General features: G+C 45.5%; 1 protein-coding gene and 1 pseudogene across 2 annotated transcripts; one reads left to right on the top strand and one right to left on the bottom strand.

Annotated features, from left to right (window-relative positions):
* Positions 1-6,331: 6,331 nt before the first annotated feature.
* On the bottom strand, positions 6,332-10,412 carry LOC308577964 (uncharacterized protein). The gene is made up of 2 exons (XM_081178295.1): positions 8,750-10,412; positions 6,332-8,705 (listed from the first exon to the last, which is right to left on the bottom strand). Exon 2 carries the CDS (start codon positions 8,361-8,363, stop codon positions 7,449-7,451), a length of 915 nt encoding a protein of 304 aa, XP_081034421.1. The 5' UTR covers positions 8,364-8,705; positions 8,750-10,412; the 3' UTR covers positions 6,332-7,448.
* On the top strand, positions 10,276-61,429 carry LOC308578230 (protein CIMAP1C-like; annotated as a pseudogene). Its single transcript has 5 exons — positions 10,276-10,314; positions 35,674-35,734; positions 42,784-42,894; positions 43,515-43,628; positions 60,945-61,429. The product of its transcript is annotated as a protein CIMAP1C-like (transcript).
* The last annotated feature ends 61,397 nt before the right edge of the window (positions 61,430-122,826 follow it).

Raw genomic sequence — 122,826 nt, 5'->3', positions numbered from 1 at the left:
TGTATCAGTCTGAGCATCCGTTTCTTTGGCCTTGACTGTCATTGTCAGCTGAAACCACAGTAACAGGCTTTCCTGGGCTGTGTCCTCATGCTACACCCCAACCCCCAATGGTCTGCTGAGTCTATCTTGAGCCATCATGAAATCAGGCTCTGGTCACTTGATCAGATTATCAGGACACAAACATGGAAAATTCTCTCTTCAAATGACTAATCTCTTCACCACATATTTATGTATTTGAGGGGGAAACATTGTAGCTCGGTGGCATGCAGAAGGTCCCAGGTCCCTTCCCTGGCATCTCTGATTAAATAAGAACTAGGGAAGAATTGTCACTCCCTGAGACCCCATCAGGGCTATGCGGACAGATATTCTGTTGTTGTTGTTTTTTAAATCATGGTTTTTATTGAGTTTTCCATATTTCATTTCATTTTATAATACATATCCCAAGCTTATATTACTGCTCCAAGCGAGCATCGACTTCCTTCCATCATTCTTTCTGACTTTCCTATTAGTTTAACATATTTGTCACATTTCTATAATCACTTCTTTACCATATATAATCATTTAACAATCACCCTTTCATTTGTAAATTAGCTCCTTCTTTCCACATTACAAAACATTTCACATTAATGTTACAAACGTTTTTAGGTGTTTACAACTTTCTTTCAAATAATTTATAAATTTGCTCCAGTCCCTTTGAAATCTTTCAGCGGGTCGGTTCCTAATTTTCTCCGTCAACTTTGCCAGTTCCACGTACTCTACCATCTTTATCTGCCAGTCGTCTAGAGTGGGGAGCTCTTGCTGTTTCCATTTTTGGGCCAGAAGGATTCTTGCCGCCGTTGTGGAGTACATGAATAGGTTAACATCTTTTTGGTGGATTTCCTCGTCAATTAATCCTAATACAAATACTTCTGGCTTTTTACTATTTATAATGAATTTTAAAAGGTATTGACCTTTTTAAATTCATTATAAATAGTATCCCAGAAGATTTTAACTTTGATACAAGTCCACCACATATGTAGGAAATTCCCTTCTTCTTCCCTACATTTCCAACATAATTTATCTTGGCTTCTATACATTTTGGCTAATTTACTTGGTGTGATGTACCAACGGTACATCATTTTCATTCAGTTTTCTTTAAGTGCCACACATGCCGTAAATTTGATTGTTTTATTCCACATTACCTGCCACCTCTCAAAATCAATATTATGCCCCAGATCCTGTGCCCATCTTATCATCACACTCTTTACCTCCTCATCCTTTGTTTTGCACTCTAGTAGTACCTTATACATTTTTGATATCATTTTCTTATTACTACCCAGCAGTTCTGTCTTAATCTCTGATTGGATGTTACTAAAACCATTGCTTTTATTGTCTTTCTTAAAGATATCTTGTAATTGGTGGTATTGTAACCAATCGGTTAATTATCCTCTCAATTCTTTGAATGATTTTAACTTTACTTTACCATCCCCCTCCAGTAACATGTCATAGACCAAATGGAGCAAACAGCACGCAGACCTAGTGGTGGGAGGAAAAAATCCTTAAATAAGAGACACGGGGGAATGATTAATGGACTTCAATGTCTGTACACTAATGCGCAAAGCATGGGAAATAAACAAGATGAGCTTGAGCTCTTGGTACAGCAAACTAAATATGACATAATAGGCATCACTGAAACCTGGTGGGATAAGTCCCACAATTGGAATGTAATAATGGGGGGATACAATCTATTTCAGAGAAACAGACCAGACAAGAAAGGAGGAGGAGTGGCGTTATATGTCAGGGATGTGTATACCTGTGAAGAGATCCAAGATTTAGAACCTCAAAGCCAAAGTGAGAGCATTTGGGTCAAAATTAAGGGAGAGAAGAATAACAGAGACCTCATTAAGATTAAAAAAGGATGTGTACAAAAAATGGAAAAGGGGGGAAACCACCAAAGAGGAATTCAAGCAAATAGCCAGCACGTGTAGACACAAAGTCAGAAAAGCTAAAGCACAGAATGAACTCAGGCTTGCTAGAGAGGTTAAAAGCAACAAAAAAGGCTTTTATGGGTATGTTTGTAGCAAAAGGAAGAACAAAGAAACAGTGGGGTCACTCAGAGGAGAAGATGGTGAAATGCAAACAGGGGACACAGAAAGGGCTGAACTCCTCAATGCCTTCTTTGCCTCAGTCTTCTCCAATAAAGAAAACAATGCCCGACCTGAAGAATTTGGAGCAAATGATTCAGCAAAGGAAACACAGCCCAGAATAACTAAGGAGATAGTACAAGAATACTTGGCTAGTTTAGATGTATTCAAGTCTCCAGGGCCAGATGAACTGCATCCAAGAGTATTAAAAGAACTGGCAGATGTGATCTCAGAACCACTGGCAGTCATCTTTGAGAATTCCTGGAGAACAGGCGAAGTCCCGGCAGACTGGAGGAGGGAAAATGTTGTCCCTATTTTCAAAAAGGGGAAAAGAGAGGACCCAAATAATTACCGCCCAGTCAGTCTGACATCAATACCAGGGAAGATTCTGGAGCAGATCATTAAGCAAACAGTCTATGAGCACCTAGAAAGGAATGCTGTGATCACCAATAGTCAGCATGGATTTCTCAAAAATAAGTCATGTCAGACTAACCTGATCTCGTTTTTTGACAGAATTACAAGCCTGGTAGATGAAGGGAACGCAGTGGATGTAGCCTACCTTGATTTCAGCAAGGCATTTGACAAGGTGCCCCATGATATTCTTGTAAAGAAGCTGGTAAAATGCGGTCTTGACTATGCTACCACTCAGTGGATTTGTAACTGGCTGACTGACCGAACCCAAAGGGTGCTCATCAATGGTTCCTCTTCATCCTGGAGAAGAGTGACTAGTGGGGTGCCACAGGGTTCTGTCTTGGGCCCGGTCTTATTCAACATCTTTATCAACGACTTGGATGATGGACTCAAGGGCATCCTGATCAAATTTGCAGATGACACCAAACTGGGAGGGGTGGCTAACACCCCAGAGGACAGGATCACACTTCAAAACGACCTTGACAGATTAGAGAACTGGGCAAAAACAAACAAGATGAATTTTAACAGGGAGAAATGTAAAGTATTGTACTTGGGCAAAAAAAATGAGAGGCACAAATACAAGATGGGGGACACCTGGCTTGAGAGCAGTACATGTGAAAAGGATCTAGGAGTCTTGGTTGACCACAAACTTGACATGAGCCAACAGTGTGACGCGGCAGCTAAAAAAGCCAATGCAATTCTGGGCTGCATCAATAGGAGTATAGCATCTAGATCAAGGGAAGTAATAGTGCTACTGTATTCTGCTCTGGTCAGACCTCACGGAGTTTTACGTTCTAAGAGATTTTTATGTCTAGTCCATACCTCATACAAGGATTTTCTAATGATGTGGTGCAGAAACCCTCTGTGAACTTTTGTCTTTCCATACCACAGGTAGGCGTGCCACCCGTATCTATTATCGAATCCCTCTAAATCTAGTACCTCCTCATTGTCTCATGCTATCCAATCACGCAACCAACAAAAACAAGATGCTTCATAATAAATTTTTAGATCTGGCTGGGAGAATCCACCTCTTTCTTTTGCATCAGTCAGGATTTTATATTTGATCCTAGGTTTCTTTCCCAGCCAGATATATTTAGAAATAAGTTTTCGTCAGATGTCAAATTGTTTCGTTCCACATATAATAGGAATGGTCTGGAATAAGATTAACAGTTTCGGAAGCATGTTCATTTTAATATCAGCAATTCTGTCCATCAACGATAATTTCATTCTGGTCCAAATTTCCAGGTCTTGTTTAATCTCTGTCCACACCTTTTCGTAATTATCTTTATATAAGTTGATGTTTTTTGTCATTAGCCATACCCCCAAGTATTTTACTTTTTTTTGCAATTGTTAGTCCTGTTTTCATTTGTAACTCTTCTATTTCTTTACTATCCATGTTTTCTGTTAGTAGTTTTGTTTTGCTCTTATTAAATTTAAATCCAGCAAGATGACAATATTCTTCTATTTTTTCCATTGCCTCAATTGAACTATTTATTAGTTGTTCCAACGTCAACACTACATCATCTGCAAAAGCTTTATATTTGTATTCTTTTAAACCAATTTCTATACCTTTTACTCTTTTTGTTTCAGTTTTTTTTTCAGCAGAACATCTAGTGTTGTTATGAATAATAATGGCAATAGCAGGCAGCCCTGCCTTGTCCCCTTCGTTATCTCAATTCTTTCCGTTAAAGTATTGTTAATTGCGTGGACAGGCGGAGTCCCCAGATCCTGCACGGCCCCCCCGTCATGTGAATAACGACTCAAGACAACGTGCTATGGGATTAAATTGGCCACAACTTTATTAAATTTCAAATGTGGGTAGACCTTGGCTCAGGCATTGGGCGTTCTCCCTCCCCGGTCCCCAGCCGGGGACCTAGGGAGCATCAGGGTTATCCAGTGTGTGTGGGGGGGATGGGCCGGCTCTGGAGAACATATGTTCAAGCAGAGATGGCCGCCCCCATAACGCCGCTGCCGCAGGAGGGAGCAATGACGACCTTTCGGTGTACGGCCAAAGCCTCCCTCCAGAAAACCCCTTTAACGGGGAACCCTGGTATCGCCGCCGCAAGAGGAAGATGGACAAAAGGATTCCGCCCAAGGCCTGATACCGCCAAAGTTGTGACGTTTTGCTACGGGAAAGGCGAAACCTGCCAATGCAGGGAAATTCCTTTCCGGCCCTTTAACAGCGACCTTAACGTAGCAGCGCCCGCATACCTGTGAAGAAAAGTTAACCTGCAAAACCTGTGAAGAAAAGTTAACCTGCAAAATAAGACCTTAACTGAGGGTGGGTAGGGTGGGAGAAGCTCTGGAGCCAAGTGTGGATTCCTAGGTAAGATCCTCCCTCTATTGTGTGGGCAGGTAATCCCTCCCCTACCTGGCCTGGTCTCCTTGGCAACGCTTCCCCCAGGTGGGATTGGACAACTGACTGAGGTAGGTGGAGACCTCCAGGTATCCCACCTGAGGGAAGGCAAAGCCAAGCCTATGCTGTTGGAGCCGCTCCAGATCTAGGGGCTGCACGCGTCCACGCAAAGGGCGCCCCCCATTTTAAGCGGGGAGCGGTCATTGCGTGGACAGGCGGAGTCCCCAGATCCTGCACGGTCCCCCCGTCATGTGAATAACGACTCAAGACAACGTGCTATGGGATTAAATTGGCCACAACTTTATTAAATTTCAAATGTGGGTTGACCTTGGCTCAGGCATTGGGCGTTCTCCCTCCCCGGTCCCCAGCCGGGGACCTAGGGAGCATCAGGGTTATCCAGTGTGTGGGGGGGGGATGGGCCGGCTCTGGAGAACATATGTTCAAGCAGAGATGGCCGCCCCCGTAACGCCGCCGCAGGAGGGAGCAATGACGACCTTTCGGTGTACGGCCAAAGCCTCCCTCCAGAAAACCCCTTTAACGGGGAACCCTGGTATCGCCGCCGCAAGAGGAAGATGGACAAAAGGATTCCGCCCAAGGCCTGATACCGCCACCCGAGACCGCAATTGCGGTCTCGCCGCCAAGACTACCAACATCTGAAAGACGCCTTTGCCATCCTCCACCAATCAATCAGGCCATGCCTGATGTCGCTCAGCCAACGCTCGTTACCCAGGTCCGATAGGTGCACGCCATCGGGCTGAAATAGCTCCTGCATGTAAACTTTAATGTTGGGGTGTTTCATGACCTGACCTCCCATGCGAGTGGTTGCAGAGCGCACTGCCCTATTGATTTTTTCCACAGTGTAATTAAGTCTAGTGGGTTTGATGTTGCCACGCCAATGCAAGCGTGGTAGAGGTTCGTACCAGAAAATCGTGATATTGGGGTGAGTGGCGTGCACGCTTTCCAGGTCTGCGATCGCTGTTTTGATCAAAATTATGCTTTTGCGCACGACCAAGTCATTTTCGCAGAGGTGGAGCACAACCGCGCTTGCCGGGTGGCGGAACGCAAGTTCGTGACGAAACCGAGGGAGCAGGGCATCCCACCGTGGAACGCAAGTTCGTGACGCAACCGAGGGAGCAGGGCATCCCACCGTGGAACGCAAGTTCGTGACGCAACCGAGGGAGCAGGGCATCCCACCGTGGAACGCAAGTTCGTGACGCAACCGAGGGAGCTGGGCATCCCACCGTGGAACGCAAGTTCGTGACGCAACTGAGGGAGCAGGGGATCCCAACGCCTTCCCCGTTGTCCGAACCAGGCAATGGAGATCTTTGGCTGCAGACCCAGATGTTCTCCGCCTGGACCAGTGGTGGCATGGATGGCCGCCCAATGCACTATGCTGTGGCCGAAGTTTGGGGGTTGAGCCTGAAAGAAAGGATCTGTCAGTGTCTGCTGGTTGTATCTAATGTAGCCTTTGAAGGCAGCTGAACGCCACCGCCCCATTGCTTTTATGTGTTCTGCCGGGAGGCCGCTTGCAGCTGCCGTGGTTGCTGCACCGATACAAAAGGAATGCCCAGAAAATTGTGCCGGGTCACCTACACAAGCATGGATGGCCTTACGCAATATTGAAACAAATTGGCAACGGGTCATGGGGCGGCCTGATGCATGAATGGGAGGGCCTGGTCCTGGAGGACGTACCTTCAAGAATTTGCGTGTGTCCGCGACCAGGCATGGTCCAGTGTGTGGGGAGGGGGCTAGACTTAGCGTGGTACCCCTACCTAGTTGATCGGTTTTGGAGGCTCGGATTTTGACTTGTAGCATGCGCCTGTCAGGGTTGATATCAGCCACAGACAAGCCCCTGCGATGAGATGACAATGTGCCCCCAACGCACTCTCCGATACGGAGCGCACCAAGGAAGGCCAGGGAGAAGGCCGCCCTGAATAGCCTAATCTCATAGCTGGACCAGCAGATACTGGGGAGCACATCCAATATCAGCCGGAGGATCTCAATGATTACTGTCCTCCTCTTATCTGGAATGGGCGGGTGGGAGTGACGCCACCCTGCAAAGCTTCCTTACGTGGAAATTGTTACAGGGGTCTGGGAGCCAAAAACAGTTGCTGAAGTATGAGAAAGCAGCCTTGTGCAGGCTGATTGTCTTAAGGGGCCATGCCTCTACGCTTTAGGTGAACTATTAGAACATCATACTCCTTAGCTGCACGTCTGCGTCGTAAACCAAACTTATCTCTGAACCCCTCGAATTGGGACCATGCTCCGGTGTAGGATTGCAATGTTGATGGTGCAAGGGGGCTCAGTACCCCTGCTGTCACTTCTCTCGACCGAGTTCCCAAGGTCCTCCGGAAAGGCTTCTGGGAGTTGATCGGCCTCGGGTGCTAGGTCACCAAAACGCTCCATCTGAAAGCGAGACAGGGCATCTGCAATGTCGTTATTGAGGCCCGGGATGAACCGCGCGGAAAAGGTGATGTTACCTTTCAGACATTCCAGCACGAAGAGACGGAGCACGCGAATTACCCTGTTGGATTTTGCAGATTGCTTCGCCATGATTCTTACCACCGCCTGGTTGTCTGACCAGAAGCACACCTTGGTGTCCTTGAGAAGGTCCCCCAAACCCGGAGAGCTACTAGGATTGGAAAGAACTCAAGAAAAGTTAAATCGCGTGTAATGCCCTCCGCGTGCCAAGATGTCGGCCAAGGCTGCGCACGCCAGTGACCCCTGAGGTAGACACCGAAGCCAGAGCGACCAGAGGCGTCAGAGTGCACCTGTAGCTGCTCCTTAAGCAGCAGCCAATCTCGCCAAAAGGATACCCCATTGTAACTTTTCAGGAAGGTCAGCCACATTTTGAGGTCCTCCCTTATGGTATGAGTGACCCTGATGTGGTGGTGGGGGGCAACACCGCCAACCATGAGACGGGCTAGGCGTGCGCAAAAGGCGCGACTGGGCGAGATAACCCTGCCTTCAAAATAGAGGTGTCCTAAGAGTGTCTGGACCTGATGCAACGTAGTCGTTTTCTGGGCCATCGTGGTGGTAACCAATTCCCTCAACGTGGCGAGTTCGGCCAGGGGCAGGCAAGAGGTTTGGCTGACAGAATCCAGTTCAATACCCAGATATGATTTGAAACCTAGCAACCAGAAGTCCCTGGGGTGGACTGGTAACAAACGGAAGGCCGATTCGATGTCACATTTTGCCATGAGCGCGCCCGAGCCGCACTCCCTAACCAGCCTGATTGCCTGATCAAGAGATGCATATTTGACTGAGCATTGTTCTTGAGGATTGGCATCATTTACTGACCCACCCTTTGGGTAAGAAAGGTTGTGTATTAATCGAAACTCGCCTGTGGCCTTCTTAGGCACGATACCTGGTGGAGACACTATGAGGGTGGGAAATGGAGGTTCTGAGAAGGGACCTGCCACTCGCCCCAGCAAACGTTCTTTGGTGATCTTCTTCTCAGCAATGTGTGGCATATCTCAGACAGACTTTTGGTTGGGGGGATTGGTGCATGAAGGGGTGACTACCACTGGGATGTGGAAACCTTCCCTAGAGCCCTCCTAAATGTATTTTGCTGCCTCTTTATTGGGGTACTGGAGTAAAAAGGCAGCATTGCTGATATAGATACGGGTGAGGGGGCTAGGGAAAGGAGAACACTATTTGCGGGCATTGTTTTTGCTTTGCAGTGTGCCAGAGGAGCCTGTAGAGGCTCCGGCCTCTCTTTTGTCTTGAGATGTGCCTGCGCCTGATCCGCGGGAGCCTTGAAAAAACTTCTACCCCCAAAAACATTTTGTGGTGGGGTGAGATCCACTACAGCGCTCGCATTTATGAGCAAATCGGCATTTTTCTCTGAAGCAGGAACCGTTGTTATACTCCCAGCAAGATCTCTTGGGGGCCTTGGATTGGTATTTGGACTGTTTCACATTGTCAGACCCTTTCTTGAAGAATGGGGCAACCAACTCAGACCACACGTCATCATCTTCGATATCCCATCTAGCTGTGTCGTCCCCTGCCGCCCGCTCCCTGAATGCCTGGTCATAGGCAAGTGCCGCCTCCCCCCCCATACATGGCTTCAGCCTTTAGGATGATAAGTAGGTAGTTGGTCAGGTGCCAACCCCTGTCAGGGTAACTAGCGACTATAATACCCATGTAAGTGGTGTATGCAGTGAGCCAATTACGAAAGGTACGCTCAACACTCACTTTTTTATCTTTTTTCCTCTGCTTGGCGGATTTAGATTTTAGGCATGTCGAAGAGGCAGGGGATAGCAGATCAAACAAATCCACAAACTCCCCATTAAGGATGCGTTCCCGCAACTTCTCGCGCAGGCGAAGGCCTGGGGGCTGGTCAGTTCTTTTGAAGTTGGATTTCCTAATGCTACCTCTGGAGTCAATGCCCTCCTCACCACACAGCGCAATAGCACCATGTTCACGCCTGTGCCTCCGGTTGCGGCACCGCCAGACCCAGTGCGGCAGCCCTGGGGCGTGGGGGCCTGTAACCCAATAGCCTTTGATGCTCCCCCCCGTGTACTATCAGTGGAGCTGGACCTACCTGAGGAACTAGATGATCCAGAAGAGTCCCTCTTGGACTTGTGGCTCTCCTCCTGGATTTGCGGTGTTTCCTCCCACGATGACGCGATCTGTGCGACTTAGGGATGATGAGCGTGATGCGCCTTCCTGGACACGGCGGTCAGCGGAGCTGCTACTGCGCCCTTGCCTGCGGCTGTGAGGTGACCCAGAGCGCCCTGTGCGCGAATCCCGCTGCTCCAGGCGGCGCCTCAGCCGGGCAATGGTCCTATCCTTACTGTCTCCACGCACCGGGTGCGAGGGACTGCTACTAAGGCAGGAGCGGGTAGAGGAGGAGCTCTCTGTACATCTCGGCTTGGCAGCCGAGCCCTTGCCGGCGCGACTCGCCATGGCTAGTGGGCTTATGGACCCAAAAGACCCTCTAGGTGCTGCTGCCCTCTTGGGCGCGGTCTTCTTGGGCTGCTCCTCCCTGGTCGCACGCGCCTTACGCTGTTCAGTGGCCTGTATCTGGGCAGGCTTGGTGGACGCGCCCCTTACAGTGCCCCTTCTAATGCGGGGCGGAGAAGCAGCCTGACGCTTTGGTGGCATGGTGTGGGGCTAATAGAGTAGGGTATGCTAGGGAATCCGTAGAACAAGGGGGGGGGCAATGATTGGTAGAAAATGCCCGCTATCAATTTGCAAACACACACTAGTGATAAAGGTAAGGGTTCAAATAATGGGAGGGGAGGAGATAAGGCAAGGACTGAGTCGCAGCAGGGATCGCTACTAAAGGCTGCAAAATAAAACAAGCAATAGTTTAGAAAATCACTGCACAGATTTCAGTTGAGGTCCATGGGCAGTCTCCCCTCGTCGATAATGAGCGCGATGCCTGCTGTCCACTGCACCTGCTGGCAAGCTATGATAGTGAGATGCAAAACCAATACTTACCTGATGAGGCCATAGGTGCGCCTAAGGACCACCGAAGCATGACCGCCCCTGCAGCCAGATCCAGGATGGCCGCCGCCATGTAGTCACCGGCGCAATGGCTGCTGCCATGCGATCGCCATTGAAATGGCTGCAGACTTGGGGCCACCACTAAGCAGGCCCCACCACGGTTTATGGGGGGGTGGGGCAAGCAGAGGCACACACTGTCCCCCGGGGCCATCTGGGGGGGGAGGCGGGTATGCCCACCAGCTGCAGAGGTCCCCCCCGCCGCCGCCCAGGGGAGGTTCCAGGGTCGCCAGAGGCCTGGTGTAGGCCATATGAGGCGGCAGGGCCTCCCTGCAGCCTTAAAGGCTGACCAAAGGTGGGGGAAGGCCATGCGGTGTGGCCCGCGGCCCCCCCACGGAATGGGGGGGTGGCAGGAAGGCCCCCGCCGCCCAGGGGAGGCTCCAAAGCCGCTGTAGGCCCAGCTAGGCCGCACTATTCAGCAGAGCCTTTCCGAGGCCCGGTTACGCCTCCCGGAGCCGGGGAGGGCACGGGCCGCAGCCCGCGCCCCCACCCCCACCCCAGCGATTGTGCGTGTGGCGGGAAGGCCCCCGCCGCCCAGGAGAAGCTCCAGGGCCACCGGAGGCCCGGCTAGGCCGCAAAATGCGGCAAGGCCTCGCCGAGGCCCAGCCAGGCCTCCCTGCGGCCCAGGCAGCCCTCCGGAGCCGGGGGAGGCCGCGTGGCAGGGCCCGGGGCCCCCCCGGCGGTCGCGGGGGTGGCGGGAAGGCCCCCGCCGCCCAGGAAAGGCCCCAGGGCCGCCAGAGGCCCGGCTAGGCCGCAAAATGCGGCAAGGCCTCGCCGAGGCCCAGCCAGGCCTCCCTGCGGCCCAGGCAGCCCTCCGGAGCCGGGGGAGGCCGTGTGGCGGGGCCCGCGGGCCCCCCCGGCGATCGCGGGGGCGGCGGGAAGGCCCCCGCCGCCCAGGAAAGGCCCCAGGGCCGCCAGAGGCCCGGCTAGGCTGCAAAATGCGGCAAGGCCTCGCCGAGGCCCAGCCAGGCCTCCCTGCGGCCCAGGCAGCCCTCCGGAGCCGGGGGAGGCCGCGTGGCGGATGTTGGTTTCTGCTTTGCTTCACTGTGCAGCGAAAGGGCTTGTCACGAGACAGGTGTTTACATTCCACAGTCTGTACTGTTGGAGTTTCTCACGGGAAAGGGAAGCTGGATGTGACGTACACTGGTTTCCTGTTTTTCACTGTGTGATTCTCTCCGAGCTGTCGAGAGGATGCTTTTCTGCTCCGGCAGAGGCAAGATGTCTTTCTGTAATATACCAGCTTTGAACTGTAAATAAAGCAATATAGAGTATGCAGCACGTACTCCTCATCCTTCCGCTGGGCACGAGACTCTGCTTTAAATGAACACGTGGTTATGGGCTCCAGAAGTCGAATCGGAGTGCCGGCAAAGGATCGGAATGCAGAGGGACAGATCGGAACGGTATCTGCTCTGCGCGTAAAAGTGATTGATGAGGTATGTGCTACTGCTCCGGGCAGCCTGCCAGCTTCTAGTTAATTGCTTTATGGCTGGACTTTGAACATTTAAAGCCGTTTTGCCGGGAACAGGCAAAAGGCTCCCAGGCACAAGTCACTATGCTGGGGAAATCGAAAGTAACTTTTAAGTGCGCTTTTGGAATGAAGCAGCTGCAGCAGTGACGCAGCAAGATTTAAAGCAGCATATATGACGCTGAAGGCTAATGCCAGAGTCATGATGGCCCTTCAGGATGCTTGTGGGATTCCTACGCTCAACAAGAAAAACCATGCCGACTGGGTTCTGTATGCAGAGGCAATTCTGCGGAAAGAGGGTTTGTTTGAGGTGATTACAGACCCCCCCCCCCAGTTCCAGTTACAGATGCATGGGAAGCTAAGGATTCCAAAGCACGGGGAACGCTTACATTGATAGTATCCCCAGAAGAGCTCTGTCTATTGCGTGATAAGACCTCAGCCAGAGAAATTTGGGACGCTTTGAGAGAGGCTCACTTAAGGACAGAAGCTGGATCTACTATGTTTTACTTTAACAAGCTGCATAATATGGCTCTTGCTGAAGGTGGAGATGTGCGTTTACATCTGATGGAGATGCAAAATCTGAGACATGAGCTGCAACAGAGAGGACTGAACTTTCCAGAGGCTGTGTATTCTTTCATGATACTACAATCTTTGGGTTCAGGTTGGGAGTCTGTTGCAACCCAGATTGCTGTGCAGCCAACCGCTCAGCTGACAGTGGACTATGTAACTGCCGTGATATTGAATGAAGCGGATCGCCGGGGTGCTAGCTGCATGGGCAAGGGGGAGTCTTCACAGACGTCGTCCCTTAGTGCAGTGGAACCACCAGATGGCGCCAAAGCTTTGAAGGCAGTGAAATGCTACTCGTGTGGACGTCTAGGCCATATGAAGAGGGAATGCAGATATCCCAGGGCCAAGACAGAGCAGCGCAGCGAAAGCTCATCGCGTGGAAAAGGCCGAGGCAAAGGCAAAGGTCCGGTGTCTAGGACAACGCAGCACAAGGCTATGGTTTCACGCTTCACTCCAAAGGCTGCAGAGGTCCAGAAGACGTCTAGATCTTTCTTCGTTGTTGATTCAGCGGCAACCCACCACATGTGCAACGATAAGAGACTGTTTGTGTCTTTTACACCGCAGGAAGGTGCGATTCACCAGGCGGATGACCACACTATTCCAAGTAAAGGCTACGGAACTGTTGTTCTTCACAGTTTGGACTTATCGATACAGAATGTACTTTATGTGCCAGACGCCAATCATAATCTGCTCAGCGTTGGACAGCTGAATGAACGGAACATTGACGTGTCCTTCAAGAACAAGAAGTGCATCATCACAAAGAAAAATGATTATGTATTGCATGCTGAATATGTTGATCGTTTGTTTGTTTTGTATTATGATGATGTTGAAAAGGATGACACTTGTTGCATTGCAGGTTCTAACAAAAGTTTGCATGCAGAATGTATTCATGATTTTCATAGAAAATTTGGTCATTTGCATTTTGAGGCAGTATCTAAAATGCCTACCTTGGTTGAAGATATGACTATTAAACCCTGCAGGTACCACATGAAGTGCAAAGCATGCGCAGCAAACAAGGTGAAAATGGCTGCGAAAGGTAAGGTGTCTAGTAGGCAAGCTACAGAACCATACCAGATTGTTCATGCTGATTTGGTTGGACCACTAGCGCCCTCTTTGGGTGGAAATAGGTACTTCATGGTTCTCATTGATGCATTTTCTAGATATATTTTTGTGTACAATCTCAAACAGAAATCAGAGGCTTTTCCTAGGTTCAAGGAATTCTGTGCTTGGTTGGAAAATGTGCATGGTAAGAAGATAAAGACTCTTTTCAGTGATCGCGGGGGAGAATTCACTTCTCAGCAGTTTGAAGCTTTTCTGACTGAGAAAGGAATTCAACACGATTTGTCTAGTCCTCGCTCGCCATGGCAGAATGGACTTGCGGAACGGGCAAATCAGACATTGCTTCAAGGGTTAAAAACCTTGCTGCATGATGCCAATCTTCCAGAGAATTATTGGGCCGAAGCTCTCTCGTGTTTTGTTTACAGTTACAATCGCAGGTTATCTTCAGCGATTGGTTGTACCCCCTATGAGAAGATGTTTGGCAAGAAGCCATACATCAAACACATGAAGATTTTTGGTTCGGACATGTGGGTTCGCTCACCACAAAACTCCAAGTTAGACAAGCGTGGATTGCATGGTATCTTTCTAGGTTATCAGAAAGGGTCTTACAGAATAATGATGACTGACTCTAAGACAATAAAGCTCACGAGAAGTGTTGAGTACAATGCAAAGTGGGGGGAGAATGTGGGAATTTTCCAATGTTATCCTGATGACGGTGATAAGACTGAGGATAGTCAAAAGCAACCACAACAACCCACTGATGAAGATTCTGAGTCTGAATCTGAAACTGAATCGGGTGATTCAGAGGATTTCAAGAGTGCGAAAGCCTCTATGCGACCCTCTGAAAGCTCTGATCAAGAATTGGAGGAACCATTGTTCACAATAGGTCGTTTTTCTCCTAAGAAGGAAGAGGAGAATGTTGAAGACTTAAGGCTAATTCATAGGTCACAGAGAGCCACAAAAGGCAAACCTCCAAAGAGATTTGCTGATGAGTTTGCTACAATAGCAGTAACAGCTGTTAAAAGCTCCAAGAAGGTATTTGAACCTTCAAGTTTCCAAGAAATCCAGGGTTTGGATTCAAAGGAAGCTGAGCCATGGTTAAATGCCATGAAGGCTGAGCTTGATTCCTTAGAAAGGAACAAAACATGGGAACTAGTTCCAGTAGTTCCAGGAATGAAACTGCTTGGAAGCAAATGGGTCTTCAAAGCGAAGACAGATCAAAATGGCAAGATAGTCAGACACAAAGCCAGATTGGTAGCCAGAGGTTTTGCACAGGTACCAGGTGAGGACTATCACGAGACCTACTCACCCACAGTGAGATATGAAAGCATTAGGCTTATGCTCAAGCTAGCTGCAGAGGAAAATTTACACATTAGTCACCATGATATTAATACAGCTTTTCTGTACGGATCTCTGAATGAATCACTTTATATGCTTCCACCTGATGGCGTACAGGTAAAACAGGGATTTGTTTGTGCTCTGAAGAAATCCCTTTATGGTCTCAAACAAAGTGCACGGTGTTGGCACACAAAACTCACTGAAGTATTGTTTTCTCTAGGTTTTCAGCAAGGGAAAGCTGATCCATGTGTATTTGTCAAAGAGGAGGGGCAAAAGAAACTGTACTGTTTGTTTTATGTTGATGATTTATTATTCTTTTGGAAAGATGTCGCAATGTACAATAACGCCCTAGCTCAACTAAAAGAGCACTTTGACATGAAAGATCTTGGTGACGTAAACAACTACCTATCTCTGGAAATAGAGAGAGATCAAGATGGTAACATTCTAGTACACCAGTCACGAAAAATTGCTGATGTGTTAAGCAAACTAAACCTGATGGATGCTAACCCTGTAGACACACCGATGACAACAGGTTATCAGGTAGATGACACTGAAGAAGCGTTTTCTGACACTACACTGTACAGAAGTGTTCTAGGCAAGCTAAACTTCATTGCCAGATGTTCAAGACCTGACATTGCTGTTAGCTGTAATTTGCTAAGCAGACAAGTCAACAATCCTAGTGTCAAGGATTGGAAAGCTCTGAAACGCATAGCGCGGTATTTGAAAGGCACTATGCATTACAGACTGAGACTTAACAATCAGAAGTCTGGTGGTCTTGAGATATTTGCAGATGCAAGTTTTGGAAGTGACACTGCAGACAGGAAAAGTACGTCTGGAGTTTGCTACATGTACAATCAGGGTCTGTTTGATTGGTCTTGCAAGAAGCAAACAACAGTTAGCTTAAGTACTTGTGAAGCTGAACTGAATGCACTGTCTTATTCACTTAAGGATTGTGAATGGTTGTTACAATTGTGCAAAGACATGAAAATTCCTGTCAAATGTCCAATCCAGGTTTACCAGGACAACAAAGCATGTTTGGCTTTGCTGAATTCGGAAGGTTGTAAGCAAAGCACGAAGCACTTGCAATTGAAGGTGCAACATGCTAGGGAATGTATTCAGAAGGGACTCGTAACGGTGTCCTATATGCCAGGTAATGAAATTCCTGCTGATGTATTGTCCAAGATTATATCAAAGGATCAACACTGTACCTATGTACAGAAGTTGGGTTTGTACTGATATTGTACGAACACGCTGCCCAGTGATGTTCACAGAAAGGGGGAGGATGTTGGTTTCTGCTTTGCTTCACTGTGCAGCGAAAGGGCTTGTCACGAGACAGGTGTTTACATTCCACAGTCTGTACTGTTGGAGTTTCTCACGGGAAAGGGAAGCTGGATGTGACGTACACTGGTTTCCTGTTTTTCACTGTGTGATTCTCTCCGAGCTGTCGAGAGGATGCTTTTCTGCTCCGGCAGAGGCAAGATGTCTTTCTGTAATATACCAGCTTTGAACTGTAAATAAAGCAATATAGAGTATGCAGCACGTACTTCTCATCCTTCCGCTGGGCACGAGACTCTGCTTAAAATCAACAGCGGGGCCCGCGGCCCCCCCCGGCGATCACGGGGGCGGCGGGAAGGCCCCCGCCGCCCGGGGGAGGCTCCAGGGCTGGGGGACACGGAGGAGCCCCCCCGAGGCCTAGTAAGGCCTCACGAAACGCCGCGGGCCTCCCTGCGGCCTAGAAAAGGCCATCTGGGGGCCACCAAGGCCCTGGGAGGTGACCGGGGACCCCCCTCCACCACCCGCCGCACCCCAGGGCCGCCAGGCCTGGCGGGGGAAGGGAAGGGGCTGCGCGTGGCGTTGCCTCCCCCCCCCCGCGGCCCACACGCCCCCGCAGGCATGGGGGGGCAGCTAGTGGGGCCCCCGTGCCACCACCCAACACCCCAGGGCATCAGGGCCCACCTAAGGAAAAGGATCCCCTTTTGAAGGGGTATCCTGAAGTCCATTACCCCCGTTATCCCTTGGGATCCCTCCTTTTGGAGCGAGGAAGTCCAGCGACGTCCTTCCTGGAGAAGCTCTGGAGCCAAGTGTGGATTCCTAGGTAAGATCCTCCCTCTATTGTGTGGGCAGGTAATCCCTCCCCTACCTGGCCTGGTCTCCTTGGCAACGCTTCCCCCAGGTGGGATTGGACAACTGACTGAGGTAGGTGGAGACCTCCAGGTATCCCACCTGAGGGAAGGCAAAGCCAAGCCTATGCTGTTGGAGCCGCTCCAGATCTAGGGGCTGCACGCGTCCACGCAAAGGGCGCCCCCCATTTTAAGCGGGGAGCGGTCATTATTAATCTAGCGAATTGTTCGGAATAGATAGATTTAATTCCATTCAGATATTCTGAGCGAGTATCGAGGCAGCTTCTTATGTATTTTGTAACTTGATGCAAGAACCTTCCCTCTCAGTCTCAGTCACCTCACTGCTATGTTAGGAAAGTGATACTGGCCTACCTTGGAAGACTGTTGTAAGAAAAAAGTAGGTTTTTTAATTGTACCCATGGTTTTTCAGAACCTATGGCTTGTCTAACTGATGCACTTACCTGAACTCACCTTTTACATGCCTTCTGAGGACATCAATTTTTCTTTTTCTTCCATGCTGCCCCCAGCAAAGGAAATTTTTGTGTTTCATTTGTGTTCCTTTGCATACTTCTGTATCTGTATTTTATTTTGTTGTACTTAGCTTTGGGGAAAAACCCTTAATAGACAAATATACAATGTTTAAATTGTTATATTGAACCAAAAACAGAGGTGCCACACTACTGGCAATTGCAAGTTTGAGAACACTGCTGGAAATTAGCATGTTGAATCCTAAGATCATCTGTCCAGTGGTTGTTGCTTCTGCTCGGATGAATTGGATAAAATGATTCTAGGGTAATTAAATGTTGACCTACATATCCATTTTTCATTTTCATATACAGTGGTACCTCGGGTTAAGAACTTAATTCATTCCGGAGGTCCATTCTTAACCGGAAACTGTTCTTAACCTGAGGCACCACTTTAGCTAAAGGGGCCTCCCACTGCCGCCGTGCAATTTCTGTTCTCATCCTGAAGCAAAGTTCTTAACCCGAGGTACTACTTCCGGGTTAACAGAGTCTGTAACCTGAAGCGTATGTAACCCGAGGTACCACTGTATAGTTATTGTGTTCTATATAATTTTAAGTATAATTCCCCATACAAGTGAATAGTAAAAGAACTCATACAAGTAATGCTGACACAACCCCTCACACACACTACCATATTTTTTGCTCTATAAGACGCACCAGACCATAAAACGCACCTAGTTTTTGGAGGAGGAAACAAGAAAAAAAATATTCTGAATCCCAGAAGCCAGGACAGCAAGCGAGATCGCAGTGATCCCGCTTGCTGTCCTGGCTTCTGGGATAGCCACACGCAGCCCCCGGCAGCAGGATGAAGGCTTCTGTTGCCCGGGAGAACTTGCGCATGGCTAAGGCTCCCCCAAGACCTGTGCTCCCTTTAAAGAGCCTGTGAAGCGCTCTTTCTCTGGGGAAAAGCCAAGAGCCGCACACAAGCTCCACACGGCTAATAAAAGGGAGCACTGAGCAGAGCCTCCCGCCTGCATTCGCTCCATAAGACGCACACACATTTCCCCTTACTTTTTAGGAAGGGAAAAGTGTGTCTTATAGAGCGAAAAATGTGGTAAGTAGAATAAGAGAAGCATAACCACCCGACCCCACCCCTCTCCCTCTTTTGTCTTTTTCTTCTTCTTCTTCTTCCTAATTGTTTAAACCAGTTCATAAACCAAGAACTTATACACTGATCACTAATAATGAAACATATGTTGCAGATATTTTTCCACAATTATTATGCTATTTTTGTGACATACTAATGACATGAGAAAACTTGTATAATGTTATTCTTGTTTATATAAGCCAATAAACACACACACACACACACACACACAATTTTAGTTCTCATTTCCCCTAATTTCTTTCCAAGCAATTTTCCCCAAAATAACACATTTCTGCTTGTTATTGCCACAAATATATGTATTTTTGATGCACACTTTTCCCTAACGTATGTGTCACGGGAAATGGGGTTGCTTGTGTGTAAATCTCCAGCCGTTCCAAACTGCTTAGGTGTGGTTGTGTCTTTTTCTGACTGAGCAGCCCTTTGCGCTGCTGCTCAGTCGCTAGCAGAATCCATGAGTGAGTGTCTCCTAAATTTCCTCCAGCATAAGAATTCCTTAACGGACAACCTTCGCCTCGCCTCTCTGCGCGGAAGCCTTCTGCGCAGAGTGGGCGTGCCGAGTGGTGGTCCTCCACCCTCCTCACTGACTTCACTGGAAGAGTCTCGGAGCCTCGCCTCCGAGCTGCTCTCTGCCTCTCCCTTCTTCCTGGTGTCACCTGAACTTCCTTCCCCAGATGACGTTCTCTCTCTTCCCTTACTCTTCCCCTCTCCTGCAGAGTCCGGGAGCCTCGCCTCTCCCCTCTGCTCCGATGTCAGTTCCCTGACATCCACCTCCCTCCCAGGGCCCTCCAACCCCCCCGTCCTTTCCTCGGACGGTGATGCAGGAAACCCCCGGAAGGAACTCTCCCCTCCATCTGATGATTCAAACACCCCTCTCCATTTGCTGCTGTCTCTTCTCTCTCCCCTATCTCCCCAGTCGGATTCTTCTTCGGACAATTCCCCTTCCTCCTCTTCGGAGGCGGGAAAACCCTCAAACTCTTCCTCTTCATCGGTGGTGCCAAATTGCTCCCCCCAGAACCTCTCTGGTGGTTTGGGCTTTCCCGGATACCTGCTATGAAACTCCTCCTGCAGATACTCATCCCTAATCTCTTCTGCTGGGACCCATGCATTTTCCGCTTCTGGCTCCCCCTCCCACGCCACCAAATATTCCACTCGTCCCCCTCTCCACCTGGAATCAAGAATTTCAGCTGCATGGCCACTGAATTCCCTTTCCTCCATCTGTGGATGCAAGGGTGTTTCACTTTGCTGACCCAGAAATTCCCTCCCCTCCCTGAACGGTGAGAGTAAGGACCTGTGGAACATGGGGTGCAGTTTCATGTGAGATGGCAATTTGAGCCTAAAGGCCACTGGATTAACTTGCTGGGCTACTTCGAACGGTCCCAGTTTCTTTGGCCTTAGCTTCTTGCACCCTCCTTTGAACGGCAACCCTTTGGTAGACAACCACACCTGGTCCCCCACTCTTATGGTTTCTCCCTCTCTGCGGTGCTTGTCTGCCTGCCTCTTGTACTCTTCCTTGGCCCTTTCCAGGTTTAACTTAAGCTGTTGGTGTAAAGCCTCCATTTCTTCCAAAATTTTTCAGCTGCGGGAACACTCCAACTTCCCTCCCCTTCCCCGGGGAAAGCCCTGGGGTGACACCCGTAATTCGCCATAAACGGACTCATCCCTGTGGACACATGTTCTGCATTATTGTATGCAAACTCAGCCAGCGCTAATTTGTCCACCCAATCCTTCTCCCTCTCGCAGACGTAGCAGCGTAGATATTGTTGAAGTATGCTGTTAGCTCTCTCTGCTTGTCCATTGGTTTCTGGATGTCTGGCCGTTGAGAACCCAACCTCGACGTCCAGCAGACTCATGAGCTTCCTCCAGAATCTGGACGTGAATTGCCGGCCTCTGTCGGATAAAATCCTCAAGGGGGCGCCATGCAACCTGAAAACATGCTCTACAAACAGCTTTGCTGTTTCTTCTGCAGTCACCGCATGCGAGCACGCAATAAAATGGCACATTTTGGTCATCAAGTCAACTACCACCATTACTGCCGTTTTCCCCCTGGCTTTGGGTAAGTCCGTCATAAAGTCAATTGATACCACCTCCCATGGCCTCTCTGGTGTGGGTAAGGGCTCCAGTAACCCTGCAGGTGCTGTCCTCTCCCCCTTCGCTCTCTGGCAGCACTGGCACCCACGTACATACTCCTTCACATCTTCCCTCACCCGTGGCCACCAAAACTGCCTGGTGACCAGTAGCATTGTCTTATGTTGTCCAAAATGTCCTGCCGTGGGGTTGTCATGCAGTTGTTTGAGTATTCTGCTCCTCAAATCCCCCTCAGGTATGTACAATGCACCCTTATAGTACAGTGCCCCGTCCTTTACTTCGAACCCCCCCCCCTGAGTTTCCCCAGTGATACCAATTTCTCGGATTTTGGTTTGTGCATATTGATCATCCCTCGTCAACCCGGCCAGCTCTTGCCTCCCGACGAACACTCCCCCACACACCCATCTGCCCTCGGGAATGACATGACGTGCTTCTGGCCCTCCCTCCCCTTCTGCGTATTCGGGCTTGCGGGAGAGGGCGTCTGCTCTGACATTTTCCTTCCCAGGCACGTACCTAATCTCAAAATCAAACTTGGAAAACTCCTGTGCCCACCGCACCTGTCGTTGGTTCAGCACTCTCGCCGTTCTCCAATATTCCACGTTCTTGTGGTCAGTACACACCTGGACTTTGTGCTGTGCGCCTATGAGAAAATGTCTCCATCGTCGAAAGGCCTCGTGAATTGCCAGCAGTTCCCGATCGTACACTGTATAGTTTTGCTCTGACTTGTTCAGCTTCCTGGAAAAGAAGGCACACGGCTTCCACTGTTCCCCATTTTCCTGCTGGAGCAATATGCCCCCCACAGCTCTGTCTGGCGCGTCCGTCTCTAGCCTCATCGGCTTCCGCAGATCCACATGTAGGAGCTGCTCTTCCGACGCGAAAGCCCTCTTAAGCTTTTCAAAGGAACGCTGGGCCTCTTCTGTCCATTCGAACTTCTTCTTACTGCTGAGACAATCCGTTATGGGTGCCGTTAGATGGGCGAAGTTCTTGATGAACTTCCTGTAGAAATTTGCAAACCCCAAGAACCTCTGCACGTCCTTCCTGTTCTTGGGAGGCTTCCATTCTAGCACAGCCTGCACCTTCCCCGGGTCCATGGCCAAGCCCTTGTCTGACAACCGATAGCCAAGGAACTCCACCTCTCGAGCATGGAATTGGCACTTCTCCAATTTGACCCACAGCTGGTGCTCCTGCAGTCTCTTCAGCACTTCCCTGACGTCTTTTACATGCTGCTCCTCGTTCTCTGAGTAGATTAGGACGTCGTCCAGGAAGGCTACACAATTCTTGTACAGCAGGGACCCCAGCACGTGGTGCATGAAAGCTTGAAAGGTGCTCGATCCCGATTGTAATCCGAAGGGCATAACTAAGTACTCAAAGGCTCCCAGAGGGGTGAACATGGTGGTTTTCCATTCATCCCCCTCCCTCATCCTTATCAAGTTGTACGCCCCCCGAAGGTCCAGCTTGGTAAAAATCTTCCCCTTCCTTACCCTGGCCAAAATGTCATCAATTCTGGGCATTGGGAAGGTCACTGGTTCCGACACCCTGTTCAATCCACGGTAGTCCACTACGAGCCTGGGCTCATGGGAGTCTCGCTTGTCCACAAAGAACACTGGACTACCCCCCACCGCCCTCGATTCCCTTATGAACCCTCGCTTCAGGTTCTTGTCAATAAACTTCCGCAATTCCTGCATCTCCCTATCTGACATGGCGTACAGCTTGCCCACTGGCAGCTGAGCGTCTGGGAGCAAGTTGATCTGGCAGTCAAAGGGCCTGTGGGGGGGTAGCCGATCCGCCTCCTTCTCGCTGAAGACTTCTTCCAAGTCCGCATACTGAGGTGGTATCTTCCCTTTTTCCCCTACTGCCATCCCTGCCACCCTGGCTACTGCCATCCTCAGGCCTTCCCCTCCGTGGCAATGCTCTACGCAGTGAGCTGACCCAAAGGTGACTGTCCGCTGGTGCCACCCTACTACTGGGTCGTGCAGTGCCAGCCAACTCATTCCCAGTATGATAGGTGGTCCTGCTAAGGTGGCTACGTGAAAGACAATTGTCTCAGTGTGTCTGGAAACTGTCATTTTCATGGGCGGGGTCTGGTGGGTCACTTCCCCTCCCAAAAGTTCTCTCCCATCTATCGTGGTTACTTGCAGGGGATGTTCTAGAGGCACCACCTGTAGCTGGTGTTCTAGCGCAAAATCCTTGCTAAAGAAGTTGCAAGAGCTGCCTGAATACAGCAGCACCTTCACTTTGATGGGGTGTCCGTTTGGGAGTTCTAGCACCACCTCTATTGCGATGGCTGCTCGGGGGGGGGGTCTGGTTTGGGCACTACTACTGGTTGCTCGCCTGGCTGCTGTGCCCTCCTTCCTGCAGCCAAGCACGGCCGTTTCCCGGAGCCTCTTTCTTTTCCTCCTCACTCCCCACTGCCCCCACCATTCCTTGCCACGCCTTCTTCTGAGGGCATACTCTGGCAAAATGTCCCGGCTGCTGGCATAGGAAACACCTCTTACTGGTTTTCCCCTCCTTCTTACGCACCTCGCTGGAGTTTGAAAACCCGCACGCGCGCGCTCCTCCAATCTCCATTGGCTCCTCGGGTGGCACAGTAGACACTGGCACGTCTGGAGTGCGGTTGTCATGCCAACGCTCTGCTCTCCCTTCCCGCCTTTCCAGCGCGCGCGTCTCTTGCCTGACTCCTACAGCGAGCGCCAACTTGGTCAGCTGGTCCATCGATTCCGGGCGGGGTGAGCGGGAAAGTTCGTCTCTCACCCAAGGGGATAAGCCCTCCTCAAATAACATTTGTACTGGTTGAGAACTCAGATCCCACCCAAGTTTATGGATCAGCATAGCAAATCTCGACCAGTACTCTCTCACTGACTGGTTTCCTTGTTTGCACTCCATCAGTTCTTTACGAGTCACACTCTCTTCAACATCGCTCGCGAACATGTGATCCATCGCGCTAAAAAACTTTCTCAGGTCCTTCAAAGCCGCGTTCTCCGCCGCCATTAAGGGTCGGACCCAATCTCTGGCCCTCCCCTGCAGGTGCCCCACCACGAAAGCGACTCTTCCCCCATCGTCGGCAAAGTCATCGTGCTGCAGATCCAGCGCATACTGCACTTCAGTCTTAAAAGCGTTATAATCTCTGGGGTTGCCCCCAAAAGTCCGCACAAGTCCCCGTACCTTTCTTGCGATGGGGGTAATCTTCCCCTGGGCGTCATGTGTCCTCCTTTCATCCAGCCGCGCCGCTAGTAGAGCCAGTTGCTGCTCCAAGTCTTGGTTTCTCTCCTCCAGACTCTGTCCGCCTTTGGCCCCCTCTCCTGCGCCGGCTCCTCCGGTTTGACTCATGACTGTACCCCGGTCCTCTTGCACACAAGCAACGTAAAGGACTCACGGATTGCTGTCACGGGAAATGGGGTTGCTTGTGTGTAAATCTCCAGCCGTTCCAAACCGCTTAGGTGTGGTTGTGTCTTTCCCTGACTGAGCAGCCCTTTGCGCTGCTGCTTAGTCGCTAGCAGAATCCGTGAGTGGGTGTCTCCTAAATTTCCTCCAGCATAAGAATTACTTTGATCTGAAGCCTTTGAAGAGGAATTTAAAAGTTTCAATTTCGTGCATGACCTGAACTGTCGCTATAGGTACTAAGGGATTTAAACTTTTTTTTTCTGCTTTGCTTTGAACTTAGTTTTTCCTCTCCCTGTGGATTTACAAAATTATTTAAAGAAACCCAGGTACTTGACTGCCAAACTATTAGAGCTGTCAGTTTGCGGACTTGATTTTTGCTACTCTGAACTGTTACTTTTGAGTGTTACTGGACTAGCTACTTTGAAACACTATTATCTGGCACTTTTCCTGAAACTTTGTTTAAATAAGGACTCACTCTGCTGGCTATAAAGAAGAGCGGAAGGTCTTTCTTGAAATTTATGAGTGGTTGGATACTGTTGGATTTTGGCAAAACTTTTTTAAGCTTTTACGCTTTGGAACAACTATTGGAAAAAATTCCTTTGTTCTCCTCAAGATTTGTTTGAACTCCCCCTGGTGGATTTTGGATTTACAACTGGTTGGGACTTGTTTTTTCTCTTTTTTCTTCCTTTAACTTGTTGTTTACTCTCTGAGCTTGTGGATTCCCATGGGAGCATACTAAATTTGACCTTGGCACGTAGACAGGAGTGGAATGAGTGGCACTGGGAAAACAAGATCGGCCAAAGCTAAAGCTAAACAATTAACTCAATCAACATTAACTTCCCAGTTGCGCAGATCATCTGTTCCTACTGTTTTGGGAACACAAGAATTAGAAACTGAGCTGACTTTATCAGAAGGCATGGCAGCTGGAGGAAACGAATCAGTACTAGACAAAATCTTGGAGAAGTTGGAAACATTGGACAAAAAAGTGGATGTACAATCGGCAAAGATTGACCAAAATACTGCCAGCCTAAATAAATTAACTGAACAAGTGACCTTACATGCACAATCAATTGGGAAGCTTTTTGAAGCTACTACAGAGAATCGTAAAGCTACCACAGAGAATCGTAAATTGGCTGAGGAAGTTAACCAGAAAGTGGAAGCAGTGAAGGAGGAGGTTAAACCACTGACTAAACAGATTGGTGAACATCAGGCCTACCTGTCTATGATTGAATTACGCAGTCGGGAAAATAATCTGAGGCTGAGATCAATTTTAGAACTGGAACAAGGGAATTTAACGGAATATTTGACAAAAGAACTTTCCAAGTTTTGGAACTTGGAGGAAGACAAGGACTTTAAAATCGTTAGTGCCTTCAGACTTGGAAGAGTAGCAAGGAAGGACAGACCCAGAGACTGTTTGATTACTTTGAGATCTAAGGAAGAGAAGGATAAAATACTAAGCTTACATTATGAAAAATCACTTGTAATCCAGGGAAGGAGAGCGGAAATTTACAAAGATATCCCTAAACAACTTTTGGATCTAAGAACCACCTATACAGAACTAACCAAACTGTTGAGAAGTAACTCAATCCTTTTCAGGTGGGAATTTCCTCAAGGATTATCTTTCACATTCAGAGGGAAGAAGGTGAAAATTAAAACACCCGAGGATAAAGATAAGTTCCTGCATGATTACGGAGAAGACCTTCAGAAAGTGATTACAGGGCCTGAGGCTTGGTCACCGCCACCGCCTGCACCTACACCTTTGGGATCTGAGGAACAGAAGAAAGAAACACCACCCTCTACAGAATAACAGACTCGCCCAGGATGTCTCTGCAACTTCTTAGCTGGAACATTAATGGTGGAAATTCCCCGGAAAAAAGGAGAAGGATATTCCATATATTAAAGAAAGAACAATTGGACATTATTTGCCTACAGGAAACACATGTGACTAGGCTCCACAGAAAAGTGTTAATTAACAAAAGATTAGGCCAAGAATTTATTTCATCAGACCGAGTCAAAAAGAGAGGAGTGGTGATTTATGCAAAGGAGAGCCTATCACCAAAATTCCTTTTTAAAGATGAACAAGGAAGAATTTTGGCAATCGAAATTCAAACCCAGGGTGAAAAGTTCTTGATACTGGGAATCTATGCACCGAACGAAGGGAAATCAGAATTTTATAAGAAGCTGCATGAGACAATGCTGGACTATCTGGACTATAATAACATCATTATGATGGGAGATATGAATGGGGTGGTGTCTACAAATATGGATAAGTCACATGGCCAAAGCGTGACAAAAGATGGCAGACTACCTAAAACTTTTTTTGAACTGACTGACAATATGGACTTGATTGATATCTGGAGGACAAAAAAACCCCTAGGAAGAGAGGGAACATTCTTTTCTGAAGCCCAACTGACATGGACAAGAATCGACCAAATCTGGATAACTAGAGGTCTGGCACCCAAGATCAGAAAAGTGGAAATCTGCCCAAAGACTTGCTCCGACCATAACGCAGTAAAGATGGATATGAGACTAACTACAACCGGCTCCTTTAGATGGAAGATGAATGACACCCTGCTCAGAGACCAGGAGATTATCAAAAAGGCCCAAAAAGCTTTGAAGGACTATTTTGAAATAAATTTGAACACCATGGTGGAAAAAAGAGTAATCTGGGACCCAAGTAAAGCTGTAATGAGGGGGTTTCTGATACAACAGAACACCATAAAGAAAAGAGCACAGAACGAGAAAAAGGAAAAGATTTTGGAGAAAATTAGGGAATGCGAGAAAAAGTTAAGATCGAAACCGAAGTCAAAGGAGATTCTGAGAGAAACTAAACTCTACCAAGTACAATACTCTAAATTGATAAATCAGGAAGTGGAGTGGAAAATCAAGTTAATGAAACAAAGATCATTTGAATCGGCAAATAAATGTGGAAAGCTGTTAGCATGGCAGCTGAAAAAGAGACAAAAACTAAATACGGTTACCAACTTAGAGATTGAAGGGAAAAACATTCAGAATCCTGTGGAGATTAGAAAGTGCTTCCAGAGATACTTTAAGCAACTTTACACTCAAGCTTTTTGTTCAGAATATATCGCACCCATACCATTCTCAAATCCTTGGCCTACCCCCATCCCATGAAGATTCTTTTTCATAAAACTCCAAGAGATATTGTCAAAGGCTTTCTCCGCGTCCACAAAAATCAGAACTGCTTTAGTGTTTATATTCACCTCTAGTAGTTCCAAAATGTCTATTATGTTCCTCACATTGTCTGATAAATGCCTTTTAGGGAGAAAGCCTGCTTGGTCCTTATGAATCTTCTCCATCAACACTCTTTTCAATCTTTTTGCCAAAATGTCTGCAAAAATTTTGTAATCCACATTAAGTAATGATATTGGGCGGTAGTTCTTAAGTTGAGTCTTTTCAGTCTCTGTCTTTGGTATGAGTGTAATATACGCTTCTTTCCACGATTCTGGCGCCCTTTTCCCCTCTAAAATCTCATTACAGACTTCCTTTAGCGGTTGCACCAACCACTCCTTCAAAGCTTTGTAGTATCTGGAAGTCAGTCCATCTGGTCCTGGAGATTTGCCCAATTGCATGTTCTGAATGGCACCCTCTATCTCTTGTTCTGTTATTCTCTGATTTAGATCCACCTTACTTTGATGAGAGATTTTTTGTAATCCATATTTTTTAAGGAATTCATCTATGTCCTCTTCATTCTGTGATCCTTGTGAATATAACTTTTTAAAATAACTCAGGAAACAATTTCTAATCTCGTTGGGTTTGGATATATTCTTTCCATCCACTTCTAGATTTGTAACTGTATTTAGTTTCTGTCTTTTCTTCAATTGCCAGGCGAGAAGTTTACCACATTTATCTGCCGATTCAAATGTCTTTTGTCTCATTTGCTTTATCTTCCACTCAATCTCTTGATTCATCAATTCCATATATTGTGTTTGATATAGCTTGATCTCTCTCAAAATCTCCTGGGACTTTGGTTTTGATCTTAATCTTTTCTCTCCTTCTTTTATCTTTTCCAAAATCTTTTCCTTCTTCTCATTTTGCTTTCTCTTTTTTATTGAATTTTGTTGAATCAAAAATCCTCGCATCACAGCTTTGCTTGCGTCCCAGATCACTCTTTTTTCTACATCGGCCTTTAAATTTATTTCAAAATAGTCCTTTAAGGTTTTTTGGGCCTTTCTGTGGATCTCCTCGTCTCGAAACAGGGTGTCATTCATCCTCCATCTGAATTGACCAGTTGTTGTAAGTTTCATCTCCATCTTCACGGCGTTATGGTCGGAGCAAGTCTTTGGGCAGATTTCTATTTTTTTAATCTTTGGAGCCATCCCACTAGTAATCCAAATTTGGTCGATTCTGGTCCAGGTCATCATTGCTTGAGAGAAAAAAGTTCCCTCTCTCTCGAGAGGGTTCCTTGTTCTCCAAATATCTATTAAGTCCATATTTTCAGTCATTTCAAAGAAGGTCTTCGGAAGTCTCCCTTCCTTGGAGATTGTCAGTCTTTGTGCCTTGTCCATATTTGTAGAAACCACACCATTCATATCTCCCATAATTACTACGTTATAGTCCAAATAATCCATCAGAGTTTCATGCAACTTCTTGAAGAATTCCGCCTTCCCTTCATTTGGTGCATAGATTCCAACTATTAACAATTTTTCTCCTTGTACTTGTATTTCCACTGCCAGGTATCTTCCTTGTTCATCTTTAAACATCATTTTTGGGGCCAATTTCTCTTTTGCATAAATCACTACTCCTCTTTTCTTAACTTTGTCCGATGAGATGAATTCTTGTCCTAATCTTTTATTTATAAGTAGTTTTCTGTGTACCCTGGTCACATGGGTTTCTTGTAAACAGATCAAATCCAATTGTTCTCTTTTCAAAATATGAAAAACTTGGCGTCTTTTCGTGGGCATGTTCAGCCCATTACAATTCCAACTAAGGAATTGCAGGGCCATCTTGTTATTTGTCACTTACTCCTCCTACCGCTCCAAGTTGTTGCTCTTCCTCTGATGGTGGTGGTTTAAGCCCAAATGATAGATTCAGAATGTCCACTACTCTTTTTTGCTCTGAGATTGGGTCTACCGTTCCCTTCTGCAGATCCTCGTGGTTTCTCTCCAAGAATTTCTCTTTGTCTTGAATTGTTTTTATTTTCACCTTCTTTCCCTTGTAGTTAAAGGGCAGTCCTTGTGGAAACTCCCACCTGAAGAGTATGTTGTTCTTTTTCAGCAGGTAGACCAGATCTTTATAGAAGGTTCTCACCTCCAAAATATATTCAGGGATGTCCTTAAAAATCTGTATATGAGAATTTCCAATTTCCAAGGCCTTTTGGTAATTTAGTTTCAGTATTTTGTCTCTTTCTTCCTTGGATCTGAAAGTAATCAGGCAATCCCTCGGAGTCTTTCTGTTTTGTCTCCTGCCCAGTCTAAATGCTGTTATTATCTTAAATTCTTCTTCCTCCAATTCTTCCTGCCAAAAGTCAGAAAACTCTTGTGTAAGGAACTCCACAAGGCTGTCTCCTTCACTTTCAGGAATTAGTCTTAATTTCAAATTTCTCTCCTTTCTCTGTAATTCCATCAAAGACAAGGCCGCATCATGTTCATACACTTTTTTAGAAAACGGTTCTAATTTTTCCTGTGTCTCCTCAGCAATCTTTCTGGCATCCTCTGCGATTTTACGTGTTGCCGAGTTTTCTTCAATCAGTTTATTTATAGATTCTGTGTTGGATATCACACTTTTCGTATTCAAATCCAGCCTTGCTGTTAATTCTGTTAGTTTTTGTGAATTTTCTGTACTCTGCTGTGTCAAAGCTTCCAGGGATTGATTTATCTTGAGTAACGCCTGTGTCATTGACTCCATGGAGACAGCCGTCACTTTTTCCTGCCCAGCTGCACCTGTCGGTGTTAAACTTGATATTGAGCCTCTTTTCTTCTGTTGCTGTTGCTGCTGTTTTGCTTTAGCTCTCGTAGTTATCTCCTCTGCTGGGCCACTCATGTCCCAAGGACGTTCTCACAGGAACAATTTCCAAATGGAAAATCCCACTGTCTTAATCTGTTATTCTGCAACTGTTACTTCTCAGCCCTCTAGAGGGGGCAAAACATAATGTCCAAGTGAAGGAAACAAAGAATATAGAACAAAGAAACCAGGAAACTTCAATATAAATGCTGCAACACTTTTTCTATGTAGTTTCTCTGTCAACACAGTCCAGTCTGGTATATTGTAGCAGCAAAACCCCAAAACTTTGTATCAGTTAAGTCCTCAACTATGTAGCCTTGTAACAAGTTTCTAAAATCTTTTCACTGTCCTGGTATCTTATTTTGACAGTCCGTCTCAGGGGATTGAGGCAGCGGAAAGTTTTTCTCTTTCAAAAATCATGCAGGTTAATGAGGTTACTTTCCCTCCCCTCTGCCCCTGCCTGCTAGAGAGGAGATTTATATCCAAATGCCAGGCTTAAATAGTCCTATTGTTATTTCCCTTCAGATGCAGCTCTTTGTTTTTCGTTGCTTCATCTGTCATGCAGTCGGGGGAAGGCAGACTTCCTTGATTTTAACCTCCCCCGTTTCCGGCCAAATTTCCAATTTAAATTTAAAAGTTCCCGATAGTCATTCAATCCTACTCACGGGGTTTTCAATCCGAATTCAATTTGCAGGAAGGAATCGGCGCTCTCCGTCAATGGCGACGCGGCTTCACTCTGCGGGCTGGGTAGCGACTCTCAGCACCGCGCTCTCCCGATGCCGTTCCGGAGCCTTTAAAAAGGCAGTAAAGGGGGGCGCTTCTGGTGCCCACCGAGTCTCCTTGTTCACAGGCATCCGCGCCTGTGATTTTAGGGGTCCCCCACTTGCCGTAGCGGGTCAGACCCGAACTCGTGGAGCAGTCCTCCTCCGGAGCTCGGAAAGAGGACCGCCATAAACGCTGGCGCCGACCGGAAGTAAAGGCTTTCTGGGAAATGATCTATAATGAGTTAAAAAGGTATTTAAGTATACCTTCCTTAAGAAACCAGAGGCCTTCCTTTTGGGCATTGTCGGCCAAGGGGTGTTAAAGAAAGATAGAACCTTTTTTCTGTATGCAACAACAGCAGCAAGAATACTCATTGCAGAGCACTGGAAGACCCAAGATTTACCCACACTGGAAGAATGGCAGACGCAACTGATAGACTACATGGAACTGGCTGAAATGACTGGCAGAATCCGGGACCTGGGAGAAGAGACGGTGGAAGAGGATTGGAAAAAATTTAAAGACTATTTACAAAAACACTACAAACTGTATGAATGTTAGGAGAATGCACAATTGAAAGTAACACGGCAGCAGAAACTTTGTTGTAAAATATATGAGAATAAGTGAGGTTTAAGGAAATGATGAAATTTGAAGCAATATTATGTTTAAATCAAGCAGTTTAATTTACGATAAAGTTATTTAAAAGTTGGGACATAATATCCGAGATTTACAAAATAAGAATTGAAATAAGGTAATAAATTGCTGTCTATAACTATGTGACTGAGAACGCAGGGAAGGGAGATGCGGGGAAGTCCAAAGATTATGAAAATATGACTTATGAACAACTGTGTTTTATATGTATTCTTCTTTTATTCTTTGTTTATTTCTTAACTTTGCTTTGACTTTTTCTGTCTGTATGGTGATGGTATTTTATATGTTTGGTGGTTTGTTCGTTGTTTAAAAAATTGCAATAAATATTTTATTTTTTTTTAAAAAAGAATTCCTTAACAGACAACCTTCGCCTCGCCTCTCTGCGCGGAAGCCTTCTGCGCAGAGTGGGCGTGCCGAGTGGTGGTCCTCCACCCTCCTCACTGACTTCACTGGAAGAGTCTCGGAGCCTCACGTCCGAGCTGCTCTCTGCCTCTCCCTTCTTCCTGGTGTCACCTGGACTTCCTTCCCCAGATGACGTTCTCTCTCTTCCCTTACTTGTCCCCTCTCCTGCAGAGTCCGGGAGCCTCGCCTCTCCCCTCTGCTCCGATGTCAGTTCCCTGACAGTATGTCCACATTGTTTTTTGTTGGAGAACCATGTGGCAAAATTCCAAGAAGTGCAAATTTCAAAAGAAAGCTGCGTTTCAGTGTGCCTCTTGTTTAAGGAAGGGTGAATTGGGTCAGTTTCATGTTAAGGGAACTGAATTTCCTCTCCATCCCTCTGTTCATATTGAGAAACATTCTCTTTTGCTTTGAGGTTCATTTTTTTATGCTTTCTGGACTTTTTGTTTCATTTTAACTGGGATGTGGTCATTGTTGCCCAGGCAGCCTGTGCAAACACCCCTCTCTGAGCTCCTGGGAATGGGGGAAGGTTAGAATACAAATGCTGCAAATAAAACGAAAAAATGGAACAAAAAAAATCAATGAATACTATATCATATGAAGGCAAAGGAATGGGGAACATGGTCTTAGCATGGGCATAGCGAGGACTTTTGTTAGCGGGGCAGAAATGACATGATTGGTCAGTTAAGTATTTCTATTGTTTTATTTGATAGGGAGCAGCTGCCCTCTGTCCCCCCCCCCTTAGCTATGCCCATGGGTCTTATGAAACAAAATGTGGTATTTTGGGCTTGTGGCTCTCCCCCCCCCCCCGGCTGGTAACTTGCAAGGAAGGAGGACTTGTATTAGCAGCACACAAAGAGGGAGAGAGAGAGAGAGAGAGAGAGGGGGGGGGAGAGAGGGAGGGAGGGAGGGAGGGAGGGAGGGAGGGAGGGGGAGGGAGAGTATTCTGCCAGAACCATGGTAATATGGAAATAAACAAGTCTGGTTCCACACTTGCATCAGCATCGCCTGGGCAACCTGGGAGCGAATTGCGACATGAGGCATTGTTTATGTTCCAAAAAGGAGGGGGTAGAGGAGGAATTGGAAAGCTGAGTAACATCCCCACTCCTTATTGAAATCTACATCCAGATTTCCATTCCATCCAGAGAAGCAGCATCAGCGGTATGGGTGACTGACACAACCAATTGCTACTTTGATTGGTAACTGAAATCCTAAGACCTTTGTTTGCTGTGTATTAGCATGATTAGGGTTAGGGAGCATAGCAATGCAAAGGCCAGTTGCCACCTCTCTTAGAAACTCCAGAGAATTAGAAAGACACAGAAGAAATTGTTTGTATTCTCCAAATGCTGCCCCACAGACCATGCCACTACAAGGAGATGACAAAAGGCATTGTTTTTGTGCCCTGTATTTAAGTTTTATTCCCCACCCCCTCCAAAGTGCTCAGGGTGAGGGATCAGGCCTGGTCTCATGCTCTGGAGGTGGTGCTCCCTTCATTCTGCTCCTCTGTCCTGAAGGGCTCTGGGATTAGGGTGGACACAGTTGTGGTTCTCCGGGGGGAAGGGTCAGACTTATGCTTGGAATGTCTGGAATCAGTATTTTGGTACCTGGAAAAGGGCAGGCGACAGCTTACTCATGCCAAAAATAAGCAGGATATAAATGTAAGAAAACAACTAGCTAAATAAATACTCCCCCTTCAATGCCATCTAGGTCTTCAGCTGGTGGGTCAGGACTTCCACCAATACTTCCACCATGCAAATATATGGTCAATGATGAAGAAATGGGTCCCCAAATGCATGTTACTGAAAAGGATGGAGATCCCTATCTAGCCTTTCGTCCATCATTGAATCACAGAACTGTAGAGTTGGGAAGGCCCATGAGTGTCATCTAGTCCAACCCCCTGCCATGCAAGAATCTTTTACCCAACATGGTGCTCGAACCCATGACCCTGAGATTAAGAGTCCCATGCTGCACCAACTGAGTTATCCTAGGTTCAACAAGTCTTGTGGCAGCAAATTCCACACATCAATGGTGAGTGTGCTTTGCTGCGAACAAATAAGAACGTAAGAACATAAGAATCTGTTGGATCTGGCCAAAGGGCATCTAGTTCAGCATTCTGTTCTCACAGTGACCAACCAGATGCCTGTGGGAAACCTGCAAGCAGGATCCAAGCACTCTCCTCCCATGTTTCCAGCAGCTGGTATTCAGAAGCAGGACATAGTCATAGAATCATAGAATCATAGAATCATAGAGTTGGAAGAGACCACAAGGGCCATCGAGTCCAACCCCCTGCCAAGCAGGAAACACCATCAGAGCACTCCTGACATATGGTTGTCAAGCCTCTGCTTAAAGACCTCCAAAGAAGGAGACTCCACCACACTCCTTGGCAGCAAATTCCACTGTTGTCCTGACTAGTTGTCATTGATAGCTTTATCCTCCTCTGTGAATTTATCCAGTCCTCTTTAAAAGCCATCCATGTTGGTGGTCAGCACTGCCTCCTGTGGGAGGGAGTTCCATAGTTAAACTAAGCGCTGTTTATTGGGGCTTTGCTTAATGCTATCAACACACATGAAACTATTTCCCCAACTCCTGCCTGCTGGTTCCCCTTGCATGTTTCTTTTGGTGTGTTTTCTACATGGCTATTTTGCTATTAATCATTTCTATTGTTTTCCTTCTGCTGTTTGGGATCGTGGTACTGTTGCTTGAGCTGCTTGCAATTATATTTTATGGTTGCAATTTCATTCCATGTTGTTCATTTTAAATTGTTCTGAGCTGCCTTGGGGACCTTGTTGTTGAAAGGCAGGCTGGGGGGGGGCAGTAAAATCAGGGGTCGATAAGCTTTTTTTTTTAGTGCAAGGGCCATATTTGATAACCATCTGAGGGCCATGTACCAGTGTTGAATGGGGTTAGATACAAAAACTGGGTGGAGCAACAGGAGGGACTCTTTGTGCATTAGGCTATAATCCAGCTCCACATACCCTCCAAGTTTCTATACCTACCCCTGCCCCCATCTTCATTCAGGAAAGCAAGAGGCTTTGCTCTCACATTCCAGCCAGGCAAAAGCACTTGAAGAGGGCACAAAGCAGGGGCAGGGAGGCTTGTGACCTGGAGAGAGTGCTAATGGTCAGAGAGAGAGAGGTCTGGTTGGTGGCATGTGGCTCCTGGGCTGAGCCTCCCATTCCTGGTTTAAATAAACAAAGGCACACAGACCTCTAGATTCACCCTCATTCCCTTAGCCCTTACAGTGCAGGGGCTGCAAAGGGGCTCTTCTCTGTCTGTTGTTGGACTAAAACTCCCATCATCCCATGGTGACTGGGGCTGATGGGAGTTGGAGTCCAACAAGCTCTTGGGATGTTGGCTACCCTGGCCTAGGTACATGCCGTTAAATCACATAAACAAGCAGCAATCTCCATTCTTTTAGCACTTATGGTCCTTATGTGGCCAAAACAGCACCATCTGTGCAAGACGGAGGGCTCAGCAAGCCTGGAGAAAACGGCAAGGTTTGAAGATAGGATAGGATAGGATAGGATAGGATAGGATAGGATAGGATAGGATAGGATCCCTCAGAGGAGAACACTCCCCCCTCCCCAAATAGCCCAATGTGAACTTAGCATACTTAGTGGAAATTGAATACTGTTTGGGGTGGGGTAGAACGGAGTAGCTGGAACCCTGAGCTGCAACACTCCATGGTGCAACATTTTATTGCAGGTTGGACTTGCATTCATTCATTTACTTTCATTCCCCAGAGCACTGGTGACACATACGACTCCCCACTGCAGTGGGCACACTCCAATGCCGACTTCCAGAGCCAAAGGTGCAGCTCAGCCTGTTAGTTGTCTTTCTGGTATCTCTAAGCATCCAGCCAGAGTGCCGGCCATCAAGAAGCAGTATGCGTCCATCAGTGCCAAGTATAAAGGTGAGCTGTGGGAATAGATGGGGCAAGAGAGAGAAGGAGATCAGGAATACAGAGGTACCTATATCTTTGCCAGTCTGGATGTGTTCAACAGCATTGTTGAAAGACCCTCTGGCATCTGGTTAGCCCCTGTGAGAACAGGATGCTGGACTCGGTGGCTGGCTGGCTTGATCCATCAGGGTTCAAAGAAATTTCAAAGAAATTTTATTGCGGCCGTAGGCCCATACAGATAAAAACAAGACATAAATAACAGTTTTTGCACGTGGGAAAAAACAGCCGCTAAAACACCACTATAACAATAAAATACTGTAGTATGGAATGGAAGGAAGGAATGACATGCTGCACCTTAATTAACTTGTAGTGCTCCTTGGCAGCGCTTTTGGGTAAGGACAGCGACCAGGAACCTAGCCACTTTCAGTGTCGTATGGATGTCCTTATCCTGCAAGATTTGGGCAAGGTGGAATTTTGGTGGGGTACCCTCTAGCTTCTGTATGATTAATCCCAACAAATTTGCCCGTGGCACATTGAACAAGGGGCAAGTGAACATAATGTGCTGAAGCGACTCCGGCGTCTCCTTATCACATTCGCACATGGCGGAGGCTTGGCCCTTTGAGAATCTATGTCTCAGGACATTAGAGGGAAAAACGTTAAACCTCGCCTTGGTGAAGGCCAGCCTATGGGCAACAGACGAAAGGGAGGAGAGGTATGATGGAACGCAGTAAGTTAAAGTGATACCAATGTTCTGGGGCGAACAAACACCTCCCCCCAGCGTATAATTTCGCTGTAAATCGATGTCGTCCAGTCTTTGGCGGATCAGTCTTTGAGCAGTGATTTGATCTAGTTTTAGGGAATCTAGGGGAGAGATTCCATAACTCAGGAGTTTGGCATGAATTCTACTAGTCCAAAGGCTGGAGAATTCATCTCGCCATAGGCATTGGACAAGGTAATGGTCTGGTAATCTGTGCCACAATGATAACCAATAATTGAAGACTTGCTTCCACAGGCAAGTTTCTAAGGATGCGATCTTCAATTCTAATCGGATGGCTGCGTTGCTTACGCACAGGGGGAGCATTAGGAGCCGACGTAGGAATTGGTTTTGCAAAGTCTCAAGAGGAGCAAGATCTGTCATCACGGCCCAGAGCGGGGCAGCATAAGCAAGCACGGGAACCACTTTTGCCTTGAACACCTTTAGGGCCGAGGGAACATGCAAAGCTCCATCCGAAAAGAAAAATCGGAGGAGCGCATATGACAGAGTTTTGGCCTTGTTGAGTAGGTGTTGAATTTGTGCTTTCCACCCCAAATTGTGTTGAAAAATAACTCCTAGGTATTGAAATTTTAGGACTTGCTCTATTTTTGCTCCACCAAGCTTCCATTTGTATAATCTCCGACTTCTGGCGAAAATCAGAATCTTAGATTTAGCATGGTTGATGGTTAATTGGTTGAGTTGACAGTACGTGGCAAAGATCTTCAGAGCTCTGGTTAGTCCAACACGTGTATAAGATAGAATTACCGCGTCGTCCGCGTATAAAAGGAGTGGACAGTGGTAATCCGCTAGTCTAGGCGCGTGTGTACTTGGAGATGAGTTGACTAGGGGTGCTCGCATGTCGCTGATGAATAGGTTGAATAGGCAGGGAGCTAATATACATCCTTGGCGCACTCCCTTGTTTATTGGAATCGAATTTGTGAGGTCGCCCGCAGGAGTAAGTCTCACTCTGGCAAGGGTACCTTCGTGGAGCTGGCTTATAAGCCATAAGAGTCTTCTATCGATGCCCTGTTTTGCAAGTTTCTCCCAAAGAATATTTCTAGGAACGCTGTCAAAGGCTGCCTTTAGATCTAAGAAGGCAGCACAAAGGTAGCCCCGGGGGGGGGGGGGACGAGTACTTCCGTGCCAGATGGTAAAGAACTATCGCATGATCAGTTGTTGAACGTTTAATTCTGAACCCTGCTTGTTCGTGACCAATCTGATTAGTCTCGTCTGCCCATCGCAATAGTTTAGTCAGCAAAAAGCTGGCATAAATTTTCCCTATGATCGAAAGGAGGCTGATGTTACGGTAGTTTTCCGGCTCCATTGGAGAACCTTTTTTATGAATTGGTACTATAATGGCCTCCTTCCATATTTTGGGGATGAGACCAGAAGCGTTGATTGCGTCGAAGGTTTTGGCCAAGATGTCAGCCCACCATTTTGGGTGTAGTTTGATGGCTTCAGCAGGGATCAGGTCGGGCCCTGGGGCTTTGCCCGGTTTCAGCTGGGCTATTAGCTTGGCTATTTCGTCCGGATCGGTGGGAGGCCAAATAGGTAGGTGGGAAAACAGATGCATCAGATGGTCGGAGGGAGCATCTGCCTGTGAGAAACATTTCTTCAGGAACAATTCCCATGTCGGTGCTGGGATGACTGCCCTTGGGAATTTCCTCGCCCTTCTGTTAATCAAAGACCAGAATTCCCTGGATCTATGTGGTTTTGAAGCAGTAATCAAGGCCTGCCAGCGATTCTGTTGCCACTCGCGTTTGGCAGTTTTCTGCGTGCGTTTGTAAACTTGCTTGGCTTGTGCATAACTAGCTGGCAGAGTAGATGCATCGGAGGTCTTGTACACATTATATATAGCACGGAGGCGCTGTCTTGCTTGTTTACACTAAGAATTATACCAGGGGGCACCGTAAGTATACTCGTTTCGATTTAATATTTTGGGTGGTAGCCTGAAGAAGGACGTAAGATCAGTCGTATGGTGGTGGAAGCGTTTCAACACTATGCTATACTCGTCTGAGGCAGAGTCTATGTTGGAATGGGGCCCGAGGATTTCTTTTTGAAAGAATTCCTGATACCTTTGAGCCTGGGTCTCCGACCATTTGATTCCTCTTAGTTGGAGAGATTCGTTGGTTACCATCTGGGTCGCATGTCTATGGGCCTCTGACTGCCAGTTCAGGGAGAGCTTGGCTACAAGGGGAAGATGGTCACTAGATTGTACATTCTCGATCTTAAAGGTGGAGATACACTTAAGTATATCACTGGAAACCAGCAGGTAATCGAGAACGCTGTTTGATTTAACGCTCAGATGAGTGAAATCCCCTGGAATATCAGGGAGGCATGTTCCATTTAGGGGGACCAGATTTAAACGGATGGCCATTTGATAGAGGAGTACTCCAGCCTCGTTAACTCGTTGGTCTTTAGAAGTTCTCCTCATGATATGTTCCAGCTCATAATTATCAAGGTTTGGGGTAACCCACCATTTGGCTTTGGTTAGCGAGTCCCAATTTGCTGCTGTGCGGGCATTAAAATCGCCACCTATTATGGCCGGGGTGTTAGGAAACTTAACATAGCATGAGAGCAAATGCTCTTCTAGCGAGCCCCATTTAGAGCCCAGTTCGGAGGAAGAGCCCCCAGGTGGCAAGTAAGCATTTGTAACTAGAAGTGAGATCTTTTCCCCCGCAATCAGTCCAGTAAGGGCGTAAGGAGGCAAGGCCTGTACTAGAGTAAGTTTAGAATGTAGGTTGAGGGAGATGCCTATTATTAGGCCCCCTTTAGGGCGGCCTCCTTTCAGGGAGGGGCAGGCAGGGAGTTCTAGAAGCTCAAAGCCATTTAGGGAAATTTTCTCTACTTCCCACGATTCTTGGAGCAAGATGATATGAAACAGGTTAATATACTCCAGGAATTCTGGGTCAAGTTTTTTCCCCCTCCAGCCCGCAATGTTCCAGCTGAGGACTGATAGGGGGGAGTTCCTGTTGTGCCCAATTCGCTGTCATTTCAGGGAGAGATGTGAGTCCTTTGGAGGCAGGGCAGACCCCGCAAAAAAGTCAGTTATTTTACTTTGCACGGCAGGCACCTGCTGAAGGTACCTAGTCTTGAAGTTGGTAGTGAAGTATTCTGACTGAGGCGACAAAACGGGTCTCCCGCTGGGTAACCCAAGGGTGGACACTTCAGTGGGAAACTCCACAGGATTTGCTGAGACTGCCCCACCGCGAGGGCTGAAGGTCGCCAATGAAACCATTTGATTTATATGTCCGGCCGGGTCTTCAATCAAATCCGGGCCATTTTTTGATGTAGGTGGAGCACTCCCATGACCTGATGCTGGTGAAGGTACAGGGGATGCTTGGCGTACTGGTACCGTTTGTATGTCGGGTCTATGCCGCTCAGGGGAATAAGAGGACTCCAGTTCCGGCATTGATGGATTAGATGGTAAGGAATTGTTTTGGTGGAAGGAACTCTGAGATACACTCCTCAGCGGGGGACTCTTGGAGGGCGAGTCAAAATTTATCAAGAGTTGAGGTGAGAGGCCAACTTGTGGGGCAAGACCTGGGTCTGCCAGGCGTCGGTGGGTTTTGCCCACAAATGGGGGAGACATGGGTTTAGGAGCAGGACTAAGGTGAGGAAGACTTCCTGCTTCCTTAAAACACGACTCCGAAAAGCTGGCAGGGTAGTCCTGAAAAGTGGGCAGAACTTTTCCGTTCTTCTGGACATGTATGAGCTGATGATTAAGTACTTCTAGTCTATCAATTATTTCTTGTTATTCTCTCGTTGGAAGGTCGCCAAAGGTGGCTAAAAGCTCTCTTTCCTCCGGCGGGGTCAGAGAATTACTTGCGCCAGTGGGTTTCTTTAGAGCTCGTGGGGGCGTAGGGTAAATCCAGTTTTGGTGCGGGTGGATATCCTCCGGGAGAGGAGGCTCAATGTCCTGAGGTACTCCCGACCTCTCCGACAGAGTCCGCTCCGTGCCGTGACCGGCAAGTAGAAGGGGGTGGATCATGCTATCCATAAAAACTCTTGTTGGGATGATATCATACCTAGCCAAGAGTGATTTCTGCCTGATGATAGCTGAAGGGATCCTTGGAGAGTAAAACGCAAGCATCACTTTCTGTTGCCTGAGGTGCTGGTTCAAGGGTAATACTGCAATGAGATCACATTGTGAGATTTCTATGTTTAGGAGATTGCTTAGATGCTTTTTAACCCCACTCAGAGTAAGCCACCTTGGTGACCCTGCCCCGATGTTTAGGCAGATTTTCTTAGGTTGTAGGGACAACGCTTGGTGTTTCAGTGCAGGATTTGGTTTATATTTAGGGATCACACTTCTTTTTTTGGTTGAAGGTATGGACCTCTGGCACTTCAATTCCCCTGTGTCTACAGTTGGTTTAAACTTTGACCAGGAGTTATCAATTTTCTGTTCGAGGTTACATAGCTGGGAGGATAGCACATCAATCTTCTTGAATATGCAATTAAGGGTTCTGACCACAAGATGGAGATGTTCATGTTGTTCTTGTCTTGCGCAGTCCTCAGCTCCGGCGTCCTGCACCACCCTCAGTGGGACATACCCTCTTCCTCCAAGCTTGCCGTCCGCAGATTTAATCTGAGGTAAAAATAATTCCTCTGGTGTTGACATTTTTTCTGGAGACGTTAGAGGGTAGAAACGGTTCTGAGTTTTCACCCTATAGCAGAATTCAATGGGGTCACTCCGTTTGCCAGGCACGGGGGGGTCGGTTTTTAATTGTTTGGCTCTTGGGGAGGGCAGAGCCTCGTCACAATCCCTTAGGCGTTTGCCTTGGCCCATCGTTATAAGTCTTTTAAAATAGCGGTGCTTAAAAGGTAGTAAAAAGTGGTAGAAAGGTAGTAAAAAGTGGTAGAAATAAAAACAACAACTGAATGTGAGCTGGCGGAGAGCCAGTAAGTCGAAGGCTGCTTCCAAGGCTGCCGGAGAATACAATTATCTGCTCATTAAAGCTGATTTACGATGCAGGCTTTACAGTTATCAACAATGTGAACTCCTGGCATGGGCTCCAACACCCATACAATCTTCAGCAAAAACTTGCAAGGCTGGGAGCCACAACACAGATTTTAAAGAGGATTCGAGATGAACTCCGGCAAATGCGTCTTACCTCATCGCCATCTTGACGCCGCCTCCCATCAGGGTTCCTTTTTTGTTCTTGTGGAAACCCAAGAAGGAAACTGATCTACATTTCTCAGTCACCATCAGAACTTTCTTCCAAGAGTACTGCTAGCATGCGAGACAGTGCATATTTCCTTGTTAATAAATAATAATAAATAATAAACTTTATTTATATCCCGCCCTCCCCAGCCGAAGCTGGGCTCAGGGCAGCTAACAACAATAAAATAATACAACATTCTAAAATCATTTCATTATAAAATTTATTCAAATCAAATTGATGGCAACCATTGGGCTAGAGTTCTGTGAAGATTGCCAAAGGAGGGAGTCAGGCTAATAATATTTTTTTTCTTTTGTTTTCCTTTTCCTGTGGCTGGTATGTCACCACTGCTGTTGTCCTACCAGGGTAACGCTTGTTTAAAGGGGATGAAGGAAGGGGGTTGGGAAAGTACAGGCAGAGCATAGGTGGTTGAGTAAAATGGGAAATCTTCTCTGGCTTGAATTATAGTCCGAGCCACAGAAGAATTCAGGTGCCTTGTAATGCTCACTTCCTATTGCAATGCAAATATCCTGGCCCAAGGCTAGCGAGATTTTACCAGAGGGAGAAGAAAAGTATGTTGTGGGACTTCCATCAGCCCCAGCCAGTCTGGTTCAGTGGTCAGAGATGATGGGAGTTGCAGTGCAGCAACACCTGGAGATCAAACACATCCATTCTTAAGGAAATTAGCCCTGAGTGCTCACTGGAAGGACAGATTGTGAAGCTGAGGCTCCAATACTTTGGCCACCTCATGAGAAGACTCCCTGGAAAAGACCCTGATGTTGGGAAAGATGGAGGGCACAAGGAGAAGGGGACGACGGAGGATGAGATGGTTGGACAGTGTTCTCGAAGCTACAAACATGAGTCTGATCAAACTGTGGGAGGCAGTGGAAGACAGGAGTGCCCAGCATGCTCTGGTCCATGGGGTCACGAAGAGTCGGACACGACTAAACTACTAAACAACAACAACAACACCTAGAGAGCTGTAGCTCCAAAACCCAATATATTATTCAATATATTATTCAACACAATATATTATTCCATTTTGCCCTTTTACCCAGTGTGGCAGCTCATAATCTGCAAATGCTAATGGTTCCGGGTTGTCTTCCCATTATTTTATTCCTCCCCCCCTTGTGGTTCTCTTGCAGGGCCAGGACCTGGGAAGTATGGTAGGTAGCCTCTCACTGGCATTAAGGACCATGACTTCACCAAGTATGCTGAGCCAGCCTACACAATGCGTGTGAAATCCAGTGAAAGATGTAAGATGCTGACAAGTTAGGTTCTGTGTTATTTGGGTTTTCCCAACAGCATTAACTGACCCACAGGGTGAAGCTGGCTAAACAACTGTTAAATTTGCTGGCAAAACATTTGAACAGAGATTGACAACCTGTGTTTTTGGGACTCTCTAATTATCGGGGCCACAGTTGATGGGACCTGGGTGATCCATGATCAAGAGCTGGGTGGCTTTCCAAAGTTTCCATTCCAACTGGATCAATGGCACTGCATGTAGGGGGCTAATGTAGTTGTTTCTTGACTACAACTCCCATCAGCCCCAGTCAGCATGGTCAAGAATGATAGGAGTTGTAGTCCAGCAAGGGCTGGAGGGTCTTATACTGCTGATTATTATGGTTGCACAAAAATCAGGGTTCTCAGTTGTACAGCTGTGGACCTTAGTGGGAAGAGGATGATCTACACTTAAGCCATGTTGAAGGATAACAGGAATGGAGGTGCAGGGGGGCGGAGCTTAACATATTCACTGCTATCTAGCTAGTGGGTGCCTTTAATTGATATCGGATAGGAAGTCAGTCATTGCAACCAAGCTAAATAGCTCAGAATCCACACCATGCCTCATGCAGACAATTCTTCTTTCCTTTGCAAGTGATCTCGATCACGGAGAGTCCTGGGCCCTGCTACTATGTGGACCCAAGCATTTCCCGTCTAGGGATATGGAGACCAGTTTCATTCCGCATGGTGCAAGAGAGAAAGCGGGCATGTAAGTTGAAAGATGAGAGATACTATGATGGTCAAGATGGGGCTGGAGTGGCATCTGTGCAATTTTGTGATGAAAATGTTTCTTTCTCACCTTGTGCAAAGAAGGCTTGTTGGTCAATCCCTGAACATGAAAGAGAGGGAATGAAAAAGAATGAGTGTGAGTGAATGAGCAGGTGTGTTATGCATGAAAATGGATGTGTGGGAGCATTATGTGTGGAGCTGTGGTCTTAAACCACTGAGTCTCTTGGGCTTGCTGAGCAGAAGGTTGGTGGTTCGAATCCCTGAGACAGGGTGAGCTCCTGTTGCTCTGTTCCAGCTTCTGCCAATCTCGCAGCTTGAAAGCATACCTGTGCAAGTGGATAAATAGGTACTGCTCCAGGGGGGAGGTAAACGGCGTTTCCATGCACTCTGGCTTCTATCACAGTGTCCCGGTGCACCAGAATGCTGGCCACATGACCTGAAGTGAGATGAGCGCCACACCGCATAGACGCCTTTGACTATGTATGTAAGGTCCTTTACCTTACATTTACCTTTTACCTGCATGCATGTGGATTTGTGTATGAATGACAGAGAGCAGGGGTAGACTTTGGTAATACGGTTTTCTAAGTGAGGACAAAATTTGGCACTTCCCCCAATATATTTTATTTCCACAGTAATTCCTTTTGGTACAGTTGCTTTTTAATGGGGTTTCTCAGTAGGTACCCACATGAATATAAGTATTAATTATTACTATTATTATTACTATTATTATTGCTACTACCAATATTATTATTACTATTATTATTATTTTATGCCCCCTTGGCTCAGCACCCTGAGCAGGGGAACAGCCTGCACTGCCCTAGATCTGGCACTACAGAGAGAAGCATATGAAAAAGAGACAGGTGGCCTCACCCTCTTTTTTTATCAGCCACACTCACTGTTTGTCCCAGCCCCACTGGTTTGCAGGCCCTGGAAGGTTGACTGCATGGGAGTGTTGTCCATAGGCTGTAAAAGTTTATTCACTCTTTGATAAAAAAAATATTTCTGAGTAGGGGGTTTTCAAGAACCAGACAGGAAAACCAGCTATGTACAGAGACCTTACCTAAGTGGGCTGTTTGATGTGGGAGATTGTCTGGGGTGATATCAAAGTGTAGTTTAAAAGTGTCTGTGACGCCCATCCATCCCTCCATTCATTCCATGTGTGTGTGTGATCCCTATTGCTTTCCAGCTATTGGCCTTGACCGAGTGGGGCTGCTCTGGATAAAGGGGCATTCAAGGAACTGGGGGAAATATAGTTTTCCTGATTGGTGTTCCACCAAGTCAACTGGGTTGAAAAACACTTTTTACCATTAGGGTGTCTAAGTGTCCTACTTTACAGAGGGCAGTCCTCTAGCCAAAGGGTTCTTCCAATAGTAACACCTTGAACCTGGCCTGGTAGCAAATCAGCAGCCAGTGCAGATCTTTGAGCACAGGTGTTATATGCTGACAAGGTCTCACTCCTGCCAGCAATCATGTTGCAGCATTCTGGTCAATCACGCTGGAAGTCTCATCTTCCTGATGCCAAGGGACCATAAGATGTTGAGCATGTGGCTGATGAACGGACAGAAAGGAGAGCCACCAAAAACAGCATAAGGGAAAACAAGAGGGTCATGTTGCTTTAGAGTCATAATCTAGGAAGTAGTCTGGAGGGTACCTATGGAATTAACAGTAAATGACAGTGAATTGCAAGGGAAGATGTCATGGAAGAGATTAATAGCAGTGCACTCTTAACTCCACAGGTGATGAACTTAGTTGGAAAGGCTGCTAGAAGAGGAGATTGGAGGACAATGCCATGATTTTTAAAAGTGGGGGGGATTTTCAGTCAAGGCAAGGAGGATAGTGCCTCTTCCTCCAACATCCTCAAAAGCACAACAGTTTACAAATGATTCAGCTTAAGAACAAATAGAATTCTCAAATTTAGAGAGAGAAAGAGAGAGAGAATATGCAAGGCTTGTCATCTACAAGGAGGAGCAGAGTATTGTAGCAAATACATGGGGAATGCTTTTCCCTTTCGTTTGAGAAACATCAATGGAAGCTTGGGATCTACTAATAGATCAATAAGTGGGGTTTTTTTACTCCTAACATTAGCAAGTAAAACAGCAACTTAAAAAACAAACAAACCCTGCATGGCAGATTGCTCCTTCTCTTTAAGCCTCAATGTTTCTCACCTGTCAGATTTTACATCCATCATTCCTGCCTCCTCCTGTGCTCCTGTAGGATATGATGTATCTGTTACAATATAGAAGCAATGCGGCCACGAGCTGGTAGCTTGAAAGCAAAACATAATGGGAATGTTGGGACTGTTCCGTGGGAAACAGAGGGACAGTCAATTAACAGTGCAGAGAGCACCGGAATTAGCTGAGAGCGTAATATGAGCTGTACAGGAAGTACAGGTGGAGTTTGTCTCTCGGCTGTTGGAGTTTGAAGAGAGCAGTCGTGTTTTTCTGTAACGCTGCAAAGACAGAAATAAAGGCATGTAAATATGTTTCTGTCTATCTCTTTCCCCTGCCGGGGGGGGGGCAGGAAAGAGGGGGGGTGTTCTTCTCACGCTGAGAAGGATCGCCTATCACGACCTAGCCTGTATCCTGCTGGGGAATGCAGACAGGGAGGTCATCAGGAGATCAAGCCGGGTGCCTAGAGAGTTGCCAGGTTCTCCTAATAAAGGCTTGATTCCCAACATCTGGTAGCAGAGGATGGTTTTGATCCATGAAAGCAACAAGAGAGGTTGATGGAGCGTACTTCATCCTCTGCAAGGAGATAAGGAAGATATGGTAGCGTGCGGATGGAAGCACCGGAGGAGGTGTTTTTGCTGAGCAACGGAACCCCTAAGGTATGCTAATTTTATGGCTGTGAGAGTGAACGCGAATTGAGACATTCTTCGGTTCACTGAGTGTCTGCTTTTGGATGAAACCAGCACTGAAAGAGAGCCACATATTTCGCATACCTGAGTCTTGATAAGCCTGGAATGTCCAGTTGCTAAGCAACGAAACGTCAGTAAAGTGGAAAGTTACCGGCCAACAACGGAAGAGGGGCTGGGACTGTGAGAGGCTGGTAAACAGCGTTTGTTTTGTCTAATATCTCACTGCTCTTGAAAGGACTTTCAAAACAGCCTGTGTTTAACTGCCAAGTGAGGCAGTAAACAGCCAATAGACTCTTGGAATTTTACAGGCTCGAGAGTGAGAGCTGAGGCTTGGATTCAAAATGGATGCCAAGAAGGGAGGAGGCTTACCTTACCCACCTCCACTGACTAATGACAATTATTCCTCATGGTCTGTAAAGATGAAAGCCCTGCTTCAGAATCAGAGGATTTTTGGGGTGATTGAAAACCCCATCCCTGCTGCACCAACGCCAGGTTGGAATTCACAGAATGTGAGAGCCAGGACGGCCATAATTCTCTGTATCTCAGATGATCAACTCGTGCATATTCAGAATTTGCAATGCGCGCGTGAGATTTGGCAAACGCTGCTGTCAGGGGTTCAGGAGCAGAGGCACAGGAAAGGGAGGAAACAGAGAGCGAGGGGGAGGAATCCGGAGGTAATATGAGTGATGACAGCGGCCCGAGATCTCTGAGTCTTTCCAGTGAATCGGAAGATTCACAGAAAGGGGCGCCAGTGGTCAGAGCAAGGGGGGCGCCTAGGGGGACACCCCAGGTAGAAGGGACCAGAGGGGACTCAGAGAGCAGCAGTTGGAAATCGGGACCAGCTTCCCCACCAGAGCGCAGTAGGGGGGAGGGGTCCCAGGTATCGGGATCTGGCGGCTCGCCGCAAGCGGGAGGGCAGGAGTTAGGATTGGCCACACCTCCATCGGGGAGCGAGGAAACGGTCAAGAGGAAGGTTGAAGGCTGCGCGCGCGCGCCAAGTTCAAATGCACAGGAAGCCCGCCGCAAGGAGGGAGAAGAGTCGGGGGGGTCAGCGTCAGAAGAGTCCAGGAAGGAAGAGACCACGGGGGGTAGAGGGACCCAGAGGAGAAAGGAAAGACGGAAGAGGTGGAGTAAGGCTAGAGTATTAAGTTGGTGTACAGGAGGCGGAGACTCAGACGGAGCTTCGCCGGTCTAGCTTCTAAGACGTAGAGCTGCGCGCTGCGGCTTGAAAATGGAAACTGTAGCTCAATAAAGAAGTTTGTACAATACTGCCGGCTAGCGTGGTCCTCTGTGAGCTGGGACCTGGAAGCGGCTCTGACAGCTGCGTAGAATACATCAAAGAGATGCTGGTTCTTCAGCGTTGCTGCATTTTGAAAAGCTGACCAATCTAAGGCTAGTGCCAGATGGAGATGTACAAGCGCATCTGACAGAGATGAAATTCTTACGCCAGCAGATGGCGGAATGCAATTTCCCTCTACAGGAAGACATATTCTGCTTCATGATTATTAACAGCCTTAATCGGACTTATGCTGCTGCATCGTGAGTGTCGGAGAAGGCCTCTCCCTCCTCAGGCTCACTCCATCCGGCCTAGGGGGCGGGGCCCAGGCTCACCTTCGCCACAGCTTTAAGAGGCCTCATTGGGGTCTGGGACATCGCTGCTGCTGCATCGGAGTGTCGGAGAAGGCCTCTCCCTCCTCAGGCTCACTCCATCCGGCCTAGGGGGCGGGGCCCAGGCTCACCCCCGTAATAGCTTTAAGGACACTGGTGCTGCTGCAGCAAATGTTGAAGATGTTTATATATATTTTAAGGTGTTTTAAAGGTGTTTTTATTGTTTACTTTGTTGTACCACCGTGAATGGTGGTTTTTATCTATGTATTTTTGTTTGTTCCGTCTTGTTTTGTTTTTGGGGTTGGACATCGAGTGGGGTGGGGATTGGTTTTGTTTGGGCACAATTGTTTTGGTTGTTTTGTTTTCTAATTTGTAAATGGAGGTTAGTATGAGGCTTGGGATTGCTACCGTGGAGGGGCGAGGGAGGTATGGAGGTGGGGGCAGATGTTATAGGCGAAGGGGATTGAGATACGGATATGCTCGTACCCCTTCCAATCTGCGCCCCATCCCGAGGGACGAGGGTAGGGTGAGCAAGGATTACTCACTTCCTTCACTGGTGTTGTGCAATGCCAGGTCTATAGGCAACAAAACCGCTACCCTGCGAGATTTCTTTACCTCGCAGGGGGTTGACCTGGCTTGTGTGATGGAGACCTGGGTGCGCGAAGGGGTAACTGTTACCTTACGAGAGATGGCGCCCCCGGGTTTCTCCGTCCTCCACCAGTCACGGACTGTGGGCCGGGGGGGAGGGGTGGCAGTATTAATCCGGGAAGATTGTTCTTTCAGGGCTCTACCATCGCCATTGATCCCTGGCATTGAATGTGTTGGCCTAGTGTGGGGCTCCGAGGAGAGCTTGGCTGTCTGGCTGGTGTACCGGCCACCTAGCGTACCAGCAGCCACCCTGTCAGGCCTGTTGGAGGCGGTGGCCGGCTGGGCCTTGGAGTTCCCTAACCTATTGGTATTGGGAGACTTCAACTTCCACGCTGATGCCACTCCCTCCTCACAGGCTCTGGACCTGGTGTCTTCCATGGCGACACTAGGGCTCTCCCAGTTTGTTTCGGGCCCCACACATCAAGCAGGCCACACGCTGGATTTGATCTTTGGCGCCGGTATAGATGTGATCATGTCTCCTTCGATGAAGGTGCCATGGTCTGATCACTATGCTCTGAAAGCCAGGATTGATGTTCCACCCCCACCCTGCTTAGGTGGCGAGCCGATTTGGGCTCGCCCGCAGAGGCTGATGGACCCTGATAGATTCCGTCAAGCCTTGCGGGACCTTTCTCCCCCTGGCGACTCATTGACTGAGCTTGTTGAGGGCTGGAATACCCAGCTCCTGGCAGCCATCGATGAGATTGCACCTAAGCGCCCTCTACGACCCCGCAGAAACCGGGCTCCCTGGTTTACCGAGGAGCTTCGGAAAATGAAGCGGGACCTCAGACGGCTAGAGCGAGTATGGCGGGGTGCCCGTGACGGAGCCTCAAGAACATCTTATAGGGTTTTTATGAAAACCTATGAGATGGCAGTGAAGGCCGCTAAGACGTCTTACTTCTCGGCTTGCATTGCATCCGCTAGGTCTCGCCCGGCGCAATTATTTAGTATAATTCGGTCTTTAACATCCCTTGAAGGACAGCCAAATTTAAATAACAATCTGACACACAGCTGTGAGGCATTTGCGAGCTTTTTTGCGGAGAAGGTCCTGTTGCTCCGCCATGACCTCCCTGCCAATTTGGATACAATAAAGGAACTGGAGGCCCCTCGACTGTCCTCGGGTCCAGTATTGGACCACTTTGACCGGATATCTCCAGCCGATGTGGACAGATTCCTCCAAGCTGGAAAGCCCACCACCTGTCCTCTTGACCCGTGCCCGTCATGGCTGATTAGAGCGTGTCCAGACGAGGTGCGGGCCCCCCTGGGGGATATCATCAATTTGTCCCTTGGCACCGGGATATTCCCAGGGGAACTGAAGGAGGCGGTGGTGCGTCCGCTCTTAAAGAAAACATCATTAGATCCCTCAAATCTATCCAATTACCGCCCGGTCTCGAATCTTCCATTCCTGGGTAAGGTGATTGAGAGAGCGGTTGCTGAACAGCTTGGTAGGTTTCTGGATGAAACATCTGCTTTGGATCCATTCCAGTCCGGCTTCCGCGCTGGTCATGGGACCAAGACGGCTCTGGTCGCCCTAACAGATGATCTCTGCAGGCAGCTGGATCGAGGCGGGTCGGGGCTGCTGATTCTTCTAGATCTGTCAGCAGCCTTTGACATGGTCGATCACGAACTCCTGGACCACCGCCTTGCCGACGTGGGGATCCAGGGCACAGTCCTTCAATGGCTGCACTCGTTTCTCTCTGGTCGGGGACAGAGGGTGGCGCTTGGGGGGGAATTGTCATCGCGCCACTCCTTGGTGTGTGGAGTGCCTCAGGGTGCAATTCTCTCCCCTGAAGCGTCAGGCAAAAGTCGTACCAAGTCCCAGGTGAAACCTGCAAAAGACTTCCGGTCAGCACCAGCGACAAATGGCGGATTCCCTCTGAGCTCCGGAGGGAATCGGCTCCACGGGGACAGGGTCTGACCGCTGCGGCGAAGCGGGACCCGAAGAAATCTCAGGCGGGGAAGCCTGAGAACTTGGAGACTCGACGGGCTCCGTTTGCGCCCCCCTTTTTAAAGGCTCCGGAACGGAAAGGGGGTGTGTGGCGCGGAGAGCGCTGATTTCTTTCTGGACAATTGGAAGCTAAAGCAACTACCCGTGAGTAGGAGTAAGCAAGTAATTGGAAGAAAAATTTAGTTAATTTGGCACCGAAACGGGAAAGGCACAAACAGGAAGTCTGCCTCTTCCAACTTGTAAATAGATTAAAGTAAAGAGACTGTAAAGCTGTAACCCTGAAAGACGACTTTTAAAGGTCAAATCCAGCACCAAAAAAGACGACTCCCCTCCGGTTTGCAGGAGTGGAGGGGGGAGAACCGAGCATTATTTTACCTGCAAGAAAAGAGGGTGTAAATATATTTCTGCTGTCTCGGAAAACTGGGAACGGACTGCCTATGACAGGGAAGGTCGACCAGTGGGAAGAATTGTCTGCATGTTAAGGGTAAAGAATATTGACACTTTGAGAAAGATACAGTGTTTATAGATCTGCCTTTGACTATAAAGTAACTTTTTAGAGACACTGAAACTTTTCTAAAAGCATTGAAACTCTGGCTTTTGAGGGATATTGGAACTTTTAAGAACTATACTTGTTTTTAACAGTTGCATAGTGAAGTTGGAAGGGTGTCCCCCTAGAGGAGACTACGTTGTAACAACTATTTTGTCATCAAGTTACCAAGCTCTGGAAAATTACTTTGCAAAACAAACTCACCAAGCGTGTGACTGACCTTGGGCTTGTTATGGCAGATGGGAAAGGGAAGATAGAGCTGGTGAGTGGCATACAGGATAAAACTACCAGATCCGGCAGACAATACAAGACTGATATTACTTTTCAGAGAAGGGCCTCAACATCCGGAGCGGCAGGCACAGTAGGAGCTGCTGCTTCGCAAGTAAAATCAAAAGCTATGTCATCTGAAGAGCTATTGGCTCAGGCACTTGGCAAAATTGATGCATCTTTGGAAAAATTAGCCAAACAGGTTGCAGAGACAAATAAACAAGTAGCTGGGGCCTCAGCAAAAATAGATTTGAACACTCCAAGTATTAATGAACTGGGGAACAAGGTGAACTCCAATACACAGTCCATTGAAAAACTATTAGAGGAATCAGCCTCGACTCGACAGATTGCAGAGGAAGCTAAGGATATTGCAACTGCTGTTCAAGAGAAGATACCACCGGTATATAAGAAATTAGAGGATCACGACCTGACACTCTCTATGATTGAATTACAAAGAAAGGAGAGAAACCTAAGAATTAGAGCAGTACCTGAAAGTGAGAAAGACAACTTGATAGACTTCCTTACAAAGGAATTCACAGACTTTTGGCAACAAGACCTGGGGAAAGATGAATTCAAATGGTGAGTGCATTTAGACTCAGCAAAAGACAAGGAAAGAACAGAGCAAGAGATTGTTTGATCACCTTAAGAACAAAAGAAGAAAGAGATAAAATCTTGAATCTGCACTACCAAAGAACCTTGGAAATTGAAGACTCATTTGTTGAGTCCTTCAAGGATATACCTAAACACATTTTGGATATAAGGGCTTATTATAAAGATCTTGTCGGCCTACTTAGAAGAAATAAAATACTCTTCAGGTGGGAATTTCCCCAAGGTTTATCTTTTAAATACAAAGGAAGGAAAATAAGAATAAGGACAGTGAATGATACAGACAAGTTTCTGAAAGATCACGAGGAGGACTTACAGAAGGAAGTGGAATCAGGAGAGGAGCTGACTGCATCAGGAAAAGGAATTCTAGACATAGCAAACTTGTCATTTGGATTCCCGGGCCCAGGGAAAGACACACCACCGACAGAAGAACAACAACAACTCGGTGCAGTTGGAGGGAAAGCTAAGTAACTTACCATGGCTCTGCAACTTTTAACCTGGAATTGTAATGGACTGAATTCCCCTCGGAAGAGGAAATCTGTTTTTCATGTATTAAGGAAAGAACAATTGGACTTGATTTGTTTAAAAGAAACACATGTAATGAGGCTACACAGGAAAATGCTTATTAATAAGAGATTGGGACAAGAATTTATTTCGTATGACAAAGTTAAAAAGAGAGGCTTGGTGATATATGCAAAGGAGAAATTGCTACCAAAATTTCATAGAATCATAGAGTTGGAAGAGACCACAAGGGCCATTGAGTCCAACCCCCTGCCAAGCAGGAAACACCATCAGAGCACTCCTGACATATGGTTGTCAAGCCTCTGCTTAAAGACCTCCAAAGTAGGAGACTCCACCACACTCCTTGGCAGCAAATTCCACTGTCGAACAGCTCTTACTGTCAGGAAGTTCTTCCTAATGTTTAGGTGGAATCTTCTTTCTTGTAGTTTGGATCCATTGCTACGTGTCCGCTTCTCTGGAGCAGCAGAAAACAACCTTTCTCCCTCCTCTATGTGACATCCTTTTATATATTTGAACATGGCTATCATATCACCCCTTAACCTCCTCTTCTCCAGGCTAAACATGCCCAGCTCCCTTAGCCGTTCCTCATAAGGCATCATTTCCAGGCCTTTGACCATTTTGGTTGCCCTCCTCTGGACACGTTCCAGTTTGTCAGTGTCCTTCTTGAACTGTGGTGCCCAGAACTGGACACAGTACTCCAGGTGAGGTCTGACCAGAGCAGAATACAGTGGCACTATTACTTCCCTTGATCTAGATGCTATACTCCTATTGATGCAGCCCAGAATTGCATTGGCTTTTTTAGCTGCCGCGTCACACTGTTGGCTCATGTCAAGTTTGTGGTCAACCAAGACTCCTAGATCCTTTTCACATGTACTGCTCTCAAGCCAGGTGTCCCCCATCTTGTATTTGTGCCTCTCATTTTTTTTTGCCCAAGTGCAATACTTTACATTTCTCCCTGTTAAAGTTCATCTTGTTTGTTTTGGCCCAGTTCTCTAATCTGTCAAGGTCGTTTTGAAGTGTGATCCTGTCCTCTGGGGTGTTAGCCACCCCTCCCAGTTTGGTGTCATCTGCAAATTTGATCAGGATGCCCTTGAGTCCATCATCCAAGTCGTTGATAAAGATGTTGAATAAGACCGGGCCCAAGACAGAACCCTGTGGCACCCCACTAGTCACTCTTCTCCAGGATGAAGAGGAACCACTTATACCGAAAACAGAGACTGAAAAGACTCAACTTAAGAACTACCGTCCCATATCCTTATTAAATGTGGATTACAAAATTTTTGCTGATATTTTGGCTAAGAGGCTGAAAAAAGTACTGATTGAAGAGATTCATAAGGACCAAGCGGGTTTTCTGCCGGGAAGACATTTATCTGATAATCTGAGGAACGTAATTGACATTTTGGAAAAGTTAGAAGTGAATATAAACACTAAAGCAGTTTTGATATTCGTGGGTGCAGAGAAAGCCTTTGATAATATATCTTGGAGTTTTATGAAAAAGAACTTGCAGGGTATGGGGGTAGGCCAAGGTTTTGAAAATGGTATAGGTGCAATATATTCTGAACAAAAGGCTAAATTAATTGTAAATAATGTGGTTACGGAACAATTTAAGATAGAAAAAGGAACACGACAGGGGTGCCCAATTTCCCCATTGCTTTTTATATCGGTCCTGGAGGTTCTGCTCAATATGATCAGAAGAGACCGGCAGGTTAAAGGTATACAGGTCGGAGCTAAACAATATAAATTGAGAGCATTTGCAGGTAACCTAGTTTTGACGTTACAGGAGCCAGAGTCTAGTACCAAAAGAGTATTAGAATTAATTCAAGAGTTTGGTCAGGTGGCAGGATTTAAATTGAACAAATTAAAAACTAAGGTTTTGGAGAAAAACTTAACATCATTGGAAAGAGAGAAGTTCCAGAATGAAACAGGTTTGACTGTGGTTAAGAAAGTGAAATACTTGGGGATTAATATGACAGCTAAAAATGGAAATTTGTTTAAAGATAACTATGAAAAATGCTGGACGGAAGTTAAAAAAGATTTAGAAATTTGGTCAAACTTGAAGCTTTCCTTGTTAGGTCGAATTGCTGTTATAAAGATGAATGTATTGCCAAGAATGTTATTTTTGTTTCAATCATTGCAAATTTTGGACAAAATGGACTGTTTCAAGAAGTGGCAGAGAGACATTTCTAGATTTGTCTGGCAGGGCAAGAAGCCCAGAATAAAATTTAAAATATTAACTGATGCAAAGGATAGAGGTGGATTTGCCCTGCCAGACTTTAAACTCTACTATGAATCAGCGGCATTTTGCTGGCTGAAAGAATGGCTGCTTCTTGAGAACACAGACATTTTGGATTTAGAAGGTTTTAATAACGTTTTTGGGTGGCATGCATACTTGTGGTATGACAAGGTTAAAGCACATAAAGCATTTAAAAATCATATTGTCAGAAGAGCATTGTTTAATGTCTGGATAAGATATAAAGATTTACTTGAAAATAAAACCCCAAGGTGGTTGTCACCGATGGAAGCAAAGGCCCAGAAAAAGCTCAATATGGAGGCCAAATGGCCGAAATATTGGGAAATTTCGGAACAAGAAGGAGATAAACTGAAATTACAGAGTTTCGAGAAATTAAAAAGTAAAGTGAGAGATTGGCTCCATTATTATCAGATAATGGAGGCCTACAATTTGGATAAAAAAGTTGGCTTCCAGGTGGGAAATACTAAACTGGAAACAGAACTGTTAGAACCCAAAACCAAGATTTTTGTCAAAAATGTATAACTTGCTGTTGAAATGGAATACTCAGGATGAAACGGTTAAATCTGTCATGATTAAATGGGCACAAGATGTTGGACATAATATTAATTTTGCTGACTGGGAACAGTTGTGGACCACCGGAATGAAATTTACGGCATGTAATGTCTTAAGAGAAAATATTATGAAAATGATTTACAGGTGGTACATGACCCCAGTCAAGCTCGCAAAAATCTATCTATCATTTGCCCGATAACAAATGTGGGAAATGTAAAGAAATGGAAGGTACATTCTTTCACCTTTGGTGGACGTGCCCAAAGATTAAGGCTTTCTGGGAGATGATATATAATGAACTGAAAAAGGTATTTAAGTATACCTTCCTGAAAAAAACAGAGGCCTTTCTCCTGGCCAATTGGTGCCAAAGAAGGACAGAACTTTTTTTATGTATGCAACGACAGCAGCAAGAATACTTATTGCAAAGTATTAGAAGACGCAAGATTTGCCCACTTTGGGAGAATGGCAGATGAAGCTGATTGACTGTATGGGACTGGCAGAAATGGCTGGCAGAATCCGTGACCAGGGAGAAGAGTCGGCAGAGGAAGATTGGGAAAAATTTAAGGACTATTTACAAAAATATTGCAAAATTAAGGAATGTTTTAGTATTGCTGTCCATGAGATCTCACCCAGCACTTCCCTAAGTTTTATGAAGTCGGCTTTCTTAAAGTCAAGAAATTGAGTCCTAGTATGCTTGGCTGCTCCTTTCCGCTGTATAGTAAACTTCAGAAGAGCATGATCACTCGCGCCTAATGATCCATCCACATCTACCCCACTAACCAGGTCATCAACATTGGTTAGGACCAGATCTAAAATGGCTGTTCCTCTTGTTGCTTCTCCCACTTTCTGGACAATGAAGTTGTCTGCAAGGCCAGTGAGGAATCTGTTTGACCTTATGCTCTTGGCTGAGTTTGACGTCCAACAAATATCCGGGTAATTGAAGTCCCCCATTACTACTATCTCCCTTCCTTTTGCATGCTTGGCCATCTGTTCCAGGAAGGCATCATCTATGTCCTCCGTTTGGCTTGGGGATCTATAGTAAACTCCCACAATGAGGTCTCTGTTATTCTTCTCTCCCTTAATTTTGACCCAAATGCTCTCACTTTGGCTTTGAGGATCTAAATCTTGGATCTCTTCACAGGTATACACATCCCTGACATATAACGCCACTCCTCCTCCTTTCTTGTCTGGTCTGTTTCTCTGAAATAGATTGTATCCCCCCATTATTACATTCCAATCGTGGGTAGTGTGCAGACTTGCAAGTTTCACAGTCCCTTCTCCTGCAATTTGCAACGTCCTTCCATCAGCCAGGTGGATCTCACCTTCCTGAGGCTTGAAGGAGATAAAGAGATGGCGATCCTTCGAAATGTGGCGCGTACAGCCTGAATCAACAACAAAGCTGCCTTTGGCTGTTGGAGCAGTCCTTACAGCAAGCAAACCCTTGTTTTCCACTGGTGTGGGCTTTTGCAGCTTGCCCCCCTGTTTCTGGTCAGCAGACGTGCCTTTAGCCTTTGGTGAAGCTGAGCCAGCAAACAACGCTTTGTTTTTCCCTTGCGCGGGCTCTTCACCCTCCCTCTGCTCCTGGCCATCTGCAGGCGGCTGCCTGTGTTTACCTTTGCCTTTCCGGCCTCTGCAAAGGCGATGGCCTTGGTTCTCACGAGAACCAGAGCTCTCAGCTGCCGACTCCTTGGCTCCCCCTGGAGGCTGGAATGCTGCCTGGGATGACGTGACGGTCAGCTCCCCCTGCAGCTTGCAACCGGTGCCCTCAGCATCCCTACATTCATTCGCATTCTGGGAAACAGCTAGGACCTCCGATGCAGTCAAACTCTGGGCTGGGATTATTGGCTTGTGAGCTTTCATCAAAGCAGTCCACATCCCACGTGCAGTGGTGTTGCCAGCCAGCGTCTTAATTTCCTCAAGAGATACGGATAGGACTATTACGTCTATCGCTTTCGAATCATGCGATTTCCATCTCTCTGTCAGAGGAACCGGAGGGGGCTCAGAAACGACATGCCACACCCCAAACTGACGCAGCAAACTCTCACACCATTTTGCCCAGGTTTCATAATTCTGCCCATCCAACTTAGGGCATTCAGCATTTGCCTTTGGGCACTGAGTGGCCTCTGAAGCTTCAAAAGCGTGGAAAAACTCCATTCCAGCTTTTACAATTAGCCGTGAGTCTATTTTAACTCGAGAGACTCCTTATCTTGGCAGCCATTAATCACGAAGCCTTTTTGGCTCAGCTCGCAGGCCAATTAGGCCTTGCCGGAGATCAAAGGCTCCTTGCGAGGTAAAACAGAAAAGCGTCCCTTTCCTTTCGCTTTTCCCCCAACATACCTCAAACGCAGTCTGTTGCAGCTTTACTCTCCTGTAGGTGCTATGAATCTGGGCCCGGAACCTTGTTGTTGGGAAACTGCCAGGGAGATAACGTCCATCACGGCCCCCAAGCCGGAGTTCGGAGATTCCATCGGCCTCCCGTAGTCACGCAGATCCAACAGTTAGGGGCACAAAGCCTTTGGAATTCCTAGCCACATTCCAGGGCTTGGTGCACCCTCTTTCAGCAGAAAGCACAGTCAAAAGCTTGCACCGCAGAAGAGCAGAAGAGCATTTTTACAGACTTTATGCTTTTCTGCTCTTCTGCGGTGCAAGCTTTTGACTGTGCTTTCTGCTGAAAGAGGGTGCACCAGCCTAGGAATGCAGCCTGAATTTCCAAAGGCTTTTGTGCCCCTAACTGTTGGATCTGCGTGACTACGGGAGGCCGATGGACGTCCAGAACTCCGGCTTGGGGGCTCATGATGGACACTAATGGATCCAACAGTTAGGGGCACAAAGCCTTTGGAATTCCTAGCCACATTCCAGGGCTTGGTGCACCCTCTTTCAGCAGAAAGCACAGTCAAAAGCTTGCACCGCAGAAGAGCAGAAGAGCATTTTTACAGACTTTATTTAGAACATGAACAGAACAAAAGAAAACACGTCCATTCTCAGTCAGCGTCTCTGACCATCTGACAAAAACGAAAGGAATATCTGAACAAAAACATCCTGTGATCAGGACATGCGCAGACTCTGTGACTCCCCAAAGCCTGCTCCCTTTAAGGTGGAACGGAAATATCCTAACATCCTGCACATTCTCTGAGGACTGACTTTGCTCCTCGTCTTCATATACCTGATCGACTGTAATGAGGGAGAGATCCTCAAATGGAGTCTGCTCTTCGTCTTCCATGCTAGGGGAGAGGACCTCAAAGTGATTGTGTATTTCTAAACAATCAGAGTGAACCCTGGGCCTCCTACTTCTTTGAGTCACGTTTCTCCATATATCTGGCTCCTGTGTTGGTGAACTAGCCTCCTTCTCAGGGGGAGTCCCCTGTCTCCTCCTTGGTGGAGACGGTGTGCTCTGTTGCTTCCAAGAAGAGCTCCAGCTCTCTAATTCTTTGGAGCGTAGCTACATGTTCCTCCAGTTGCTGGACTTTGTCTTTTAAAAGGGCAATCAACATGCAATTACTGCAGGTAAAGCTGCCTGCAACCTTTGGCAAGATGGCAAACATTGCGCAGGAATTGCAGGCGACTGCAGCTGTTCCCTCCCCTTCCATCTTGAGATCGTGTCGTTGGGGGTGGCTACAGAGGTCCTCCATCATAAAAAGCTTGAAGACAGGACAAATAACTCCCCCCCCAAAAAAAAGTCCAGAAGACGACGCAAGTAATCAAAGCTTTTCAGCGAGTGTATGCTGATGTGATTGGTCCTCTAGCACCATCTAGAGGCAATGCAAGATATTATCTTGTGTGTGTGGATTATTTCTCTCATTATGTGTGGGTATATATATTGCAGAAACCACAAGAAGCCTTAGAAAGGTTTAAAGAATTTTGTGACAAGGTTAAGAATGTTCATAATGCTAACATTGATTGTCTTTTCACAGATGAAAAGCCAGTTTTTCTTTTACAGGATTTTCAGGATTTCCTGGATAAGAAAGGGATAAGGCACAAGACACAAGACTGCTGTTTCTGCAGAAGCATGGAACAGAAGTGTCTGTGTGCAAGTGAACAAAGAATTGTAAAATGGCATGAAGGCACAATTGCTGAGTTCACATTTGCCACATGAGTATTGGGCGGAGTCGATATTGTGTTATTGTTAGTCTTGATTGAGAAAGGTTTCAAAAGATTTGGGAAGTTCTCCTTTTGAGAAGCTGTTCCGTAGAAAACCTTGTGTTGCCCATTTTAAGGTTTTTGGGTCTCATGTGAAGACAGAAGCTCCAGGTGGAGTAAAGAATGCTAGAGGCATTTTTGTGGGTTATGAAAAGGGTCTCTACAGAGTAATTTTGTCTGAATCTGGTCAGGTGATTCTCAAAAAATTTCTAGAGAGTGCTCCTGAACAGGAGAGAGTAATTGTTCACACATTTCCCACTGAGGACAATTCAGATGTTGATGATGATTTTACTGATTACAGTGGTACTCAGAGTGACAGTGATAGCTCAAAGAGCTCAGTTGACACAGTCATTGAGAGGAAATCTCACACAATGGCTAGACCTTCACAAATGAAGGATGAACCACTGTTTACTATTGGAACTGGTTCTCCAAAGAGTCCTGAGACTGAACCAGTGAGCAAAGAGGATCAGCACCTCATACGTAGGTCTGAGAGAGTTACAAAGGGTGTACCACCCAAGAGGTATTCAAAAGAGTTTGCTAACTTAGCTGTTGCGTGTGTTACTATTGTTGACAAGTCAAGACAGGTTGAAGCTGTGTCTAAGTCAGAGACAAAGACACAACAGGGAGTTGCTAAGTGTAACACTACATTCCCTAGCCAAGGTCATGCAGATGCACTCATTCCTTGGAAGTCAGACTACCAGAGAGGTACACTGGGGAAACCAGTGGCGGGTAGTTCCAAGGGTGGAACTGAAACAACAGGGGAGTGTTATATGTATAACAACTGTTTGTTTTCTTCTCTGGATCACGCTTTGCTCGCAGCGCACATTGATTCATATGGGGGAGTATGTTACGATATAGAAGCAATGCGGCCGCGAGCTGGTAGCTTGAAAGCAAAACATAATGGGAATGTTGGGACTGTTCCATGGGAAACAGAGGGACAGTCAATTCACAGTGCAGAGGGCGCCGGAATTAGCTGAGAGTGTAATATGAGCTGTACAGGAAGTACAGGTGGAGTTTGTCTCTCGGCTGTTGGAGTTTGAAGAGAGCAGTCGTGTTTTTCTGTAACGCTGCAAAGACAGAAATAAAGGCATGTAAATACGTTTCTGTCTATCTCTTTCCCCTGCCGGGGGGGGGGCAGGAAAGAGGGGTGTGTTCTTCTCACGCTGAGAAGGATCGCCTATCGCGACCTAGCAATGCAGACAGGGAGGTCATCAGGAGATCAAGCCAGGTGCCTGGAGAGTTGCCAGTTTCTCCTGATAAAGGCTTGATTCCCAACAGTATCCACAGGTTTATCCACATGCTCGACAGTGGGGAGCACCAAGTGGGGGGTGTCACCTCCTATCTGCTCTTGGCTTGCAGTTATATCTTGTACGCCTGCCCCAAATGAGTACTACGTGGAGAAGATACACCCACTTGAAGAGTCGAATGCACCAGCGTACACTATGGGCCTTCGAACGCACTACTGGGTGAGCAGCCCAAACCCAGCACCCAACCAATACACCCTTCCACAGACACTGCGTCCAAAGCTGCCTGTCAAACCTGCAGCTCCCTGCCTCTCAATGGCATCCAGTGCCTCTGTGTGGGGCTATGCTAAAGACCTGGTGAGAGGGCCTGGCCCGGCAATGAATACCATACCTGAACCAGATGTTTACCTGTGCCACCAGCCATCCTACAGCATCTCCCAAAGGTTTGCTTCCTCCAGCAAGAACTATACACCAGGACCCCCTGACTACAATGCGGAGCTGGTCACCACCGACAAACCCAGAGCCCCACAGTTCAGTCTTGGGATTCGTCACTCTGAGTATTCTCATGGCACACCTCCAGTTTGTTTACTCAAAGAGTGAGGGTGGACTCACAGGCCACAGAGGTGACTTGCCCCTTTGGGTAGACCCACCTCCAAATAATTCCATTGTGACACAGTGTCAGGAAGCAGGTGTAAATAGCTTGTTTCAGAGGGAGAGATTCTGATGAACTTTGAACACGTTTGGGCTATGCCAGGGTCAGGTAATTGGGGAGGGGGACTAGATAGCCCTCCTTGGTGAGACAGGGGGTCTGCCTTGGTTCTTGGCAAAATCCTTTCTCTATCCTTCCTCCTTCCAGTGTGCATTACTAGTGAAGTGTTTCTCACCCCACCACTTAATTCGCTTTCTGTTACAGAAGATTATTGGGAAGAAGGCTAAAATGCTCTTTTTGCTCATATAAGAAATAGTTTTATAATTTTATAAGTATTACCTTTTTTTTTTACAAAGCTCCATAAATATTTATTTTCCTTGCTACTATTCTATTTACACTGAGAATGAAATGCAAAATGAGAGAGCTGTTTTTAATATTGTGTTTTACCAGTGTATATTGAAGAGCCTTCCAAAGAGTGAATTTATAGGGCAGTCTATGTAACTTGTTTACATGTTACTTGCTTTGCGTAAGTAAGTAAATAAATAAATCCAATTTAGATCGCAGTTTTGGATTTTGTCAGCTTGGGATGACTAATGTACCTTCTAACATGCCTATCATCAAACCACATTCATTATGCTCTCAATTGATAAATGTAGGCTACATTGATTATGTTTATGAGCTCTGTGCATCCCTTCCCCCTCCATACCCAGGTGATTCAATGTATGAAAGGGAGAGTGAGACTGGGCTGCTTGGGTATCGTTTTCTATCCTAACCTCTTATTTGTTGCATGCAGCACCATTTCTGTTCTGCTACAGTTTGTCTCCTGCCAGCAAATATGTTATTTGTCTTGTCTGCTGGTGGTGAAATTATGGCACTTCACATCAGTCTCAAGGTTGAGGGTGCCTCTTGCCCACAACACATACACAGAATTTCCTCTAAGAGAAATGCTGGTTCTTAGCTCTCTCCTCCTAATCTAGATGAGCACCACAAGCCAAAAACCACTTTCTTGGGAAGAAGACTCACTGAACTCACTCACTTCACAATAAGAATGCGTAAGAACCAGGCTCTAAACTGCCTTTTTTCAATGTATTATTTATCCTGTAACAGGAATGTTTTCCCACTATTCTATTCTTCTATAAACCAGATGGGAACTAAGCTGCTCTTGCTCCATGTATCATTTTTACAGCACTTCCAGCCAACTGTATCCAACCTCTTTGCAAGTGCATGAGTGAAATATTATTATTAATATTAATAATTCAATTTTTTTATAATCTTTTAGCAAAAGATTTCAGGGTGGTGTACAACATTAGGAACACATTACAAAACATCAATGAGCAGGGCAGCAGTTGAAGAAGGAGCAAAAAGGGTTTTCTTTTGTGTGTGTGTGTGTTTCTTTGTGGCTGATTAGCTGTTCTCCCTTTGCAAAGGTCAGAGGGGGCAGGGTTTCTGTTGAGGCAGGGGATTAGCTGTGGGAGGAGCTTATCAGACCTAGCAGGGCAGCAGTTGAAGAAGGAGCAAAAAAGGTTTTCTTGTGTGTGTGTGTTTCTTTGTGGCTGATTAGCTGTTCTCCCTGTGCAAAGGTCAGAGGGGGCAGGGTTTCTGTTGAGGCAGGTGATTAGCTGTGGGAAGAGCTTATCAGAGCTTGCAGGGCAGCAGCGCGTGCAGTTTGATCCATCGTGTAGATTTAGGGGAGCTAGTCTCAAACGTTCGTTGGGGGAGACCTAGGGTTTTTTTGTGGGAGGAGTTATTTGTCCTGTCTTCACGCTTTTTATGATGGAGGACCGCTGTAGCCACCCCCAATGACACATTCTCAAGATGGAGTGGGAGGGAACAGCTGCAGTCGCCTGCGGTTCCTGCGCAATGTTTGCCATCTTGCCAAAGGTTGCAGGCAGCTTTACCTGTAGCAATTGCATGTTGATTGCCCTCTTAAAAGACAAAGTCCAGCAACTGGAAGAACGTGTAGCTACGCTCCAAAGAATTAGAGAGCTGGAGCTCTTCTTGGAAGCAACAGAGCACACCGTCTCCACCAAGGAGGAGACAGGGGACTCCCCTGAGAAGGAGGCTAGTTCACCAACACAGGAGCCAGATATATGGAGAAACGTGACTCAAAGAAGTAGGAGGCCCAGGGTTCGCTCTGATTGTTTAGAAATACACAATTGCTTTGAGGTCCTCTCCCCTAGCATGGAAGACGAAGAGCAGACTCCATTTGAGGATCTCTCCCTCATTACAGTCGATCAGGTATATGAAGACGAGCAGCAAAGTCAGTCCTCAGGGAATGTGCAGGCGACCTTGGAATGGACAGCTCACGGAAGAACCCCGACCAAACCTAAGAGGAGGCGTGTAGTGGTGATAGGGGATTCCCTACTGAGGGGAACAGAAGCAGTGATCTGTGGGCCTGACAAGATGTCTCGGGAAGTGTGCTGACTCCCCGGGGCTAAGATCCAAGATGTAACTGAACGACTGCAAGGAATCATAAAACCCACTGACAAATACCCCTTCCTCTTGGTTCATGTGGGAACCAATGACACTGCAAGCAATAGCCTCCAGAAGATCAAAAGAGACTACGAGGCCCTCGGCAGGAAATTGAAGCAACTAAATGCACAAATTGTCATCTCATCTGTCCTCCCAGTTGAACGACGTGGCCCAGGGAGAGAGGGAAAAATAGTGGAAGTGAACAGCTGGCTTCGCAAATGGTGTAAACAGGAACGGTTTGGATTCTTAGATCACGGACTGCAGTTTCTTGAAGATGGACTTCTGGCAAGTGATGGGCTGCACCTCACAACGGTTGGGAGAAATGTTTTTGCCAAGAATCTCAGAAACCTCATCAGGAGGGCTTTAAACTGACTAATGTGGGGGAGGGAGACAGTGCTCCTGAAGGTAGGAGTCCATCAATTGATGAAGACGATCATCCAAATGTCATAGACCAAATGGAGCAAACAGCACACAGACCTAGTGGTGGGAGGAAAAAATCCTTAAATAAGAGACACGGGGAAATGATTAATGGACTTCAATGTCTGTACACTAATGTGCAAAGCATGGGAAATAAACAAGATGAGCTTGAGCTCTTGGTACAACAAACTAAATATGACATAATAGGCATCACTGAAACCTGGTGGGATAAGTCCCATGATTGGAATGTAATAATGGGGGGATACAATCTATTTCAGAGAAACAGACCAGACAAGAAAGGAGGAGGAGTGGCGTTATATGTCAGGGATGTGTATACCTGTGAAGAGATCCAAGATTTAGAACCTCAATGCCAAAGTGAGAGCATTTGGGTCAAAATTAAGGGACAGAAGAATAACAGTGACCTCATTGTGGGAGTTACAGATGGGTAGCCGTGTTGGTCTGCCATAGTCAAAATAAAAAAATTCCTTCCTGTAGCACCTTAAAGACCAACTAAGTTAGTTCTTGGTATAAGCTTTCGTGTGCATGCACACTTCTTCAGATACACTGAAACAGAAGTTGCCAGATCCTTCTATATATAGAGAAGGTGGGGAGGGGTATTACTCAGAAGGGTGGTGGGAATCGGAGATTGGCAGATAGCTGAGATGAGCCTGATGAGCCTGTTGACGACTCTTAACGACTGTAGTAGGTCTTACAGGAAAAGGCAAGGGGTGAGAAGGTGAGAAGTGGCTTAGTCATGTATAATGAGATAAGAATCCAATGTCTCTGTTCAGACCAGGTGTCTCCATTGTTTTAAGTTTGGTAATGAGTTGCAATTCAGCAGCTTCTCTTTCCAGTCTATTTCTGAAATTCCTTTGTAGTAAAACAGCTACTTTGAGATCTTGTATAGAATGTCCTGGGAGATTGAAGTGTTCTCCTACTGGTTTCTCTGTTTTGTGATTCTTGATATTGGAGGGTCTTGCACTTTCTCTGGCTCTCCTCCCACTCCAGGGATCTCCAAGAGCAGGCCTTGTGCAAGACCAGCATTATATGAAAACAGCAGCCTCTCAAGCAGAGAGGCTGAACTGAGATCCATTGACTTTCTGTAATGCTCCTAGAAGGATAGGCTAAAAGGGGGCAGGGAATTCAGACAAATGAGCCCAAGCAGATGGCTTGATTTTCTGAAATGCTGCACCATGCAGCCTGCAAAGCAGGGACATCTCCATCATCTCCTTTCTCAGGCTGCAGCAGATGGATCCAGCACAGCAGTCTCCTTGTAGAACCACCCAGCCCAAAATGCCACCTTTGCCAGCCGTTAGTCTTACCTTTGCAAGCCCCTGCAGCACCCAGGTGGCAGATGGCGGCCAAAACTCGCCAGATGGCCTTCTGCTCCTCCACCACAATTCCCAGGATCTCCATGGCAGTGTGGAGCTGAGCAAATGCAGCTGAGGCCTTCTGCTTCTCTTCAGCCTGCAAGGAGAGAAAGGAACAGCCAGGTCTATGGCATGAGGGCATGGGCTGGGACCAGAGATACCAAGGTGCCTTCAGAAAGAATGGCAGCATACAAAGCACCCTTATAAAGAACCCGATAGGGCCAGAACCTCTCCAAAATACATCACCTACATTGATTATTCTTAAACCAGCATGTGAACATAGGAAACTAAGAAAAACCTGCTGGGTCAGGCCAATGACCCATCTAATTCAGGATCCTGCTCCCACAGTGAATGCCCCAAAGGGAAACCCATGAGCAGGACCCCAGCTCAAGAGCCCTCTCCTCCCCTCCTGCAGCTTCCAGCCCCAGGTTGGCGAAGGTTCCAGTAGAAGGAACCCCCAAGCTACAGAACTGAATGAGAGATAGTGCCTAGGTTACTTCCCTTGTAAGGACGGTAGAATCTTTCAGTTTCAGTTTCTTAAGTCACAGGCAAAAATACACCATAAATAAGACATTGTGGGGGCCAGGCTTCTGCTGAGGGGGAGCAGAACCTCAGATAATTGAGTACTTTCAATGCTTTTCAATAATATTTTTGGATCTGCCCCTCCTTGGCTATACCCATGTCTTAAGTTTAGCTCTCCTCATTTCCATGTCACCTTAAAAATATTTTGCCACATTCCCACATCAGTTTGCAATTAAAAGAAAAAATCACCAGCATTTTTAGTGCAAATTTCTCATAACATGCACATAGTTTGTATGTATAACTTGCCTAATGTATTTTTGTAAAACAATTTAAATTAATGTAATACATTTCTGTATGTTATTTCCCTAATACATGCATTTCTGGACACATGGCTTGACTGGAGGACAACCTTGCAAAATTCAGCAAGTGTGGATTTCAAACAATGGCTGCACTTCAGTACTCATTTTGTTTTGGGAAGTGCAAATTAAGTAGGTTTGCCTTTAAATGCAAATTGAATCACATTTCTCCTCCATCCCTAGTCCCTTGTTGTGTTTGAGTGTGATCAACAGACAGAATTCAGTATGGCTGGGCTAAGCAATTGGGAGGAGGTGCAGAATTGTGCGGGGGACGGCCCTTGCCTGCTGTGCCCTATACCACCCCCGAATTTATGGGGGTGGGGGCACTAGGCACAAAGCCCTCCTGTGGGATTTCCGGCTCTCCTGGACGCCGTTCCTGATTCGCGCCGCTAGTTGCAAATGATCTTTAAAAGAAACAATTTGGACAAGATTAATTGCACATGCTTCAAGGAAAAAGGGGAGTAAAGACTGCTGACAGAAGAGATCTCTGATAACAAGACAAGAATAAAATATGAGAAGATACGTCAAGATATGGTATGACAAATGGGGGAGGGGGGAGAAAACCTGCCTTCCTTTTTTTATGTGATTTAACAAGAATCCCCTCCCCTAATGAGTCAGAAACTAAGGACTTAAGCTGTGGATTTAAGGCTGTGTGGAGATAAACTTTCGATCCAAAGCAATGTTTCAAGATGAAGCTGGAAAGCTAAGAGTTCTGGAATGACGCAGTTAAAAATGCCGTCGCCATTTTGGGAGGCATTGTTGGAGCTCTTGGGTCTGGGAGGAGAAAGAGAGAAATAGAGTTGTTTACATATCGTGGATCAACTCCTCGGTGGGACTTAAGAGCGACAAATGCCAAAATTTATGATGGAAAGAACGAGGTTATCTACTAAGGAGATATATGGAAACCATCTGGACTTAGTGGAGGAACGGGAAATCCACACAGGATTATTATACTTGCTATCGGCTTAAGGAGACCAACAGAAGAGATCGTAAAGGAAAAAGAGAAATTATATGAATAAGATATGATGTGGAAACACCAAGATAAGACTGGATAGAATTATGAACTTTGTTTGGACTGATTGGGACTGATTTGGACATTAACGCAGTAAAGAAGATGATCTGAATCCCCCTTTGGATCTTGAAGTATGGGTTCCCCCAACAAAATTTAAAAATTTGGCTTTGTAATTTGGAATTTATATGATGTGATTTAATTTGATGTGATTAGCCAGTTAATAAAAATTATTTTAAAAAAAATACAAAGGGGGAGCCATTAAGATTCCAAACAGAAAACTGGATAAAATAAAGGAACCAGTGAGCTAAAACCTGGCATCATTCATACAAGAGAAAAGGTTTGTGCATTTTCAGAAGATGTACATAAAAGTTGAAAACCTGGAGGCAGAGATGACCCTACTTCAGAGCAGTAGATGGAAGTAGGGCTTCCATTTGATGAGCACCTACAGCTCTTGACCACAGAGAAAGTTGCTGAAAGAGCACAGGGTGGTTAATCCTGCCATGTCTCTCCCACACTGGACATGACTGGGGTCATTCCCCAGCACTGGGCAGCTTTTTCTAATTTCAGAAAATGTTCTCCGTTGCATCTCTGCATGATTGATTGTTGTTGAATTCCATACTTCTAAGCAGTCTCTGCTAGGATGATTAATTCTAACTCTGGCAATTCTCTGCGTTGTGATTACTGACTCAGATACATGGCCAGAATCACCAGTCCTCCTCCAGTGAGGTTGCCTGACGCCTCTCTGTATGTCATAGCTCTGTGCTTCTTTCTACCCATTCAGAATGGATGAGTGACTGACAGGTGAGTGACTCTGACAGTCACAGGTGAGTGACAGAGACCCAAGGAAGGGGCTTCTCCAAGGCTGAGTAATTCCTACTTAAATGTATTTGAAAAGTAAACCTTTTCAATAGTGTTTCCAATTCTAATTAAGCCATGCTCTTGGCTACCAAACATTTGAGACTTGAGATCTTGAAACTTTCAAAGGGGAGTGTGTTTGGCTCAAAGCAACTTTCTGAAACACTACAGCTGGAATAGACAGAAGGGCTGAGCATCCGCTGAGGACGGCAGAAAATCCCATTAACCAGCAAGTCCCAGAACTCTTTCAGACATCTAAGGGCCCCTCCCCATTCAACTTCAACAGACAGCATGTGTCACCAGATCAGAGAACACACAGCAAAGCTCCAAACTGTCACACTCCTCCTCAGTGCTTCCTTGGAGTAGAGCCTCTGGCTGTGAGGCAGACCATTTCATTGGGAATCCTGTTTTGCTAAGGTTTTTTTTTGTGTATTTATTTTTTTGAGCCGTTCTTTGAAGTGTTGCTTTTAAAGCAGGGTGAAAACAATCACTTGAGAGGATTGTTCTGATCATGAAACAAACTTCAGAACATGGTTTGAAAAGAAGCATGATTCCTGGCTTGGCACTCACTCCAGCTACTTTCAGTGACACACCAACCTTTTGACTTTAAAATCTTGAAAGAGCTGCAATTGTCAGTAAGGACAAATGGACTTCAAGCCCCATTTACACAGGCTCTTTTGGAAGCCACATTAGCCCAGCTTTTGGTTCCAGATGACATCAAGCTTTTGGCACGTACAGTGTTACCCCAATCAGCAGGTGTTTTGTTTGCCCACGAATGGGAAACTGCCTGCCGTGCTTATGCTCCAGCTTTGTTTCAACAAATCAGGGGAAATAATCCAAATATTACCCTTGCAGACGTCATAGATGCCATGATGGGGCGTGGTCCTTTCACTCAAGCTTCAGTGCAAGCCACACTGCTGCAAATCTTATTGAGGGACACTGCTCTTGCTGCTAAACAAGCAATGAGAAAAATCCCAGAACCCACCAGTATTCAATCAAGGTGGGGTTCTGAGGCATCTGTTCATAGTCTGCATTTTAATCAAGGCTTATATTTTGATCAGATACCTGTATTCTTAAAATGAGCTTAAAATATTTTTTAAAATATCTGTATCTCTCATGCCAGGCAGTGAGTGCATCGGCAGATGTGCTCATCTTAAAGAGGGCCCCTTTGGTTTATTGGTTTATTGCGGTCATAAAAAGGCTGAGAAGCAGGTCACTGACCTTGCATGCTGTAGAGTACAACTAAGTTGTAAAAGTGGTAGGTAAACAGTAAAATAAAACCATGTGCCTTAAACTTGAGCCACAGGACAAAAGGCCAAGGGCACATGGAAAACAAAGGCAACTGGCTTGGCTGGGGAAAAAGAAGCTTCTTCCTATTTTATTTTGAGGCTGGAAAGGAGGGTGAAAGGGGGAGGTGTAAACTAAAGAGGCTTCTTTAAAAACTGTTTTTTACTGAGTTCCTTCCTTTCTACTTTGAGAAGCTTTATTCTTTTAAAAGGTTACCTATGCTAATGTATTAAATATATTTGCTTAAATGTAATTATGCAAAGGATTTAGAAAGTAACAAATTTAGATGTTAGATTCTTATTTCATAGAATCATAGAGTCCTAGAGTTGGAATAGACCACAGGGGCCATTGAGCCCAGCCCCCTGCCAGAAATGAGACGCCATCCGAGCTATCCTGATATATTAGTTGTCAGACATTTGTTTGGAAACCTTCAAATGAAGGAGATCTTTCAATGTTGATGTGAAACTCAAGATCCTTGACATATGTTTAAGATAAAAATTCAAGATTAACCATTTGTTTTAGAAGGCAATAGGGCAAGGAAGGCAAGAGGTGAGCTGGTAATTAAGATTCCTTGTTGAGACACATGTAAGATATATTAATACTTATTTGTCATTTATAGATGTAACAATATATAGCTCTTTGTGTTCCATATAAGGATAGGAGGATGTGGGTGTATCTTTTAAGATTGGTTATAGCAAACAACCAATAGAAATTTCAACCAGGCTGATTGAACAGAGGCAGCCACAGGAGGAGCAAAGGGGGGCTGGATTAAGGGAATATAAGTGCTGGCCATAATGGCAGGAGGCAGGCCAGAGCTTGGTAACCATATACCACTGTGCCTCTCATTTATTTGTCTGACAAATAAATTATTATTTTACTTTCTCTGTTGCTGCGTTGAATATTTCATTCCAGCTAAGCGTTAACCACAAGCAGGATGCTACATTTTATGGTGCCTGCGACTCGGATCAGTGGTCTGCTGGAACGCAGCCCCTTCGCCTTACTGAGCAGGGTACAAGAGAGAAGACAACTGATTGCCTACCCAGCGCGCACTGGAAAAAATTTTTCCAGGGGAACGCAGCAGTCTCGTCTGTCTGATACCCTGCCCACTGACGGCGGCGGACCGGGGGGGACCAGAGAAATAAACAGGGAACCAGCTAAGGGTAAGTGCACTAAGGGGTTTTGGCCCTCCAATTAATTGGGAGGAAGAGAAGTCTTGATCAAACTTCTGCGTCTCAGTAAAGGGGAACTGAGTACGCTAGGTGGCTGGGTACATCAGATGGTGATCTGGTGTAGGGAAAAGGGAAGATTGGGAGGTAGAGTATGGTTGAAGTATCTAGCGCATTGCATGTGTGAGAAAGTACAATGTGTAGCTGACCTAAGTGTGGAGTGAGTACTACTTCGTTTCCCAGTAAGGTGTGTGTGTGAGTGACTGAGTGGATACTTCACAGGGCCATACAATGGGAGTTGGGGGTTCAAAAGGGGAAAACACACCTCTTGAATGTATGTTAAATAATTTTAAGAAAGCCTTCTCAGGGGCGTATGGAGTCAAAATGACGCCAGAGCGCCTGAGAACGTTATGTGAATTAGAGTGGCCGAAGCAAAATACTGAATGGCCATCTCAAGGAACCTTTGATATAAATTTAATAAGCAAACTTTGGTCTAACATCGCCAAAGAAACTGGAGGGTGCCCAGAACAATTTTCATATATAGATTCTTGGCTGAGCACATTAAATAAAAATCCTCCATGGATAAGGGAATGCAAAGTCCAACTATGCAAATTATTGGCTGTAAAAGCCAAAGCTAGGAAAGGAATCTTGCCAAATAAACTCAAACCCATTTTTGAGGGACCAGAGGAAGAGGTGTTTCCACCTCCACCCTATGCTCCACATCGAAGGGAGCCTAATTCAAACCCTCCACCAGTTGTAACCCCAAGGCAAGAAAGTGGAATGAATAATGGGGGTGGAGTCACAGAACTTGATTCCTTGATAGATTATGATAAATATCTTCAGGAGGCATTGGAGTTCTATAATGAAGCCCAAGCAGAAGTGGTTATTCCACCTGTGAGTCCCAGTAGAACTCCATCTACAGTCTCCTTTAGTGGAACAACTAATTGCCCACCCCAAACCCCTGTACATCCAAGTCCTAGAGAATTATTACAGAAGCTACAGGGAGACCTTAATCGGTCAGCAAGCAATACAGCCAGGCGTATAAGGCTGCTAAAAGAACGCCTTGGGACAGATATCACCCCCTATGATTTGAGGCCCCTAGAGCAAAGCGAAGAGAAAGATCACGTAGTAGCCCCTCTCAGAAGAGTATTTGATGCACTTGAGGAGCCTGTGCTGGTTAATGGGCAACCTGGACCACGGCCACCTCGAACTTCGATCCTCCAGTACATTCCATTCACAACTACGGATCTGATGAATTGGAAAACACCCCATTTTTTGCAGAAAAATCTCAGGCTATGATGGACTTGGTGACTTCAATAGTAAATACTCATAGTCCTACTTGGACAGATTGTCGCCAGCTCCTGAATACTCTCTTCACCACTGAGGAAAGGAGAGACATAATTGAAAAGGCACAGATATATTTGCGTGAGCAGGCCAGAGTGGGAAATATTTATAATATTGACCGTCATCTCCAGGACAACTTTCCCTTGGAAGATCCTAATTGGGATCCAAATAATGCAATTCACCTGGCCAGGCTTACCACCTACCGCCAGACGCTTGTGCAAGGTATCTGCAGGGCATGCCAGAAGCCCACTAATATGTCTAAAGTCTCAGGAGGGTAGACGTGTTACCCATAACACTGTTTCGTGTTCGGTGCACACCCACAAAAAGACTTAAGTTGTCACCTTTTGAGCTCCTGTATGGGAGGCCGCCCTCCTTTGTTCAGGATATTCCAACTGACCTCAAACAAATAGGAGACCATGCGACACAGGGACAAGTGCAATCTCTCTCCCGTGTTTTTGTCTCTCTCCCGTGTTTGTTTGTTTGTTTTATCTTAACAGGTGGGCCCTCGAGCGCACGCCGTGCAGCATTGCCAAGCCGATTCATCAGCTCCAGGCTGGCATAGTATATGGGTGAAAGAGTGGAAACGTGATCCACTTGCACCTAAGTGGCGTGGACCTTACACCGTCTTGCTCTCTACTCCAACAGCGGTGAAGGTAGCTGAGGTGACCCCCTGGATTCATCACTCCCGTTTGAAGAAGTCCGAAGGCAGTTGGACGTGCAAAGGTGACCCCTCTAATCCTTTAAAACTGACTCTCTCCAAAAACCCCTGTATCTAGCCCTACGGGGAACGGGCTAGGTCACGGGCAACATTAGACGACCGGCCTGCTGCAGCCACAATCTGGAAGCTGGCTGACCTGCGCACGCCTGAAGCTTGAGGAGCGTCTGAACCAGAGACTGTGAGCGGGAAGATTCTCTTATACAATTGATTGACTGCCCCCTTGTGGAACAATTATCAGAGATATTACACATTGGGGATCCTTGGGATATATGTTTTGGTCTTGGTGGCTCCCCATTTCTGTCACTGGGGGAATTATATTGGGACTAATATTTATTTGCTATCACAATAAGGTAATCTTTTGTGGAAGGAATGCATATGCTAGACATCAACATGATTTTATTATTAATCCTGATCCCTTGGGAAGGGGAAGGGTCCTTGAATCTGACCAAATTTGCTAAATATGGATTCCGCTATGACCACAATATGTGGGTAGGTTTAGCTGAAATGGTAGCCAATGTTGCAAATAGGACCAATTGCCTTGTTTGCTCTCTTGGGCCAGATGATTCAGAGGGAGGTATGCCCTTATTACCGATACCATTAGATGCCATTGGTATGGTAAGCGAAATGCCACACCAAACAGAAATACAGAATTTCCCCGGGTGGAACTCAACTAAACCATTACGAGTCATACCTGTACAAGGGGAATTCTGTGTACATAAATCATCAGATGCAGCTGATTCTACCATGATAGGCTCTTCTCATTGCCACTATACTTGGGATAATATTAAGAATACCTGGGCACACGGTACTACCTATCGAACTCGGAATACCTTGCCCTGTGCACCTCCTTTTATTCATGCATGGAAAGTGGTATGGAACATAACTGTGACAGAAAAAGGCAATCTAACATACTGCACTGTGAACTCTCTGCCTCTTTTGATATTTCGCCTTCTGTACTCCACGTACCAAAAACCTCAGACCCGATGGTTGTGGTGGATATGTGGAGAATGGGCATACAAGAAACTCCCTTCCAAATGGAGTGGGACTTGTTTCCTGGGATGGGTATTACCACCAATGTGGATTATGCCCACTAGTTCAGCTAAGCGAACACGAAGAAACGCTGATATTTCTCATATAGCAGGAGGAAGTACCCAAAGTTGGAGCGGTACTGATGATTGGCCGCCAGAGCGCATAATAGCCTATTATGATCCTGCCTCCTGGAATCCTGGTGAGCTCATACAAGGGGCACGGGATCCTATTTATAATCTAAACAGAATAATTCGATTACAAGCAGTAGTGGAACTTGTAACCAATGTAACGGCCCAGAGTTTGAGACTTATTGCATAACAGCTGGATGAAAGTAGAGCCACCATTTTGCAGCTGAAAATGGGAATGGATTATGTACTTGCCAAGCAGGGAGGCCTATGTGGAGTCTTGAACTTGACAGGGAATGCCTGTTGTTTTAACATTTCAGATAATGGTGAGGCAATCCGTGTGTTGGCCACAAAGATGGAGAATATAGCACATGTCCCAGTACAAACATGGGAAGGATGGGATATGGGATGGTTACCTAATGTCACAGAACTCAAAGGGATATTATTGTCTTGCTTGTTTTTCTTGACAGTAGTGGTAATGGTTTTATGTATGATGCCATGTATCATTTCATGTTTTAGAAGTACAATTAGCAAGATGATTTCGAATGAAACTCTACCTCATATCATGGCCCTATACACAGCTTTAACTCAGGAATATGATGCAGATCAAGCAATCAAGGACACTTGGTACCAAGGTCCTTGAGCTTGAAAGGGGGGAATGAGGCATCTGTTCATAGTCTGCATTTTAATCAAGGCTTATATTTTGATCAGATACCTGTATTCTTAAAATGAGCTTAAAATATATTTTAAAATATCTGTATCTCTCATGCCAGGCAGTGAGTGCATCGGCAGATGTGCTCATCTTAAAGAGGGCCCCTTTGGTTTATTGGTTTATTGCGGTCATAAAAAGGCTGAGAAGCAGGTCACTGACCTTGCATGCTGTAGAGTACAACTAAGTTGTAAAAGTGGTAGGTAAACAGTAAAATAAAACCATGTGCCTTAAACTTGAGCCACAGGACAAAAGGCCAAGGGCACATGGAAAACAAAGGCAACTGGCTTGGCTGGGGAAAAAGAAGCTTCTTCCTATTTTATTTTGAGGCTGGAAAGGAGGGTGAAAGGGGGAGGTGTAAACTAAAGAGGCTTCTTTAAAAACTGTTTTTTACTGAGTTCCTTCCTTTCTACTTTGAGAAGCTTTATTCTTTTAAAAGGTTACCTATGCTAATGTATTAAATATATTTGCTTAAATGTAATTATGCAAAGGATTTAGAAAGTAACAAATTTAGATGTTAGATTCTTATTTCATAGAATCATAGAGTCCTAGAGTTGGAATAGACCACAGGGGCCATTGAGCCCAGCCCCCTGCCAGAAATGAGACGCCATCCGAGCTATCCTGATATATTAGTTGTCAGACATTTGTTTGGAAACCTTCAAATGAAGGAGATCTTTCAATGTTGATGTGAAACTCAAGATCCTTGACATATGTTTAAGATAAAAATTTAAGATTAACCATTTGTTTTAGAAGGCAATAGGGCAAGGAAGGCAAGAGGTGAGCTGGTAATTAAGATTCCTTGTTGAGACACATGTAAGATATATTAATACTTATTTGTCATTTATAGATGTAACAATATATAGCTCTTTGTGTTCCATATAAGGATAGGAGGATGTGGGTGTATCTTTTAAGATTGGTTATAGCAAACAACCAATAGAAATTTCAACCAGGCTGATTGAACAGAGGCAGCCACAGGAGGAGCAAAGGGGGGCTGGATTAAGGGAATATAAGTGCTGGCCATAATGGCAGGAGGCAGGCCAGAGCTTGGTAACCATATACCACTGTGCCTCTCATTTATTTGTCTGACAAATAAATTATTATTTTACTTTCTCTGTTGCTGCGTTGAATATTTCATTCCAGCTAAGCGTTAACCACAAGCAGGATGCTACAGTTCAATCAGGCAAGAGGCAAGAGAATCATATTCTTCCTTTATGGACAGGCTGCTTACAGCAGTGAGTCGTCAAATTGAAAATCCTGAAGCCAAACAAATAATTATCAAACAATTGGCCTTTGAAAATGCCAATGAGGATTGTAAGGTTGCGTTACAACCGACGATACACAATCCTGCCACAGACACAGCAGCCATGCTTCGCATTTGTCAGTCTGTTGGTACAGCCACCCACAAGGCTCATCTGCTGGCAGCAGCGCTAAATGAAAACCAGCCTGTAGCCACCGATACAACTTGTTTCCAGTGTGGCAAACCAGGATCACTGATACCCCAGTGGGGGTAGAACAGTGGCCTCTACCAAAAGAAAAATCAGCAGCAGCGGCACCAGCTGTTTCTGAACAGCTTATTTCTGAACAATTGACTTTCGGCCACATTGAACCATCTTCATCCCACTGGCTCCAGCAGACAGGGAACGGTTTGCTTTTACATTGCCAGTATATAACAATTCGCAGCCCACCCAGTGATATCAGTGGGTTGTCCTGCCTCAAGGCATGCGGAACTCCCCTACACTTTGTCAACATTTTGTGGGTGAAGCATTGAAACCTTTCCGCATGCACCACCTAGAGGTGCTGCACACAAGCTGCATCTGGCAGTGTTTGCTACACCATTGTTGCCAACAGGAATTTATATGCTCAGACAGAAAAGAAGAAGACAATCTGCATTATAGAATGGCTACATTTACCACACACCCCACCTAAAAACATTTATTCCGTTGTTGAATCCACATCAGACATTGTTATCAAAGGACGTTCACGTGCTATAGCTTTGAGCGGTTCTGATGTTGCATCAATATATCTGCCCTTCTCACAGACTGAACAGCAGCATTTATTCATAACAAATGCTGCCGTGCAAATTGCCTTGGCTGATTTTATAGGTGTCATCACTTTTTTTTAAAAAAAAATCATATTTATTAAAGTTTCCAAAAAATATAGAAATACAAAGATAAAATACACTTAAAGCCTTACTTTCAATACCAACTTTCTGGGACTCCCCCTTCCCCCTCCCAGCTGTATTCCCCTTTCATGAATTTAGTTCTACAATCTCTCACTCCCCATTTAAAACTTAATTTGTTTAACCCACTATCCAATTTAAATTACACAATCTTACCTCCCTCCCATATCATTTACAAAAATAGAAAAAAAAGATTTTCCCCCCAGATCCACCCCAGTTTCCTTCCACGAATTCCCTTTTTTTAAAAAAAACATGTCCAATCAAAATGAAATGATATACAAGAGTTATATAAAGATATAAAAGATAAAAGATATAAAAAGATTCAAAAAATAGTTGCACAGCCTTTGGATTCCAAATCTCCCCCCCCCCTTCCCCGGTTTAGATTCCCTATGTCCATCAGTCTGTATGTTGTCAGCCTGGAGGTCTCGAAATCCATGGCCAGATTTCTCCCCAGTTCCACCTTGCCGGTTTTCTTTTAATTTATTTATTTTAATAATGTTTAACTTCAAACGTCCAATCTAAAAAAGGCCTTTAATTTCCTTGGTCTTTACCGCTCCTCCCTTTTTTCTTTCCATGTCGTAATCAGTCCTTTGTTCTTTTTATTCCTCACTTTCTCAGGTTTCTTGTCCTGTTCAGCTGCGAAAACGTTCTAATTCGGAAATCTGGTATCTCTACAGAGGTTTGTTGTTCAGGAACAAAAACTTACGTCCAGTCCCTTCCTTTTTTTTTTAATTTAAATTCATCATTAATACACATATACAAGCATACAAACATACATTTCTTACAATCCTTAAAAATGTTCAAACATACTTACACTCAATCCCACAAATAGTTCCTTTCCCCATCACCATCCACCAACCCTTCACCCCACCTTTGTGTTTGACTTCCAATCTACTCAATTACAATTTCTTTCCACTTCTATTACTTTCTTTCACACACCTTTACCCTAATTTCATACTTCTTTTTCTATTACACATTGTTTTCCATCTTATTTGATATATCAGTATTTGAAACGGAACTTGTTTATTCTAATAGGAGTTCTGATTTTTCGATATGATTTTGCAAGTATCTTTTAAACACCTTCCAGTCCCTATCTATCTTTTCTTTTGAAATCCTTCCAATTTCTTCCATTGTTTTGGATATATTGTAATACTCCAATAATTTGGCAAGCCACTCTGTTTTTGTCGGTATTATACCACTTTTCCAGTTTTTCGCAATCAATAGCCTTGCTGCTACTGTTGCGTATAAATATAAGGTCTTACCTTCTTCCCTTAGGCTTCCTGGTACAATTCCCAATAGAAAACCTTCTGGCGTTTTCCTAAATGAGTATCTAAACATTTTTTTCATTTCATTATATATTATTTCCCAAAATTGTTTGATGTTTAAACAATTCCACCATATATGTATCATGGTACCTTTTCCCGTGTTACATCGCCAGCAGATATCGCTACAGTTTTTATTCATTTTTGCTATTCTTTCAGGTGTTAAATACCATCTATGTTGCATTTTAAGGTAATTTTCTTTCAGTATATAACACATGGTGAATTTCATATCTTCTTTCCACAATTTTTCCCATTGTTCAAACATAATATTTTTCCCAATATCTTGCGCCCATTTAATCATTGATGCTTTAACCAATTCATCCTTTGTTTCCCACTCTAAAATCAGATTATACAATTTAGATATATTTTTTGATTTTTCTTGTATTAAATATTTATCGAATTTTGATATTTCTTTTTCAAATCCTAACTTTTTGTCTTTTGCTAATCTATACTTAATTTGAATATATTGGAACCAATCACTAATATGAGCTTTAATCTCTGTGTAGTCCTTTAATTCCAATTCTCCGTTTTCTTCCTTTAATACAGTTTTATAGGTAGCCCAATTTTCTTTCATATTTAATTTTTTCACTGCGACAATTTCTGCTGGCGATGCCCACCAGGGAGTTTTCGGTTCTAAGAGTCTCTTATATTTCTCCCATATTTTATATATAGATTTTCTGATTATATGCCCTAGGAAGCCTTTATGTACTCTCACTTTTTCATCTATTAAATAGGCATGCCATCCAAATCTCGTCTCTACTCCCTCTAAATCCAATACATCCGAGTCATCTAATTTGATCCATTCCTTTAGCCAGGTCAGACCCACCGCATCGTGATATAACTCCATATCTGGGAGACCAAATCCTCCTCTCTCCTTCTTATCTATCATTATTTTGTGTTTTATTCTTGGCTTTTTCCCTGACCATATGAATTTAGCCAAATCTCTTTTCCAGTTATTAAAACATTTATCTCCTCCTAGTATTGGGATACTTTGAAATAAAAACATCATCCTTGGTAATATGTTCATCTTTATTACCGACATTTTCCCTAGTAAGGAAAGATTTAATTTTCCCCATACTTGCAAGTCATTTTTTATTTCATTCCATGTTTTCCCATAGTTCTCATTACTTAAGTCTATAGTATTTGTTGTTAAATTTATTCCAAGATACCTTATTTTCTTTTTAATTTCCAATCCTGTAATTTCTTGTAATTTCACTTTATCCTTTTCTTCCATATTTTTCACTAGTATTTTGGTTTTCCCATAGTTTAATTTGAATCCTGCTAATCTGCCATATTCGTTTATGCATTCCAATATTCTAGGTGTACATTGTAGGGGATTTTCTGTTGTGATCATAACATCGTCTGCAAAGGCTCTTAACTTATATCTTTTTTCACCAACTGCTATTCCTCTTATTTGGTTGTCCTGCCTTATTTTCTTTAATAGAACCTCTAATACTATTATAAATAACATTGGGGATAGGGGGCATCCTTGTCTTGTACCTTTAAAGATGTTGATTTCTTCTCCAAACTCTCCATTAATAATAATTTTTGCTTTCTGTTGGTTATATATTGCATTTATACCTTTTTGGAATTTTTCACCTAGACACAATTCTTTTAATAGTTTTTTCATAAATTCCCATGAGATTTTGTCGAAAGCCTTCTCCGCATCGATTGAAATCAGGGCTGCTTGTTTGTCTCTTCTTACTTGTAGATATTCCATTATGTCTATTATATTTCTGATATTATCCTTTATTTGTCTACCTTCCACAAATCCAGCCTGATTTTTATGTACTATTTTTCCTATAATTTTTTTCAACCTATTAGCCAATAATCCTGCGTAAATTTTATAATCGGAATTTAACAATGAAATGGGTCTATAATTTGAGACCGATTCCAAATCCGTACCTTGTTTTGGCAGGAGCGTTATATACCCTTGAGTCCAAGAGTCTGGAATATTCCCCTTCTCTACTGCTTCCTCTATTACTTCTTTTAGTGGGTCAATTAATTCATTTAACATTTCTTTGTAATATTCTGCTGGTATGCCATCTGGACCTGGGGATTTCCCTATTTTTAATTTTTGAATTGATTCCTTAATTTCTACGGTTGATATTGGTTCATTTAATAATTTATGGTCTTCTTCTGCTATCTCTATTAATTTATTTTTCTTTATATATTCCTCTATTTCTTCTATTGGCACTTCATCTTTTTGATATAATTTTTTGTAATATTTTTCAAATTCTTTTTTAATTTCTGTCATATCCCTTATTGTCCTCTCTTCTACTTTTATTTTATTTATTAATTTTTCATTTCTTTGTTTCTTTAGCTGCCAGGCAAGGATCTTGCCTGGCTTATTTGCCCATTCAAAATTTTTATATTTCCAAAATTTGATTTCTTGTTCTACCTCCTGTTCTATAATTTTATTATATTCTACTCTCAGTAATTTAATTTCTTGATTTAATCTCTCTTTATTTTTGCTTGCATAGGCCAATTTTTCCTTCCTTTTAATTTCTTCTAAAAGCCCCCTTTTCTTTTTTTCTTTATTCTTATATGCTATTGAGTTTGGTTGTATGAAATATCCCCTAACAACCGCCTTCCCAGCATCCCACACTGTTTTAACATCTGTCCCTTTCCTCCAATTGTTTTCAAAATATTCCTTCATCAACTTCCTGGCTCCTTGTATTACTTTTTCGTTTTTTAATAAGAAAACATTCATTCTCCACATTTTTTCCCCTTTCTCCTCTTTTCCTTTAAGAGTTAATGATACTGGATTGTGATCTGTAAGTGTTTTTGGCAATATTTCGGCATTCTCTGCTTCAATTGTCATATCCTTAGTAATCCATATACTGTCGATTCGACTATACGAGTTTTTTGGTTCTGAGAAATATGTGAACTCCTTTTCAACAGGATGTTTATATCTCCATATATCCACTAAATCAAAAATCTTTACCATTTCCATAAAGCTTTTTGGCAGCTTCCCTTCATTCCCCCCCCCCCAAAAGACCCACCATTACCCTCCCCACCGAAAGCAGCGACAAATGGCTGTATTTGCAAAAGACAAAATTCCTCGCTGGACTCAATAACAGAACTAGAATGACTAAATGCTGTTAACCAGCCACCAACTCAAAAACGGATTCTACGCTTACTGTCCTGGAATATTGCAGGGTGGGGAAACAAAGGCGGAGACCCAGACCTAATGAACTTCTTCAAAGATTTTGAATTAATACTTCTACAAGAAACATGGTCAACTAGAGATATTAAAATTAATGGATTCACCTCCTATACGAAACCCGCTTTGAAAACAAACACGAAGGGCCGGCCGAAAGCAGGGTTCTGTTGTATGATCAAAGACAACTCAGGGTTTGAGATCAAGCAGCTAGAAAAATGCTTTCCACTTGCACAAGCTCTACTTTTAACACAAAAAGACGATACCTTGCTACTTGTAAACGTCTACATCCCCCCAACCAAAAACAACAGCAGCAGTGAAAATTGGTCACAGCTAACCTTCTATATAGAAAATTTGACCGATAAATACCCAAATGCTTCACTGATAATAGCAGGTGATTTTAATGCAAGAGTGGGAACCAACAATGAACAACTATGTAGCAAATTAAATTGGAATACTGATAATGATATCGCACATGCCCTGAAAATAGGACGTTTCTCCAGAGATAGGGTTGTAAACAACGAAGGCTTACGCCTACTCGAATTATGTAACAACTTTAATTTGCAGATTGTGAACGGCTCAACAGAAGGCGATAGAAGCGGGGAGTTTACATACTTCTCCCCCCGAGGATGCAGTGTCATTGACTATATTCTTGCCCCTTATAATATTATAAATTCGATCATGGACCTCAAAATTGGAACGCGTACTGAAAGCGACCATCAGCCACTATCGCTGTCTATAAACTTAAAGAACGAAACCAAAATAACTAAGTACAATATCATAGAACCTTCTCAATACAAACAAATGACTCAATTAAAATGGTCTCAGGAAATGAGTGCAGCAGTGGGGCAAAAACTCACAGCCAACCTGAGAAAACAAGTATTATCCAATTTAAAGACCACTAATCCCTGCAGTGATATTCTGAAAACTTATAATGAAATCTTCCAAATGTTTGTAGAGCTTAGTACTCCACTTAAAGGTTGGATACTTAAACATAGCGCTAGCCCCTGGTTTGACGATGAATGTTTCCAGCTAAAAAGAAAACTGCGTCAAACATTTAAAAATAATCGCATTAAACTAGAGCCCTCTTATCTCGATGAAAAAAGAAAATATCATTACATTCTGGCCGAAAAGAAACAGAAATATGCAACCCAAAAATGGCTACAACTATTTGACTCAATTCAGAGTAAAAACAACAAAGCGTTCTGGAACCTAGTGTACGGAGGACTGAAAGCCGAAAATCAACTAACCCAACCACCAATTGCAGAATCCAAATGGTCCCAATACTTTACATCTGTATTTAACAATCTACACAGTGAACTTAAAGGAAATGAGACCGCTATAAATAAAATCAATAAACTCCAGGAGTGGCCAAGGGTAGAAGAAGTGGAAATTAGAGAGATAGTTAAAAATTTCAAATCGGGGAAATCGCCTGGGCCAGACGGTCTACCAATAGAATTATTTAAGACCTATATAGATTGGTGGGCAGAACCCCTAGCTCAATTGTTTACTCTCATAGACAAAGATGGGATCATACCGGAGATATGGTTAAGATCAATAATTATCCCAATCTTTAAAAATGGCGACCCAAAAGAACCAAAGAATTACAGACCGATAAGCTTACTATCAGTGATAGGGAAAATCTACGCTAAGCACCTCCTATCCAAACTCCTTATATGGATGAAAAATTTAAATTTACCAGGGAAAGAACAAATAGGTTTCTCTAAAGGTTGCTCTACATTAGACCACTGCCTTATACTTATGCATTTGGTTGAAAAATATAGATCTCAAAGGCAATCTAAGATATATGCTGCTTTTGTAGATTTTCGTGGTGCATTCGACTCAATTGACCGCCCAAAGCTGTGGAGGAAACTCGCAGAACTAAAAATTGATCAGCGCTTATTGATTCTAATACAAAATCTATACTCTTCCAATGTCTGTCAAGTCAAACTTAACACCATAGGTCATCTTTCATCAGACATCCCAATCTCGAAATGGGTAAAACAAGGATGTATTCTTGCCCCCTTTCTATTTAACTTATTCTTATCAGACTTGCCAGATCACCTTCAAAAAATAGAATCACATGCCCCTAAACTTAATCAGAAACCAGTTCCTCTCTTATTATACGCAGACGATGCAGTCCTACTATCATTAACGAGCTTGGGTCTGAAACGTCTTATATCTTCTCTGACCCTTTACTGCGAATGTAATAAACTCTCTATAAATTACGAGAAGACAAAAATTTTGGTCTTCTCAAATGGTTGGAAACTAGAGAAATGGAAAATAAGAGGGCAAGAAATCCAACAAGTAAAAATCTATAGGTATCTGGGAATCTTATTCCAGAGCAATCTAGGGTGGGCAAGTCATCGCACAAATGCCATAAAACAGGCAAAGTGCACCTCATCAGCAGTTGCCCGTTTTTATTATCAGAAAGGTAATCAATTTATTCCTGCGGCCAATCAGATTTTCCAAACAAAAGTGCAAGCCCAGATATTCTATGGAATCCCGCTATGGATTCAAGCATATAACAGTGATTTAAATAAGATTCACTCCAGCTTTCTGAGACGTATTCTTGGACTCCCAGCTGCGATCAAATATGAAACAATGTGTGCAGAAATAGGCATACACACAATGGAATACTGGGCCTGGTCCACCTCAATAAAGTACTGGTTACGCTGCCATTTTCGCTGCTCTCCATCAAGCCTGCTCGCTGATCTGCTCAAAGACTCCTATAAATCAAGATGGTATCAGTACCTCGAAAAAAAGATTGAATCTTTAGGCATCGAGCTGGAGCCCCTGTATAATTCTAATGAGCAATACATTTTCCATAATATCCTAGCTAGACTAAAGGATGTGGAGAGACAAAATATTATGGCAGCTGTAAACAAAACTTGCTCCCCCATATTCTATGATTTAAATATCTTAGATAGCAGAGTCAATTACGTCACTAAATTAATAATCCCAGCCCAACGTAGGGCTTTTATGCTGGCCCGGTTGAACGTCTTTCCCTCAGCATTTGTCTGGGGAAGATATCAAAACATCCCTAGAAACAAGAGATTCTGCAGATGCTCTATGAATGTCCCGGACACTGTAGAGCATATTCTCTTTCATTGCCCATTGTACAGTACGCTCCGTCAACGCGTGCTGTCCCCTCTTTTGGGTGGTCTGGAACCCCAGCAAGGTGAATGTGTGGGATTCTGCCTATCCGACGTTGACCAAAGGGTAACGGCGGGGGTAGCCGAGTTTTTGGCTGCAGTCCTCCAAGGAGCAGGTTAACAAGGAAAACCACTGATTTTATATGTATATATATATATATATATATATATGATTGTAACCAACTGCTGCCTTTTTATATATATTTCAAGGCTTTTACATGTTATTTTCTTTCTTACGGTTTTTATTTGCATAATGCCTAATAAAGGTTTGATTTCAACATTTTGACTATTATAATCCTCCCCTCTTTGTCTTCATATATCAATTCCGGTTCATATTTGCTTTTAACATACATTACAACCCCCCTCTTTTTTCTTACATCAGATGCGATGAATTCTTCCCCTAACTTTGGTTTTACCAATAGTCTTTTATGCTTAGTATTGATGTGGGTTTCTTGTAAGCAAGCAAGGTCCCACTTCTGCCTCTCTAAGATACGTTCTATTTTCTGCCTCTTCCTCCTATTATTTAGACCATTCACGTTCCATGATAACAATTTAAATTTCATTATTTATTAGTTAAAAAATTCTAAAGTTAATGGAAAGAGTTTACGTTATCTGCAGTGGTAAAGGAGAGGGGTTTTGTAATAGTTATTGGTCTGATTGCCAATATCAAACCACTGGCGTAGTTCTTTATCCTTCCACCCTTTGCTGAGCTTTTTCTTCTTCTTCCGCCTCATCCGATAGCTCTCCCTTTCTTCCTTCCTCATTTCTTACTTCACTTTTCCCACCTCCTAATTCTCCTCGATACTTCCTCCAAAACATATCTGCTTCCTCAAATGTCTCAAATCGTCTTCTTTTTCCTTTGAAGTTGAAGGAAATCCCCACTGGGTATTCCCATCTGAAAGATATTGCTTTGGCCTTTAATGCTTTTGTTAGAAATTGGAATTGCTGTCTCTTTTTTATCAGCCTAGGTGGGACTTCTCGTAAAATTATTATTTCCTTTCCATCTATGGTTAATTTGTTCTTACTCTTTAGTTGGAGGATCTTATCTCTCATCCAATTCGATGTGAATACAATGATGCAGTCTGCCGGCCATTTGTTCATTTTTGCTTTTCTTGAGTTCACTCTGAAGATTTTCTCTGTCTGTTCTATTATGTCTTTTTCCTGTAAATGTAGCCACTTTGCTAAAGTTTCAATCATCTTCTTCCAAATATCCTCCTTCTCCTCTTCTGGAACATTTCTGAATCTCAAAGTCTTCTCTTTAATCTGCATCTGTATCATTGCTAGCGCGTCCCTTCCTTTCTTCAATAGAAAATTCTATTGTCTCCTTTAATGTAAACACCTCTGTAGACAAAATACTATTTCAGTTTTGCAGCTTTCCCAGAAGATAACAAGTCCTGTACGAATCCAAGAGTATTTTTCCACTTACGACCGTTTTTGTAATGTCCCGAAACCCCTCTAGGGGAATTGTAATAACTTTGTATCCTCTAATCCAAAAGTCAAATTGTTGTTCCTTATTTTCCGACAGTTTATATCCATATTGTATCAAATTGTAACAAAATTAACCAGCAAAGTCCTCCTAACAAAGTCCTCTTTATATTCTCCAACTTTGACAGCTACTTTGACAGCTGTCAAAGTCTCCGTCTCTCTTCGCCAGGCTCTGCGAATCGCCCCGGTTCCCAGGGGGGGTTACATTTTCCTTCTCACCCTCCACTCTTCTCCTCCAGCACAGTTCTTGTAATTTCCCATCGTGGAATTAATGATTTTTGTCAAGAGTATGCTTCTCTTTCGACCTTGGTTACCCAGTCCTTGTTTTAGAATGTTTACAGTAGGGGGGGGGACTGACTTCCTTTTTAGATCACCCCCGCTCGTGCCGAATCCGAAAAAAAATTCTTTTTTTCTCCTTTTGAACCCGGTTTCCCAATTACTCACGGGTTGTTGTTAATAGTCCGAATTTCCAATGGAAGAAGTCAGCGCTCTCCGTCGAATGGCATGCGGCTTCGCTCGGCAGGGAAAGCAGAGGACTCAAAGCACCACGCCGCTCCCCGGCACCCGATCCGAAGCCTTTAAAAAGGCTCCTTCACGAGTCGGGAGGGCGCTAACGGTGCCAGCCGAGTCACCCATGTCCACGGGCTCCGTGCCCGTGGTTTTTAAGGGTCCCCGCGTCGCCGGCGCGGTAGGACCCAGCCCCTGCCGAGCAGACCCCCTCCGGAGCTCGGAGGGAGTCCGCCATGCGGCGATGGCGACAACCCGGAAGTCTATAGGTGTCATCATTTTTAACGCTCCAAAGGATGACGGTTTGACATTTCTGACACAGGTCACCTATGTTTTGGCTACCCCCTTGTCTCTCACACCTCTCCCCTCTGCATTGACCCTTTTCGCAGATGGAACAAGAAGTAGAGGGGGTAGTGACATGGGAGGAGGGAGGACAATGGAAATGTTTATTTACCCCCCCCCCACAGTCTTCTGCTCAGCAAGCTGAGCTAGCGGCTGTGATTCTTGCATTTCAATCCTTTCCTACTCAACCTTTCAATCTTATTGTGGATACTCAGTATGTATATCACCTTTTTGCTATTTTACCAATATCTTATATAACTCCTTCCTTGGATTCTGACTTGTTTTCCTTGTTTCTTGCCCTGCAGGCCTTACTTCAGCACAGAGAGTTCCCTTATTATGTTGCACATCTTCGCTCCCACACATCGCACCCATGGTATTTAGCAGAGGGCAATGCAAGAGCAGATGCGGCTTTGGGGGACATTTCTGCCTTTTCTCTCTTTTCTGATCCTATACTATGTCATAACACCTTTCACCTTCCTGCGAAAGCATTGGCAAAACAGTTTTCTATTCCCTTGGCCCAAGCAAGGGATATAGTTTCCCAATGTGCTTCTTGTTCTAAATCTCAGCTGGCCATTCATAGAATCATAGAATCATAGAGTTGGAAGAGACCACAAAGGCCATCGAGTCCAACCCCCTGCCAAGCAGGAAACACCATCAGAGCACTCCTGACATATGGTTGTCAAGCCTCTGCTTAAAGACCTCCAAAGAAGGAGACTCCACCACACTCCTTGGCAGCAAATTCCACTGTTGAACAGCTCTTACTGTCATTCCTTTTGATGCTGTCTGGGGGCTGCAGCAGGTTGCTCCGCCACTCACTGTGGGTGAGGACCAGGTCCAAGATAGATGATTCCCTTGTTGCTTCTTCCAACTTCTGGGAAATGAAATTGTCAGCTAGATAATGGAGGAATACAGTGGTGCCTCGCAAGACGAAAATAATCCGTTCTGCGAGTCTCTTCGTCTAGCGGTTTTTTCGTCTTGCGAAGCAACCCTATTAGCGGCTTAGCGGATTAGCGCTATTAGCGGTTTAGCGGCTATTAAAGGCTTAGCGGCTTAGCGGCTAAAAGGCTATTAGCGGCTTAGCGGCTTAGGAAAAGGGGGGGGAGTGAAAAAAATTGCAAGACTCGCAAGACGTTTTCGTCTTGCGAAGCAAGCCCATAGGGAAATTCGTCTTGCGAAGCGCATTGAAAAACGGAAAACCCTTTCGTCTAGCGGGTTTTTCGTCTTGCGAGGCATTCGTCTTGCGGGGCACCACTGTATGTTGGACCTTACATGAAACCCATCTGCAATCCATTTTCCCCAAGCTCACAAACTTCAAATGCAGAAAACAACACCTTAAACTTTTTCAGACCTGGAACCCATGCTTATTTCTTTATAAGAATATTTTTAAACTACCAACTCATTTTTAGAAATTGATGTGGTATAGCTTCCATTCAAACATGAATTTGTGGACTCTCCTCTTAGCTGGTCCCAGGACAGTTGTTGTGAGCCACCTTCTGTCAGCTGTGGCCGCAGACCCACCCACTGAAGATCCAAGCTTTGGCCCAAGTCTTCTGGAAAGCCATTTCCGAGCTAGAGAGGAGAGGGGGTTGCGGGCTAACCCCTCCCACACACTCCACTCGCGTGGGCTGGCCTTCTGCCCCCACGAGAGCAGGGGAATCCCCGGGCGTGCCGGCAACCCTGCCCGCCAATCGGCGGGGCTGGGGGGGGGCATGGCCTAGCCCATTTAAGGCCAGGCACGTCCGGGGACCGCCCTCTTTTGCCCCATTCAGCTGAAGGTATTGGCGGCGAGCTTTGCTCAAGTGGCGGTTAGGCATTGGCAGGGGTTATTGTTAGGCAAATGAATGGGGGGGGAAGGGAGCGCCATCACCTTCCCCCAATGAAAATGGGTAGTCCGGTAGAGGACTCCGGGGGGCATTGCCTTGTCCGAAACCTAGGGAGGTAAGGGCCTCCGGCACGGCCCCGAGCAGTGACACCCGTGGGATCCTAGTTGGCGTACTCCAACAGGACCCCCCCATGGCTTGTGGTTAACCCTTCCCAGTCTCCATGCCGGGTAGTCGATAGGAGCCAATGCCTAAGGCCAATACCTTCCAATTCTGTAATCAATACAGTTGTGGCCTTTTTATGCCCATTAACCTTAAATAATGTGTCACGTGTCTTTATTTCAATTGGGGGAGGGGACTTGCCACGCAAAGCCATTTCCGAGCTAGAGAGGAGAGGGGGTTGCGGGCTAACCCCTCCCACACACTCCACTCGCGGGGGCTGGCCTTCTGCCCCCGCGAGAGCAGGGGAATCCCCGGGCGTGCCGGCAACCCTGCCCACCAATCGGCGGGGCCGGGGGGCGTGGCCTAGCCCATTTAAGGCCAGGCACGTCCGGGGGCCGCCCTCTTTTGCCCCGTTCAGCTGACCGGTTTTCCCACCCCACCCACCCTTTAGGTTTAGGTAGGTTTGACCTTGCTATGGACTTCGGTTGGTCGCCGCAAGGGGCCTGGTAGGAATTTTTGCAACTTGGTGCACTTCCAGCCTTTTGGTTTTTTCGCCTACCTCATAGCAAACGTCACAACTTCTCGGTTTTGGCGGTTAGGCATTGGCAGGGGTTATTGTTAGGCAAATGAATGGGGGGGGGAAGGGAGCGCCATCACCTTCCCCCAATGAAAATGGGTAGTCCGGTAGAGGACTCCGGTGTTGTAATTGCAGAGTCCTGTACACAGCGGAATGATGAGCAGTACGTGCCACATGCTTAACTTTGCTTTATTTTCATTTCAATGTTGAGAGATTACAAACATGCAATCATCCTTTTCCTCGGAACAAAGAACACCGAGAGAAACAGTGAAAAACAGGAAACCAGTGTACATCACATCCAGTCTCCCATTCCCGTGGGAAACCCAACAGTACTCTGACCGTGGAATGCAAAACATTGTCCCGTGACTAGCACTTCGCTGCACAGTGAAGAAAGCAGAAACCAACATCCTCCCCCTTTCTGTGAACATCACTGGGCAGCGTGTTCGTACAATATCAGTACAAACCCAACTTCTGTACATAGGTACAGTGTTGATCCCTTGATACAATCTTGGACAATACATCAGCAGGAATTTCATTACCTGGCATATAGGACACCGTTACGAGTCCCTTCTGAATATGTTCCCTAGCATGTTGCAACTTCAATTGCAAGTGCTTCGTGCTTTGCTTACAACCTTCCGAATTCAGCAAAGCCAAACATGCTTTGCTGTCCTGGTAAACCTGGATTGGACATTTGACAGGAATTCTCATGTCTTTGCACAATTGTAACAACCATTCACAATCCTTAAGTGAATAAGACAGTGCATTCAGTTCAGCTTCACAAGTACTTAAGCTAATTGTTGTTTGCTTCTTGCATGACCAATCAAATAGACCCTGATTGTACATGTAGCAAACTCCAGACGTACTTTTCCTGTCTGTTGTGTCACTTCCCAAACTTGCATCTGCAAAAATCTCAAGACCACCAGACTTCTGATTGTTAAATCTCAGTCTGTAATGCATAGTGCCTTTCAAATAGCGTGCTATGCATTTCAGAGCTTTCCAATCCTTAACGGTGGGATTGTTAACTTGTCTGCTTAGCAAATTACAGCTAACAGCAATGTCAGGTCTTGAACATCTGGCAATGAAGTTTAGCTTGCCTAGCACACTTCTGTACAGTGTAGTGTCAGAAAATGCTTCTTCAGTGTCTTCTACCTGATAACCTGTTGTCATCGGTGTGTCTACAGGGTTAGCATCCATCAGGTTTAGTTTGCTTAACACATCAGCAATTTTTCGTGACTGGTGTACTAGAATGTTACCACTTTGATCTCTCTCTATTTCCAGAGATAGGTAGTTGTTTACCTCACCAAGATCTTTCATGTCAAAGTGCTCTTTCAGTTGAGCTAGGGCGTTATTGTACATTGTGACATCTTTCCAAAAGAATAAAATATCATCAACATAAAACAAACAATACAGCTTCTTTTGCCCCTCCTCTTTGACAAATACACATGGATCAGCTTTCCCTTGCTGAAAACCTAGAGAAAACAATGTCTCAGTGAGTTTTGTGTGCCAACACCGTGCACTTTGTTTGAGACCATAAAGGGACTTCTTTAGAGCACAAACAAATCCCTGTTTTACCTGTACACCATCAGGTGGAAGCATATAAAGTGATTCACCTAGAGATCCGTACAAAAATGCTGTATTCACATCGTGGTGACTAACGTGTAGATTCTCCTCTGCAGCTAGCTTGAGCATAAGCCTAATGCTCTCATATCTCACTGTGGGTGAGTAGGTCTGGTGATAGTCTTCACCTGGTACCTGTGCAAAACCTCTGGCTACCAATCTGGCTTTGTGTCTGACTATCTTGCCATTTTGATCAGTCTTCACTTTGAAGACCCATTTGCTTCCAAGCAGTTTCATTCCTGGAACTAGAATCATAGAATCATAGAATCATAGAATCCAACCAAGCAGTCTTTAAGCAGAGGTTTGACAACCATATGTCAGGAGTGCTCTGATGGTGTTTCCTGCTTGGCAGGGGGTTGGACTGGATGGCCCTTGTGGTCTCTTCCAACTCTATGATTCTGAACGGGGCAAAAGAGGGCGGTCCCCGGACGTGCCTGGCCTTAAATGGGCTAGGCCACGCCCCCCGGCCCCGCCGATTGGCGGGCAGGGTTGCCGGCACGCCCGGGGATTCCCCTGCTCTCGCGGGGGCAGAAGGCCAGCCCCCGTGAGTGGAGTGTGTGGGAGGGGTTAGCCCGCAACCCCCTCTCCTCTCTAGCTCGGAAATGGCTTTGCGTGGCAAGTCCCCTCCCCCAATTGAAATAAAGACACGTGACACATTATTTAAGGTTAATGGGCATAAAAAGGCCACAACTGTATTGATTACAGAATTGGAAGGTATTGGCCTTAGGCATTGGCTCCTATCGACTACCCGGCATGGAGACTGGGAAGGGTTAACCACAAGCCATGGGGGGGTCCTGTTGGAGTACGCCAACTAGGATCCCACGGGTGTCACTGCTCGGGGCCGTGCCGGAGGCCCTTACCTCCCTAGGTTTCGGACAAGGCAATGCCCCCCGGAGTCCTCTACCGGACTACCCATTTTCATTGGGGGAAGGTGATGGCGCTCCCTTCCCCCCCCATTCATTTGCCTAACAATAACCCCTGCCAATGCCTAACCGCCACTTGAGCAAAGCTCGCCGCCAATACCTTCAGCTGAATGGGGCAAAAGAGGGCGGTCCCCGGACGTGCCTGGCCTTAAATGGGCTAGGCCATGCCCCCCCCAGCCCCGCCGATTGGCGGGCAGGGTTGCCGGCACGCCCGGGGATTCCCCTGCTCTCGTGGGGGCAGAAGGCCAGCCCCCGCGAGTGGAGTGTGTGGGAGGGGTTAGCCCGCAACCCCCTCTCCTCTCTAGCTCGGAAATGGCTTTCCAGAAGACTTGGGCCAAAGCTTGGATCTTCAGTGGGTGGGTCTGCGGCCACAGCTGACAGAAGGTGGCTCACAACAACTGTCCTGGGACCAGCTAAGAGGAGAGTCCACAAATTCATGTTTGAATGGAAGCTATACCACATCAATTTCTAAAAATGAGTTGGTAGTTTAAAAATATTCTTATAAAGAAATAAGCATGGGTTCCAGGTCTGAAAAAGTTTAAGGTGTTGTTTTCTGCATTTGAAGTTTGTGAGCTTGGGGAAAATGGATTGCAGATGGGTTTCATGTAAGGTCCAACATACAGTGGTGCCCCGCAAGACGAATGCCTCGCAAGACGAAAAACCCGCTAGACGAAAGGGTTTTCCGTTTTTCAATGCGCTTCGCAAGACGAATTTCCCTATGGGCTTGCTTCGCAAGACGAAAACGTCTTGCGAGTCTTGCAATTTTTTTCACTCCCCCCCCTTTTCCTAAGCCGCTAAGCCGCTAATAGCCTTTTAGCCGCTAAGCCGCTAAGCCTTTAATAGCCGCTAAACCGCTAATAGCGCTAATCCGCTAAGCCGCTAATAGGGTTGCTTCGCAAGACGAAAAAACCGCTAGACGAAGAGACTCGCAGAACGGATTATTTTCGTCTTGCGAGGCACCACTGTATTCCTCCATTATCTAGCTGACAATTTCATTTCCCAGAAGTTGGAAGAAGCAACAAGGGAATCATCTATCTTGGACCTGGTCCTCACCCACAGTGAGTGGCGGAGCAACCTGCTGCAGCCCCCAGACAGCATCAAAAGGAATGACAGTAAGAGCTGTTCAACAGTGGAATTTGCTGCCAAGGAGTGTGGTGGAGTCTCCTTCTTTGGAGGTCTTTAAGCAGAGGCTTGACAACCATATGTCAGGAGTGCTCTGATGGTGTTTCCTGCTTGGCAGGGGGTTGGACTCGATGGCCTTTGTGGTCTCTTCCAACTCTATGATTCTATGATTCTATGAATGGCCAGCTGAGATTTAGAACAAGAAGCACATTGGGAAACTATATCCCTTGCTTGGGCCAAGGGAATAGAAAACTGTTTTGCCAATGCTTTCGCAGGAAGGTGAAAGGTGTTATGACATAGTATAGGATCAGAAAAGAGAGAAAAGGCAGAAATGTCCCCCAAAGCCGCATCTGCTCTTGCATTGCCCTCTGCTAAATACCATGGGTGCGATGTGTGGGAGCGAAGATGTGCAACATAATAAGGGAACTCTCTGTGCTGAAGTAAGGCCTGCAGGGCAAGAAACAAGGAAAACAAGTCAGAATCCAAGGAAGGAGTTATATAAGATATTGGTAAAATAGCAAAAAGGTGATATACATACTGAGTATCCACAATAAGATTGAAAGGTTGAGTAGGAAAGGATTGAAATGCAAGAATCACAGCCGCTAGCTCAGCTTGCTGAGCAGAAGACTGTGGGGGGGGGGTAAATAAACATTTCCATTGTCCTCCCTCCTCCCATGTCACTACCCCCTCTACTTCTTGTTCCATCTGCGAAAAGGGTCAATGCAGAGGGGAGAGGTGTGAGAGACAAGGGGGTAGCCAAAACATAGGTGACCTGTGTCAGAAATGTCAAACCGTCATCCTTTGGAGCGTTAAAAATGATGACACCTATAGACTTCCGGGTTGTCGCCATCGCCGCATGGCGGACTCCCTCCGAGCTCCGGAGGGGGTCTGCTCGGCAGGGGCTGGGTCCTACCGCGCCGGCGACGCGGGGACCCTTAAAAACCACGGGCACGGAGCCCGTGGACATGGGTGACTCGGCTGGCACCGTTAGCGCCCTCCCGACTCGTGAAGGAGCCTTTTTAAAGGCTTCGGATCGGGTGCCGGGGAGCGGCGTGGTGCTTTGAGTCCTCTGCTTTCCCTGCCGAGCGAAGCCGCATGCCATTCGACGGAGAGCGCTGACTTCTTCCATTGGAAATTCGGACTATTAACAACAACCCGTGAGTAATTGGGAAACCGGGTTCAAAAGGAGAAAAAAAGAATTTTTTTTCGGATTCGGCACGAGCGGGGGTGATCTAAAAAGGAAGTCAGTCCCCCCCCCTACTGTAAACATTCTAAAACAAGGACTGGGTAACCAAGGTCGAAAGAGAAGCATACTCTTGACAAAAATCATTAATTCCACGATGGGAAATTACAAGAACTGTGCTGGAGGAGAAGAGTGGAGGGTGAGAAGGAAAATGTAACCCCCCCTGGGAACCGGGGCGATTCGCAGAGCCTGGCGAAGAGAGACGGAGACTTTGACAGCTGTCAAAGTAGCTGTCAAAGTTGGAGAATATAAAGAGGACTTTGTTAGGAGGACTTTGCTGGTTAATTTTGTTACAATTTGATACAATATGGATATAAACTGTCGGAAAATAAGGAACAACAATTTGACTTTTGGATTAGAGGATACAAAGTTATTACAATTCCCCTAGAGGGGTTTCGGGACATTACAAAAACGGTCGTAAGTGGAAAAATACTCTTGGATTCGTACAGGACTTGTTATCTTCTGGGAAAGCTGCAAAACTGAAATAGTATTTTGTCTACAGAGGTGTTTACATTAAAGGAGACAATAGAATTTTCTATTGAAGAAAGGAAGGGACGCGCTAGCAATGATACAGATGCAGATTAAAGAGAAGACTTTGAGATTCAGAAATGTTCCAGAAGAGGAGAAGGAGGATATTTGGAAGAAGATGATTGAAACTTTAGCAAAGTGGCTACATTTACAGGAAAAAGACATAATAGAACAGACAGAGAAAATCTTCAGAGTGAACTCAAGAAAAGCAAAAATGAACAAATGGCCGGCAGACTGCATCATTGTATTCACATCGAATTGGATGAGAGATAAGATCCTCCAACTAAAGAGTAAGAACAAATTAACCATAGATGGAAAGGAAATAATAATTTTACGAGAAGTCCCACCTAGGCTGATAAAAAAGAGACAGCAATTCCAATTTCTAACAAAAGCATTAAAGGCCAAAGCAATATCTTTCAGATGGGAATACCCAGTGGGGATTTCCTTCAACTTCAAAGGAAAAAGAAGACGATTTGAGACATTTGAGGAAGCAGATATGTTTTGGAGGAAGTATCGAGGAGAATTAGGAGGTGGGAAAAGTGAAGTAAGAAATGAGGAAGGAAGAAAGGGAGAGCTATCGGATGAGGCGGAAGAAGAAGAAAAAGCTCAGCAAAGGGTGGAAGGATAAAGAACTACGCCAGTGGTTTGATATTGGCAATCAGACCAATAACTATTACAAAACCCCTCTCCTTTACCACTGCAGATAACGTAAACTCTTTCCATTAACTTTAGAATTTTTTAACTAATAAATAATGAAATTTAAATTGTTATCATGGAACGTGAATGGTCTAAATAATAGGAGGAAGAGGCAGAAAATAGAACGTATCTTAGAGAGGCAGAAGTGGGACCTTGCTTGCTTACAAGAAACCCACATCAATACTAAGCATAAAAGACTATTGGTAAAACCAAAGTTAGGGGAAGAATTCATCGCATCTGATGTAAGAAAAAAGAGGGGGGTTGTAATGTATGTTAAAAGCAAATATGAACCGGAATTGATATATGAAGACAAAGAGGGGAGGATTATAATAGTCAAAATGTTGAAATCAAACCTTTATTAGGCATTATGCAAATAAAAACCGTAAGAAAGAAAATAACATGTAAAAGCCTTGAAATATATATAAAAAGGCAGCAGTTGGTTACAATCATATATATATATATATATACATATAAAATCAGTGGTTTTCCTTGTTAACCTGCTCCTTGGAGGACTGCAGCCAAAAACTCGGCTACCCCCGCCGTTACCCTTTGGTCAACGTCGGATAGGCAGAATCCCACACATTCACCTTGCTGGGGTTCCAGACCACCCAAAAGAGGGGACAGCACGCGTTGACGGAGCGTACTGTACAATGGGCAATGAAAGAGAATATGCTCTACAGTGTCCGGGACATTCATAGAGCATCTGCAGAATCTCTTGTTTCTAGGGATGTTTTGATATCTTCCCCAGACAAATGCTGAGGGAAAGACGTTCAACCGGGCCAGCATAAAAGCCCTACGTTGGGCTGGGATTATTAATTTAGTGACGTAATTGACTCTGCTATCTAAGATATTTAAATCATAGAATATGGGGGAGCAAGTTTTGTTTACAGCTGCCATAATATTTTGTCTCTCCACATCCTTTAGTCTAGCTAGGATATTATGGAAAATGTATTGCTCATTAGAATTATACAGGGGCTCCAGCTCGATGCCTAAAGATTCAATCTTTTTTTCGAGGTACTGATACCATCTTGATTTATAGGAGTCTTTGAGCAGATCAGCGAGCAGGCTTGATGGAGAGCAGCGAAAATGGCAGCGTAACCAGTACTTTATTGAGGTGGACCAGGCCCAGTATTCCATTGTGTGTATGCCTATTTCTGCACACATTGTTTCATATTTGATCGCAGCTGGGAGTCCAAGAATACGTCTCAGAAAGCTGGAGTGAATCTTATTTAAATCACTGTTATATGCTTGAATCCATAGCGGGATTCCATAGAATATCTGGGCTTGCACTTTTGTTTGGAAAATCTGATTGGCCGCAGGAATAAATTGATTACCTTTCTGATAATAAAAACGGGCAACTGCTGATGAGGTGCACTTTGCCTGTTTTATGGCATTTGTGCGATGACTTGCCCACCCTAGATTGCTCTGGAATAAGATTCCCAGATACCTATAGATTTTTACTTGTTGGATTTCTTGCCCTCTTATTTTCCATTTCTCTAGTTTCCAACCATTTGAGAAGACCAAAATTTTTGTCTTCTCGTAATTTATAGAGAGTTTATTACATTCGCAGTAAAGGGTCAGAGAAGATATAAGACGTTTCAGACCCAAGCTCGTTAATGATAGTAGGACTGCATCGTCTGCGTATAATAAGAGAGGAACTGGTTTCTGATTAAGTTTAGGGGCATGTGATTCTATTTTTTGAAGGTGATCTGGCAAGTCTGATAAGAATAAGTTAAATAGAAAGGGGGCAAGAATACATCCTTGTTTTACCCATTTCGAGATTGGGATGTCTGATGAAAGATGACCTATGGTGTTAAGTTTGACTTGACAGACATTGGAAGAGTATAGATTTTGTATTAGAATCAATAAGCGCTGATCAATTTTTAGTTCTGCGAGTTTCCTCCACAGCTTTGGGCGGTCAATTGAGTCGAATGCACCACGAAAATCTACAAAAGCAGCATATATCTTAGATTGCCTTTGAGATCTATATTTTTCAACCAAATGCATAAGTATAAGGCAGTGGTCTAATGTAGAGCAACCTTTAGAGAAACCTATTTGTTCTTTCCCTGGTAAATTTAAATTTTTCATCCATATAAGGAGTTTGGATAGGAGGTGCTTAGCGTAGATTTTCCCTATCACTGATAGTAAGCTTATCGGTCTGTAATTCTTTGGTTCTTTTGGGTCGCCATTTTTAAAGATTGGGATAATTATTGATCTTAACCATATCTCCGGTATGATCCCATCTTTGTCTATGAGAGTAAACAATTGAGCTAGGGGTTCTGCCCACCAATCTATATAGGTCTTAAATAATTCTATTGGTAGACCGTCTGGCCCAGGCGATTTCCCCGATTTGAAATTTTTAACTATCTCTCTAATTTCCACTTCTTCTACCCTTGGCCACTCCTGGAGTTTATTGATTTTATTTATAGCGGTCTCATTTCCTTTAAGTTCACTGTGTAGATTGTTAAATACAGATGTAAAGTATTGGGACCATTTGGATTCTGCAATTGGTGGTTGGGTTAGTTGATTTTCGGCTTTCAGTCCTCCGTACACTAGGTTCCAGAACGCTTTGTTGTTTTTACTCTGAATTGAGTCAAATAGTTGTAGCCATTTTTGGGTTGCATATTTCTGTTTCTTTTCGGCCAGAATGTAATGATATTTTCTTTTTTCATCGAGATAAGAGGGCTCTAGTTTAATGCGATTATTTTTAAATGTTTGACGCAGTTTTCTTTTTAGCTGGAAACATTCATCGTCAAACCAGGGGCTAGCGCTATGTTTAAGTATCCAACCTTTAAGTGGAGTACTAAGCTCTACAAACATTTGGAAGATTTCATTATAAGTTTTCAGAATATCACTGCAGGGATTAGTGGTCTTTAAATTGGATAATACTTGTTTTCTCAGGTTGGCTGTGAGTTTTTGCCCCACTGCTGCACTCATTTCCTGAGACCATTTTAATTGAGTCATTTGTTTGTATTGAGAAGGTTCTATGATATTGTACTTAGTTATTTTGGTTTCGTTCTTTAAGTTTATAGACAGCGATAGTGGCTGATGGTCGCTTTCAGTACGCGTTCCAATTTTGAGGTCCATGATCGAATTTATAATATTATAAGGGGCAAGAATATAGTCAATGACACTGCATCCTCGGGGGGAGAAGTATGTAAACTCCCCGCTTCTATCGCCTTCTGTTGAGCCGTTCACAATCTGCAAATTAAAGTTGTTACATAATTCGAGTAGGCGTAAGCCTTCGTTGTTTACAACCCTATCTCTGGAGAAACGTCCTATTTTCAGGGCATGTGCGATATCATTATCAGTATTCCAATTTAATTTGCTACATAGTTGTTCATTGTTGGTTCCCACTCTTGCATTAAAATCACCTGCTATTATCAGTGAAGCATTTGGGTATTTATCGGTCAAATTTTCTATATAGAAGGTTAGCTGTGACCAATTTTCACTGCTGCTGTTGTTTTTGGTTGGGGGGATGTAGACGTTTACAAGTAGCAAGGTATCGTCTTTTTGTGTTAAAAGTAGAGCTTGTGCAAGTGGAAAGCATTTTTCTAGCTGCTTGATCTCAAACCCTGAGTTGTCTTTGATCATACAACAGAACCCTGCTTTCGGCCGGCCCTTCGTCTTTGTTTTCAAAGCGGGTTTCGTATAGGAGGTGAATCCATTAATTTTAATATCTCTAGTTGACCATGTTTCTTGTAGAAGTATTAATTCAAAATCTTTGAAGAAGTTCATTAGGTCTGGGTCTCCGCCTTTGTTTCCCCACCCTGCAATATTCCAGGACAGTAAGCGTAGAATCCGTTTTTGAGTTGGTGGCTGGTTAACAGCATTTAGTCATTCTAGTTCTGTTATTGAGTCCAGCGAGGAATTTTGTCTTTTGCAAATACAGCCATTTGTCGCTGCTTTCGGTGGGGAGGGTAATGGTGGGTCTTTTAGGGGGGGGGGAATGAAGGGAAGCTGCCAAAAAGCTTTATGGAAATGGTAAAGATTTTTGATTTAGTGGATATATGGAGATATAAACTTCCTGTTGAAAAGGAGTTCACATATTTCTCAGAACCAAAAAACTCGTATAGTCGAATCAACAGTATATGGATTACTAAGGATATGACAATTGAAGCAGAGAATGCCGAAATATTGCCAAAAACACTTACAGATCACAATCCAGTATCATTAACTCTTAAAGGAAAAGAGGAGAAAGGGGAAAAAATGTGGAGAATGAATGTTTTCTTATTAAAAAACGAAAAAGTAATACAAGGAGCCAGGAAGTTGATGAAGGAATATTTTGAAAACAATTGGAGGAAAGGGACAGATGTTAAAACAGTGTGGGATGCTGGGAAGGCGGTTGTTAGGGGATATTTCATACAACCAAACTCAATAGCATATAAGAATAAAGAAAAAAAGAAAAGGGGGCTTTTAGAAGAAATTAAAAGGAAGGAAAAATTGGCCTATGCAAGCAAAAATAAAGAGAGATTAAATCAAGAAATTAAATTACTGAGAGTAGAATATAATAAAATTATAGAACAGGAGGTAGAACAAGAAATCAAATTTTGGAAATATAAAAATTTTGAATGGGCAAATAAGCCAGGCAAGATCCTTGCCTGGCAGCTAAAGAAACAAAGAAATGAAAAATTAATAAATAAAATAAAAGTAGAAGAGAGGACAATAAGGGATATGACAGAAATTAAAAAAGAATTTGAAAAATATTACAAAAAATTATATCAAAAAGATGAAGTGCCAATAGAAGAAATAGAGGAATATATAAAGAAAAATAAATTAATAGAGATAGCAGAAGAAGACCATAAATTATTAAATGAACCAATATCAACCGTAGAAATTAAGGAATCAATTCAAAAATTAAAAATAGGGAAATCCCCAGGTCCAGATGGCATACCAGCAGAATATTACAAAGAAATGTTAAATGAATTAATTGACCCACTAAAAGAAGTAATAGAGGAAGCAGTAGAGAAGGGGAATATTCCAGACTCTTGGACTCAAGGGTATATAACGCTCCTGCCAAAACAAGGTACGGATTTGGAATCGGTCTCAAATTATAGACCCATTTCATTGTTAAATTCCGATTATAAAATTTACGCAGGATTATTGGCTAATAGGTTGAAAAAAATTATAGGAAAAATAGTACATAAAAATCAGGCTGGATTTGTGGAAGGTAGACAAATAAAGGATAATATCAGAAATATAATAGACATAATGGAATATCTACAAGTAAGAAGAGACAAACAAGCAGCCCTGATTTCAATCGATGCGGAGAAGGCTTTCGACAAAATCTCATGGGAATTTATGAAAAAACTATTAAAAGAATTGTGTCTAGGTGAAAAATTCCAAAAAGGTATAAATGCAATATATAACCAACAGAAAGCAAAAATTATTATTAATGGAGAGTTTGGAGAAGAAATCAACATCTTTAAAGGTACAAGACAAGGATGCCCCCTATCCCCAATGTTATTTATAATAGTATTAGAGGTTCTATTAAAGAAAATAAGGCAGGACAACCAAATAAGAGGAATAGCAGTTGGTGAAAAAAGATATAAGTTAAGAGCCTTTGCAGACGATGTTATGATCACAACAGAAAATCCCCTACAATGTACACCTAGAATATTGGAATGCATAAACGAATATGGCAGATTAGCAGGATTCAAATTAAACTATGGGAAAACCAAAATACTAGTGAAAAATATGGAAGAAAAGGATAAAGTGAAATTACAAGAAATTACAGGATTGGAAATTAAAAAGAAAATAAGGTATCTTGGAATAAATTTAACAACAAATACTATAGACTTAAGTAATGAGAACTATGGGAAAACATGGAATGAAATAAAAAATGACTTGCAAGTATGGGGAAAATTAAATCTTTCCTTACTAGGGAAAATGTCGGTAATAAAGATGAACATATTACCAAGGATGATGTTTTTATTTCAAAGTATCCCAATACTAGGAGGAGATAAATGTTTTAATAACTGGAAAAGAGATTTGGCTAAATTCATATGGTCAGGGAAAAAGCCAAGAATAAAACACAAAATAATGATAGATAAGAAGGAGAGAGGAGGATTTGGTCTCCCAGATATGGAGTTATATCACGATGCGGTGGGTCTGACCTGGCTAAAGGAATGGATCAAATTAGATGACTCGGATGTATTGGATTTAGAGGGAGTAGAGACGAGATTTGGATGGCATGCCTATTTAATAGATGAAAAAGTGAGAGTACATAAAGGCTTCCTAGGGCATATAATCAGAAAATCTATATATAAAATATGGGAGAAATATAAGAGACTCTTAGAACTGAAAACTCCCTGGTGGGCATCGCCAGCAGAAATTGTCGCAGTGAAAAAATTAAATATGAAAGAAAATTGGGCTACCTATAAAACTGTATTAAAGGAAGAAAACGGAGAATTGGAATTAAAGGACTACACAGAGATTAAAGCTCATATTAGTGATTGGTTCCAATATATTCAAATTAAGTATAGATTAGCAAAAGACAAAAAGTTAGGATTTGAAAAAGAAATATCAAAATTCGATAAATATTTAATACAAGAAAAATCAAAAAATATATCTAAATTGTATAATCTGATTTTAGAGTGGGAAACAAAGGATGAATTGGTTAAAGCATCAATGATTAAATGGGCGCAAGATATTGGGAAAAATATTATGTTTGAACAATGGGAAAAATTGTGGAAAGAAGATATGAAATTCACCATGTGTTATATACTGAAAGAAAATTACCTTAAAATGCAACATAGATGGTATTTAACACCTGAAAGAATAGCAAAAATGAATAAAAACTGTAGCGATATCTGCTGGCGATGTAACACGGGAAAAGGTACCATGATACATATATGGTGGAATTGTTTAAACATCAAACAATTTTGGGAAATAATATATAATGAAATGAAAAAAATGTTTAGATACTCATTTAGGAAAACGCCAGAAGGTTTTCTATTGGGAATTGTACCAGGAAGCCTAAGGGAAGAAGGTAAGACCTTATATTTATACGCAACAGTAGCAGCAAGGCTATTGATTGCGAAAAACTGGAAAAGTGGTATAATACCGACAAAAACAGAGTGGCTTGCCAAATTATTGGAGTATTACAATATATCCAAAACAATGGAAGAAATTGGAAGGATTTCAAAAGAAAAGATAGATAGGGACTGGAAGGTGTTTAAAAGATACTTGCAAAATCATATCGAAAAATCAGAACTCCTATTAGAATAAACAAGTTCCGTTTCAAATACTGATATATCAAATAAGATGGAAAACAATGTGTAATAGAAAAAGAAGTATGAAATTAGGGTAAAGGTGTGTGAAAGAAAGTAATAGAAGTGGAAAGAAATTGTAATTGAGTAGATTGGAAGTCAAACACAAAGGTGGGGTGAAGGGTTGGTGGATGGTGATGGGGAAAGGAACTATTTGTGGGATTGAGTGTAAGTATGTTTGAACATTTTTAAGGATTGTAAGAAATGTATGTTTGTATGCTTGTATATGTATATTAATGATGAATTTAAATTAAAAAAAAAAAGGAAGGGACTGGACGTAAGTTTTTGTTCCTGAACAACAAACCTCTGTAGAGATACCAGATTTCCGAATTAGAACGTTTTCGCAGCTGAACAGGACAAGAAACCTGAGAAAGTGAGGAATAAAAAGAACAAAGGACTGATTACGACATGGAAAGAAAAAAGGGAGGAGCGGTAAAGACCAAGGAAATTAAAGGCCTTTTTTAGATTGGACGTTTGAAGTTAAACATTATTAAAATAAATAAATTAAAAGAAAACCGGCAAGGTGGAACTGGGGAGAAATCTGGCCATGGATTTCGAGACCTCCAGGCTGACAACATACAGACTGATGGACATAGGGAATCTAAACCGGGGAAGGGGGGGGGGAGATTTGGAATCCAAAGGCTGTGCAACTATTTTTTGAATCTTTTTATATCTTTTATCTTTTATATCTTTATATAACTCTTGTATATCATTTCATTTTGATTGGACATGTTTTTTTAAAAAAAAGGGAATTCGTGGAAGGAAACTGGGGTGGATCTGGGGGAAAAATCTTTTTTTTCTATTTTTGTAAATGATATGGGAGGGAGGTAAGATTGTGTAATTTAAATTGGATAGTGGGTTAAACAAATTAAGTTTTAAATGGGGAGTGAGAGATTGTAGAACTAAATTCATGAAAGGGGAATACAGCTGGGAGGGGGAAGGGGGAGTCCCAGAAAGTTGGTATTGAAAGTAAGGCTTTAAGTGTATTTTATCTTTGTATTTCTATATTTTTTGGAAACTTTAATAAATATGATTTTTTTTTTAAAGTGATGACACCTATAAAATCAGCCAAGGCAATTTGCACGGCAGCATTTGTTATGAATAAATGCTGCTGTTCAGTCTGTGAGAAGGGCAGATATATTGATGCAACATCAGAACCGCTCAAAGCTATAGCACGTGAACGTCCTTTGATAACAATGTCTGATGTGGATTCAACAACGGAATAAATGTTTTTAGGTGGGGTGTGTGGTAAATGTAGCCATTCTATAATGCAGATTGTCTTCTTCTTTTCTGTCTGAGCATATAAATTCCTGTTGGCAACAATGGTGTAGCAAACACTGCCAGATGCAGCTTGTGTGCAGCACCTCTAGGTGGTGCATGCGGAAAGGTTTCAATGCTTCACCCACAAAATGTTGACAAAGTGTAGGGGAGTTCCGCATGCCTTGAGGCAGGACAACCCACTGATATCACTGGGTGGGCTGCGAATTGTTATATACTGGCAATGTAAAAGCAAACCGTTCCCTGTCTGCTGGAGCCAGTGGGATGAAGATGGTTCAATGTGGCCGAAAGTCAATTGTTCAGAAATAAGCTGTTCAGAAACAGCTGGTGCCGCTGCTGCTGATTTTTCTTTTGGTAGAGGCCACTGTTCTACCCCCACTGGGGTATCAGTGATCCTGGTTTGCCACACTGGAAACAAGTTGTATCGGTGGCTACAGGCTGGTTTTCATTTAGCGCTGCTGCCAGCAGATGAGCCTTGTGGGTGGTTGTACCAACAGACTGACAAATGCGAAGCATGGCTGCTGTGTCTGTGGCAGGATTGTGTATCATCGGTTGTAACGCAACCTTACAATCCTCATTGGCATTTTCAAAGGCCAATTGTTTGATAATTATTTGTTTGGCTTCAGGATTTTCAATTTGACGACTCACTGCTGTAAGCAGCCTGTCCATAAAGGAAGAATATGATTCTCTTGCCTCTTGCCTGATTGAACCCCACCTTGATTGAATACTGGTGGGTTCTGGGATTTTTCTCATTGCTTGTTTAGCAGCAAGAGCAGTGTCCCTCAATAAGATTTGCAGCAGTGTGGCTTGCACTGAAGCTTGAGTGAAAGGACCACGCCCCATCATGGCATCTATGACGTCTGCAAGGGTAATATTTGGATTATTTCCCCTGATTTGTTGAAACAAAGCTGGAGCATAAGCACGGCAGGCAGTTTCCCATTCGTGGGCAAACAAAACACCTGCTGATTGGGGTAACACTGTACGTGCCAAAAGCTTGATGTCATCTGGAACCAAAAGCTGGGCTAATGTGGCTTCCAAAAGAGCCTGTGTAAATGGGGCTTGAAGTCCATTTGTCCTTACTGACAATTGCAGCTCTTTCAAGATTTTAAAGTCAAAAGGTTGGTGTGTCACTGAAAGTAGCTGGAGTGAGTGCCAAGCCAGGAATCATGCTTCTTTTCAAACCATGTTCTGAAGTTTGTTTCATGATCAGAACAATCCTCTCAAGTGATTGTTTTCACCCTGCTTTAAAAGCAACACTTCAAAGAACGGCTCAAAAAAATAAATACACAAAAAAAACCTTAGCAAAACAGGATTCCCAATGAAATGGTCTGCCTCACAGCCAGAGGCTCTACTCCAAGGAAGCACTGAGGAGGAGTGTGACAGTTTGGAGCTTTGCTGTGTGTTCTCTGATCTGGTGACACATGCTGTCTGTTGAAGTTGAATGGGGAGGGGCCCTTAGATGTCTGAAAGAGTTCTGGGACTTGCTGGTTAATGGGATTTTCTGCCGTCCTCAGCGGATGCTCAGCCCTTCTGTCTATTCCAGCTGTAGTGTTTCAGAAAGTTGCTTTGAGCCAAACACACTCCCCTTTGAAAGTTTCAAGATCTCAAGTCTCAAATGTTTGGTAGCCAAGAGCATGGCTTAATTAGAATTGGAAACACTATTGAAAAGGTTTACTTTTCAAATACATTTAAGTAGGAATTACTCAGCCTTGGAGAAGCCCCTTCCTTGGGTCTCTGTCACTCACCTGTCAGTCACTCATCCATTCTGAATGGGTAGAAAGAAGCACAGAGCTATGACATACAGAGAGGCGTCAGGCAACCTCACTGGAGGAGGACTGGTGATTCTGGCCATGTATCTGAGTCAGTAATCACAACGCAGAGAATTGCCAGAGTTAGAATTAATCATCCTAGCAGAGACTGCTTAGAAGTATGGAATTCAACAACAATCAATCATGCAGAGATGCAACGGAGAACATTTTCTGAAATTAGAAAAAGCTGCCCAGTGCTGGGGAATGACCCCAGTCATGTCCAGTGTGGGAGAGACATGGCAGGATTAACCACCCTGTGCTCTTTCAGCAACTTTCTCTGTGGTCAAGAGCTGTAGGTGCTCATCAAATGGAAGCCCTACTTCCATCTACTGCTCTGAAGTAGGGTCATCTCTGCCTCCAGGTTTTCAACTTTTATGTACATCTTCTGAAAATGCACAAACCTTTTCTCTTGTATGAATGATGCCAGGTTTTAGCTCACTGGTTCCTTTATTTTATCCAGTTTTCTGTTTGGAATCTTAATGGCTCCCCCTTTGTATTTTTTTTAAAATAATTTTTATTAACTGGCTAATCACATCAAATTAAATCACATCATATAAATTCCAAATTACAAAGCCAAATTTTTAAATTTTGTTGGGGGAACCCATACTTCAAGATCCAAAGGGGGATTCAGATCATCTTCTTTACTGCGTTAATGTCCAAATCAGTCCCAATCAGTCCAAACAAAGTTCATAATTCTATCCAGTCTTATCTTGGTGTTTCCACATCATATCTTATTCATATAATTTCTCTTTTTCCTTTACGATCTCTTCTGTTGGTCTCCTTAAGCCGATAGCAAGTATAATAATCCTGTGTGGATTTCCCGTTCCTCCACTAAGTCCAGATGGTTTCCATATATCTCCTTAGTAGATAACCTCGTTCTTTCCATCATAAATTTTGGCATTTGTCGCTCTTAAGTCCCACCGAGGAGTTGATCCACGATATGTAAACAACTCTATTTCTCTCTTTCTCCTCCCAGACCCAAGAGCTCCAACAATGCCTCCCAAAATGGCGACGGCATTTTTAACTGCGTCATTCCAGAACTCTTAGCTTTCCAGCTTCATCTTGAAACATTGCTTTGGATCGAAAGTTTATCTCCACACAGCCTTAAATCCACAGCTTAAGTCCTTAGTTTCTGACTCATTAGGGGAGGGGATTCTTGTTAAATCACATAAAAAAAGGAAGGCAGGTTTTCTCCCCCCTCCCCCATTTGTCATACCATATCTTGACGTATCTTCTCATATTTTATTCTTGTCTTGTTATCAGAGATCTCTTCTGTCAGCAGTCTTTACTCCCCTTTTTCCTTGAAGCATGTGCAATTAATCTTGTCCAAATTGTTTCTTTTAAAGATCATTTGCAACTAGCGGCGCGAATCAGGAACGGCGTCCAGGAGAGCCGGAAATCCCACAGGAGGGCTTTGTGCCTAGTGCCCCCACCCCCATAAATTCGGGGGTGGTATAGGGCACAGCAGGCAAGGGCCGTCCCCCGCACAATTCTGCACCTCCTCCCAATTGCTTAGCCCAGCCATACTGAATTCTGTCTGTTGATCACACTCAAACACAACAAGGGACTAGGGATGGAGGAGAAATGTGATTCAATTTGCATTTAAAGGCAAACCTACTTAATTTGCACTTCCCAAAACAAAATGAGTACTGAAGTGCAGCCATTGTTTGAAATCCACACTTGCTGAATTTTGCAAGGTTGTCCTCCAGTCAAGCCATGTGTCCAGAAATGCATGTATTAGGGAAATAACATACAGAAATGTATTACATTAATTTAAATTGTTTTACAAAAATACATTAGGCAAGTTATACATACAAACTATGTGCATGTTATGAGAAATTTGCACTAAAAATGCTGGTGATTTTTTCTTTTAATTGCAAACTGATGTGGGAATGTGGCAAAATATTTTTAAGGTGACATGGAAATGAGGAGAGCTAAGCTTAAGACATGGGTATAGCCAAGGAGGGGCAGATCCAAAAATATTATTGAAAAGCATTGAAAGTACTCAATTATCTGAGGTTCTGCTCCCCCTCAGCAGAAGCCTGGCCCCCACAATGTCTTATTTATGGTGTATTTTTGCCTGTGACTTAAGAAACTGAAACTGAAAGATTCTACCGTCCTTACAAGGGAAGTAACCTAGGCACTATCTCTCATTCAGTTCTGTAGCTTGGGGGTTCCTTCTACTGGACCCTTCGCCAACCTGGGGCTGGAAGCTTGAGCTTGGGTCCTGCTTATGGGTTTCCCTTTGGGGCATTCACTGTGGGAGCAGGATCCTGAATTAGATGGGCCATTGGCCTGACCCAGCAGGTTTTTCTTAGTTTCCTATGTTCACATGCTGGTTTAAGAATAATCAATGTAGGTGATGTATTTTGGAGAGGTTCTGGCCCTATCGGGTTCTTTATAAGGGTGCTTTGTATGCTGCCATTCTTTCTGAAGGCACCTTGGTATCTCTGGTCCCAGCCCATGCCCTCATGCCATAGACCTGGCTGTTCCTTTCTCTCCTTGCAGGCTGAAGAGAAGCAGAAGGCCTCAGCTGCATTTGCTCAGCTCCACACTGCCATGGAGATCCTGGGAATTGTGGTGGAGGAGCAGAAGGCCATCTGGCGAGTTTTGGCCGCCATCTGCCACCTGGGTGCTGCAGGGGCTTGCAAAGGTAAGACTAACGGCTGGCAAAGGTGGCATTTTGGGCTGGGTGGTTCTACAAGGAGACTGCTGTGCTGGATCCATCTGCTGCAGCCTGAGAAAGGAGATGATGGAGATGTCCCTGCTTTGCAGGCTGCATGGTGCAGCATTTCAGAAAATCAAGCCATCTGCTTGGGCTCATTTGTCTGAATTCCCTGCCCCCTTTTAGCCTATCCTTCTAGGAGCATTACAGAAAGTCAATGGATCTCAGTTCAGCCTCTCTGCTTGAGAGGCTGCTGTTTTCATATAATGCTGGTCTTGCACAAGGCCTGCTCTTGGAGATCCCTGGAGTGGGAGGAGAGCCAGAGAAAGTGCAAGACCCTCCAATATGTGTTCTGTCTGAGCCAGCAAGCAGAGTGTGCCACCCACTGCAGAGTTGGCAAAATGTTAAGCCACTTGCTATCTTACATAGAACCATAGAATTGTAGAGGGCTGCCTCATGGAAACAAGCCTGTTTTTTGCTGCTCCAGAGAGTGGTACCCAAACCAACAGATTCAAATAACAAAAGAGGAGATTCTGATTAAACTGGGAAGAACGTTCTGAAGATAAGAGCCATTTAACGGTGGAACAGACTCCTTGGAGGCTTTTAAGCAGAGGTTGGATGGCCATCTGGCATGGATACTTCAGTTGAGATTCCTGCATTGCAGGGGGTTGGACTAGATGACCCTTGGGGAGGCCCTTCCAACTTTACAATGCTATGATTTCCTCAACACCCCTCAGCCTCCCGGGCTGCTCACACGTCCTGATCTGAATATGCCTCCTAGTAGGAGTTGCCTTATTGTGGCGTTCCCTGGGCTTTGAAGAGTGGTTGCCTAGGAAAGCTGCAGAATGCAAATCCCTGGGGTGATAATTTTAGAATGAGACAAGGGACTCTCACAGCCACCCCTTGGCTCCCTTAAAATTAAAATGTGGGCTAAATGTTCAGCACAACAGTAGTCCAAGAGGATAGCAAAATCATACAAGGATCATGAAAGTGTATTATCAGAGATGGCTACAAGCAATGCTTCTGTTCCAGAGTCATAGAATCATAGAATCATAGAGTTGTTATAGACCACAAGGGCCATCGAGTCCAACCCCCTGCCAAGCAGGAAACACCATCAGAGCACTCCTGACATATGGTTGTCAAGCCTCTGCTTAAAGACCTCCAAAGTAGGAGACTCCACCACACTCCCTGGCAGCAAATTCCACTGTCAAACAGCTCTTACTGTCAGGAAGTTCTTCCTAATGTTTAGGTGGAATCTTCTTTCTTGTAGTTTGGATCCATTGCTCCGTGTCCGCTTCTCTGGAGCAGCAGAAAACAACCTTTCTCCCTCCTCTATGTGACATCCTTTTATATATTTGAACATTGCTATCATATCACCCCTTAACCTCCTCTTCTCCAGGCTAAACATGCCCAGCTCCCTTAACCGTTCCTCATAAGGCATCGTTTCCAGGCCTTTGACCATTTTGGTTGCCCTCCTCTGGACACGTTCCAGTTTGTCAGTGTCCTTCTTGAACTGACATGTGCTGCCTATGCACTGGTGGAGGAAGAGGGGACGGGCGGAGCGCACCACCCCCGGCAGAGCAATCCCAGTGGGGTTCCATCGTGGTTGCCCCCCCCCCCGCCCACACTGGGCGTCCCACCCCCACAGGCGGCATACCGCGCCCCCAGGACGCGTGCCAGCCCTGCCCCCGCCTGCTCTCTGCCCTCAGTGCCGGAGCATGAAGCTCTGCCACTGTGCCTATGCACTTGTTTATCCATCTGGCTCCATTTTGAATTTGCACCCTCAGCCTTCATTACCATTTTATTATGGTAATGAACAGAGTTGAGTCTGATACTGCTGGCTCCTCTATCAGCTCCTACCCATCAGTCTCCCAGGTGCCATCAACACTGCCTGGCTTTGCAACTGTATTTTATTTTCTTCTGATTATGATTTGGTGTTGCTGTGTCTGAATTATAGCAAGAAGAATCTTCATCTCTGTAGCATGTCACAGCACCATTAATCAACTATAATTATTTTAAAATTTGGAAAGTTCACTGCTTAGGATGATGTCCTTCACCTGCCAAATGCTTAATACCAGAGTTTCCTGTAGATAGTATGAAATATCCAGGAATTTTAGTGAGGCTCTGGGTTCAGTTCTGGAATCAAGCCTTTGATACCCTGTCTAAGGCAACATCCCTCCCTTTTGACAGCAGTGGCTTGTTGATTTCTAAACAGAGGATCACTTCATTGCCCTGTAATGCTTCATTCCAGATTTTTGAAGATTACTTGGGAATTGCAAAGAGTGTGATTGCATCCCCATGTTCCTGCTTTTTTATTGCTGCAATTGTCACATGATAGTTTGGTGATTATGGGTGACACACTGCATGGAGATTTCCCTTGCATTTTGAATAGTTGGAGCTTGGTTTCCAATAGTAAAATTACCACTAAAGTTCATGGGTTATTACTAAGGTGGTGGTTGCTACTGCGGCTTCTGCTTCTTCTCCAGCTCATTGCACACAGCTCTTTACAACAAAAGTCTTATCAGTGGCAACCTGCCCATTCTGTCCATGGCCAATGCTTAGGCCACATTCAAGTCATACCTTTAAAGCACTATGATACCTCTTTAAACAGTCATGTTTTCCCCAAAGGATTATGGGAGCTGTAGTCTGTTAAGGGTGCTGAGCATTGTTAGGAGCCCCCTATACCCCTCCCAGAACTACAGTTCTCAGAGTTTCCTGGGAAGAGGGATTGATTGTATAGCTACTCTGGGAACTGTAGCTCTGGGAGGGTAGGGGAGGAAGTTTCAGACATACGTAGGTGAGTTCATCTCTGTTATAATCTTTTCCAGCAAGGTCACATCAGGAAAAGTTTGGTTCTCACGAAAGTAGCTTGACTAGGCCAGATACTTCCTAGTTTATATCTTCACCATATTGCGGGCAACGGAAGGGTGTTGTCTCTGCAAACTAATGAAGTTCTGTGAGGGGGCTACGAATCTCCTGACAGCTCTCAGCATCCTCAACAAACTACAGCTCCCAGGAAGCCATGACTGTCTGGAGTGGTGTCATAGTGCTTTATAAGTGTATGCCGTGGGCACAGGAGCTGAGTAGACCTTTGCTCCCCAAAAGATTCCTTGTGATTGTGCCTTCTGGCAGCCAAGCAAGTACCTGTGTTGCAGCTCTGAGCTTCCCATCAGGGTCCACTGCCATCTCCTGAGGTCCGGAGAGGGAGCATCAGGGATCAAAAGAGGGCTCAGAATGTGGTCAGGGTGGTTTTCGGTGGTGGTAAGAACAGCCAAGGCGGTTCAGGTTGCCTTGTGGGGCTTCTGAAGGTTCTTCCAGGTCCTCATTTGTTCTCTGTGGGGTTTCTTGCCTCTTTCATATAGGAGGTCTCCATGAGATCTGGGCTAGGCAGAATCTTGGCCTGTTTGGAAGAACTGAATACCAGGCTGCTTCAAGACCAGCTATTTAGTGAGGCACATCCTGCTTCATTCAATCACTTTACAGGGCATCCACATGTCTGCACAAAATCTGACATTTTTCAGGGGTTTGGGAGTGGAAAAATAAATAGCTCTCCTTTCAGCAGCTCACCCTTTGCTCCAAAAATCGATTCTGTTGCCAAAGGGAATCAAAGGACTCACAGATTTAAAAATGGATCAAAGTAAAATAGAAGTGGACTAAGAAAGAAAAAGATGAATTAGTTCCTATAACTCCAGTCCTCTGCTCTTCCTGCATTCAGTGGTAGGGGGAGGAATCCGAAGGTAAAATGAGCGATGACAGCGGCCCGAGATCTCCGAGTCTTTCCAGTGAGTCGGAAGATTCACAGAAAGGGGCGCCAGTGGTCAGAGCAAGGGGGGCGCCTAGGGGGACACCCCAGGTAGAAGGGACCAGAGGGGACTCAGAGAGCAGCAGTTGGAAATCGGGACCAGCTTCCCCACCAGAGCGCAGTAGGGGGGAGGGGTCCCAGGTATCGGGATCTGGCGGCTCGCCGCAAGCGGGAGGGCAGGAGTCAGGATTGGCCACACCTCCATCGGGGAGCGAGGAAACGGTCAAGAGGAAGGTTGAAGGCTGCGCGCGCGCGCCAAGTTCAAATTCACAGGAAAGCGGCACAGTAAGCAGCCCGGATAGGGAGCCAGGTCCTAAAGCCCGCCGCAAGGAGGGAGAAGAGTCGGGGGGGTCAGCGTCAGAAGAGTCCAGGAAGGAAGAGACCACGGGGGGTAGAGGGACCCAGAGGAGAAAGGAAAGACGGAAGAGGTGGAGTAAGGCTAGAGTATTAAGTTGGTGTACAGGAGGCGGAGACTCAGACGGAGCTTCGCCGGTCTAGCTTCTAAGACGTAGAGCTGCGCGCTGCGGCTTGAAAATGGAAACTGTAACTCAATAAAGAAGTTTGTACAATACTGCCGGCTAGCGTGGTCCTCTGTGAGCTGGGACCTGGAAGCGGCTCTGACAGTAAGCTCCGTCCCAAGATTTTGCACCAAAAGCCTCGCAGCGTGAGTGGGCGCAGCGAGGGGTGGAGATTGGTGCTTCGCAAGCTCACGAAAGTCGGAAGAGATGAATACTGAACAGCAGATAGCAGCCCTGCAAAATGCAGTGTCACATCTAAACACCGAGATACTAGCCTCCAGGAAGAGGGAGGAGGAAGCGGCTGCCGCCTACAAGGATCTCCAAGTCAGGTTGGAAGTGCTTACTAAGCAGGGGCAACCGGGACCCAAATCAGAGGGAATTGGGCTGGGGAGAAGAGGAGGCAGCCTTGTATCTCATTTCGATGGGAATTTACAGCAGTACCCCAACTTCCGAGCAGATGTGCAGTTTGCGCTGCAACTGCTGGATAAAGACTTTAGAGATGAGCAAGAGAAGGTGGGGTTTATTTTATCCCATCTGCATGGAGACGCTAAAGCGTGGCTGCGCAATCTATGGAGAGATAAGGATCCGGCGCTCCGAAGTGCGGATGCCTTCATTAAAGCGATGGATTCGTGTTTTCTATCAAATATAGACGTTGATATCGCCAGAAAAGAGATACATGGGCTGAAACAAGGGAGGGCCAGTGTGAGGCAGTATCATTCCCGCTTTTTTGCACTGGTCAGTGCCCTGGAATGGGACAAGGATTCAGCTCCAGTCAGAGACCTGTTCTGGGAAGGGTTGAACAGTGCGGTAAAAGACGAAATTGCGAGGGGGGAGAGGCCCCGGAGCACTCAGGAGATCGTTCAGAGGGCGCTGACGATTGGAGTGCGTCTAGAAGAACGTCCATGGAGCAGAGATGAAGGGCGTGGAGGACGCGAGTCGGCGAGAGCGCCTTCCTTCTTTCCCAGGGATGCAGCGCGTGCGCTCTCCACGCCTCCGCCAGGAGGAGGAGGGGAACCTATGGAGGTTGGAGGTGCCAGGGCTCAGTCAGCAACCAGAGCCCTAGCACCGGGAGCAGTCAAGGCGAAGCCTCCTAGAGGGAACAGGAAGTGCTACCTCTGTGACAGTCCTCAGCACATGGCGAAAGAGTGTCCCCAGAGGCTCCACAAGCACACTGCAGCCTCCGCGACGGTAACAGAAGCAACTCAGCAGAGAGAACCACAGCAGGGAAACGACGGAGTCTGGCTGGAAACAGAGGCACTGGGGCCCAGCCAGACGAGTCAGTGAAGCAGTCCCCAGGGATGTTGCAGCCCACAGACCCCCTCCCGCCCAAACCAGTAGTGCAGTTCACCGCATCGCTTCAGCTACCCAACGGACTTACAATGGAAGTGCCAATTACCATTGACTCTGGTAGCAACGCGGATTTTATAGGGCAGGATTTCATCGAGCAGCACAAGATAACGCTACTGCCAGCCACGCTGCCCCTGAAGGTTGTCACGGTGGATGGCAGAGAATTGCTAGGGGGGCAAGTGGTGAAGCAAACGCCACCGATGGTGATGCAAATTGGAAATCACAGGGAAGTCATCAGCTTTAATGTCACCCAACTGTCGGACACGCCTGTAGTATTGGGCATGAGTTGGCTGGACAGGCACAGTCCGACGTTGGCTTGGTACCAGCGGCAACTAACTTTCGGCTCCTCTTACTGTGCAGAACACTGCATCCTACCCAGACTGGAGGGGGAAGAAGAGGACGCACAGCTGCAATTGGGCACGCTGCAAGCAGTGCCCCACAAGTACGCAGAATTTTTGGAGGTTTTCTGCGAGAAGGAAGCGGACAAGCTACCTCCACACAGGCCCTATGACTGCAAGATTGACCTTCTGCCAGGGGCGACGCTGCCGACAGGGAACCTATATTCCATGTCTGAAGATGAACTACAGGAACTCAGGGAGTTCATAGATCATAATTTGAAGCGCGGGTTCATCCGGGAGTCCCAGGCAGTGGGGGGCAGTCCCGTATTCTTTGTGAAGAAGAAGGACACGCCCCAAAAAAGGCTGGTGGTGGACTATCGCATTTTGAACTCGAAAACCAAGCCCACGGCTTTCCCCATGCCCAAGATCGACGACCTCCTCACGACGATGCGCAAAGGACGCGTGTTCACCAAGTTGGATCTGCAAGGGGCGTACAATCTTATTCGCATACGGGAGGGCGACGAGTGGAAGACAGCCATGTTCACGCCCCTGGGCACCTACGAATACAGAGTTATGCCCTTTGGATTACAAAATGGCTCCCACTGTTTTCAAGCTTTCATGCATCACGTGTTAGCGGGGCTCCTCTATAAGAAGTGTGTCTGCTTCCTGGACGACATCCTGATATTTTCAGAATCGCAGGAGGTTAACGACAGAGACGTCAAGGAAGTTCTGCAAAGGCTACAGGAGCATAGACTGTACGCCAAGCTGGAGAAGTGTCAGTTCGACATGACGGAGGTGGATTTCCTGGGCTACAAATTGTCGGACAAGGGGCTCGCCATGGACAGCGCCAAGGTTCGCGCAGTGTTGGACTGGAAGAGCCCGCGCAACCGGAAGGAGGTCCAGCGGTTTGTCGGCTTTGCTAACTTCTATCGAAAGTTCATCAAGGGGTTCGCGATGCAGACGGCGGCCATTACCGACACGCTCAGCTCCAAGAAGAAGAAGTTCATCTGGACGGAGCAGGCGGAGCAGTCCTTTCAGAAACTCAAGCGTCTCTTCTCGTCCGAAGAGCAGCTGCTGCATGTAAATCCTAGCAAACCGATGAGGGTTGAGACAGACGCCTCAGACAGGGCCGTGGGAGCAGTCCCGTTGCAGCAAGATCCGCATGGGGATTGGAGGCCGTGCGCCTTCTACTCCAGGAAGCTCAGCAAGTCGGAGCAGAACTACACCATCTGGGACAGGGAGTTGCTTGCCATTCACGCAGCATTCAAGGCGTGGAGGCACTTCCTGATCGGAGCCAAACAGACAGTGCAGGTCCGCACGGACCATAAGAATCTGGAGTACTGGTGCACGGCGAGGTTCCTGAACCAGAGGCACTTACGTTGGGCGGAGTTCTTTGCGGACTTCAACTTCAGGATAGAGTACGTCCCAGGTGACACCAACATCATGGCGGATGCACTGTCCAGGAAGCCGCAATACCTCGAGGAGGCAACGCCAGCGGCGGTCAAGCACATTTTCGCACCAGAAGCGTGGGCGTGCGCTTCGGCAACCGTCGACCTGGATGCGGTACGTCGCGCGCTGCAGGACGACTCTTTCGCACGAGCGAAGATGGAGGAGGTGCACAGGGGCACGGCGAAGGGCGGCGAGTTCCAGATACGCAAAGGGTTGCTCATGCGCAAAGGGGCCCTCTACGTGCCGGGAGACGAACTCCGCGCTAAGGTACTGCAGCAGTTGCACGACGCACCCACCGCCGGGCACTTTGGCACAGAGAAGACGATAGAATTATTCGCCAGAGACTTCTGGTGGCCCAAGATGCGGGGGGAAGTCGCGGATTACGTCGCGAGGTGCGACACCTGCCAGAGGGCTAAGCCAGTGCACAAACCGCCGGCGGGACTGCTGGAACCGCTGCAAACTCCGCTCGAACCGTGGGAGAGAGTGGCCCTGGACTTTGTCACGGATCTGCCCAGCTCGAGGGGCAAGACAGCAGTGCTAGTGGTGGTGGACTTGTTAACCAAAATGGCACATTTCATTCCGTGTGCGAAGGTGGCCACGGCGGAACAGACAGCCAAACTGTTCATAGATCACGTGTTCAAGGTTCACGGTCTGCCACGGTCTATACTGTCCGACCGGGGGCGGCAGTTCATCTCGAACTTCTGGCAGAAGCTGATGGGCATCCTGAACGTCAAGATCAACCTAGCGTCGGCGAGACACCCGCAGACCAACGGGCAAGCGGAGCAGGTCAATGCCATCATGCAGCAGTACCTGAGATGTTACGCAAATCAGCAGCCTGCAACGTGGGTGGACTACCTGCCACTCGCCGAGTTCGTCTACAACAACACGAAGCACGTGTCCACGGGGGTGACGCCGTTCTTCGCCAACAATGGGAGGCATCCCAGAACCTTCCCGGGATTAGAGAGAGTGGGGGAGGGGGAGCCACAGACAGCGGACGCCTTCGCGTCAGAGTTGCAGGAGGTCCACGAACAGCTTCGAAGGCAGTTAGAGCTAGCTAAGCACGCATACAAACTGCAGGCTGACAGACACAGGAGGGTTGGGGAAGAAATACAGGTGGGAGACTGGGTTTGGTTGGCAGCCCAGGCAGTGCCGGCCAGATCGTTAGCGCAAAAGAAGCTCGGCCATAAGCAGCTAGGGCCCTACCAAGTCGAGGCACAGGTCAACCCGGTGGCTTTCCGGCTGACACTTCCGGAGGGATCCAGGATGCATCCGGTTTTCCATAGATCAGTGCTCACTCCCTACAAGGCACCGCACAGATTTCAGGAGCCAGGGACGGCACCAAGCCCGCTCAGGGAAAGGACCACGCAGGGGGGGTCACCAGAGGGGGAGCCCATCAACGAGGTCACAGAGATTTTAGACTCAAGATGGGGGGAAGACGGAGTGGAATACCTTCTCGCCAGAGAAGGCACCCCAGTCAGTGCCAACAGCTGGGTGCCGGGCTACGCTTTGGAAGAACGTCTGCTAAAAGACGAGTTTCATGCCCTCTTCCCACACAGGCCCATGCCAGCCGAGTTTTTCGACGACTGGCTTTTCACACCCACGCTTTCAGCCAGCACGTTCCAGGGGTTCGACTCGGATGAGGAACCGACACTGAACACACGTTCCCCAGAGGGGTCACCCTCGGGATCTGCCTCAGAACCCTCGTATTGGTGGGATGACCGACCAGAGGAGCAGTGGCGCAGGAAGTGGCTGGAGGGTCCCGGGCGAGCAACGTCCCCAGAAGGGACCGAGGGAGAGATGGACATGGACGTGTTCGGGGAGGACCTTGGGTTCGAGCACGGCGGCACAGAGATGGAAGCAGAGGAGATCGATGTCGGCGAGTGCAAGGAGGAAGAGCCAGACTTATCCAGTTGGATGTACGCCACGGGGAATGAACTGTATCCGGCACTCACCCCCATATCAACGGAGCACCCAGCACCCACGCCTGAAGGAGGGGAGGGGGGAAGGGGGGGCTTCGAGGGGGGGATGGATGTCAGGGGTTCAGGAGCAGAGGCACAGGAAAGGGAGGAAACAGAGAGCGAGGGGGGGGGGAATCCGAAGGTAAAATGAGCGATGACAGCGGCCCGAGATCTCCGAGTCTTTCCAGTGAGTCGGAAGATTCACAGAAAGGGGCGCCAGTGGTCAGAGCAAGGGGGGCGCCTAGGGGGACACCCCAGGTAGAAGGGACCAGAGGGGACTCAGAGAGCAGCAGTTGGAAATCGGGACCAGCTTCCCCACCAGAGCGCAGTAGGGGGGAGGGGTCCCAGGTATCGGGATCTGGCGGCTCGCCGCAAGCGGGAGGGCAGGAGTTAGGATTGGCCACACCTCCATCGGGGAGCGAGGAAACGGTCAAGAGGAAGGTTGAAGGCTGCGCGCGCGCGCCAAGTTCAAATGCACAGGAAGGCGGCACAGTAAGCAGCCCGGATAGGGAGCCAGGTCCTAAAGCCCGCCGCAAGGAGGGAGAAGAGTCGGGGGGGTCAGCGTCAGAAGAGTCCAGGAAGGAAGAGACCACGGGGGGTAGAGGGACCCAGAGGAGAAAGGAAAGACGGAAGAGGTGGAGTAAGGCTAGAGTATTAAGTTGGTGTACAGGAGGCGGAGACTCAGACGGAGCTTCGCCGGTCTAGCTTCTAAGACGTAGAGCTGCGCGCTGCGGCTTGAAAATGGAAACTGTAACTCAATAAAGAAGTTTGTACAATACTGCCGGCTAGCGTGGTCCTCTGTGAGCTGGGACCTGGAAGCGGCTCTGACACTTGGGTATTTGGATCACCCCCAAGAACATAAACTTATTTCAGGATAATTACGCCAAAACTTGGTTAGAGATTAGAAAAAACTTTGTAACCTGGAGTAAACTAAAATTAACATTTCTGGGTAGGATTTCCATTATAAAGATGAATGTGCTTCCAAAATTCATCTTTTTATTTCAAATGATTCCAATACTGGGCGAAGCAGGTTGTCTCAAGATATGGCAAAGAGAAATTTCCAAATTCCTGTGGGAAGGGAAGAAACCTAGGATTAAACACCTGATCTTAATAGACATAAAAGAGAGAGGAGGCTTTTCTCTACCCGACCTAAAACTTTACTACGAGGCAGCCTGTTTCACCTGGCTAAAAGATTGGTGCACGTTGCAGGATTCGGACCTCCTGGAAGGTTTTGACAACTGTTGGGGATGGCACGCCTACCTGATATATGGAAAAGCGAAAATTCATTAAAAAATTACCAACCATATAATAAGAAAGTCACTCTTTGCTGTATGGGAAAAATATAAAGACCTGATGGAGCCTAAAGTCCCGTGGTGGACTTCTCCAATAGAAGCCATAGCAGTAAAACGGAAAAAAAAACCAGGAAAGCTGGCCAACATATAAAACACTTCTAAAAAATGGAGATTACCAAATAAAATTTAAAAACTTTGAGGAAATAAGAGAACACATCTCAGACTGGTTTCAATACCATCAGTTATTTGAAAAAATTAAATCTGACAAACAAAAGGGGTTCTCAACAGAAATTTCCCGATTCGAATCTGATCTGGTAAATTCTAAAAGAAAAACTCTTTCCAAAACTTATCGACTCCTCCTTGACTGGACAGTCAAGGAGGAGGAGGTAACAGTGGCAATGGTGAGGTGGTCCCAGAATTTTGGCCATTCAATAACCATGGCACAATGGGAAAATTTATGGAAGATCAATTGGAAATTCACAAATTGTTACACGATTAGAGAGAACTTTCAAAAAATGCAACATCGATGGTATTCTAACACCATGGAAACTTTCAAAAATGTATAAAAATGTGTCAAGTAATTGTTGGCAATGCGGGGACTCAGGAACATTCTACCATATGTGGTGGATATGTAGGAAAATACAGGTATTCTGGGAGAGTATACATGCAGAACTGCAAAAAATGATAAAGATCTCTTTCAATAAAAAAACAGAGGCCTACCTCCTGGGAATAACAGATTTAGATATTCCACAAAAGAGGAAGGGTATCTTTTTATATGTGACAGCAGCAGCAAGAGTTTTGATCGCAGCAAAATGGAAGAGTAATGAAATCCCCTCTATACAAGATTGGATTCAAAAGCTGACAGAATATGCCGAATTAGATGGTTTATCAGAAAAAATAAAGAATAAATCAAAACAGGAATTTGTTTCAAAATGGAAGGTTTTCAAAGAATATCTGAAAAATAAATATAGTAGTTTAAATTCTGTTGCAGCATTCGAGTAATAGTTGCAAGGTAGATATAAGAAATTATATTTACCGTATTTTTCGCCCCATAGGACGCACCGGCCCATAGGACGCATCAAGTTTTTTTTGGGGGGGGAAATAAAGGGGGGGAAAATTATTTCCCCCCCAGGCGCTTGTGGGGCCGGCAGCAGGGAGAAGCGCTCTTCTCCCCGCTGCCCGCCTTCAGATCAGGTCCGGGGACAGCGGGATGACGCGCTGCGCCTCCCCGCTGTCCCCGGAGCTTGCGGGGCTGGCGGCGGGGTCTCCCCGCCGTCAGCCTCCAAACCACTTCGGGAGACAGCAGGATGGCGGCGTTCCGCCTCCCTCTGTCCCCCGACCTTGTGGGGCTGGCGCTGGGGCTCTCCTGAAGTCTGGAGAGCGAGAGGGGTCGGCGCGCACCGACCCCTCTCGCTCTCCAGGCTTCAGCGAAAGCCTGCATTCGCCCCATAGGACGCACACACATTTCCCCTTCATTTTTGGAGGGGAAAAAGTGCATCCTATAGGGCAAAAAATACGGTATTAAGAATAAGTTTAATTATGATAAAAGTGTGTATTGGCAATAAGTAATATGAATTTGAAATATGGAATAGAAGGGAGGTTGGTTCTTTAGTGTTAAGACCAATAGATGTTTTATTATTTGCTAAGAAAATTATGTGTCTATGGTTATTCTTGTGCGTAATTTGGTACTTGTGTTCTTTTTCTTTTTTCTTGTTGTACCAATAAACTTTATTAAAAAAGAAAAGAAAAGAAAAGAAGTAGAAATGTGAGAAGCAGAAGAAATACCACCAGAAACCCCCGACAAGAGGGGAAAAGTAAATTGCGCAGAAACCCCAAAGCCAGTTAAACCTTAGTTTTGCATGGTGTGGGGGTGATTTCGCTTTTGCGTGGCTATTCCCCCCCCCCCCACAGGTGGAATAAAGACAGACTATGGACACAGCGTTTTAGGTTAATGGGCGAAAATGGCCACAACTTTATTGATTACAGGAAATGAAGGGTATTGGCTTTAGGCATTGGCCCCTAACCGACTATCCGGTCTGACCGGGAAGGGTTAAACACCAACAGGGGGAGCCACCCGAGATGCGTATCCCTAGGCGCTCCCCGAGGGGTTACCGCTCGGGGGCGCGCTTTAGGCCCTAGCCTCCATAGGTTTCGGACGAGGCGTCGCCCCTCGGAGTCCTTTAACGAACTACCCTTCAAGCATTGGGGGAGGTGATGGCGTTCCTCCCCCCCAACCTCATCTGCATGACAATACCCCGCGCAATGCCTACCGCCAAAACCGAGGGAGTTGTGACGATTTGCTACGAGGTAGGCGAAAAAACCAAGTGGCTCACAAAACCAGCCAATTAGCCAAATGGAAAAACTCCTACCAGGCCCCTTGCGGCGACCAGCCAAAGCCCATAGCAAGGTCAGTGGCAAAACCTAGAGGGCGGGTGGGTGGGAAACCGCGTCGTCTCCAGGGTGAAAAGGGGCAAGCCGAGGGCTGCCCCGACCTTAAGTGGCCTTTCTAAGGCCCGCCCCTGCCACCAGCCGATTGGCTGGCGCCACAGGGGATGCTAATTGGGGGAATCCCTGTCTCCCGCGAGGCTGGCGCCAGCCTCGCGAGAGCGAGTGTGGGCGGGGTCGTGATCCCGCAACCCCGCCTCCTCCTGACGATCGGAAGGGGCATTGTGTGGCTATTCCCTCCCCCCCCACAGGTGGAATAAATAAAGACAACGGACACAGCGTTTTAGGTTAATGGGCGAAAATGGCCACAACTTTATTGATTACAGGAAATGAAGGGTATTGGCTTTAGGCATTGGCCCCTAACCGACTATCCGGTCTGACCGGGAAGGGTTAAACACCAACAGGGGGAGCCACCTGAGATGCGTATCCCTAGGCGCTCCCCGAGGGGTTACCGCTCGGGGGCGCGCTTTAGGCCCTAGCCTCCGTAGGTTTCGGACGAGGCGTCGCCCCTCGGAGTCCTTTAACGAACTACCCTTCAAGCATTGGGGGAGGTGATGGCGTTCCTCCCCCCCCAACCTCATCTGCATGACAATACCCCGGCCAATGCCTACCGCCACCGAGCCTCAAGCCGGCTCGCCGCCAATACCCTCAGACCTGTAACCAATCCCTAACACCTTGAAAAATATCAGCCAACCAAATATCATTTCCCGCATCAGATAGATGCACGCCATCCCAGCGATAAAGCATTTCCTTGTCAAACCGTATGCATGGGTGCTGAATGACCCGACCGCCCCATGCGGCCACTCTACGTGCCACCGTGCGCTCCACAATCCTCCTAGCTTTATTCACAGCAATGGGTTTCTCTGCATCCCGCCAACATCGCCTTTCCAGCAAAGATGACCAAATTATTGTAATGTTTTCATGGGATGCCCTCAACAATTCCAAGTCATTGAT

Source organism: Podarcis bocagei, assembly GCF_964188305.1.
Source record: "Podarcis bocagei genome assembly, chromosome: W".
Lineage (NCBI taxonomy): Eukaryota > Metazoa > Chordata > Lepidosauria > Squamata > Lacertidae > Podarcis > Podarcis bocagei.
Note: the sequence above shows the minus strand (reverse complement) of the source record. Positions and strands in the feature narration are given on the sequence as shown.

What these genes read in the sequence shown, in the direction of transcription:
- LOC308577964 (XM_081178295.1), bottom strand. Translation starts at nt 8,363, where the DNA reads ATGCCACACATTGCTGAGAAGAAGATCACCAAAGAACGTTTGCTGGGG.